Source organism: Equus caballus, chromosome 18 (genome assembly GCF_041296265.1).
Source record: "Equus caballus isolate H_3958 breed thoroughbred chromosome 18, TB-T2T, whole genome shotgun sequence".
NCBI classification, from domain to species: domain Eukaryota; kingdom Metazoa; phylum Chordata; class Mammalia; order Perissodactyla; family Equidae; genus Equus; species Equus caballus.
The window spans coordinates 4,741,220-4,885,398 of record NC_091701.1 but is presented as its reverse complement, the minus strand read 5'-3'; the positions used below and the strand labels follow the sequence as shown (position 1 = coordinate 4,885,398).

The window sequence follows — 144,179 nt, the reverse complement described above, 5'->3', positions numbered from 1 at the left end:
GGAACCACTTCAGTTTCACTCCACCCAAATCGCTAGGGAGACTGGAACAGCTGAGATGTCTGCACACAGCTAGGAACAAAGAAGAAAGGCAAAGGCTACCAATACCAGCCATGCAGCAGGAGCAACCATGGTTGCCAGTGGCCTGCTCTGCAGAGGACTCCAACAGCGTTGCCACTGAGGACCTCAACAGCCCAAGAGGCGATGGTGCAGAACCTCCACAGCTCTCAAAACTGAGGACCCCAGCAGACTGCTCAACAGAGGATCTCAACAGCATTTGCTGCTGAGGAAACCAACAGCCAGCATAGCTGTGGATCACATGCAGGTTTTTGCATTCACAGACTCCAGCAGCCCAAGTCTCCCTCACTTACCAGAACCACCCCAGCAACCAATGATATGGACACCCTGAACCCCAGGATTCAGTGCAGCCACTGCACCCACTGCCACCCCAGGCCCCCACAACTGCACAAGCACACACAGCTGGCCACCACAACCATGCACACACACATGACTATCCCCTGCAGCCGCAGGTTTGCACAACAACAGCTCTAAACAAAAAATCAACTAGGAAACACTGAAGCTAACTTTAGACCAAATGGACCAAACAGACGTATAGAGAACATTCCATCCAACAGTAGTAGAATACACATTCTCAAGTGCACCCAGAACATTCTCCAGCCTTCCTCCTGTTATTGATTTCTAGTTTCATGCCATTGTGGTCAGAAAAGATATCGCATATGATCTCAATCATCCTAAATTTGTTTATACTTGTTTTTTGGCCTAAAATATGATCGATGAAGCTAAGAATTGGTTTTTTGAAGGGAAAGATAAAGTTAACAAACCTTTAGCTAGACAAAGAAAAAAAGAGAAGACAAATAAAATCAGAAAAGAAAGAGGAGACGTTACAATTGATATCACAGAAGTACCAAGGATCATAGGAGAATATTATGAAAAATTACATGCCAACAAATTGGATAACTTAGAAGAAATGGATAAAATTGAAGAAACATACAACCTTCCAAGACTGAATCATGAAAAACTAGAAATTTTGAATAGACCAATATGAGTTAGGAGATTGAATCAGTAATCAAAAACTCCTCAGTACAGAAAAGTCTAGACCAGATTGTTTCATTGGTAAGTTCTATCAAACATTTAAAGAATTAACACCAATCTTTCTGAAATTCTCCCAAAAAATTGAAGAGGAGGGAAGACTTCCAAACATTTTATGAGGCCAGCTCTACCCTGATACCAAAATCAGACAAGAATATTAAAAGGACAGAAAACTACAGACCAATATCCCTGATGAACATAGATGTAAAAATACTCAATAAAATACTAGCAAAGCAAATTTAACAGCACATTGAAAGGGTTACAGCCTATGATCATGTGTGGTTTATCCCTGGGATGTAAGGATGTTTCAACATATGCAAATCAATAAATATGATATATCACGTTAACAAAATGAAGGATAAAAATCATATGATCCTCTCAATAGATGCAGAAAAAGCACTTGACAAAATTTAGCATCCTTTCATTATATAATAAATAAAATAAAAGCCATACATGGCAAGCCTACAACTACATACTCAATAGTAAAAACCGGAAAGTTTTCCTGGAAGATCAGGAATAAGACAAGAGTGCCCACTCTCACCTCTTTTATTCAACCAGAGGAATTAAGCAAGAAAAATAAAATAAAAATGCATCCAAATTGGAAGGCAAGAAGTAAAATTGTCTCTGCTTGCAGATGACACGGTATTAGAGATAGAAAATCGTAAAGACCACCAAAAAACTATGAAAACTAATAAATGAATTCAGTAAAGTTGCCGGATACCAAATTAATATGCAATTGTATTTCTAAACACTAACAATGAACTATCCAAAAAAGACATTAAGAAAACAGTGCTGTTTACAAATAGCACCAAAAGGAATAAAATACTTAGGAATAAAGTTAACCAAGGCAGTGGAAAATCTGTACACTGAAAACTATAAAATACGGATGAAAGAAATCCAAGAAGACACAATAAATAAAACATATCTTATTTTGTGGATTGGAAGAATTAGTATTGTTAAAATGTCCATTCTACCCAAAGTGATATACAGATTCAATGAAATTCCCATCAAGATTCCAAAGGGAGTTTTCACAGAAGTAGACAAAACAGTCCTAAAATTTGTGTGGAACCACAAAACACCCTGAATGGCTAGAGCAATCCTGACAAAGAAGAAGAAAGCTAGAGGCATCACACTATCTGACTTCAAACTATAACTATATTACAAAGCGATAGTAATCAAAACAGTATGGTACTGGCATAAAAACACACACATAGATCAATGGACCAGAATAAAGAGCCCAGAAATAAACCCGTGCATATATGGTCAACTAATTTTGAATAAGGTGCTAAGAATATACGACAAGGAAAGGATAGTCTCTTCAATAAATCATGTTGGGTAAACTGAATATCCACATGCAAAATAATGAAACTGGACCCCTATCTTACACCATACATAAAAATCAACAGAAAAAGGATTCGCGACTTCAGTGTAAGACCTGAAGCCATAAAACTTCTAGAAGAAAACATTGGACAAAAGCTGCTTGACATTAGTCTGGGCAATCATTTTTACATTTTCTGGATATGACACCAAAAGCAGGCAACTAAAGCAAAAATAAATACGTAGGATTACATTAAAGTAAGAAGTTTCTGCACAGCAAAGGAAACCATCAATAAAATCAAAAGGCAACCTATGGAAAGGGAGAAAATATTTGCAAACCATGTCTCATAAGGGGTTAATATCCAAAATATATAAGTAACTCATACAACTCAATAGCAAAAATAAATAAATAAATAACTCGATTAAAATATGGGCAAAAGATCTAGAGAGATGTTTATCCAAGACGTATGAATGGCCAAAAGGTACTTGAAAAGATGCTCAGCATCACTAATTATCTGGGAAACGCAAATCAAACTCACAATAAGATATAATCTTTTATCTGTTAGATGGCTACTACCAAAAAGTCAAAAGATAAGTGTTTTTGAGGAGGTGAAGAAAGGAGAACCCTTGTGTACTGTTGGTAGAAATGTAAGTTGATAGTGTTGTATGGCAGTTCCTCAAAAACATAGAAGTAGAACTATCGTATGATACAGCAATCCCACTTCTGGGTATCTAGCCAAAGGAAATAAAATCATGTCTCAAAGAGTTGTCTGTACTCCCGTGTTCTTTGCAGCATTATTCACAGCAGCCAAGATATAGACACAACCAACCTAAGTGTCTTTCAACAAATGAATGAATAAAGAAAATGTGACATATATAAATGTATATATGTGTGTGATGGAAGATTATCCAGCCTTAAAAACGAAAGAAACCCTGTCATTTGTGACAACATGGACGAACCTGGAGGACCTCACAGTAAGTGAAACAAGCCAGGCACAGAAAGACAAATATCGTGTGATCTACTTACACGTGGAATCTAAAAAATAAAATTTTTTTAAAAGTCAAACTTACAGTAACAGAGAGTAGAATAGTGGCTCCCAGAAGCTGGGTATTGAGAGAAAAGGAGAGATATTGATCACAGGATACAAAGTCCAGCTATAAGATGAATGGATTCCGGTGACCTAATGCACAGCACGCCGGCTATAGTTCACAGTAACGTACACGCGAATCTGCCGAGAGGAGCTCTCAGGGGTTCTCACCACACGCACAACTCTGTGACATGATGGGCGCGCTCAGCAGTTTGATTGTGGCAATCATTTTACAATGTATACGTGTATCAAAACATCACTGTACACATTAAATATATCCAGTTTTTGTTTGTCAAAATAAATATTGAAAAAAGGACAAAAATCAATCGAATAGAAAATAGACTGATAGAAAACCAATGTAACTTTCAAAAGTCAATGTAACTTTTAAAAATAATCGCTCAAACTGATAAAACCCTCAAAAGAATTATCCATAAAGAAATAAGAGAAAAAGTACAAATTATAAATTTTGAGAATGAAAGAGGGAATATCACACATATCCCAAATACTTTAAAAACATAATTAAGGAATATTATGGTTAACTCTATTTCAATAAATTTGACATTTTTTGAAAAACACAACTTGCCTGACAAAAGCAGAAATGATATATTTAAATAGATATATTTATTGACATATATAACCTATATTCATGCACATAGACATATGTAGACAGATATGACATATTTATATACAGACATATAACATTTATTAAAATATAAATAGACATATATATTAATAAATTAAATTCATAATCAAAATGTCCAGGCCCAGATTATTTCTTTGGTGATCGAACATTTAAGGAAGAAAGAATAGATATTTTGCACAGACACTTTCAGAAAGCAAAGGAGGAACGAGCGCTTCCCAGATCTCTGAGGGCAGCAGAAACCCGCGGCACCTGACACAGGTTACACCACCAGCAGCAGGGATAAAAAATGATGACCAATGACCTTCACATAGGTGAGTACAAAAATCTTTAATAAAGTACTAGCAAACAAAATCCAACAATACATAAGAAGGATACTGCAATATGATTAATTTAGGGTTATTCTAGAAGGGAAGGTTGATTTAACATTCTAAAATTAATCAATGCTTTTCCTTACATTAACAGAATAAACAAAAATACATAATTATTTTAATAAATGGAAAAAATTATTTGATAAAATTCAACAGTTTTTCATGATAAAATCTATCAGCAAAGTAAAAATGGAAGGGAACTTTCTTAATCTGATAAAGGACATCGATGCAAAACCTACAGCTAACATTACACTTGATGGTAAAACACCAAATAATGCCCCTAGACATTCAGGAACAAGGATATCTGTTCTCATCCCTTCTATTCAACATTGTACTGGGGGTCCTACCTAGTGCAATACGACAAAATAAATAAATAAGGGCATTCTTAGTAAAAAGAAGTGAAACTTTCCTTATTAACAGACAAGATGGTTATGTTTATAAAAGCCCAAAGAATAAACAAAATCTGAGAATTCAAGTAAGTCAAGTAAGTCAATTTACAAAGTCACAGGATAAAGGATCAATATAAAAACCTAAATAGTATTTCTACCTACTAGCAGCAAACGATATGTGTTGGCTTTGTAATATGTCAAATTAGCTAAGCTGATTAGAGTGACCATAAAATAATTTTATATGATATTTTGAAGATGGAATGAAAGAGTATTACTTTTCACCCGGAAGGATAACGTCAGGCAGGGGCTGTTACAGCTCACACACATTGCTGCTTACCTACTGGCCTACCTCCTTGGAGGGAGCAGCAGGTAGACCTACAGCTCTTGCCCAATATCTTCATTAAGCTTCTACAAATCCTGGGCCGATTGGATGAGCAATTGCATGATGAAGGACATCAGTTTATCCTGCAAGCCACTTGCATCGTAAAGATTGGAGGGTGTCCTGGTTTGCTTGGGATCCGATAAGAGAATACCAAAGACTGGTGATTTACCTAACAGAAATTTGTTTTTCACACTTCCAGAGGCCAGAAAGCCCAGGATTTGGGTGCCAGCACGGTCTGTTCTTGAGGAGAAGCTCTCTTCCTGGTTTGCCGGTGGACACCTTCTCATTGCATCCTCATGCGGCAGAAAGAGAGATCTCTCTGTCTTCCGCTTTTTATAAGGCCACTATCCTGTCAGATTAGGAGACCACATTTATGACCTCATTATCCTTAATTATCCTGAAAAGCGCTATCTACAATTATAGTCACATTGAAGGTTCAGGTTTCAACTTAGGCATTTTGAGGAGACACAATTCAGTCCATAGCAGACGTGGTGAGACACAGATGGTTCCATTTTGTTATTACAGGTTCGGGCTTGTCCTCAGTCTCTCCAACTCCGTGCGCGTCTTCCTTTCTCAATCACCAGCCCCGTGTACCCAATGCCCTGCACCAGAAACAGGTAACAGCTCTACAGACGGCTTAACGACTTCCTGTGCCTGCAGAAGCGCCAAGAACTGTAATTAACCCCTCATTCCGCATCACTTTCTATATGGTGACTGCTCCTCTGACTGAATCCCAGCTGTTACAAACTGTTACGTGACGAAAAGTGAAATTTTAATATATACCATTTATACTTGCATCAAAAACACAAGATATTTAGGAATAAATTTAGTAAAAGAAGTACAAGAGATCTCCCCTGCAAAACACACAATGTTGATAAGGGATATTAAAGAAGACCTAAATAAATGGAGAGGTGTGACATGGCCATGGATTAGAAGATTGAAATGTCAATTCCCCACAAATTGATATAGATTTTATGTAATCCCAATTGAAATCCATATAGGCTATTCCATAGAAATTGAAAAGCTGACTCCAAAATCTATAAGGAAAGCTAAAAGGCCTATAAAAGACAAAAGAGTCTTGAAAAAAATGACAAAGTGGGAGAACATACACTACTTGCATTCAAGACTTCCTTTAAAGATGTAATAATATGACAGTGTGGTATTGATACAAGGGTAGCCAATATCATCAATGGAATAGAAGAGAGTACGGGAATAAAACCGCACCTATGATTAATCAATTTCCAACAAAGGTTTCAAGATACTAGAACAACTTTATATAAAGAAAATTAATCTTGACCCCTATCTCATGCTATACACAAAAATTTATTCAAGAAGGATCATAGACCTGAATGCAAATGTTAAAAGTCTGGGGGGCCTGGCCCCGTGGCCGAGTGGTTAAGTTCACATGCTCTGCTTCAGAGGCCCAGGGTTTCACTGGTTTGGATCCTAGGTGCAGACATGGCACTGCTCATCAGGCCATGCTGAGGTGGCGTCCCACATGGCAGAGCCAGAAAGACCTACAACTAGAATATACAACTATGTACTGGGGGGTTTGGGGAGAGGAAGAAGAGAAAGAAGGAAAAAAAAAAAAAAGATTAGCAACAGATGTTAACTCAGGTGCCAATCTTTAAAAAAAAACGAAATAGTCTGAAGCTTCTGGAAAACATATATAGGAGAACATCTAATGACCTTGGAGTAAACAAGGAATTTTTAGAGAGGACACAAAAACAAAAGTCATAAAAGAAAAAATTCAGATATATTCAACTTCGTCAAAGCCAAAAATTCTATTATGCAAATGACATAATAAATAAAATGAAAAGGCAAGTCACAAATTGGGAGAAAGTATAAGTAAAACACATAATTGACAACAGCCTTGTATGTAGAATATGTAAAGACTCTTAACACTCAATAACAGAAAGAGAAACAGCCCTATAAAAACAAGCAAAAGATTGAACAGATGCTTAAGAAAATAAGACATCTCAATATCCAATAAGCACATATCATTAGTCATCAAGGAAATGCAAATTAAAAGCACAAGGAGACACCAAGAAAAATAGCAAAAATTAAAGGTTGGCAACACTAAATTCTTATCAATACTTTCAGAAGCTTCAGACTTTTAACAAGATTATTGTAAACATTAAAAGAGAGTGACTTTGTACAGAGCTCCGGGCAGTGACAAGCAATCAGTAAGTGCCCAAGAAATGCATAAGCGCTTCCTCCTGCCATTCCTTCCTGGAGCGGCTGAGAGCTTCTCCGGCCAACCTGTCACCCCAGGAGGGGGAGGGGCTGGTGAGCTCCCGTTCTATATGAGAGCACAGAGTCCAAGAAGAGCATGACATTAGAAACTGAAAACAAACAAACTGGAGATGTATTAGCTTCCCAAGTCCTCTCAGCCTCTGGAGGAAGAAATCTCCCTTTGGGGTTCATCTCTCATTCCACAAAATAATAAACCAATAACATGGAGATGGACACCTCACTTCCTTCCCTTCTCTGAGACTGTCACTAAGTCAGAGCGTGGTTATTGCAAACAGCTTAGCACAAACTCCTTAACGTGCACACCCGCAGCTAAAGACACTGGTTCCTTGTGAACGGTGTCCCATGAGCGTGCAGTAGCCCAGTCCTGAGACTTTTTCAGCTCCCGAACAACACATTCATAAATCAGAAGAGTCTCCAGATAAAAAAGGCCAAGGACAGTGATTAGTTCTCTGTTAATATAATTCACTTTCAGTCATGCTTTTCACTCTCCCTCTCGCCTCTCCTCCAAGGACCATGCTCTGAAAGTTAAACAACCATTTTCAATGTTTGCCCACATAACTTGAAGAAAACTGCACCTGGAAAACGAGAGGAAAGGGCAATTTTTTAATAGTTGAGGGCAGTTCTCCCACATTAAAACAAAATTGACTCGATCATGCTTCATCACAAGCAAGCTAGTGTGTCTAACAGTTTTTCAACCCTGATTTTGGTCTGCAGTTCCCATGGGAGGCAGGGTGGGGAAGGGGACAGAGGAAGAGTTTGGGGTCAGAGAGGTCCCATCTAGACGTGCTGGGCATGCAAAGTCCCGCCAGTTCTCAGACCCCTTGTCTGTCCAATGGATAACAGAAGCAGCCACCCCCAGGGTGGTGGGACAGATTAAATGGAACAGGTGGTGCTCAGGGAACGTGTGCTCCCTTTCTCTCCTCTGCTTTAGAAACACCTTCTTCTCGCAGACGGTGATCCGGTCTGTCATTCCCGTTGGGATTAAGGGAAGCCTCTCTGTGAATGTTTAACTTCAAAATAATCTTACACAAAGTTTGCAAAGTGGAGGAAAAACTTTACCTGAAACCCAGTTTCCTAAAATGAGTCCCATAGCTAGCCTTGTGATATCTTCCGGAGACAAGCAATTGTGTGCTGTTTTACCTTTCAGGAAACCATCCACACAACAGTTCCCAGAATCCCCCTACCTGGGACTCCCCCTCCAAATGTGGACCATCCTTTCCTCTAATTAGCTGCCCAAGAAGAGCAGGGGTGTGAGGTAGAGGGAGGTGTGGGGGTGGAGGGCTGGGCCCCACGCAGGCCCCCAGCCTGAGCCCCGGGAGGTGAGCACTCACTGCTCATGGCCACTGGGAGGTGCAGGTCCCTACAAGGACAATTTCATCCCGTCCAGTGGGGAATGGGCACTTGTGTTCACCAGCCACTAGTCCTGTCTTGTCTTCAAGGACAGACACTGCTCTCACATGGGTCTGACAGGCCTCGCCTGAGGGACGGACTCAACCCTTTTTGTCCCACTGTTTCTAGTTCCTCATCTTCTCATTCAGGAGGAGCCAACGCAAAGCAGTGCGTGTGAACAATTACGCAGATTATTTCTGGAACCGTATTTAAGACATCCTCTTTAGACCGAGTACTTTTTGGTGCGTTCAATGAGCAAGAATAGTCTGCACTTGGGTAAGGAGACATTCTCTCCCCCTTTTCTTGAAGCACTTGGCTCTCTGTATGTCTTTCATCTTCACACTTTATATAGAGATGTGCAAATAAGAAATATTTTGCAATTCCAAATTTATTATAAGAACAAGAGCACGGAAATGCCTGGAAACTAACACGTGCTCAATAATAAGGACGGGGGAGACTGGAGGAACACCTGCCCCGGTCAAGGGGGTGCTGCTCCACCGGCCCGGCACTGCCACAAACTGCACGCCTGGGTCCAACGACTCACGAGAAGACAGCATCTGGATTTTTAATGTGAAAGCTGCTGATTATTAAATGGACAAGTAATCAAACATTTTAAGCAGTCTGTGGTCCAAAACTTGCAGGACGCCTGCGAGGTCTGTTTGACTCCTGGGCCACTGGAGCGTGCTGGCAGCTCTGGTCCATCCTTCGTGCGGCTTTCCCACTCCAGAACTCCTTCCGGCAGCCTGCAAGACAGACCCAGGACTCTTCAGCCTGGACATCAGCTGTACCCACGAGCCCACTCTGGACTTACATCCAGGCTTATGTTCATCAGCAACTACATTCAGCATCTGCTGCTGAACAAACCGCTACCAGGGCCAGGCTGTCCCATGAATTTTCTCTCCTAATGCCTTCCATATTGTCTTTGCCCGAACAAGGAATATTCTCTCTCTTCTTGACATTCTGCCTCTAGAGATACTTCTCATGCTCCAAGCTCATTTCCTCCAGTTTAGTCTCTAAAGGATCCTCCTGTCTCTCCTCCAAGCCCTCATAGTGCTCACATTCACTGTGCAGACCTCGGAAACTAATTTCAACGTGTCTCATGCTGTTCGTCAACTGCTTCAGGTGTGTTTCCTATTGCTTATCAGCTAGACTGCACACTCGCTGAGGTCCAGTATCAGATGCACTCAGCGGGATTTCTATAGCGTCTTGCACATAGTAAGTGCTCAACTAAGACCTACTTGTAGACTTGCATTTCAGGCACTGTGACAGAGTAGAAGCACTGACCACCCCTCCAAATGGAGAGGGAAAAAGCCAGTAAAATGCTGGACAAGATATCGAATGTTCATTTTTTAATATGTTCGCGATCTGACACAGAAGTAAGAATACTTCAAATGCAAAACGCCAAATAAAATGTGGCACCTAGAGAGTTAAGTCAAACACAGAAGCATCTTTTCTCCTTGAGGACACTGAGCATCCATTTGTGACACTGCAGGTCTCAGGGATACGAGGCAAAGCCAGGGGCTGGCAGGGTGAGAAGGTGGACTCCACAGAGCAGGACCCTGCAGCGCTCCAGCTGCAGTGCAGGGTGAACAAGAGGAAGGTGGACAAACACATGGGCGAGGAGAACAGCTTAGTGGTTTCCAGAGGGCAAGGGGGATGGGGCATGGGTATAAAGGGTAAAGGGGCACATATGTAAGGTGACTGGCAAATAATAATTACACCGGAAATTTCACAATGTTTTAAATTATTATGACCTCAATAAAATAATTTTTTAAAGAAAGAGTAGACAAGAAATAAACGTACATTCCACACTTACTCCCACTTACACACACCCACACCCACTGGGGGAGAACAATGGAAGACACCTGACGTGAATCGTGACCCTGAGGGAAGGGAAAAAACCTAGGCAGGGAATTGGTAAGAAAATCCTGTCCTCACTCAAGCCGCAGCATGAGGCCACATTCCTGGGAGGTCTGGAAAAACCCAAGCTGAAAGCTCAATTTAAAATATCAGTCTCAGATAACCAGAGGAAGCAAATATTCAACACAGGTTCCACGGAATCTCCACAGATGAACTTCCGAAGATTCTGATTTCACAGTGAAAAATCAAAAAACTACACAAGGAAAACAGGCATCCTGAGTGAGAATTAGCAGTAACAACAGGAGGCAATACATTCACACCACCTCCATATTCAGAATTACCAGCCAGAATATAAAATATGTATATTTAATGGGTTTAAAGAAAAAACAGGGTATTGATAGGATGAACAAATAATGAGAGGCTACTAAAACGTACAAACCATTTGAAAAGAAAGTGCCAAAAAAAGTATAACAATTTTTATAAAAAGCCCAATGGATGATTTTAACAGAAAATTTTTTAAAGCTGAAGAGATATTTGATAAAACAAAAGCTAAATCCAGAGATATTTTCTATTACGAAGTGTAGAATCTATTGATCTAAACAAATAAATCAGCCAACTATTTTATCAGCAAAATGCGCTTGTTCAGTAATAGCAGAGGAATTACAATTTGAGACAAGCAATTTATAGCAAAAGCCATAGGCAAGTCCAACAAACAAAGGGGAGGAACATTGTAGAGAAAAAGGAAGAAGTTGGTAGGGGTTGTTTTGAATGAACATCCTTTGGTGGAAGTGAGAGCTCAGAAGGTGATGATTTCTCATAGGCTGAGTTGCTGGGCAAAAAGAAAATCTTCCTTCCTCCTAATGGGTAGTAATTAATAATTCTTCCTATTTGGGATCTGAACCTGACATGAGTAGTAGTGTGTGAGGGCTCCCTCTTCTGACCTCCTGATCTCATTTTCAATGGGATTTCCTTTATTATGTTGCACAAATCACAAGTCAGGAAATAACAAAGGAGGGTTAGGAAGACATGGAGGAAAGAACAAAGTCTAATATTTGTCTAATTGGAGGCCCAGAAAGAGTGAAGTGAGAGATAATATTTGAAGAAATAATGAATGAAAAACTAGGGAACTGATAAAAGACATTACTACTTATAAAAGCAAGTGAATCTCAAGCAGGATAAAAACAAAATAAAATCCACACTTAGAAACATCAATGTGAAAATGAACAATACTGAAGGGAAAAAGACTGAAAAATCTTCAGAGAGAAAAGACAGATAATCAATAAAGGAAGGACAAATAGCAAACGGAAGTCAGAAGACAGTGGAATAATATCTTGAATGTGCTCAGAGAAAATAACTGTTTTCCCAGCGAAAATATTTTTCTGAAAGGAGATGAAATAAAAAAAGAGGAAAGAAAAAAGAAAAACATACTGACTAACAAAAAGTGAACACTGTACCCAAAAGAGTTTCACTTAATGATGTTGTAAAGGCAAGATCATTATCCTGTAGGCAAATTGAAAGCAGTCAGATGGAGGGTCCGAGATGTAAGAATAAATCACAAGAAAGAAAATGGTAAATATGAAAGTAAATCCATTCAAATATTGACTATATAAGACAATAATAATATTGTTCACAAAGACTTGGGGAGGAAACAAAATAGATCTAAAACACCTACCCACAATACATATCAGAAGGAAGGAGTGAGATTACAGTTATTTATTAAGCAATTCTTGTATTGTTCAGGAGAAAGATAAAGATAGTAAGCATCTTAAATTTTCTAAGGTAACCATTAACAGAACAAAAACTAGAATTAATCAGTTACAAAATAGGAGAGAGGAAAGGTGCAATGAGAAAATATGTGCGATCAAAAAGAAGAGGAAATAGGAGAGAAGGATAGAAAATGTACAATACACAAAAAACACAAATATACAAAAAGAAGATAGAAAGAAATGTAATTATAATAATAATTAGAATAAATGTAAAAGAACTAAATTTAAGAATTCAAAGACAAAAATTGTCAGACTAGACAAATAAACAAAAGCTAACCTTACACTATTTGGAAGAAACATTTCTAAGTCATAAGTATCAGAAACAGTAATAGAATAAGAATGTAGAAAATTGTACCCAGCAAGTCCTAATCGAAACAAATATGTAGCTATGTTAATAATGGATAAAACAGACTTCAAGGCTTAAAGCATTAACAGAGAATCACTATTAAACAACTGAAGGTTTAATTCTCGAGGAAGATACAATAATTGTAGTTGTATGCACACAACAACATAGCCTAAAACACAGTAAGCAGAAATTGAAAGGACTAGAAGGAAAAAATCACCATCATGATCATCATCAACAACAGCATAGTGGGAGATTTTAACACAATTTTCACAGTACGTGGTAGGTATATCAGGAAAAATGGTCAATATTCATATACAAAATTTGAGCAATGCAACTTGCAAACTTAAACACATATAGCTAGCACATTAACCCAACCAGTAAAGAATACACATCTTTATTAGGCACATATGTAACATTTGATAAAAACTGATCAACAAGGCCAAAATTTAAACATCAAAATTAATGCAATTAGTTAGATCTCAGTAACAAAAAGATAAATTTAAAAATTCTTGATATTCTTAGAAATTAGAATTTCCCATATATTCTTTTTTTATTTTGTGAGGAAGATTGGCCCTGAGATAACATCTGCTGCCAATCTTCTTCTATTTTATACGTGGGACACTGCCACAGCATGGCTTGATGAGCAGTGTGTAAGTCCATGCCAGGGATCCAAACCCACGAACCCCAGGCTTCGAAAGCAGAGTGCACGAACTTAACCACTACACCACTGGCTGGCCCCTCTGATATATTCTTATAGTCCTATAAATTCGAAATCAATAACAAAAAGATAAGAATTACTATTAAAATATAGTTTAAATGATTTATGGATCAAATAAGTCATAACTATGCTAAAAATACTTAGAGTTGAGCACTAATGAAACTGTAGCTTAACAAATTGCAGAATTGAGCTAACGCAGTAGAGAGAAATGTGTAACCTAATAATTTATGTTACAAAGCTAAACAGATAGTGTTTAATGAACAAAGAATCCAATTTGAGAGGTCACAACATAAATGGAAGGAAGGAAATAGAGAGCAGAGAGTAATCCAATAAAAACTGACAAATCCTTTGTAAGACTAATGGAAGAAAATAATCAGTATTAGGAATAATAAATGTATATAACTGCAGATGCTGCATAAAGTAAAAACATTTAATGAATAACTTTATACCAATAAATTTGAAAATTTATATCAAATGGACAAATTGCTTAAAACAAGCAATCAACACTAGAAAAAAATAGAAAATGTAAAGAATCCTATAAATATTCAATAAATTAAATCAGAAGTTAGAAATCTTTCTACAGAGAAAATATAATTCTCAGATGGTTTTCCTTATGAGTTCTAGCTGTCAAGGGACAAATAAGTCTAATCTTAAACAAATATTACAGCAGATAAAATAGTGGAAATGCTCTACAACTCATTTCATGAGAAAACAAATGTATAGGCCCATCCCACTCACGAACTTAAATCCAAAAAATTCACATAAATCTTAGCAAACCTAATCCAAAATGTATGGGAAAGATAATACGCCATGTCAAGAGGGATAATTTAATATTAGACGTCAGTTTATATAAGTCCTATATTAACAGTTTAAAAGAGAACAAAGAATTTTTGTTTGATGAAAAGAGAATTCCATTCATATTTTAAAAATTAATTCTTAGTAAACTAAAAGTAGAGACAAATTTTCTTAAACTTGTAAAATGTATCTACAAATACCTTAAAGCAAACATCATACTAAGTAGAAAAATGTTGACAGCATTTCCTTTCTGAACAGGAAGAGGAAGGGTGCCTGTTATCACCCTTTCTAGTCAACATTTACAATGATTTACTATGCAATAAGACAAGATAAGAAATAAGAAGTATAACAACAAGAAAGGAAGGGAGGAAGGATGGGAGGGAAGGATGGAAGGAAGGAGAGGAGGAAGGAAAAAACGGAGGGAGGAAGGGAGGAAACTCATATAGATAAAGTGATTACTAAAGTATACAGATAAATTATTGGAATTAAAAAATATATTTAGCAAAGTATTTGATTTAAAAATCATTTATATACAACAGCAGCAAACATTTTAAAGCTATGATTGAACAAAGATACTATTTAAGTACTTTGAAATTATAAAGTATCTAGGAATAAATTAGCAGCATAAGATAAACTTTTTTAAAGAAAATTATAAAACTATGCTAAAAGATATAAAGGAAGATCCCAATAAATGAAGGAATATATCCTTTTCACGGATCAGGGACTAAACGGCTTAGAGATGTCACTTATTTCCAAAATCATATACATTTCAGTGCAAATCCAACCCGAATCCTCAAAGCTATTTTGCGGCACTTGACAAGCAGTTTCTAAAATGCAAATGGAAGATCTAAGGAGCAAGATTTTCAAAGACCCCCCTGAAGAAGACACCGGGTAGGGAGTCCTACGTCACCTGACTTAGTGAAAAACCATAGTCACTAAGAAAGTGTGCACCAGTGCAGGGATGTGCTAGTCGACCGACTGAGAGGAAAAGAGTCCACACACACAGCTTTGCATATGAGAAGCATGAGGGGTAACAAAGGGAAAGCAGGAGCTGTTCAGTAATCCATCCTGAGACGACCAGTTATCCACCTGAGGAGGAAAAACAGAAAGAAACCGGAGTGTTACCTCACACCATACATGCAAAGTTCCAGATGCTTTAAAGATTTAAATATGTAACATAAAATATAGACATTTTAGAATACCATATGGAAAAAGATCTTTATGACTGCATGATAGGAATGGATTTCTTGAGATCCAAAAAAGGCAAATCATTAAAAAAATTAATGTAAGTATATTCAAACTAAGAACATCTCTTTGTCATAAGAAACCATTGTAAAAATGAGCATATGCCACAAATTGGGGAAACATATTTGCAACATGCATAACTGACAAAGAATGAGAATACAAAATACTCAAAGAACTACTGTAAGCCGGTTTCGTAATCAGTTTTCCGAAAGATTATGCAAAAGAGAAACGCACAAAAGACTTGAAGGAATGTGCCACGAAGAAATGCCAACGGCTAATCAAAATATGAAAGATGTTCAACTCATTGTTAACCAGGAAAATTCAAATTAAAACCAAAATTAGATGCCATTTTCCACCCATCAGATTGGCAGAATTTTTGAAGTCTGACAAAATCAAGTTTTGGCAAGAATGTTGAGAAAACCCCGTCTATTGCTGTGAGTGACAACCTGGCATTAGCTGGTAAAAATGAGGTTGTGTGTCCCCAAGGCACAGGCATTCCTTTGCTAGGGCTGCATGGAGACACTTGCACACTGTGCTCCAGGGAATATCTGCAAAATGTTCATAGCAGCACATGCTATAATAGCAAAGCCTCAGAACAAGCCAAACACGCAAAGACAGGGAGGGGAATGCACACTGACTGGGACGTGGGACCATGCAATACTGAACAGCGTGAAAATAAATGAACCGCAGCCGGGAGCATATGGTGACTCATCCTCAGGAGAGGATGCTGAGCAGCATAAAGCAAGTTGCAGAGGAGTACATATGGTACGATTCAGTTTAAACAAAGTTTACAATTTGCAACCGAAGCACTGTACTCTTTTTGGGGCTGCAAGGCAGAGCTGTGCTGGCCCGGTGCTGCCCTACATCAGCAGGTGAGCCTGCCAGTGTACAGCACGTATCGTCTGAAGCTTATATACTGACCCTGTTCTAGATGCAGCCATAGTCATTAAAACTAGGAAGAAACACAAGAAAACGATAAACGCAGATTCAGCATAGCGGTTACCTCTGGGGAAGGGAAGAAAATGGGATTCAGGAGAGGTACCCCTGGGCTTCAAAGATCGTGGTAATGTTCTGTTTCTGAAACTGTGGGGGGATATTGGCGTTTATTGCATTAATACTTTATACTTCTCATACATATTTCATAAATATTATTTTGTATCTAACATTTAATAAAAGAAAAAGAACCCGCTTGTCTAGGTGTGGCCTTACTTGTAGCCCACGATGTTACCCTTCCAGTCCTACCGTGTTTTCTGCAGGATCTCTGCCGACGTCTCATTCCATCACAAACGAACCCTTAACGTCCACAGGTCATGGAAACAGATGGACCAGGAGAGAAGCCATGTGGCACGGACAGTGAAACAAACACAAACTGACCTTGGCCTAATCCCCGTTGGATAATTTAATACCTGTGTGACGTTGGGAAACTTACTTAACCTCTCTGACTCTCGCTCCTCGTCTTTAAAATGGACATAGCAATGTATAATCTGCAATGTTGTGGGGAGCTGAACTCTACGGACAGAGGAAGTGTAAACTAGACACAGCATTTTTGGTGGACAACTTGTCGAAACTATTAAAATTTTAAAGGTTCCTGTCATTTAACCAGCAATTCAATTACTTTGACTCTATTCCAGGAAAATGCTCTCCGAACTTTACATAGATTTATAGGCAAGCTAGTTCCTTGCAGCATCGTTTTGGATGAAAAAAAAAAAATGAGAAACAACCATCAATATGAGATTGTTAAATAAATTACAGTACATCAATACTTGGAAATGCGTTACCTAGTCATTAAAATGAATAAGGTGAAGAATGTATTGACGTAGGAAAATCCCTGATACGCGGCTAAGTGAGAAACGTCCTTGGTGGAGCGTGAACCCAGAAACGTTCAAAGACGCCCTGTTTTCCCAGCTGGCAGGAGGCAGAACCCAGACGGCCGCCGGCGCAACCTCATCCTCAGATAAGAATGAGTCCCGCCCCAGCGCACAGCCGTCCTTAAGAAACCTGCTGACCGCTCATTTTCTTTCTCTCTCTCCTGAAAGGTTTTTTTTAAGTTATTCATAGTGACAACGCAGCCATGAGCACCTGAAATCTGAAAAAGCCTCCTGTAGAAGACCAACCTGTGAGACCGGGCACCCGCCGCCTGGGCCTTGAGGACACACAGCTGCTGCATGCGGGACATACGGTCTATCCTCGTTCACACGGTCCCTGCCTGTCGGCGGTACTATTTTTTGCCTGAAAAACTGGGTCGGAATGTCACCCAAAGGCATGTGCAAGGTGCTCAAATGAATGTTTTAGTAATTCTCCAGTTATTTCAGTGCTGCTGGGCCTGAAGTGTGATCACAGGAGGGAGCGTAGAGGTTCCACTGACCCCGTGCCACTTTCTGTCACAGCTCCTATCACACTTGTCTGTCCCGTTCTCGACACCATAAAACCCCGGAAGGCATCTTCAAGGAACGATGAGAGTCTGGAAAAAACGGACAGTCACTAACGGGGTTCCTGCACTCGGAAGAGAGCGGGTGAGGGTGAGGAATCGTCCCTCCCGGGCCCCGGAGGCAAAGGTGCCCTCGAAATCAGGAAGGTGATGAGGCTTTTATGTTTGGGCTTGTAGTTTTCTTCTTGTTTCTTGCAGTGGAATGGCCTACCCATTCTCAGCACAGCTGCAATGTTACCTGGACATTCCCTGTCACTCACAAATAGCTTCCACTACATAGCCCAGCAAAGCCTGGGGCGTTGGCTTGTGTTTGCACCCTCCTGGACAGCAGGAGCTGGCGGGAAGGAGCTGGAGTCCACACATGCTCCGGGCTGTCCACACATCTACGAACACAGGCGTCAATGTGGGCAGAGCTGTTCAGAGCCATCGTGAAATAAAGCTCATGTGCAGCATTTTCTGTAAATTCCAGCGAGGTTAAGAGTTCGCCGAATTGCAGACTCCCCTTATATCCCCAAAGCCAGAAAGCCCGATGGGGATTAACTGCACCTGGCCCCACAAGCAGGATGTCACCGCATCAGAAGACAGAAGCTGCTCTTCCACCTCCGCTGTGCTGAGCACCCACAGTGACAGTGACATCCTACAGGGCAGCTGCAGGCCATGCTCTTCCCATTAGTCCAGGACAGTAAGAACGGCACCAGACTTGCTCTTTCTTGCAAGAAAAATAGAAGCATTGCTTCAGCAACGCAGTCAGGAAACACAGAATTGGTGCACAATAACTAACAGAATGCCTGCTGCCGTTAACTGGTCACCCTTGCTGCAGAGCTGTATGGAATAGCACACGAAACGCGGAGCTGCTTTATGCCAAGGACTATTCTAGGGACTGCACACAGTTTAAATTCCTAATGACCCTTCAAAGTAAGCATGGTCATCTCCATGTCACCTATGATGAGACCGAAGCTCTAACTCCTGTTCCACCTGATTGATGCACAGTCAATCGGTCCATCAATCCATCTGGGACACTGATGAAAACCTAAACATGTGCTCCTCAAGGCCCGGGCAGGTACACCAAGGAGAGAAGCCACACTTCAAGGCAATGAGCCGTCCATGTCACCCCAGGCTAGAACCCTCTCCTGGTCGGGCAGCACCTCTTCCAGGAAGCCTTCCTTCATTGCCACAGATGACCACTCTTGTGAGCATTTCTGCTTCCTGGTTCTAGGCACATTTTTGTCTTTGAACATGGCTTCTGTTTGAGAGATAATTTGCTTACTTGCCTGTTTCCCCAAGAGACTGAACTCACTGAGAGCAGGCACTGTGACATATGCTTCCTGTGTTCTCCTAAGATCCAGCAAAAAGCTGGTGCCAGAAGACAAAGCACGTGGTGGCGTGGGACTTGGATCGTGCGAGCGGGTTTCCGGTCTGGCTCAGGCTGGGAGTTCCTCGCAGAGGGAGGGGATGGGACCCAGTGAGATGGTTAAACCCTCCTCTTGGAGCCCCGGTCTCTCTCGGTCTCACTCCTGTCACCTAGCCTTGTTTGTTTTTAAATGCTAATTCACAGTGGTGTGTGGATACAATTTTTTTTTTTATTAAAAAGTGTTCCAAAATGACAGCAAAAGTGGCACTACACTATGAGCCGAGGGGTCTGAGGGTGAGTTTTGGCTCTGTCACTCACACATTCTGTGGCAGCAAGGAGGCCCCGACACCTCCTGGGACCTCAGCTGCCGCTTCCGTGAGTGAGGGGTGCACCAGCTGAACCCGAGAGCCTTCTGATGTTCCCTATTCTGTTAACCTGAAGAACAGTGTGGACAGGCTGTGGGCCATCCCAAAGCCGGTGAAGGACGGTGTTTAAGCCTGGACAGCAGGGGACAGGAGCTTTGGAATAACGGCTTTGCAGACAGGTATTGGGGCATCATAAACCTCCCTTCCATTCTCCAAGCTATAATTCCACCTCATTGTCACTAACACCCTCGTTTCCACAGTAATTTCATTTAATTTTATGGCCTGGCTCCTCCAGCCTTCCCGGTCAGATAAGCAGGTTTGACAGCTCTGAGGACAAGGCCGGGCAATGATTTGCAAGGTTGGGAGCAGCGTATAAAGCAGCCCGATCAACAGCGTGGGTTGGGGAGGGAATCGATTTACTTCTGGAGACGAGTCCTTCCGAGCAAGACGACCAGGCGCTGTGGTGGGGGCCGTGGGGTGGGGGCCAGCGGCGTGCTCCTGCGGACAGGCATATGGGCAGCTCACAGGTCATCACAGGGCACAGAGAAGGACAGGCGGGATCTGGAAGGGACCACGGACCACTTCCTCCCTGGGAGGGCCTCGTGATGGGCAAGCCCGAGAGCAGGAAGGGGTGGGGCCGTGAGATGAGCGTGACATTACTGCCAAGCGTGGAAAGCGGCAGGCACCCCTGGGCCCCACTCCCTCAGGCAACTGACGTAACTTCCTGAGCCTTAGCTTCCCAGGCCAGAGGGAGGGCAGGGACCATCAGCAGGGTCCTTGTGTAATATTCATGTAGCAGGTCGCTGGTGTGCAGTGAATGTGAGCTTGCATACTCTTGTCCAGCCAGACCTACAGCCCCAGAATCTCAGGCCCAGATTCTAGCAGCTTGATCAGCTGAGGTGTCCCTCGTTGTGAGCATTGACCCCTGTCCCATGTGTCCAGCTTGTCCAAGTTTCCTGCGGGCAAACGTTGAGTACGTCTTATTTTGCCTCATGTCTCCAGGATAAAGCGAATCCCTGAGCAGCCAGGCCTCAGGCCACCTGGAGTCACAGGACACCTGCCTCCATGCAGGCCTGGAGTGGGAAGGAGGACCTGAATGGGAAAGGCCCTTCTCTTTTATCTTCCCCTAAATAACCCAGCCCCACTGAGGCTCTGACATGGTCAAGGACTGACCTGTCGGCACGCTTCCTGAAAGGGGGCTAGCAAGAGGGTCAAGGTGGAACCCACAGACGGCTAGCTCCGACTGGCCGGGGGATGGCAACGCAAACGTAGCCAGAGGAAAGAGGATCCTCGCACTGGAGCAGAGCCCAGGCCAGCGACCAGGGGGCCTGCTGCCTGCGGTGTGGTCAGAGGCCCGTGGCTCCCTACAGGCCCTACACTCCACCCGGGAACGGTGCTGGGGGTCCAGCGAACAGTAACGGAGCCCCTGCCTACAGGTAGGTTGTAGGCACATTGCACTTATTAACTCATTTCGTCCTCTCGGCAGCTGCACAGCAAGTGCTCTCAGGGAACCCATGTTACAGACGAAGACGCCAGCCACAGAGAAGGTGAGAAACGTGCTGGCTGCACAGCCAATAAACAGAGAGAAGGGATGTGATCTCAGAGCCTGTCCACTGTGGCACTACTGACACTGGGCCGGACCATCCTTTGCCCTGGGGCTTTCCTATGTGTTATAGGACGTTTAGCAGCATGCCCAGCCTTTACCTATGGGATGCCAGCAGCACCCCTCTCCCAGCTATGATAACCAAAAATGTCTCCAGACATTGTCACATGGCCGTTGGGGGGCAGGATCACCCCCACTGGAGAACCAGGGTCCTAGAAAGAAGCGGAGACAGACAAGACTGCAGATGATTTCAATGTCCAGTTTATCACCTACTCAGATGGAACCAGTGAGGTGGAGCCATGAGCACTGGCCTGAGGATGAGGAGGAGTCAGCTGGGGTCAGGGGGCGGCAGGAGGTATCCCAGACAGAGGGCAAAGGACACGAGTGGGAGCTGGCAGCTTAGCGGAACCAACCGTCTGGGAGCTTTTCATAGGTACAGTTGTCTGGAGTGCCCTGTCCGCATGCCCACTGTCAGAAGCCCCAAGGCAGGGACCTGTACTCTGCTTAACAGGCCCTGGGGAATGTGTGTGCAGCCAGCCATGCCTGAGCTTTGGGCATCACAGGAATTTGGCATGGCTGATGCTGAAAGTGTGAGCAGAGGCCTTGGGGAACCTCCAAGTGGACTCACAGACTCAGGAGGCAGAGGCACTGGGGGTGTGGGCGTGACTGTGTCCCACTTCTGTTACCCTCAGGGAACAGGCTGCTCCTGCCGTGAAATCTAATATAACCAGACTTCCTCACTTAACCAGACAGGCTTATCGCAGCCTTTGCATCCCAGAGGGAAAAAAGCATAGATTTTGGAGTCAAACAGAAGTAAGTTTGAATCCACTATCTGTAGTTTATCACCATTGGCCTTTTTGAGACTCAGTTCTCTTATCTGTAATATTAGTACAAGAATATCTACTTCCTAGGCATGTTACGGCTGGAATTGCATATTTGAAGCCTGATGATGTAGTTGTCATCAAAAGTGTCTGCTGGCTGAATCCAGCACCAAGTATGTGTTCAATACACCACCCTCCCAAGCTAATGATGCTTCCCAGATTCACATGGAGCTAGAAGGAGCCCTCATCAGTCTCTGGGGCAGTTTATTATTATCATTATTATTATTATTATTATTACTACATGACAGATGCCCACACTAGAGCCAGGCCCCTACTGCATGGAGCTCTTCCTCCCACATGGCTTCTAGTTTTAACATCATCACTGTGATTTCTACCCCTGCCTGGGTGGCAGGTAGTGGATGAGCCCTGACCATACCTCTGCTCAGATGGCCAGAGCCAGAGGCACCCCCTGGCCCTGAATTCATTCTCCAGGCAGGCTGGCCTGGCTTTTCCAAGCCCTGGGAGCCTCCCTCTGAACCACGGTAGCTCTGGCCACACGCCATTCATTTCCCAGGCGCCTTCCACTCCGTCCCTCCTGAGCGTGGGTGTTTCCTGCACCACCACTATTCAAAGCCACGACCAGTGCCTGCGCGTAGACATTTATCTTTCACTTTCCCTGCTTGATGGGGGTTGCATTTTAATCGGGAGCTCTGAAATTCTTCTGCACTGGGCTCTTTTTTCCACACCCAGCAATCAGTGACTCCATATGGGCTCAATTTTCTCTGCAATATATCCCAAATCTGCTGGTTGCACCCCAAACCGACGTTCTAAACATACATTTTCTTGTGGGCTACAAAAAAAATTCTACACCTTCCCCCACAAACAAAATGACAGCTATCAAGCATAATACATGTTATTTTTTAGCTGATGCAATTTGGGAATGAGTCCACTGAAAATGTGAAGGGGAATGGAGTGTTTGAGGCAGCTTTGAAAATTATGCCATCAGGTTTGCTTTCCAATTTAAACCCATCTGGGTGACTAAGACGCAGACCTGATCCATCATTTGTTCCAAATCCAGCAAATCTCTCCTCCTACAGACATAAGCACAGAGGGTCTCCTCAAAATGAAGGAGGGACGGTAGATGGAAGCAGTCCCGGGGTGAAGGGTGTGGGGTTGGGGAGAGGTAACAACACTGACACGGTTGAACGTTGACTGCACCAGGCGCTTCGTGAAGGCTCTGAACACGTAAGTTAACGTTCACTACAGTGCTTCTCAGCTGGGGCGATTTTACGTCCCAGGGACATTTGACAAGGACCAGAGACATTGTTGGTGGTCACAGTTTTAGGAGGGAAGGTGCTACTGGCATCTAATGGGTAGAGACCAGGGATGCTGCTAAACATTCTACACTGGATGTGTAGTACGGGGCAGCCCCCCTCCCACAACAAAGAGTTATCCAGTCCAAAATGTCAACACTGTCAAGATTGAGAAAACCCGGCTGATGAAGTATCCTCATTGTCCAGATGGGGAAACCGAGGCTCACAGAGACTAAATCCCTCCCCAGACATCGGTAAGTGAAGGAAGCAGCTTTCAACTTGAGGTCGATCTGACCTCGCAGCTCCATAGCCAACTTTATGAGGTCGCTGTTTTAGCCACGGGGAATTCTCTGCATCCAACATAAAGATGTTTGCATGGCCTGTTCTTAGCACTTTCTCACGCTGTGAAATTAACCACACACCTTAAGGAAAACACAAATGAACCAATACACACATACACATGCAGTATTTAAAGTTCAGAAGTGCTGATTGCACAGCTCTGTTACCAAATTGCCAAGTGGCATTAGTCAAATCACTTAACTTCTCTAAACCTTATTTTTCTCATTTAAAGAAAATGAATCACACTGAGGTTATAATTACTGAGAATTACCTAATATTGCCATGCTTTTCTGCAATTCCTCCAGTGAATTAATCAATGTGAAGAGTTGCTAGTCCAATCTAAATTTTGATTTGCACATTAGGAGGAAGCCATGCCTTGACCCAAAGGAATGAAAGGTAAATGGTGGCATTTCAGGAAACACAGCAAAATGGCAAAAGAGAGATCATCTCAGGACTAATACCTTGGTCAGTAGCCAAGCTCTCTGCTGCCTTGAGAGATCTCTGCACCTGCTCCTGGGAAAACAATGTCACATAGCATCTAGCTCTGTGGATTCTCCTTCTTCCAATACGGAGACCACTGATACAAGGCAAAGAGTTTGGGCTAGCTTAAATAGGCAATAGAAGCCTCGAGGTCTTGTGAGTGGTGGACTGACATCATCACTTATCTTAGAGTGAAACTCGTTAGAACCTATTTGATATAAATCACATAAGCCCTCTTCTGCCTGTGGTGTAAAATTCAGAAGAATTGGGGGAGGCCATAAGCAGATAGACTTTGGCTACCTAAAGGGCCAACTTTATTTTCAGAATTTTGTAAGGAAGAAGTTGGCTGTTTTAGTCATTAGTAAGTGTCCCATCACTGGAGAGTTTCAAACAGAAATTCGATGGGTTCTTGGCTCTTGTCTAGGAGAATCTGCTCTCCCTTCTTGTATACTGATTGAGTTGTAGCTGGGCATATGGCCATCTAGCAAGGGACCACTTTTCCCAGGCCTCCTTACAGCTGGGTGTGGGCATATGATTAAGGGTTCACCAATACAAAGTGGATGTTTGCCATTTCGTTGCAAGCACCCTCCCCTGCACTGATTCCCCTTCTTGTGAGCAGGAACCTGGAGGCACCTGAGACAGATTGCCATGAGGATGAGAATGGTGGAATAAAGGGGGGAAATCCATTTGACTGTTTCAATAGATGAAAGAAAAGAATTGATCAAACTCTCTTCCATTGCTGAGAAAACTCAAAAAAACTATGAATAGAAAAGAACTTCTGAACCTAATTAAAGCCCTCTAAAAACCCACAGCTAATATCTTACTCATTAGTGAAAGACTCAAGGCTTTCTGTCTAACATCAGGAACAAAGCAAAGATGTTAGTCCTCATCACATCATTTAACATTTCACTGGAGATCCTAGCCAGTGCACTAAGGCAATAAAAAGAAATAAAAGTCACATAATTAGAAAGGAAAAAGTAAAACTGTCCTTATTCACAGACAAAGTGGTCATTTATGTAGAAATCCCTAATGATATCACAAAATAAAAACCATAGTGAATTCACATACCTAATAAATGAATTTGGCAAGGCTGTGGGATAAAAGGCCATACACAAAAATAATTTGATGTTCTAAAATTAACAGTAAAAAATTAGAAATGTTTAAAGTAATACTGGCAGAGAGTTTTCCAAAATTAATGACAGATCCAGGAAGCTCAGAGAACACCAAGCAGAATGGATTCCAAAAACAAGCAAACAAAAAAAACCATACCTAGGCCATCATATTACAATTGCAGCAAACCAAGACAAAGAGAAAATCTTGAAAGAAGCCAGAGGTGGGACAGGTGGGGGCAAACACATTACGTTTACAGAACCAAGAATAAGAATTACATCAGACTTCTTTTCAGAAACCATACAAGCAAGAAGAGAATGAAGCGAAATATTTAAAGTATTGGAGGAAAAGACTTACCAGCCTGGAATTCTGAATCCACTGAAACTATCCCTCAGAAGTGAAGAAGAAATAAACATTCCCTCAAAAAAACAAAAACTGAGAAGATATGTCGCTGGTAGTCCTGCCTTGCAAGAAATGTTAAAAGAAGTTCTTCAGAGAGAAGGAAAATGAAATAGGTCAGAAATGTGGATCTATATATAGAGAAAAGAATGTTAGAAAAGGAATAAAAGAGGTTAGATAAAAATAAAATCTTTCTTTTCTTATTCTTAATTGATCTAATAGATAACTGTTTGTTAAAAATAATATATTGGGCGATTACAGCTTATGGATAAGTGAAATGAATAACAGCTCTGTTATAAGGGAAGAGAGGGAGAAATTGAGAATATTCTGTTACGTGGTTCCTGTACTACCAATGAAGCTAATAATGTTATTTAAAGGTAGCCTTAGATTACTAGTAAATCTAACTACAAACCTTAGGGAAATGACTAAAAAATTTTTAAGTATAATTGCTATACCAAGAAAAGAAAGAAATGGAATAATATAAAATGCTCAATTAAAACCAGGCAGGTGAAAAAATAGTGGAAGACAAAAAAGGAAACAAAAAACAAGGGCAAGAAATGGAAAACAGTTACAAACATGGTAGATATTAATCCAACAATATCAATAAATATGAATGGCATAAATACACAAATTAAAAGACATACTTCTAGAGAGAACTTTTTCAAACTCAACTATATGTTGTCTACAAAAACCACATTTTTAATATAAAGACATAGATAGATTAAAAGTGAAGGGATGGAGACTGATATACAAATCTTACACTAATCAAAAGAATACTAGAGTAGTTATATTAATGTCAGACAAAGCAGCCTTTATCTCAGATAAAGAGAAGCATCAGATAATGATAAAAAGGTTAATTTACCAGAATACATAGCAGTCACTAACAGGTATACACCTGACAACAGAGAATCAAAATATAAGAGGCAAAAACTGATAGAACTGTAAAGAGAAAAAGAAAAATCCAATATTATAGTTAAAGACCTCAACATCCCTCCATCATTAATTGAAAGATCCAGCAGGCAGAAAATTAGTAAGAACTCAGTCAACTGAACAACACCATCCATCTACTGAATCTAATCGACATTTATGCAAGAGTTTATCCAATAACAGCAGGATATACATTCTTCTAAAGCTCAAATAAAACATTCACCAAGACAGATCACATTTGTGGGTATAAAATACATCTTAAATTTAAAAAAACAGAAATTGTGCAGTGTCTGCTCTCATACCATAATGGAATCCAAATAGAAATAAATAACAGAATAGGTAGCTTGAAAATCTCAAAATGCTTACAGATTAAACACACCTCTAAATAACACATGCCTTAAATAAGTCTCAAAAGAAATAAAAATACATTTTGAACTAAATGAAAAGAGAGCTTATCAAAATTTATGGAAAGCAGTGCTTAGATGGAAGTTTATACCATTTAATTCATATATTAGAAAAGAAGAAATACTTAAAATCAATAATCTAATCTTCCACATTAGGAAACTAGAGGAAAAATAACAATATAAACCTAAAGGAAGCAGAAGAAAATAAATAATAAAATTAGAGTAGAAATCAATGAAATTGAAAACAAGAAATAATAGACAATAACAAAGATATAAAAAATCTGATTTTTCAATAAAATTGATAAACCCCTAACCAGGCTAAAAAAAGGAGAGAAAACAGACAAATTACTAATATGAAAAAGGGTCTATCACTACTCATCCCATGGACATTAAAGAGTAATAAAGGAATATTATGAACAACTCTATGCCCACAAATTTGATAACTTGAATGAAATTCTTCAAAAGATGCAACCTACCCCTACTCAATTAAGAAAAAATATATAATCTAAATAAACCTATGTCTATTAAAGAAATTGAATCAATGATTAATAAACTTCCAAAAAAGAAAGTAGTAGACTCAGATGGCTTCACTGGTGAATTCTATCAAACATTTAAGAAAGAAGTGATACAAATTCTCTACAATATCTTCCAGAAAATAGAACTATGAGGCCATCTTACCCTAATGCTGAAACCAGATAGCGACTTTATAAGAAAGGAAAACTACAGGCTATATCTCTCATGAACATAGCTGCAAAAAAAATCCTCAACAAAATATTAGTAAATCAAATTTAACAATGTATAAACAAAATTATACACCACAACCAAGCGGGATTTCTTCTATGTATGGAAGGATGGCTTAACATTCAAAAAAATCAATTAGTGTAATCTATCATATCAATAGGTTAAAGAAAAATAATATGATCCTATCCAAAGGGACAGAGAAATCATTTTTGAAAACCCAACACCCTTTCAGGATTAAAAAAAACCTCAGCATACTAAGAATAGAGGGAACTTCTCCAACCTGATAAGGAAATCTACAAATAACCCACTCATACCATCATACTTCATGTAGAAAAACTAGATGCTTTCCTCCTAAGACTGGGAACAAGACAAGGATATCCCTTATCACCACTCCTATTAAATATTGTACTGGAAGCTAATGCAATAAGACCAGAAAACAAAATAAAAGGTATACAGATTGAGAAGGAAGAAATAAAACTGTTTTCATTTTCAGGTGGCATGATCATCTATGTAGAAATCAACCCTAAATTGTTGAAACTAATAAATAAGTATAGCAAGTTTGCAGGATCCATGGTTAATATACAAAACTCAATTGCTTTCCAATATATAAGCATTGAACAACCAGAATTTGAAATTAAAAACACAATACAACTTATAGTAGCCCATAAAAATGAAATATTTAGGTATAAACATTTTAAAAATTACATAGTCTATGTGAGGAAACCTATGAAACTTTGATGAAAGAAATCAAAGAAAATCTACATAAATGGAGAGATAGTCCACATTCATGGATAAGAAGACTTAGTACTGTTAGGATGCTAATTATTCCCAACCTAATCTATAAATTCAATGCATACTCAATAAAAATCCAGCCCGACAAGTGATTCTAAAGTTTACATGGAGAGACAAAAGATCCAAAATAGCAAACAAAATACTGAAAGAGAAGAACAAAGTTGGAGATATGACACCACCCAACTTCAAGACTTACTATAAAACTACGGTAAGCAAGACAGTGTGGAATGGTAAAAAATTTACAAAAAGATCAACAACAGAACGAGGAGCCCAGTAATAGAGGCACACAAATATAGTCAACTGATTTTGGACAAAGGAACAAAGACAATTCAATAGAGAAAGGATAGTCCATTCAATAAATGGTGCTGGAAAAATCATACATCCATTTGCAAAAAAAAATAAATCTAGATTCAGACTTTATACCTTTCACAAAAATTAATTCAAAATGGGTCATATGCTTAATTTAAAATGAAAAACCAGAAAACTTGTAGAATTTAATGTAGGAGAAATTCAAAGTGCCCTTGGTTGGGTGATGAGTTTTTAGACACAGCACCAAAGTCATGACTCATGAAAGAAAACATTGATCAGTTGGAGTCTATTAAAATTAAAAACTTCTGTTCTGTGAAAGACACTGTTAAAAGAACGAAAAGATAACCCAGAGACTGGGAGAAAATCTTTGCAAAACGTGTCTGACAAAGGACTTCTATGCAAAATACAAAGAACTCTTAAAACTCAAAAATAATAAACAAACAACCCAGTTAAAACTGGGCAATCTGGACAGACATCTCACCAAAGAAGATATACTGATAGTAAATATGAACATGAAAAGATGCCCAACATCATATATCATTAGTGAATTGTAAGTTAAAACAACAGAGAAATACCGCTATATACCTATTAGGATTGTTAAAGTCCAAAAAACTGACAGTACCAACTACTGGCAAAAATATGGAGCATAGGAGCTCTCATTCATTGCTGTTGGGAATGCAAAATTGTACAGCCAGTTTGGGAGACAGTTTGACAGTTTCTTATGAAACTAAACCTAGTCTTACCATATAATCCAGCTCTCCTAGGTATTTACCATTTGAGTTGAATAACTCATATCCACACAAAACATGTCCACAAGTGTTTATAGCAGCTTTATTCATAATTGCCAAAAACTAGAAGTAACTAAGATATTCTTCAGTAGGTGAATGGATAAACAAATTCTGGTACATCCATACAATGGAATATTATTCAGAAATAAGAAGGAATGAGCTATCAAGCCACAAAAAGGCATTGGAAGCTTAAATGCACATTGTTAAGTGAAAGAAGTCCACCTGAAAAGGCTACATGTATGATTCCAACTACATGATGTTCTGGAAAAGGCAAAACCACAGAGACAAAAAAGATCAGTGGTTGTTACACGTTCAGGGATGATGAATAGGTGGACCACAGGGGGATTTTCAGGGCAGTGGAACTATTCTGTATGATAATCAGTGGTGGATACATCACTATTCATTTGTCAAAACCAGTGGAACTGTACAACACAAAGAGTGAACGTTTATGTAAACTCTGCACTTTGGTTAGTAATAATGTATCAATATCAGTTCATTGCTTGTGACAAATGTACCACGCTAACCCAAGACGTTAATATTAGGGGAAACTGTGTGTAGGGGAAAGTGTATTTAGAACTCTGCACTATCAGCTCAATTTTTCTGTAAATCTATAACTGCTCAAAAAAATAAAGTTTATTAGTTTTTTAAAAATCGCTTTTCTCATCTCGCATCTTATAATATATATGTCCAAGTAAGTCTTTTGTTTTTCCTTCAAAATAGTTGCCTTTGAAGCTTGACACTTCCCATTTTATTTATGCTCACACAACCAGTCATGTGAGCTCACGTTCTAGCTCGGCTCACAGGAGCCGCTGTGGGACCCACAGGGCGTCCTTTTGCGCCTCCCGGCACTGGCACATCTCCTGGGAGGCGCTGACTTTAGAGAAGAGCTGCCAGTTTTTCTGAACCAAAGCGGACAAACTGCATGGCTGATGAGGTAGATTTGGTTTTTTAAAAAGAGAAAGAGGCGTGCGATGCTTAAGCAGCGTACAAACTAAACCTACAGACAATTTGCAACGTTGAGACGAGATGGAAAATCATTTCAAAGAAGGGCCACCTCACTGGAATGTGCGTGTAGCCTCTACATCTGGATCTTTCCCTAAATGGAAATAGCTTTATATCATTTCCCTGCTTATTGTTTAAAACGTATACAGATAAAAAGAAAATCAAGTTTATTCTCACTGTGAAAAGAAAGTCAAATTTGAGTCTAATCGTTGCTTCTTTCTCTAGCCGCCTTTAGGATCCTCTCTGTCTTTTGTTCTTACCAGTTTTCCTGTGATGTGTTTAGATGTAGGTTTATTTCTAGCATTTACTTTGCTTAAGGTTTACAGCACTTCTTGAAACTGGGACTTGAGATCTTTTGTCATTTGGGGAAAATTATCAGCCTTGATTTTTTCAAATATATCTTCAACCTCATTTAATTCTCTTCTTCTTCTGGAACTCCAATTATAACTCACATATTTTCACTGTGCTTCATATGTCTCACACTCTTTTTCTGTATTTTGCATCGTTTGTCTTTCATGCTTCAGTCTATTCATTTTATTTCTTCTCTCTCTTTTTTTAAATAATCTTTTGGGATTAGCTTTTTTCACTCCACACGATTCTCTGGAGATTCATCCAGGCTGTTCTGTGTATCAATAGGTCTTTCCTTGTTACTGCTGAGAGGATTCCAGGGTACGGATGTACCATAGATTGTTTAACCATTCACCCACTGAAGGACATCTGGGTTTCGTTTTGTTTTGTTTTCAATTTTTGGCTCTAATGAATAAGGCTATATCATGGATAGGTTTCTGTGTGAAAATAAATGTTCATTTCTCTGGAATAAAAGCCCCAAGAGTACAATTTTCTGGGTCATATAGTAGCATTTTTTTTAAGAAGATGCCAAACTGTTTTCCAGAGTGGCTGTGCCATTTTGCATTCCCATCAGCAGTATATTGAGTGATTGAGTTTCTCCAAATTCTCAGCAGTGTTGGATGTTGTCATGATTTTTTATTTTAGCCATTCTGATAGGTGTGTAATAAAATCTCCTGTTGAGTTTAATTTGCATTTCCCTTATGACTAATGATGTTGAGCGTTTTTTTGACAATGCTTCCCATGAAATTCATCACTCAATCCATAATCAAATAATCTAATCAAATAAACCTAATTATTTTGAGCACCTTTATACAAGATGAAAGAACAAATCCTTTGTGATTTTCTAGGAGCCCATAGGAAGATAATGGTGTGTGTAAAAGACATCAATTAAGATTCATTTTGGGGAATCAAAAGTTGTCGGGAGATTTGAACACTTGATTAAGGTAGGATTGTGGGTTACTCAGAAAAAATACTTGAGTATCTATTTAAACCAAAGTGACAATAAAATATTTTTTAAAGTAAATATAGGAAGTAAAAAACCTTAGCTGTTTCTTAAGTGAGAAATCTTTGTTTTGTTAAATAATCAAGGATTTAATAAAGCACAGACCATAAAAGGTTATTCTGCATTCCCCATTACTTTTTCTTAATTCATTTTTTTTAATTTTTACCTTTTGACCTCCTTCACTAATTTCTCCCAGCCCTAAACCCCCTGCCTCTGGCAACCACCAAGCTGTTCTCTGTATCCATGGGCTTGTTTTTTGTTTGTTTGTTTTCAGATTCCACATATAAGTGAGATCATATGGTATTTGTCTTTCTCTGTCTGACTTATTTCACCTAGCATAATGCACACAAGGTCCATCCCTGTTGTCGCAAATGGCAAGATTTCATTCTTTTTACGGTTGAATAGTACTCCATTGTACATCTATATGCTGTATCTTCTTTATCCATTCACCCACCAGTGAACACTCAGGTTGCTTCCACATCTTGGCTATTGTAAATAATGCTGCAATGAATATAGGGTGCATATATCTTTTCTAGTTAGTGTTTTGTTTTCTCAGATAAATACCCAGAAGTGGAATTGCTGGGTCATGTGGTAGTTCTATTTTTGATTTTTTGAGGAGCCTCCACACTGTTTTCTGTAGTGGCTGCACCAACTTACATTCCCACCAATAGCACACAAAGGTTCCCATTCTTCCACAGCCTCACTAACACTTGTTATTTCTTGTCTTTTTGAGGACATTCATTCTAACAGGTGTGAGGTGATAGCTCATTGCGGATTGGATTTGTGTTTCCCTGATGATAATGATGTTGAGCATCTTTTCAAGTACCTGTTGGCCATCTGTACGTCTTTAGAAGAAGGCCTATTCAGATCTTCTGCCCACTTTTTAATCAGATTTTTTTTTGCTATTGAGTTGTACAAGTTCTTTATATATTTTGGATATTAGCCCCTTATCAGACATATGATTTGCAAATATTTTCTCCCATTCAGTAGGTTCCCTTTTCATTTTGTCAATGGTTCCCTTTGCCATGCAGAGCCTTTTTAGTTTAACGTAGTCACTTATTTATTTTTGCTTTTGTTGCTTTTGCTTTTGGAGTCAGATTCAAAAAGTCACCGCCAAGACCTCTGTCAAGGAGTTTACCACCTGTTTTCTTCTAGGAGTTTTGTGGTTTCAGGTCTTCCATACAAGTTTTTAATCCATTTGAAGTTAATTTTTGTGTATGGTGTAAGATAGTGGTCCAGTTTCATTCTTTTGCATGTGGCTGTCCAGTTTTCCCAACACCATTTATTGAAGAGACTGTCGTTTCCCCAGTGTATTTTCTTGGCTTCTTTGTTGTAAATTGATTGACTGTATATCTGTGGGTTTATTTCTGGGCTGTGCATTCTGTTTCATTGATCTATATGTCTGGTCCTTGCCAATACCATACTGTTTTAATTACTATAGCTTTGTAATATAATTTGAAATCAGGGAGCATCATGTGTGGATTTTTTTCTGTTGACCCAATTTCCAGCTTGCTAATTCTGCTGTAAGTTTGTCCAATCTACTGTGAAACTCAGCTATTCAGTTCTCAATATAGGTTATTATATTATTGTTTCTAGAATTTTCATATAATCTTTTTTATAGTTTCCTGATAAAACTCTCCATTTTGTTAGCTAATTCCACAGATAAATTATTATAGAGTACACATATAATAAATCCAACACCTGGATTTTCTCTAGGTCTGTTTCTATTGTCTGTTTTTCTATTTAAAAAATGTTTAACCGGATTATAACTTTCAGTAAAGTGCACAAATCTTAATTGTACAACTGTATGTGTGTTTACATATGTATACATTCATATAACTCCCATCAGATCAAGATATAATAGTTATTAACAATACATAAAGTTCTAAAACATCAATAAGAATTGAGGGAATCAATACAAAGGAAAAATGGAGAAAGAATCTAAACAGGCAATTCACAAAGAGAACATCTGATAGATGTTTAGGCTCACTCTTCATAAAGAAAATGAAAATTAAAATAGCAAAATAAGATGCTATTTTTCATACACTGCATTAAAAGTTACAAATGTATACAATGCATCATTGATGTACGGTGGTGAAAGTGGGACTTTCATGTACTATGGACGTGGAATGGAAACCATTACTTGACGGGTATGTCTCCTGTTTCAAATTTACCTACATTTGATTCAGGGACCCATTGTTAAGACTCTGTCATTCAGAAATTTTCATAAAAGCACACAAAGATATATTAGCTGTTAATAATATCAACATTTGCTTAGAGCTCACTATTTGCCAGATAGTGTTCTTAGTTCTTTATGTGTATTAACTCATATAATTCCCAAAATGACACAGAAGCAATAGATATATCTCAGTCTGAATGATAGGTGAAGTAGGAAACTAAAGCGAAAATAGTATCTGCCTTTGCCTCAAACACTAGGTAGACAAGGCAAAAATCTTTTGTTAAATGGCTGAATGGAGAAGACCAGGCATAGATCAGAAAGTGTTGCCCAGGTGTGTCAAGGGGCTGTGACATGGAACCAAATGGATAAAGTCACAGGGCTGGGCTAGGCAGGTCCCCAAAATCTGATAACCATGGGAGAAGATTTCGCTACCCCAACACCAAGTATTTTCCATTACCTGCTATCCGTGCCTGCTCCACTGTGCCAACCACTATGGGCTTAGGGGAGAACTACAAGACAGTCTCTGTCTCTGAGGGTCTAGACATCACCGTGGGGACACTGTGTGCTCTGCTCCAGCCTCCCAGAGAAGGAGCCCTGCCCAGACATCTAGGCAGCATCTACAGCACTATGCAGGGATTTTCTCTCAAGCGTTTATCTCCACTGCCTGTCTCTGTTCTTTTTGATGGCAATTCTATGTCTGATTAATCTCTGTATCTTCCATACCTAGTCCAGTGTCTAACACACAATGGACAATTAGTGAATAGCTGTTGAATAAATGAACAGTTAGATCCATGGATGGATAGATGAACAGACAAGTAGGTGGGTGGATGGGAGGGCAAATGAATACCTCACATCTAGTATTAATGCTCTCCTTATTATATGTGGATGAGAGGGTTGCACTAGATGTTGTCTAGGGTTTACCGTTCTGCAAACATTCCTATATTCTGATCTAGCTTATGCCTAACCTTCAAGATTCCAGTTTTGTGGAGTTATTTCCACCCTTGAAGCTTCACCAGTAGAGAGAAAACTATAATTAAAATGGTACTGTGTCCTTTAGCTGCTTTTTCTCTTTCAAAGCAGACAGATCTTTTGTAGTTATTGTTTCATGCTTCTGAGAAAACAGATATTAACAGCTTCAGGGATGAATATCAGAGCATCTGTCCACTATCATATTAACTCTTATCTGCAAAGGAAATCTATTTCATGTTTATTATCTTTTATTGTTGCCACACACAATGAAATGCTGATATGTTTCAGACTGTCATCACTGCTAGTGATTCTTAACGGTCATACACAGCTGAATCAAGTCATCGTGGTGGAATAATAAGAGCCAGAGGCTTCCAGAAGCATGCTCCGGCTGAAGAAGCAGCGGCTACCCGGGGCAGGCTCTTCCCATGGTGGAGGGCTGGAGGACACGAGGCCAAGCGGCCAAGACAAACCATGCAAGCACATTCCAAGCCTCTGCTGGGATGTGGCTTAGGTCATGTCCATGAACATTCCATGGCCTGTTCCAATACCACGGAGCAGAGCAGTACACTGGGCTCATGCTGGGGAAGGGAAGAGTAAATATTTGTTGGATAATAATACAAGCTAGCACAAGGGTCACTCAAAAGCAAACTCCCAAGACTCCTGCTGCTTCCTTGCGGTCCCCGGGAGCTCTGCCTGCTTCTTATGCTTTGGTGGCTTCTACCACCCAAGGAGTAAAGATATAAGGAAAAGAGTGACCGTTTACTGAGTTTACCTACCTTGCCCCAGCCACTTTATATATATTATTTTTAACTCTCACCACGAATCTATAAAGTAAGAGTTGTCATGCCCACATTACATATGAGAAAGCTACAGATCAAAGAGAAAGTATGTAGTCCAGGGTCACTAAGTCCATGCCCACTAAGTCCATGCCACAGACACTTGCCAAGCCCAATTCTGGCAGCCACCTAATTCCCATGACCTCCCTCCGGTTTCTTGGGTGCTCCGCCTCACTGGTCATCTTATCTGATTGATTGATTGATGCAAATTAAGACACAATGACACACTCCTACACGCCAAACAGAATAACTAAATTTAAAAGACTCAGAAATACCAAGTGTTTGGAAGATGTAGAATATTTCTATATCCTGCTGGTGGCAGTGGAAATTGGCGCTTTGGAAAACAATTTGACATTATCTAACAGAGTCAAATGCATACTCTAATATAACCCAGCAAGTTCACTCCTCCTCAGTATATAGATATGGATGCTGATGTCAATGTCGACGTAGATTATAGATATAGACATAGACACAGATATATAAAACAAACAATTTAAAAAAAGAAACAATCTCCGCTTGAGAGGACAAAAGAGGAAGAAATGTCTTTAGGGAAAACCAGGCTCCCGAAAGAGTGAAAACATGAAGGTAACATTTAACAAAAAGTTACAGAACACAGAGAAATTCACTTGTCGGACTGTGAGTTTCACAGCCCCAGTGGGAAGGGTTTGGAGAACACGAGGGAACCAGAGATAGACACCCATTAAGGATTTAAGAGCTGAGTGGGATGAAGAGACTGCAAAGCTTGAACTTTGGGTGGTGACTCAAGTAATCAGGAATGCACAACGGTATTAATCTGGACGGGAAATTGGGAGAAGGCGGGTTATCATTTCCACTTAAGGCCTCAGCTGGGATTGGTTGGGGGTGGGGAGCTCAGGGCCAGTCGTTCAGGGAGATCACAGAGACTGAGATGCCTCCCTCGGCCACACCTTAAGTCACGCTGCGGGCAGAGTTGAGGCTGGGAAACTGAGCCAAGTTATGTCTCCTTGGTACTGTCCATGTACATTCTTTTGAAACAAGGTCAGAGACTTTAATTAATTGCTGCTGAGTTTCATCTTGCTAAGTCAAGCCCATTTTCTCAGCCAACTGAGGTTTTTTTTCGTTAGTTTAGGTTTTCCCTGTGGTTTACAAGTGTTTTTCAAAAATTAAAAAAAAAAATTCACATGGTACAGAGGGCTTTTGTTTTAAGAGCAGCTCTCTCCCACCACATACTCCCCCACCCACAGGCCCGCGCTCCCAAGGCTCTTTTCACCATCTCCAATAGCAGGTCTCCAGGTGGTTGCTTCATTTTTCTACCTAATATGTTCATTATCCTCGTTTTTGACTCGCGAACTTCAGACAATGTGTATTGAGTTCTTGTGCCGGTTGCTCTTCCTTATCCCATCCCAGATCCGTTCTCCCCCTACTGGCGCCCAGGGGACAGAGACTGATGTAAGGGCTGCTTCAGCAGAGCATCCAATTAGGTCAGGCCAAAGAAGGCCCAGCCTGAGGCAGGTGGAGAGAGAAGCGGGCCATCATCAATCCACCGCCCACCACCCGCCCTGCGGCCTCCCTGTCTCCGTGGCTCTGCAGGGCTCTGGTCCTCTGAAGCAACAGCTGCGGGGAGCCCCCCACACAAGGCCTCTGCCCCGCCCAGCTCTCATGACACTGTTCCTCCCCTGCCCTTTGAGACCTGGGTCTGGTGCTCATCCTCAGATGTGAGGCCTTTAACCGGGCCCACTCCTCAAAACCCTGTGCCTCATCCCCCTTGAGTGTGTCCTCATTGTCACTCCTGGATGCTGACTGATCCACCCTGTGTGAGAATGATGGTCTGATGGTCGTCACCACTCTGGCACACTCCCTTCTTCCTTTCCTCTCTCTCCAAATGTCAAGTAGTTGTCTTACTAGATTTGGTGCTTCTCTGGGCTGACTGTCTTTGGAGCTTGAACAAGATGCTGAGGGCACACAAGCTGGTTGCCATCCACATCTCCACGCCCTCTGTGTGAAATGGGAACATCAGCCTTCTCCCCCTTCCCACCACATTTCAGCTCTTTCCCTTCCACCTCTGTCACCAAAGTTACCTGGAATTACAAATGTCAGTGTCATCAAAAACTGCATGTTCTGGTTCTTGTATATGACTTGGTTGTCATATATAGTTGTTTCTCACGTTTAAAAACGAAAGACCAGACTGATTATTCTAAAAGCTGTGAAGGGCTTCCTCTTCCATTGTCCGAATCCATCCGTTTCCTGCCCAGCCCTTCTTCTGGGGGAAAAAGTCTGGCTGGGAGATCTGTTTCCGGATTATATGGTCTGTGCTTTAGGGTGTGTGAAAGAGGAGCTTCCGGACAGGCTGCCGGCCCCCAGGTTCCAGAAAGGGGAGGTATGCTGAAAGAGGCTCCTTCCCACGCTAGCAGCCTTGGTTCACTTATAGTTTCTTGATTTCTCAGAGACATATCCGTACATTTTCTCCATAAGGGCAAACTTCTGCAGCCAGCCTGACATTTTGTAGGCAAAGGTGAGGAAGTGAGGAGGAGTTGCCTCACCCCAGGTTGATCTTCAGCCAATCCTCTTGCCTTCGTCCCCACTTCCAACCTCACCCTCCAACCTGCCATCTCTGAGCCCAGACCCCTGTGGCTCTGACCGGCTCAGTCCCCCCCACCCCCACCCCCATCACAGCCACCCTGCAGCCCCTCCGTGGTCTTCTCTGGACGGAAACCTCCATCTCTCCATTTCCTCCCCTCAACATGCTCTACATCCCACCCATCTTCCCGGAATTCTTGAAATCGCACACATGCTGAAGGATCCCCACAGAGCCTCTTCACTTTGTGAGCTTATTTCTTTTATTTTTCTTTTAATATAATTGTAATGGGCTGTCGAAAGGCAGAAAGTACAAAGTATCCTAAGTCTGTTGTCTCGAGCCATACACTTGAAGGAGTATATAAATGAGAGAAATAGATAAATAGTCAGCATGTCCCTGTGGCCTTGGCAAGATCGCTCCCATCTGTAGGTGGACACAGTTATATCCAGCTGTGGTCATGACACACTTATGTCTGTGTGTGTGCGTATTTCACATGATATTTTCAATTTTTTCCACATGTCTTTATCATTTGATGAACGTGCAAGCCCCCAGGGGTCCCTGCACCGACCCCTTCAGAGCACCTCGGATGGAGGCAGCAGTAACCCCATGCTGCACAGGAGAAAATTTGGAGGCAAAGTCACTTAGCACAGTGGCGAGTGGTGAACTAGGAATGAGAAGCCACGTCTGCCACGTTCCAAATGCCATTCTTTCCTTGCTCATGAGATTGTTCTGAGGATTAAACGAGACAAAATATGGAAAACACATAGGAAAAGTTTGACAAATGTAAGTACCATTCCTGCTCCTCCTTCTCAGTCATGGGGCCACATACCCCGAATTCCTCCCTCCTCTTGCCCAAGAGAATAAAAGCCACAACAAAGGTCTAAGGGCTCAGCTGGGGCAGCTGGAGATGCAAGTTTTCAGTTCAGTTTCACACCAACAACTTACGCCCAAAGGAAAGGGCTATGACCCAAACAAGGCTCCCTGAAAGTTAATAATTTTCTCTGTAATTGCTAGGTTTCCATTTCCAAATGTTCTGATAGGAACCCATGGGAAACTCCTTCAGCAGCTCCCTGCTTGCTGTCCTTGTGTCTCAGGGCCTCCAGCATGAAAAGCCCCATCAAGCTGAGCAGTAATACCAGGGGGTCCCCCAGGGACACCGGGTGGGCAGGAGGGGTGCCAAGGAGAGTGAGCTGGGAGCACTTCCTCCACAGCAGAGCGTCAGGGTTGGACAGACCTGGTTCAGATTCCAGCTGTCACTGAGGAGCTGTGTGAGCACGAGCAGTTACTTCACCTCTCTGGTCCTCAGTTTCCTTTTCTGTAAAATGAGGAAGAGGGAAAAAGAAAAACAAATAACCACAAGGCACCTCCTCTGTAAAGACGCTGTGATGTGAGCAATAACCGCATGAAGGAGAGCCTGGCATAGCCCCAGGTCCGGCATTCTGGTGCTCAAGACATGGCCACCATCTGTTGAATCCTTTGCCTGCTGAGATGTTTCATGGAAAATCACACACCTGCTGACGTGTGGGACCAACCCAGGCTGACCTGTGCGCTGTGTCCTTTTCACTGACTCCTCTTCTCTGCCCGAGATGCAAGCCAACCCACCCCTGATGTTTCTCTGTGCTCTTTTTTTCCCCATTCTGAAGTCTCCTCGTCCCTTTTCTCAACCCCAGTCCACTACAAGTTGGCTTCAGAGCTGTCACCAGTGCATGAGATTTTGCCTATGGTCACTTCAAACCATCCTGGACCACCTGGTGCTCCTGCTGGGTTTCTATGCTGTTCCTCATCTCTTAGAGATATGGTTTGGAAGCTTCCAGAAGCAGGCTGTTCTGGAGGCTTGAAGATCTACCCTCGATGAGGCGCCACTGTCAGCTAGGGGCGCAGGCTGGAGCTCTGGGCGCCTCCTCTCTGCCTGGCCTGCCCAGAGCCGGCCTTAGCAAAGTCTAGACCAAGAGGGCCTTGCAACACAGTCAACATGAGGCCTCCTCCCTCTCGGCAGCAAACCTCCTCACCTGGGGACTCTCCTCACACAAAGTCCCGTGTGCTGCCTGGAAGGGGAGAGGCTCCTGGCCTGGGCTGCAGAGCCGCCACCACTGATCTCTCTGTGCTCTGGGTTCACCCTCCCCACTCCCCACTCCCCCCTCATGCTTCTCATTACTCGCAGCTTGTGACAGCGTTAACGAACCAAACCCCTGTTTCTTCTCTCCACTCCTCTTAACATATGCATAGCCACAGTCTGGTTTTCTTAAAAGCTGCCAAGTTGCCAATCAAGTAAGTCAAATTATCTTTCCGTGCTAATGGGAAAGAACCAGAAAAAGCCCCAAGGAGAAAATATTTTCAATACACACAAAAAGGTGTGATTGTCTTTTCTGTATAAAGAGTTCAAATAAAACAATAAGAAAAGCATTAACCACTTTTCTGAATGAGGAAACAGCATGAACAAAATATTCACGTAAAAGAACATGCAATTTGTAAATGAGCATATAACAATATATTCAACCTCATTAGTAATCAAGAAAATGCAAACTCAGATAACTACGTATGTTTCTCACCTACAGAATTATCAATGATTTAAAATCTAACCCTTAAGTCTGACAGGGGGCTCTGAGACGAGAGCTGGTCATCTTGATTTGGGAGAATACAAATTGTTACAGCCACAACTCAGGAATGTATGAAAACTTTAAGCACATTCCTAACCTTCGATCCAGTAGTTCCATTTGTTAGAATACAAACTAAACAAAAAAACGTGAACTGCATGTATTTATGTTCATATGGTTTATCAGAGCACTACTTAACTGCAAGGAAATCAAACAACCTAGTAATTAAAAGGAATTAAAGAGCTTTTATACTTTTATATGGGAAAGTGGCTGTGACATAATGTTTGCTGGTGAAAACTCAGCACTCAAGATCACATATTCAGTAGTATCTCAGTAGTATAAAGCAAATGTCCACAAATGCATAAAAACAACTAGAAATAAATAGATTTTAATGTGCTAGAGATGATGAGCAGTAGTTAGGGTTTCGGGGTTTTTTTCTCTTCATTTAATTTTTTTACACAAAAAGCATCTATTACTTTGATGAAGGGCAAAACTCTTAATTAGAAATTTTAAAGGACGCATGGAGAATCTGCCCATCTCCGCCTGTAAGAACCCACCCCCAGAGGACAGCGACTGCAGCAGGGTCTCCCAGCCCCTTCTGGAAGGGGCCAGCACTGAGTGTGTGTTACTTTGGGGTGGGCATAAGGCGAGCAGAGGTTCCCCTCCCATGGGCAGCTCCTGTCCTGTACAGTGCAAGGACGGAAGAGAAAATTCCCCTCTGGGACACCATCCACCCCCACACCCTTCAGAGGGCTCTGCGGGTTATACTAGCCAAGTCGGACACTCATCACAGAGCTGCGAAGGTCAAGTCCCCTCCTGCCCACTGCCCTGGACAAGCTCTTGTCACTGCTGCCAACCTCGGCTCTCTCACCTTTGAGACGGGCCATGGGCAATCCTGTCTTTGAGAGCATTTATGGGAATTAAATGAAATAAGAACTGCTTTATTGTTACACGACATAACTGAGTTCTTTCTACTCCATTAACAAAGATCCAACACATGAAGACACATTAGTAATGCATTTCTGTGACTTAGCGGCAGACTCTGACCATGCACTCTAATTTTTCGTATAATTATTTACCTTCCTAAAATAGCACTCATTTCTTTAAAATTAGACACGTCCATGGTTAAATTTTCAAAAATATACCCAATGTTTCCCTGCTAGCCAAACTACTACTCAGTATTAAATTCTCTCTACCTTCTTTTCAGAATGCTCCGGGGTCCTTATTATAAAGCAGGAGTGCCCGTGAGGGGGAGAGGGACCGTTATGTTTAACTCCTCTGTGCTAAGTAAGACATTGCAATTATGCCATTAATTCTCTAATGTAGTGCTCACAGCAGCCTAACTTTGCAGTTTGCTCCAATTTCACAGACAAAAATTTCAGGCTCCGAGAAGCTAAATAAAATGCTGAAGCTTACCCAGCTAGAAGGCAGTAAGGACTCAAACCCAGATGGAGTCCCAAACCGTCGGCTCCTGATAGCCCACGGCGGGCCCCCTGCTGCTGACGGCTGGAGCCCAGATGCTCTAGGTGTGTGACGAGTGCTACCTTGTTCTCGTTTCTGACCTCTGCAGTGTGTTGGGCTTTCCACCTTCGTCGTTTAGTTGTTCAGTTAGCTGGTTTTTTGGCTTTCTTTCTGTAAGGAGTTCTTGTCACGTTTTGAAGCTCTTATTCTGTCCTACCCTGAGAAACTAAATAAGCAAGGCTCTTATGATGATGTCTAAGGCCAGTCAGCTGGAAGTGAGCCTCCAGGCAGCCTCCCTGAAGTGAGGCACAGTGACCTGGGGACCCGTTCTTGGTTACCTGGCAGGTCCCTCGGCTTCCTTCCAGCTCTCCAGCTGCATTTCACATCACGGAAGTTGTTTTATTCACGAACTCTGAACACAGGGGCTATTACCTGCCTATGGTATTGCAACACCAAATGTTACGGTATCATTGCCAGCTTCTAGTAAGGCCTTTTCGGTCCCACTGTTATTTTACAGACATTGCCTCAGTGGAACTCGGGAATGTAAGCATTCTTGTCTCCATTTTCTAGCTGAGGAAACTGAGACTCGAAAGTCTCCACACCTGGCCAAAGGCCTTCTGTGAACAGTTCACTTCAAGGCAACACGTGCATGTTGGGCACGGAGGTTTGACTAAGGATCTACAGGCAATGTGGACTTCTTCGTTACCTAACTAAAGAGAATTATGAACAGCGTCCCACTGTGTCAAACAGGCAGCCCTAACCATCACTCCTGAAGTGGGTCCCTCCCACGGAGAACTGAGCAGGCGCCTGCACCGCACACCTCCAGGGGGCAGCCTCAAGTCTGTTCAGCGCGGGTGGTACTCCTAAGGGCTCACATGTGCAGACAGCTGGAAAATGGTGTCCGGGACTGCAGCAGAGTGACCGGAGCAGGAGCAGGTGGGGAGGGGGCCGCAGCAGGCACCGAGGGCTGTCAAGTAAACAACAACGCAGAGCCCCCACAGGAGGAGCAGACATCAGACATGAGAATAACAGCGTGACTCCTGGGGCCGGGATTTCAAATAAGGGTGACATGGTCTCAAGCTCTCTGCCTTTCTTGGGGGGAGGGGGCCACATCTATAACAACATTCTTTGTGGGTGGTGGGGGTAGGCTCTATTTAACTAACCAGAGTGTCTAAGTCCCTGTCAGTTTTTAATTGTCTAAGTAAAGCGAAGTCGCCACAAACTCCACCATGTCTGGAATCCTCAGACAAAGGGGATCCAAATAAATCACACGTCCAGCAATCCTTTTTTCTGAGAATCTTTCCCAAACTTAGCCCATGGGTTGGGACAGCACCCCTGAAGGGCCATCAAGGCGGGAGCTCTTCCCAGGCCACAAATGCCTCGCGGCTCTGAGAGGCACACAGCTCTGAGCCGCAGAGCCGATCTGCCAGCCAAGATTCAAAGGCAGGTCTGTCCCTATTTGGTCACCGTCTCCGACAGTGCTGGGGCAGGCCACTGTGTCACATCTGGGAGTTTTCAGTCCACAGAGGAGGGGTTTCTCAACCACAACCTCTGTGTCTGGTAGTTGCAGACAGAAACAGAAACAGAGTTAGAAAAATGTGATTCTTGCGCAGGAAAGTTGGAACAGACGAGTTCACAAGTGGGCGGGTGTGTGCTTAAAAAAAAAAAAAAAGAGAAACAGAAAGGGTGGAAACCCCACCAGCCAAGTCTGCAGAAAAAAATACACGCAGCCTGCCTATCTGGGGCCGGGGCCCCTCCCCTCGGGCCGCGCGGGAGCAGTGTGACACAGGTGCCGCTTCCTCCCGCCGCCCAGGCTCGGAGCGGCCCAGCGCGACCCTCGCCACCCTCCGCGCGCCCCTCGGCCGCCCGGGCCGCGCCCAGCACCCCCGGCGATGAACAGCCTCAACGACACGTCGCCGCCCGGCCGCGGTGAGTACCCGCGTGGGGGGTCGGCCGGCGCTGGCCCCGGGGCGCAGGGCCTGGCGGCGACCAGCCGGCCTCGGGTGGCCCCTGGCGCGCGGGCTCTGCGCCCCGGCCGCCCCTGCGCGTCTCTTTGTGTGCTGGTCGGGACGCGTCGGTGGCTAAAACTTTTCCCCCCCGAAGAGAGTAAGAAAAGGACCTGCTGGGAGGGAGAGGCCGAGCTGGAAGCAGGCTGGCGAGCACATCGCCACCAGTTGTTTCCCGGCTGGCCGGCAGGCAGGGAACTTGGAGGCGACGCTGAGCAAACTCGGGGACTCTCCCGGCCCCGCTGGCTGGCCTCGTCCCGGCCGGCCGAGAGACACACAGACGTTGGAGGCATCTGCTCTCCTGACCTTTTGGGGTTTGTAGCTGCTCACGGCCCGTTTTTTTTCTTTTTACAACAGCACGTTTTCTTGCTGACAGGAAATCGTATACCCTGAGATTCTTTGTGAGATTTTCGGAAACATTGCTGGGCCTCCCCCGACTTCCTCTGCCATTGGGCTTTTGCAATGAAAAACTAAAATTTTCTTTTAACAGAAAGGAATGTTTATCCTTCTTAGCCGCACTCTGGCTAGGTCTGATCATTAGAAACTGTCAGAGAGGAGACATTCTGAGCCTATCATGTAATCCTGTTAAGTAATTAATATGATAATGATCTGGGTATCGGAGACACCCAGTGGTTTATACGTCTTTAAAATCCAGGTGGCTGTGGGGCTTTACTCAGTGAACTTGAGCAGGAATAAGTGTGGCGAGGGCTGTATTTGTGCACGATGTGCCTCTGTGTGTACACAGCCACATGTGTGCACGTGAGGGTGCTCACCTCCGTCTGGGTGTGCACAGCCTGGAGTCCTGGGAGTGAGGGACTCGCTGCCTGCATTGGGATCAAGTGTGCCAGTTATTAGCCAAGGACCTGAGGTGAGCCAGCTCCTTTTAGCTCCGGTTTCATCATCCACAAAACGGGAATGATAAGATATTGCTCTTTGGGTTGTGAAATCAAGTGCGTATAAACGGCTCAGCACAGAAACTGACTCATACTAAGCGCTCGATAAATGTCAGGCGTCTTTATTTTCATTTCACGTGAGACTGTGGATCCTTGGGCTTGTGGGCATCAGTGTTTATATGTGTGTGTCTGTAAGTGAGCGTGTGTGAATCAGACACTAGTGAGCTCCTGCGTGTGTGTGTGTGTATCGTGCCAGAGTCGAGGGGCCGAAGCTGCTGTAATCCTTCCACTTCAGGCACTGAGGAAGTGCAGGCCTGCAACCATTCCCCTGTTTGGAGAGGACGGGCTTGCTGGCCCCCAGCCTTGTCCCTGCCTCCCAACACCCAGTGGTTCTCTAGGATTCAAGTTTCAAACCTTGACCAATGACTATGGGCACTTCCCCTCCGGAACTGATGGGACGCAGCCCGAACGCGCATACCATTCCACATTCCCCCTAGGACTTGATTTATGGCAGGATCTCTGCTGTGGGAGAACCGTGGGGCCCTATTCCTTGCTGCTAACTCAGGCAGGATGTGTCTATATCCTGTCTCAGTTTACATCACTGCTCCTCTGAGCCAGAGGTTAGAATGGAGAGGACTCGCTGCTCCCGCCCGCCCTGCCAGGCCTGCCCTACCCAGCTGGGCTCAGCCAAGTCCCGTAGCCCGAATGCCACAGTTATTGCGAATGAGTCATCTGCAGACATCCATTGCCTTGCCCTTGGATGGAAGGGGTCAACGCTCAGTGAGCTGGCCAGGTCTGGCAGCTTTCTATAGAATTCGCCACCTCTAGCAGAAACAGAAGGGATTGCATTAAATGCCAATGAAATTTTATCTCAGCCATTGCTCAACCCCTCCAGATATCAGTGGTGTCAGGAGTCACGCGGCATTGGCACAGTCAGCGGCTGGACCTTTCCAAGGGTGCCCATGGGTGGGCACTTATTTCTGGGGACTTGCAGTGTGCCTTGGGAAACAGAGGAGTGTGGGGCGGGGGGATTCTGCATCTGCAGTGGGAGCACATGAGCCCACTACAGTGAGCAGGAAGAGGACCCTCAGCAGCGGCGGGAGTTGGCAAGTCAAGTCAGTGTGCCTCTTTGGGTGGCAGATAGATATACCAAAGCCCTTCTGAGGCCCCAGCCAAACACCCTCCAGAGATTGAGCCAGCACAACAGGCCCAACATGCCAAGAACCAAGCAAAGGAATCTGAACAATGAACGAAGAGTTAATAATAGTTAATTATACCTTAACACCATGTATAGACTGACTCATGCTTCTTGGGACTGCATAGCATGAACTGTGTTAATATATGAATGAATTGGTTATTTTATTTAATCAATTCCTCCACAAATGGACATTTAGGTTGTGTAGTCTTTATTTGATTTTTTTTTTAACCAGATACAGTGCCACCATGACAACCTTTGTAAGTAGGGTTTTACATGTGTATATTTGCATACCTTTAGGATAAATTGCCCCCTAGAATTTAATTTCTGGGGGCAGAGAGTGAGTACACTTAAAATGTTAGTAGATACTGAAAATTGTCCTCCAAAAAGTCACATGAATTTCTAACTTCACCAGTAGCCAATGAAAGTGGCTGTTTCCCCACATCCTCTCTCACACGGTGTAGTTCTTATCTTGGCCAATCTGATGAGTGAAACACATTGTCACTTTTGGCTGTGAGGCTGCACAGGGTTTCCTACCTCCGTACGACATTGTATTTCTTTTCCTGGGAACCACCTGTTTTGCCCTTTGCCCGTTTCCTGTCAGGTTCCCCGGCCCCCATGAGGACCCCTGCCCCAGGAGTTCCTGACGGGTCCTCCCTCCCCAGCGGCTGGAGGCAGAGCAGGGACCGCAGAGCCACTGCTGTGCAGTCAGAGCCGAGTTTGATCTCGTCTCCAACACTTATTGGCTACGAGGAGGTACAAAATACCTCAGAGCCTCGGTTTTCTCGCCTGTAAGTGGGAGTAATAACAGCTACTTCACAGGAATCGTTCGATAAAGGAGAGAAGAAGGGCTTGGCCCGTGCCCAGCGATGATAGCGGTATCTGTGCTGTTGTTAACAGAAGTTATCAAAGTAAACCTGGCCTGCGGCAGCTGGTAATCTCCTGAGTCTCCTGGCAGACAGCTGCTGTTTTTGCTTTTGATAACGTAACAACAACGATGACGTCAGTACCTATGTGCCGAGCCGTGTCCCGCCCTGCTTGGGTCACCTCTCTGCAGCTTGCTCTCAGAGGCACTTTCTTACCTGTTTCCAAATGAAACACTGGAGGCTCCTGGGGACATTGTCTGAGGACACACTGACTGAGGACACAGCCAGGCTGTGGGCACAGGCTGTCCAACCCCAGAGCCAGCAGAGGCCAACCGAGGGGGCCGTTAGGGTGCATGTGGTCTGCTGCCTGGGGCCAGGCGGGGAGTTCCGCCGCCCACCCACCTTGGGAGCTGGGCCTGGGACATCACCGCTCTAACTTTGCACACGGCAGCACTGCGTGCGGCGGACGCTCAGAACCTGCCCACCATCCCACAGCTCTTCAGCCGGCCTGTGGGCCAACCTCAGCGCACCGACGCACATCGTCTCTCCCTTTTCTGTGGTCATGCCTGACCCACGCTGGGCCTGCTGCTGACCTCTGCCCTGCCTTCCCCACCAGCTCAGGCCGTTCCCTGGAGCCCTCTCTCAGGGCCATCCTGCTGCCCGGGCCGCCCTGATTCTGCAGCTTCACTCTCACAAGTGCCCGCTTCAGGCCCCTGGGCTCTCTGGGTGCCCTCCCCCCACCACACACACGCACACGCGCACACACATGCACACACACTGTCGGCCTGGCAGCCACCTGCTTGACAGTTAAGGCCGGGTTGATGCACTCCCGCCTCCCTGGGCCCTCCCTGAACACTAGAAAACCACCTGCCGTGGCCCTGGGGACATTTTGAAACCCTGACAGATTCCTGAGTCCATCCCTTTCCAGGAGTTCAGACCTCCCAAGGGACTCCACGACCCCAACTGCCCCCACTGGGGGTCTGGCGCAGAGAGGTGCTCAGCAAGTGACTGGGACATGAATCCATGACTGCACAGATGACCCAAACGTCTGCGCTCCCAGGCCTGTGTCCACTCCGAACGCCCTTTACAAATTATGCGCTCAGTAGCTCCAAGATAAGAACTTGGTGTATGCATGGAGGCAGCAAATAATAACTGAAATGGACAGAAGGTCCAAACAGAACAAATTCTAAGAACACCACTGACGGGCCCCAGCAATCACCACCTAGCTCTCCTTCCACGTCCAGCGCTGATTCGAGTTTCCTCCCTCTGCCCTCCTCTCTCCCACCCCCTCCCCCCATCTTTGCCGAGAGTTTTCTTAAGATCATTATGCAATCTGAACTTCTGAGGGAATGCTGGCTCCTGCCCTTAGTTGTTATAAATTTTAATTTTTGTACATTCTTCCATAACGAATGTGAGTGTGCAAAATCTTAGCCAGTGGCACATGTTGGTGAGCGCTGGTCTCCTCTCATGCCAGCCAGAGCCCCAGCCCGAGACCCTGGATTCCATCCTAGGCAGGCGGAGCTCAGCAGCAGCCTTGCACGACTCCCCCTCGCCCGCCCTCGCAGCCACTGGAGAGCCTGTGTGGTTATCACCATGGCGCAGACGAGCCGCTGGGCTGCGTAGACGGCCTGCCTTGCCCGTGGACAGCAGCAGAGCACGACTTGCTGCCCACCCACCTGGCTCCCAGGCCCTGCCCTTCCTCCTGGCCCGATGACTTCACCTCCTCTTATTAATGACTCTTTACAGTTGACTAATTACTGGAGGCTCAGTGTGGACAACTCTGAAAGTTGAAAACTCCAGGGGGACCCAGCCATGGAGGGGTCACAATATTGTGCGATTTACCTCCCGGAGCTTCCAGCAGGGGGAGAGGAAAAGGAAGCATTTTGAAATACACCACAGCACCTGTCCTTACCAGATCTGTCCTCAGGGGAAACTAGTTAACCAGAGCCCGACCTGCTGGCATACTATCAGAGTCTGAGTGACTGGGAGCCAGCCTTGGTGGCCTAGTGGTTAAGGTTCAGCACTCTCGCCAGAGCCCAGGTTCCTTTCCCGGTCAGGGAATGACACCACCTGTCTGTTGGTTGTCAGACTGTGGTGTCTGCCTGTTGCTGTGATGCTGAAAGCTGTGCTACCTGTATTTCTAATACCAGCAGGGTCAGCCATGGTGAACAGGTTTCAGCAGAACTGACAGACTAGGACAGACTAGGAAGAAGGACCTGGCCACTCACTTCTGAAAAAAAATTGGCCACACAAACCCTGTGAACAGCAGCGGAGCCTTGTCTGATAGAGCACCGGAAGGTGAGAGCATGGCGCAGACGACCAGTCAGGGATCTGCTCTGCTGTCCACAGGGCCACTAGGAGTCGGGATCCACTCAGCATCACCACCACCACCAACTGAGCTGACCTGGGGCAAGGGGAACCACTTCAGCCCCCTCTAGCCATCCTGTCCCACTTACTTAGGGAGAGGACAAAAGCTGAGAAACACTGTGAAGTTCCCGCCCAGAAGCGCAGGCTCGCTGAAAGGTAGAGACCTAACCCGGAGACTGTAGGGTGACTCCCCTCCCCCACCCCCTCATCACAGTTGTTCCCTCTACCCAGGACGTCAGTCCATCATGTCTGGCATGATGTGCAAGGCCTACTAAAAGGCAAAAGAGAAGACCCAGAACAAGCATTGGAACCAGTCACGGCAGGGATGTTGGAATTATCAGACTGGGAATTTGAAACAACGATGACTGATAACTCTGGCGACACTTTATTGTACTCACTCTGTCTCTGCTTCTCTAGCAAACTCCTTCTATAGGTTAAAGGCACCCCTCCCTTCTCTTGTGGCCTAAACTTTGCGGCCGGCATACTATGGGGGCTCTGTGGACGCGCCCAGGCCCTGTCAGGGTCCCTGAGGGCAGGAGGCTTTCATTTGGGCAGTTGTGAGGCAAGACCCGGGGGAGCTGCCCGGTCATCTCCTGGCTCCCGTTACACCCTGACGGAGGCGTTTTATCTCCATTCAGATGTGATGCTGCCAGCTGGCACATCACACGCAGAGGGCACAGCCAGAAGCCCTTGCTCCCACTTCTCCTGCACACAGTGCACGTTTTTGTGAGGGGTTCGGGTAGGTGGCTGCCAGCTGACCCCGGGCCTCAGCACTACCATTTTCCCCTTGGACCCTGGAAGGGAGAATCCTCACATTTTATCAGTAGCTATGGGCACGTGTATTCTCAGCAGAGTCTTAAAGTGAGGGAAATTATGGTTTTCCAGACCAAAACCAGACAAAGCAATCATGCCTGCCCGCCTCTTGTGTGGGGCCTCCGTCTGTGACGCCCGTATTCCCCGGCAGCAAAGTTCCCTGGCTGTGAAATGCCACTTTCTCTTGAGATGCTCACCAAACACCCTTGCTGGAACTTTGCACACAGCCTTGAGCAAGCAGAGCCTTCAAGTTCAGGTTCCCCTTCTGTACTTTTTCAAAACTATTTAGCCCGCACTCACTTTGCACCAATTTGCTAGTGACAAAGTTAGAACACCAGCTTTAGAGTTCAAGGATTTGGGTGTGAATGTGCCCCCCTCTGACCTGGCTTTGGCCTTGAACACATTGAGGGCCTCTTGGCAGCTCAGTCCATCATCCAGGGCAGGGCTGGCCCCCTGGGCCTGCACCCTGTGTGGTCAGGCAGGGCCCCGCCCTCAGACGGCCCCACACACATGTGGTTTAATATTCTGCTATTGCCGTCTTCAAAGTCTTAATTTTTGAACAATGGTCCCCACATTTTCATTTTGCACAGGGCTCCCCCACAAATTCTACAGGTAGTCGTGATTGGGTAGATGGGGATAATAATCTTTTCTGCCTTAGGGGTTTGTCTGAGGATTGGCTGTATTACCACAGATAGTATTCCTAGTATCTTGCCTGGTACCTGGTGATCACTGGCACTTGCCAAGTGTTTGAGTGTGTCCTCAGTGCATGCCGGCTCGCTCCTCACTGCCCAGCTCCCTCCTCATTCCAGTCTTGTCTCTGTCTGCCCACTTGCCATTGAAAATAGTACCCCAGGACGAGATGGCACAGCTGCCCAGAGCCAGGGCGAGGCCCTCAGACCCGACAGGGAGCCGCCCCTGCAAGAGCTCTGGGAAGCTGCTCCCTGCTGACCTGGGAGGGCTGCCTCCAACACGGGGGAGGTACAGTGGACAGCAGCCCGGAGCACAGGTGCGGGCCTGGCCCGTGGCCTCACACACTAGCTGTGTGACTAGCCATGTGACCTTGAGCAAACCGTTCACCCTCTGCAGCTCAGTTTCCTTACGTGGCACCCTAAGAGGACCAACCTTGCTCCCCCGACCTCCCCTAAACACCAGCCTCTTAATAATGGGGGTCTCAGCTGTCTTGTTCTCCATAGGGAACAGTAGGCTCTTGACAAACACTCATGAATGAGGGAATGGGTGAATGGATGGATGGATGGATGGATGTGTAGGTCCAACCAGTGCACACAAAGCCTGATCTGCACAGAGGGTGCTGAGTGTCCTGATAGTCACTCGCATGCTCTGCCAGTCCTGTGTGAGGCCGCATGCCTCGGTGGCCCGAAGTGGCCTCTGAGCTCCTCTTGGCTCAGCCCCCGACCTCTTGGCCTCTGGCGTTCCTGTGCACTCTAACCCGTGGCTGTGTGGAGCCCCTCCCTCTCCCCTGGCCCTCCTGCTCTCCACTATCCCTGTCTTCTCTCACCAGCCATTTCTCTCTTTGCGTTGGTGCTGCCCTGGCCCAGGGTCACAGCTGGGACTCTCCAGTGCTCTCAAGCTTGGGCTCCCTCTCTCCCGGGATGACTGCCTCCCCCTGCTAGCTGCACCCCAGGCCTGAGCCCCCGCAGGGAAGCTGGGCCTTCCTTGCTCCCTCTGGTCATGCTCTAGAGGGGCTGCCTTTGGGTCACCCTCCTTCAGCTTCTGCCAAAGTTCTCCTTTTAGTGAAATTAATTTCAGCTATGGCTGGAAATCCTGAGTCGTCCCTTTTTTTTTTAAATTTCACATCTCGTTTTTTTTCCCTTTTCCACAAATTCCTTAAATTATCTTGACTCACTCTTCTCTTGGTGACTTCCTTCCTGACTCAGAGCATAGAAACTGCACACAAGTTATCTCATCGCGGCCAGAGCAGCCCCAGGGGGGGTATTTTTATCTCCTTTTTGCATGTGACGATACTGAAACTTGCAGGCGTGTGACTTACTGGGAGCCACAGCCACCGACCCTCAGGCTCGCCCTCAAGCTCATCCTCACGCTCACCCTCACACTCCTATGGCAGGCTTTTCTAGGAGGGCTCGTGTTAGGCACAGAGCTTAGGGCCCACAGTGCTCTTAGAGATCCACAAAAATGTTTATTTTAAAATCAGAAGGGAAAAATGAACTTTTAAGACTAAACATCACGTTTGTCTTTATAACGATGTCACTATGTAAAACAACTTTTAATATTTTGGAGAAGAAGGGACCCATGGAGGCCCACGGATGTCCCACTGCGGCCCTGGCTCAGCCCATCCGAGGCCGAGGGGCTGGGTGACCACTCGTCCCCGCATTGCCGTTCTCCCTGCCCACCTCTGCCCTGCTCCCAGCGCTCTGACCCTCCTCTGTGTGGCTGTCCACTTCAAATCCTCACACTGCCCCTGGCCACCCTGCCCAACACTGCAGCAACCCGGGGCTGGGCAGCTGCAGTGGCTGTGCCCGTGCCTGCCCTGTACCCGCCTCGGGAGGTTCATAGTGCCGAAAGGAAACGCGTGAGGATGCACAGCACTCACTCTGTGTCTAGCTCTGTCTTTATCTCTGTCTCTGTCTCTGTCTCATTTCTCTTACTCTCTTGGCTTTTTAAACTGTGAAATTAGGCTGCTCTTCACTTAAAAGTTTAAAAATGTTTCCTTTCCCATGTTTTATTATTATGGAAGCAATTCACATTTGTTGTTGAAGTACGTATACAAGACCAAGAGGAAGGATGTCAGGAGATTCTAGAGCAGAGGTAACTCTCAGACCCGCACAGGACAGCCAGATGACAGCTGGAAGGCAGTTCAGAGGAAGATCTGGGCAGAGATAAAGAAGGGACCTCAGAGTAAAGAGGCCACCAGGGAAGGGCCCCGAGGGGAGCCTTGAAGAGCCTGCTGGGGTTGCCTTGATGGCTCTAAATCAGATCAGGGCCAGAGGGCACACAGTGGATCCCAGCAGAACAGCAGAGGGCGGGGCAGGGAAGAGTGCTTGTCGCGTTCCCACTTGGCGCACCCGCTCTGTTCTCCTCCACCCCTGGCCAGGTTTACGTGGTACCTCGTTTTATCCTGAAGACATTACGTGGGTGTAGATGTTACTAATTCCAGTTTAGAAATATGGAGACTGAGGTTCAAAGAGGTAATTTCCCCCGAGCCTCACTGTGCTCACTGACGCTCTCCAGCCTTGAGCCACATGAGTCCCTCCGCCTCTGGGACGTGGCAGCCGCCATGCTGGGGGGCCGGGTTGCCCATGACCCCTCGCCCTTCCGCTCAGCTCCGTGCAGCCCTGAGGTCACTCTCCCGCCTCAGAAGAAAAGGCCATTCTTTATCCTCCCCACCCCGGGCCACTTGTGCTGGCTCTGCCCTCCTCCACCACCCCCACCTGGCCACCTAGCAGCTGCTAATGAAATGCTCATAGTGGTGCACAAGGGCCGGGTTGTGACCATGTGAGCTCTGCCAGCTGAGGCCAGCCCACACGCAGGTCCCACTTCCCCCGGGGAAGAGTGGGCAGCTGTCTCAGGGTCACTGCAAGGGCACCCAGAGAGAATAATGCCCCCACCAATTCCCGGCCAATTCCTGGAAGGCCGCCCCCGCAGAAGCACCGCTGGGCCAGCAGCTTTGTCTTTGGTTGAAATATCACAAGCCCTGGGGCCGTCGCCGTGTTGCGTGTCATACTTTGCTGGGTGCTGTCAGATCTGTTTCCTTTCTTCATTCAAGAGAGACGTTGTCTCTCTTTGACAGGACCCTGCAGTCCCAGCAGCAGCCCCTTGACGTCACTCCATCCTGTCCCTGACTTAGGAACCCGACAAATGGGTTTCTGGGGCACAAACAGGGCACTCGCAAAGGCACCAGACACCTGCAGCCCAGACTTGCCCCATCTACTACATCCGGCTGTGTGGAATCTTACAAGTTACTTAACTTCTCTGGGCTTCACTTTATTTACCTGTCAAAGCAGGCAAGCTGGCCTTAAATTATCCTGTATCTTTTGCCCTTTCCTCCATGCCCTACACACGCACACACACACACACACACACACACGTACACTCCTTACCACTTCCTCGCATCCCTCAGTGACAGGTATCACTCCCAGGCTCGAGGCAGAGGGGAGCTCTCTTGGGGATCTCTTTGGCCTGGGTTGGCCTGGGGCAGGGCAGACAGGCATTGAGTCCATGGGTCGTACTCCCTCCCAGAGAGAACTGGAAACAAATGTGAGAACTGCTGCCCACAGCATCTTTGGCCTTGGACGTGCTTTTGAAACTGTTTTCTGTACCACCATTTTTCAAACATGGTTCCCACCTCTTTGCCTCAGTCTAGCATGTCTGCAGTATACTCAACTATGGCCAGTGTATCCCGCTTCTCAAAACCTTTTCTGTCTGATCTCACCACGGTCAGCATGATGTTCAGTCCAGATCCCTTTAACCCCACGTGGCAGACAGGGACCCTCAGGTTTGGAGAATTCAGCAGGGTTGTTTGGGTTATTTGGGTTTGGGTTCAGCACTGCCTCTCCCGTGCCATCCCTCATTGAATCCACCCCAAGTCTATTAACAAAGACAACAATCTATTACTAGTCTATTAATAAAGGCAGCCTTCCCGCTGGCAGGTTACCTGTGCAGCACAACCATGTGCCTGTAGGTAAAGTGGGGGCCAGTTTCCAGATTTGATCCTTATACACACCCCTCTTCATTCCCAGCCTATTACATGACCTGGGGTCCTTTTGAAAGTCCCATGTTTTCAGGGACCACTTGGGTAGCATGTGACGCAAGCCATGAGCCTTCAGCTTTCTGTCCACTTCTAGTGAATTCAGTCCAGAGCTCCACCTTTGGTTCGTCACAATTGAATCGGGTGCACTTTGCTTTTAATCCAGTGAGCACATCCTGTGTGCAAAGTTCTGCACAGGAGACACAGGGGACACAGACTCTGTGACCCAAGAAGAGCATGAGAGGGCAAAGCTAGTCAAAACACCGTCCAGTGCCAACTGGCCCACCAGGCTGCCAGCCACTCCTGGCCCGGGTGCAGCTCATGTTGCTGGTCCCCTCCAGAAGGAAGGCCATGTATCCACGAACCTCCAAAAGAAGTGGCTTCCCACTGGGGTCCCCAGTCTGGAAAGCATACACGAAAAACGATGTCCCAGCTACAAATCTCCATTGCAATTATTTTCAGCAGAAATAACATTTCTACAAAATAAATTCTTAGATGAAATCTGGAAATATAAAAGAGATAAAAACCCACCTGAGGCAGCCGAGCTGGGGTGAGAGGCCTGGTGACCACACCCCAGGGCCCTTGTGGTGGTTCACTCAAGTGATCGCCGGACACAGGCTTCGCGTAGTGCGTTTGCAGACTCCTGCCCAGTACCTCCTGGAACGGTTGGCTATGCACAGTCACTGTTTGTTGTCAGTGATGATACTTCGGGGCTTGGATCTCAGAGGATCCTTCCATATTAGATGTTTCTGTCACATGAAGCCATAAAATACTCTCACTGTGGGTATACGTTAGCCTCTGGCCAGACTGCTTTGTACGCTCACCTGCCGATCACTTTACCAAGCAATTCCATGAGACAAGTTCTTATCAAGCTTTGTGACCACTCAGAGTCCATGAAGAAAATCTGGAAAGTTGGAAAGGAAATTGAACGGGAAATTCTATTATGAAAGCAATTTATCCGCAAATGATCACTAACCACCATCTACATTCCTGGTTCATCAATAGAAAAACATAGGGTTGTGGTGTGTCCATCATGTCATCTGTCCTGGGCTTAAGGAGGAGATGAAGAAGTATAAGACAAGATCTGTGCCCTCAAATCGTTCTTGGATTTCTTGGGGCAGCAAGATATACATCACGACAATATCCAGTCCTCCTAGTGAGAAATTCTTATCACACGAATTCAGGTTTCAGATCGAATTGCCTATGTGTTGTTGTGATTATTCACTGAAATACCTAAATAGATATCCAGATATTTAAAGAATAACTTCAAGTAGTATAAGCCCCCCAAATGTAAATTGATACGGAATATTAGCTGATATGGATAGGTAATATTAAATTATGGTGAATTTCTGCTTAACCAGATTTAGTTCTATTTTGTTGAACTCAGATTTTTGCTTGAAGGAAGTAGCAATGATCAATGTTGATTGTTGAGAATGTTCTAACTCTGAGGAATGACTTAAGTACAGACAAGTTGTAAGGATGTGAAAAAGAGGAAAAATGGTGCAAATGTGCGTGGTACCTGCTCTCTGCAGGGATGTCTGGCGTGTCACACGTGCTCAGCTCATGTTAACCTGTAGTCTTTGTCCATCGTTAGTCACCGTCCCTCACTGTGAGGTGGGTCTGTGGGTGCCACCCCACCTTCAGGACACAGGACAGGACAGTGAGAGGCAGGGCAGTGATTTGAACCCGGGTGCCATCTTTTAGTCCCTGCAAGCCGCCGCCATTCGTGTGTAGGACGTGGGGAGTTTCAAAGGAGAACCAGATTTTCTTGCGCAGGAGGAGTGAGAGAAAGTTGGTTGAAATGGGCTTATGAACTACATTTATTTATATCGTCAGGCTTTGGTAATTGCCCTTAGGTCGTTTTCTATTTAAGAATCATGGAGCTTCTGAAAAGTCTTTCTGGAACATGCTATTTTAAACGACTCATTTGAGTGAAATGGTCTTTGTCACTCCCTGAGAGCTAACAATGCTAGAGAAAGTCAAAATCGTCTCTGAGGACCCTGCAGTAGAGGCCGATGAAATCCCTGGCCTTCCCTCCCAGTGAGCCGCCTGTGCGGCCGTGTCTCCCACCCGTGGGCGCTGCTGGGCCGTCTGCTTCCTGGGGCTTTGGTCTCTGCCTGACTCTCCTCACTGTCCTTTTCTCCCTGTTTCCAGGGTGGTGCTTTTGGGACAAGCCGGCTCAGAGGTTGCACCGCCCTGGAGGCACAATTATCTGAGTTCCTGGCCATATCTTGCCCCCTTGTCCCTGAGCTGTGAGAACAGAAGTGTGACTGTCTGGGCAGATAAAAGGCTGACCTCTCACTGCCCTGCCTGCTGCCTGCAAGGTCACGATGGTTCTCCTCTGAGCTCCCCTGAGGGGGCCGTCCCCAAAGAGAGAGGAGCAGAGGGCAGCCGTTCTCCTCTGCTTCAGTTCATGAGTTCTCCTTCTGAGCCAACAGCTTCCTGTCGGGGACCCTTGTACTGCAGCAGAACACTGCCCAGACTCCTCCAGCCTCCCTGGACCAAGCCCCAGCCGTGGCCCCTTGGATAGGCCATTTGTCCTGTTCTGGGCTCGGGATTCCCTGGAGAGTTCCCCTGTGACAGGGCCTTGCCAATCAGGGCAATCGGCCAGAGAAGGTCCCCAGAGCCGAGTCAGAGAGGCCCAGGCCGCAGCCCCCGCCTGGAGGGATGGCCTCCACCCCACACGAGGTTTAAATCAAAGACCCTACCCCGCCCTTGCGACTGACAGCTACGGTCCATCAGTGAGGATGACCTTGGGAGACAGAGTCTCTCCATGCGACCTCCCTACCGCCTGAGTCCTCACAGCCTGGTGGACATTCAGGACGCCGTGTGCCCCAGCTGCGACCAGACTCTGTAGTCTGTGGAAGGTGGCCACGGCCATGGACGGTGTGCCTGCCTTTAAGAGCTGGGCATCACGTGGGCTGAAGTACGGGCTTCAGGTGTGACAGACCTGGGCTCAACGTGCAGCTCGGCCTCTCTGTGGCTCCATCCCATGGTCTCCACCTGGGGTGAGAGGACAGGTGAAGGCCCAGGCCTAGCAAGGGCACCCACCGGGTAACCATCAGCCTGAGAGGAAGAGAGAGACCGTGTGACACAGACTCAAACAGGGGTCCACACACTAGGGCTCTCGGCCAAATCCAGCTTGGCCGGCCGCCTGTGTAGATAAGGTTTTATTGGAAGGCAGTTGCGCCCATTCATTTACGAGCATCCATGGCTGCTTTCGTGCGACAATGGCAGAGTTATAACAGAGACCATATGGCCCACAAAGCCTAAACTATTTACTGTGTGACCCTTTATCGAGAAAGTTTGCCCACTCCTGACTTAAACCCACAGGAGCATCTCTAATGGCACAACTTCTAGGCCTAGAGCCAACCTGGCCCCCATTGTACCTCTCTCTGGGGACACCACAGCCTCATGGAAGGACAAGAAGCCAGAGAAGAGAGGCCTACAGCTGAGGTCAGGGACCAGGCAGCAGCCAGGGAGGCCCGCTCAGGCCAGGCCCAGCTGACCTGGGCACGCACAAAGCCCTCAGTTCCCTTTACCTGGTCTGCCCAGGCTGCCATGGGGAGGGTCCCTCTTGTAGTCCTCAGTCTCTCTTGCCGTCTTGTCACCCCCTCTGTAACTACAGGCACTTGGGGCTCTGCCGCCACCCTGCAGAATATCCTGACCTCAAGCAGGCAGGTGCAGGAGAAAGGGCAACACATCCCGCAGGCCCTCCCTGGCACCCACAGCTGGAGGGCCAGCCAGCTCACCCCCCTTCAGAAAACAGTGCTTCTCAGCCAGGGCCCAGGCGAGGGGAGAGACCCTCCAGGGGCCAGCGTCAGGCCAAGTGCCTTGCACCTGACCTTACTGAGACCTCTCCCCATCTCGGGGGCGATTAGCCCTCTTTGCAGAGTTGGAGGTGGAGACGTGGGGGAGGAAGTGTGTCCACACATGGCCAGTTATAAAGTGGTGGCACCCGAGTTCAGCTGCCGTCTCCCTGAGTCTATGGCCTGTTCTTTGCCTCTGCCACCTGCCCCAGGAAGCTCGTGGCCCAGGAGTCACATTTCATGAACGTGTATTGAGCACCGACTATGTGTCAGGCCAGGGGGATGTGACAGTGAACAAACCAGCAGTAATTCCAAAAGGGAGCTTGCATTCTAGTGGGGATAGACGATGGACACAAGACACAGGGGCAGAATGCTCAGTGTGTCGATGGTAGTAAGCGCTAGGAAGGACAGTCAAGCCAGGAAGGGAGATGGGGAAGGCCGAGGGGTGAGTAGGGGTGCCATTTTAAAGAGCGTGGCCAAAAGATCTTCACTGGGGGAGGTAATGTTTAAGAAAGAACTAAGGAAGCCAGGGAGCCAAACAGGAATATCTAAGAAGACATAACAGCAGAGAGCATGGCAAGTGCAAAGGCCCTGAGGTAGCAGCAGGCCTGGCCTGACCAAGGAACAGCCAGGAGGCCAGTGTGGCTGGGGATGAGCTAACACTCTAGCAAGGGACTGAGAGCGGGGCGCTGGGTTAGCCATGACATGTGGTGGGAGCCAGGAGGGAGGGAAGAGGATAGCAGAGAATGCCTAAGGAGTGCCTGAAATGCAGGGAGGCAGGGCGACAGGAGAGACTTCTCCAAGGGCCCAGTTTGTTCCCCGCTGTCCTGAGAGATGCCTTAGCTGCGTGCGCACACTCACACACATAGACACAGAGGCCAGTTTTCAGAAGCCTCTCTGAAATTGCTAGGTGCATCTTCCAGGTGAAGCTTTTCTGCAGGGCGGTGCCAGGCTCTGCAGGGACGAGTGCGAATGCGGTCCCCCGGCCCCACACCTGCAGTCCACAGGGCACACAGGACCCTCAGGGAGCAGCCAGGAGCATGACTGAACACACACGAGAGAGCCCCACACAGGGCCAGAGGCTGTGCCTCGGCCCCTCGGCGGCAGCTCCGGTTGGTGTAAGCCCTGGGGCACCAGCCCAGCAAAGAGCACAGGGCAGCGACCCTCTCCCTGGGGTGGAGGGTCTGGCCCAGGAGGGGCTGGTGAACTGTGAACGGTGTGGACAAGGGTGGTCTCGGGCCCACTGCTCTTGGGGCCCAAGCTGCCAGCTGCCTGGGGAAGGAAGTCGCCCACTTGCTCAGCCTCACCCAGTCTTCCCTGGCAGAATGAAAGCACAGCCCAGAAACATCGGCTCCTCCTTCTCCCCAAAATCAGAGAGGTGAAGAGACCAGCTCAGGCTCCCACAGCGCAGGTCGGAACCCAGGATTCCACCCCCTCAGTCTTGCCCCGACCCACCCCTGTCAGAGCTGCAAATTAGACACCTCGCCCCTGGAGGCAGGTCCCATCAGTGTTGGGTTCATGAGTCCCGGAATGATGTGGAGAAGGTGTTCCGTCTGCTTTCTACTGTCGTACATTCTGTTTAGTCTGCCGAGCAGCCAGGGAGCAGGCTGGTCAAGGACCAAAGCTGCTGGGACTCGGGCACAGGAGCTGCTCCGTGGCCTCCTGCCCTCAGGTGACAGGATCCCAGCGCGAGCATCCAGCTGCTTTTTAAGGGACTGACTTCACGTCTCTGCCTAAGAGCCCTGCGGAAAGTCCAGTCCCCAGGGCGTGTTTGCACCTGGAGTCCTCGTGCACACCAAGCATGTCCACCCCTCTGGTCTCGCTGTCCCACGCAGCCCGCACAGTGGCGGGGAGGGGGAGCGAGGTCAGCGTTTCCTGAGCTCTTCCTATGCAGTGTGCTAGTGTGGCTGTCCCTCTGCCACTGGGGAGGAGAAGAGGGCCCGGGGTCCTCCACATCTCGGCATCCTGAGTGTCCTGGAAAATGTATGAAGTAACTGTCCCCAGGCCGCCCCAGGAGCAAATGGCGGAGCCAGCCCTGGAATTAGGGTGTTACTCAATTCCACAGGCTCACTGCAGGCAGACAGCATCCTCCTCTCCATGACGCCATGTGTGCCCTGTGCTACGGTGTTAATAGACAACTGGCTTCATGCTCCAGCCCTGGCTGCCACCCCAACACACACGCACACACACACACGCACACACACACACACACACACGGAGGAGACCCAAACAGCAGCACTCTCAAAGAACCAGCCTCTGGTTTCAGCCCAGGTCTCTGCGAGCTGCAGACCCCATGTGTGAGGGTCCCCACTGGCTCCTGACCGGGGACACGTGGCGCTTCCATCCGCACCAGCTGCGCAGATCCTGGCCTCCCAGGCGGCGGGCGGGGCGGAGTCTGAGCGCAGGAGCATTTGGCGTCTTCTGGGGGCCTTTTTCCCTCCCGTCATTGACTCCAGTAGAGATGGCTCCCTGGGCCGCTGCCTCTGATAAGGCTGCAGCAGGAGAGACGGCAGGGCTGAGCCTCTTATCAGGCAGCCGCAGGGGCGCTGGTGCCCGCTGGGCGGGCCTGGTGCTGATAAAGCGGCCTGGGCCCAGCCGCTCACCGACTGCTCTCTCAGACCCGCCGCTTAGACGTGGGGCAGTGTGACCGGGAAGCTTCTTTACTTTCCTAGATGCCAGCTCAGGCTTCTAGTGGCCACAGACAGCAGGGCCTGACAGGGATCTTTGGGGACAAAGGCTTGGCAAGGAGGAGTGGTGGAGAAGAGGACTCCAGGAGGCCCTCGGGCTCGGAGCATGGCAGTGGGAGCACATGAGAGTACATGTGTGTGGTTTGAGTCCGCTCAGAATTCCCTGTGAGGCCAGCGCTGTCATTCCCGTTTTATGGATGGGACCCCGAGACTAGGAAAGGGAAGCTGTCAAGGTGTTTCGTCTGACGTGGTTTGAACAGGTTTGAAGCCAGGTTTGCTCCCTCCTGGGAGAGCTGATCTGAGGGCCATCAGAGCTCACCACGCCCCACATACACACGCCCCCTGTTTGAAGACAGAAACTCTGCCTTCAGAAGTTCACTCCTTTTCCTTTAAGCTTGGGCCGCTGTTACCCTTTCTGTCTTTAGGGTAGGACAGGCTAGGGTAGTAGGCTGTGTCTTTGAGCAGGTGACTTGGCCTCTCTGACCTTAGTTGCTCCGTCTGTAAAATGGGCTGGCCGTCGCTGCCTTACAGAGCTGCTGTGTCCAGTGCCCTGCCAGGAGCACACAGGACTCCACAGATGGAGGGCAGATCACGGCCATCAGCCGCCAGCCAGGGTCCCGTCACTACCCTGGGAGGCAGGGCCAGGGGCCGGTGGAGGGCGGGACCAGCCGTAGGCCCTAGGGCTCAGGTCTGGGTTTGAATCCTCCTCTGTCCTTGGCACCTGATGAACTCCCTCTGAGCCTCCGTCTTTTCGCGAGAAGGCGCAGATGGAAATGCCTCTGACAGGGCTTTTTGGGGGATTTCAGCTAACAGCCTGTGATTTGTGGCTGTCCCATGAGAGCGGGTTTTGAATGGGAAGCATCACAAGCTGAGTTGAAGCAAGTGAAGCCCCAGCACAGAGCAGACGCAGCCACAGAGCCGCGGGGTCTGCCACCTCTGCCCCAGCCTCTTGTGCACATGGATGCAGGTGGAGGCCGGAGAGCCCTCCACGACAGCCAGAGACAGCAGCCGTCCGTGCAGGCAGGGCAGGCAGGGCCGCCTGGACCCTGGCCCAGGACTGGAGCCTTCCCTGGAAGGTGCTGCTACTCAGAGCAGCCCCTCAGGATAGACACCGAGGAGTGAGGCCTGCCTCCAGATGACCCGGGGAGCACCAAGGCGGCCCCCCGTATCCCTTCCCTGGATACAGTCAAAGTTCACTGGTAATCGTTAGAGCCCAGGGACTGGTGTCTGTACAAGTTCCTGTAGTGTGGGGAGGTAAATGCAGAGACGGTTTGTACCACCAGGCTCCTTGTAGGCGCTCAGTTGGGTCGGTTTAGCGATCACTGCAAACTCGTGCTTTCCTAATTACTCGTCCGGGTCGTTTTCACGCTGCATTTCACCGGACTGCTGAGAGGAGCTGCTCAGTAAGCTTTTGATGATCACCTACTAAGTGCCGACCACTTTGCAAAATGCCGAGACACCAAGAGGAAGATGCCACAGCCTTCCCGGCCCCCACCCCCTCGGAGTCGTTTTGACACGTCTGATGAGTCTGTCCACAGTAACAGGAGGTCACTTGCTCCTGGGTGGTCAGAACAGACGTCCCCCGTGGGTGGAGTTGGACCAGTGTTTACTGATGTGTGGACGTCCACTAGGGGTAGGCCAGATGGAGTAGACGTTTCAGGCAGAGGGAACAGCACGAGCCAGAACCCGAGGGTGTGAAATAGAATTGGAGTCCATGTGGGCTACAGGGGGCCACATGGAACAGGCAGGATGTGAAGGCGTGAGCTGAGAAAATGGGAATTCAGGCTGGGTGTGCTTATGGTTCTGGCTCAGGCAGGGAGATCCCACTGCTTTCCCCTGCGTGTGTCCCCACTAGGAAACTCCCAGTGTATCTGGTGATTTGACAAAGAACTGAACAGTCTGTGCAGCTGGCATACAAGATTTGGGACATACTTATACTAAGAAATGTGTTGTTGTTTATCTAAAATTCCAATTTAACTGGCATCCTGCGTTGTATCTGGCAACCGTAGGAGGATGGGAGCTGAGCATGGGTGTTTTTAAAGGGTCCTCTGTGATTCTGGTGGACAGCTAGAGTTGAGAGCCATGAGCAACAGGCTCCTGCTGCTGCGAGCAAGCCCGCCCGCCCGCATCCTGGGCCAGGTCCCCAGTGGCAACACTTCTGAGTAGATGGAACATTACTGCTCTTAAAAAGCATCCTCAGGGAAGCTTTTGAGATTCCCTTCTTACTCATCCTTTCCATCCATCTCATGCGTGCCTCCCACAAAGGTTAAAAACTTATTTTTCATGTAAATTTGAAAATCGGAAACATCTTAATTTTTAATATCTTAAATAATCTAACTTTGGAAGTGGTTCAATAAATGGATACATTTAAGTACAAAATAATAAATCTTTATTCCTAACCCTCCTACCACTCCCATCTCACTGGTGTCTCCCTCATTAACTTCTCATCACACTCCTGCCAGAACCTCAAACTCTCTAACGCTCGAGACCCCCAGCCTTGTCAGGTGTGCCTTCCTGGAGCCCCCCCCTCACCCCTTGGCTGTCCCTGCAGGTCTGCTGCTCTCAGCCCTGTTGGTCTCTCATTGCATCATGCAGATCCTTGTTTGGTAGCTGCCGAGGGATCTCAGGGGTAAAGTTGGAAGAGTTTTCCCTTCCCTGTACTACTTCAGGGTGACTAGAGCATCCTCTTTCTGTAAAGTCTCACCTGCTCGTTGCCTATAAGAGAAGACCCAGCTTCCCTAACCTGATCTTTAAGACTCTTCATTGCCCATCACTCACCAAGCAGATGAATGATAAAGTTTATTAACGATGTTGAATGTGGTAGTGATGGTGGAAGAAGGAATAAGACAAGGAGAGGGAAGAGAGGAAAATCAACTCAACATACGTACTGGATTTAGTCATTCATGTTTTTTCCTTCCTTCTCCTAAAACCATAGCTTTTATATTTTCCGAAACAAAATTCAAAATAGTTTCTTGAAAGGTGTAAAGTAAAAAAAAATTGCGTGTTTCAATATAAAATCATCCATACTAAAAATGATAAAATTATTTGAAATCTGTCTTGTCTTGGACCACCTGGCTTGTCTGGGAGTGCCTAATCCTGATGGCACAGACAGCTCCCACTCTACAGCTGGCTAGTGTCTTTTCTGGTAACTGGTTTCACTCTATTACTTGGTTTACTTAAGAAATTAGTAGACCAGTCTGACAGAATAGTAAATTGTGTTTGCACTTACCTTTCTCCCCTAAGATTGTGTGTTAGATTTCAAACCCACTTTGAAGTGCTGAGATCCCTGACAAGGACAGGTGGACAAAGCATCCTGCTGACGCTGGCTGCACTGAGGAGTGGCCAGCTCACCATTGCTGTTGTCACTGGTCACTAACCAGCTGTTGGATTTAACCACACCACCTACAAAATTCCGAAGGGAGACAAAGTCTAAGTGTGTTGGCTTTCTTTGATTAGTCTCCAGGGCGTTCATCACTTTCTATGAAAGAAACATTTAATTTAGATGACAGTTGATTTGCGTCATGGGATTTCAACTGACAAGAGGCAGAGTTATGGATGTGTTTATGACTTCTTTGCTTTTAAAAGATTAATGGTGAGGAAACATAAATCACAAGACCTGACGGGGGTGCTAGGAGGACAGAGCAGGAGGGTTCCAGGGTGATGGATTGAGGCATTTTATAGAGTATCTTCATCAGCCCGGAAAGCAGTGGGAGGATGGGGCGCAGGGGCGGCGGGGCACGAGCGGTGAGGAGAAATGGCTTTTCCTCCCCACGCACAAAGGCAGCACTGGGGCTGGAACCAGGGGCACCAACTTCCTGGCTCTGTGGCCCAATGCAAAATTAGGAGGTGAATTAGTGACTTCCTGAAGCCCCTTTCCTGCTCTGATACCCAGAGGACAAAGGAGGGCCACCAGCACACAGGGAAGTGCTCAGGAAGCCCAACCATTCCCAAGGATAAGCACTCACTGCCCCCCAAGTCACAGGAACTCACCCTGGCACCTCCCCCCAGGGACCCTGCATCCAGAGCCGTGTGTGTGTGTGTGTGTGTGTGTGTGTGTGTGTGCACTATTCTCAAATAAACGAGGATAAGAAGAGCTTTCATGTGCTGGACATCAGCCCCCTGGGAGCCATGCAGGTGCATCCTTCTTTACAGCTGCAGGTTAGAGAGGGCCTCAGGCACGCGGGATGCGGGGAAGCCAGCACTCATGCTGTCTCTTTCTGGGGCATCACAACCCACGCTCCCTATGCCCCTATGCCGTGCGCCAGGATGCCCCCTTGAAGCATGTAAGACGATTTTAGTAAAGAGCAGTTTGTTGATGCACATGTGCCCTTCTCTCCAGCACTGCCCCAGGCAATGCACTCCAAGTACTTAGATCAAAATGCACCCTCTCTTTCCAGCACCTCAAACACTACTCCCGCAGAAGAAACAAGTCACAGTGGCGTCACTCCCAGTATCAGCTGACATGCATCGCTTATGAACTCATACAGCACCGTCCACATGCACCCTCTCACGTCATCCTCACAGCCGCCGGTGCGGGGGGGGCGGGGGGCTGTCTCGTGGCCCCAGTGCATGCGTGAGCACAGCGAGGCTCAGCACCCCTCCGCCCAGAGCAGGGAGAAGGCCACCCCATTGGTGCAGGCCCCTCACCGGCTTGGGAGCAGGGGTAGCGTTTCCAGGGGACGGAGGGGGACGAGCATGCTTCCTGCTCCTGGGGCTCTCCTTCCTTAGAGACTCCTTCACCGCGTCTTCATCCTTTTGGTCCCTAAACTGGCGGTCTGCCCTTAGCTCCTCCTGTGGGAAGGGCTACCGTCTGTCTTTAGAAGGCAGCATGCAGCGCCCTCCGTGGACAGGCTCTCCCTGAGGCCTTGACCCGCTCTCCTGAGGCTGCACCAGCCCCTGCCTCCCGGGCCCTCCCGTCTGCCTGCCTTCCCACGACCGCAGATGGCCACTGCGGGGCTCTGCCCAGCCCGGGGGTCCACCCGCCGAGGGAGGGAGGAAACATTTTCCGCCTCTTGTTCGCCAACTGATGAGCCTTCTGGAAACCCAGTAACAAAGCATAGCTAACTAAATCATCATTATTTACACATGCAGCCTGATTGAGGACATTTAGTCATGTAATTAGGTACCTAATTATGCTGAAAATGCAATTATATGATTTTTTAAGTGAATTAAGTCCTGCAGAGAAGTGGTAGGATTAGTGCACGTGACATAGCTGGTGAGTTGGGACCACAGAGGGCACAGTGTGACCCTGGGCTGCACAGAGGCTGAGTGGGCTGTAGTTGAACCACACGCGTGAGCACATAAGTGCGTGTGTCATTCAGGCATGCATGCACGCACACACATATGCACACACATGCGCGCACACACAGGATGTCAGCTTCACGTCTGGACCCCAGGACTCGACAATGGCCTGCAGCATACGAGGAACTTAGTAAATGACAGCCACTAATGCCCCTGGAAGCTTAGTGTCCCTCTGCAGAGTGACTGTTTAATGGCTGGGGACTCGGGGAGGTCATTCGCTTAACATCTGAGAGACAGGTGTGCAGAAAAATAAGGATGGAAGAGCCACTAGGGATGTGTCAGACAATATTCCACGCAACATCACTCGCGTGTTCGCCCAGCATTGTGTCCGACGTTGAGATAGAATTTACAGTCCTTGCCCTCTAGTAGCTCAAAAATTAGTGCAGAGACAGACAACCGAAAAGCTTTTTAATGGTGATTTGAATAAATTGTTCAGCAAACTACAGTCTGTGGCTAAGTCCAGCCTGTGGCCTGTTTCGGTACAGTCAACCAGCTAAGAACGATTTTACATCTTACATTTTTAATGGATTGTAGAAAACAAACACACAAACCAATAAAATAAACAGAGAAGAATATGCGACAGAGACCACATGTGGCCTGCAAAGCCTCAAACATGTGCGAGAAAGATTGCTGCCCCTGCAGGAATAGAGGAAAGAGCACACGAGCCCTGTGCAGAAGTGAAGGAAGCCTTCTCAGAGGAGGGGACATGACCTGAACTCGATGACCGAGTGGGAGTTTGCAAAGGCCCAGAGTCTCTGTCGCGTAGCGCAGCACATCCGCCTCTCAGGAGCTCCCTTCCAGCCAGCCACCCACACACAAAAAACAACAATAGAAGACAAATTTAGAACATTTGTACCTGAAATAAGGGCTGTGAATGTCCAGAGAGCCTGAAATGTCAGGCAGTGGAACTTGGACTAGATCTTAGGCAGAAGGACCAACAGCTATGGGGCCAGACGTGGGTGCCCCCAACCCTGAGGCAGTGGGCAGGGCAGATAACTCAGCTTCTCAGGACCTCTTTGGCCTGGACGCCAGTGACTCCAGCCGTGAGGACACTGCTGACGTCTCGGGTGGTGGCCGTTTCTCTCCGGACGCAGAGGGAGACAGCGGCCTCTTCCAAGACACTGTGCCTCCTGCCTCCCTAAATGTCCCTCCTTCCAAAAAGCGCTCATGGCGCTCTCCTCCCCGAGGTGGCCGTCCGTGCCGTCTCTCTCAGCGTCATCACCTCTGTCATCGCTGTCTGTGCCATCAGCACACAAAGGTGACTTATCTCAACTCCGTTCTTTGGATCAGTCCCTGGCTCCTGCAGTTGTCCACTAGCGTGTCTAGCTCACACCCTGTTGATTCCCCTCCACCCTGGCAACTCCTCAGCCCATGGGCACCTCCCATCCAGTGACCTGACCACTGCCACCGTCCACCACCTTCGCTTCCTCACCTCTGCACTGCGCACCTTAGATTCCACCGTCCACCACTGTAGTCCCTCGTATGTCCTCAACTCCTGTCAGCAATCCCTTGAAAATACATTCCAAATCCACCACTTCTCGCCACTTTCACTGAAGTCCAAGCTGCCGTCATTTCCCTGGACTTTACCATGGCCGGCCAGCTGGTCGCCTTCCTCTGCACAGCAGCCAGAGCCATGCTGTCAACATGTCAGTCAGTTCATGGCACTCCTCTGCTCAGAATCCCCCCATGGCTCCCTTCTACCTCACAGGGAGAGCTGAGGCTCGTACAGCGCTCTCCAGGCCCCCCAGGGTCTAGCCTCTTAATTCTCAGACTGTGTCTTCTACATCTTCCCCCATGCTCTTCACTCTGGCCACACTGGCCTTCTGGGTGTTCCTTAACTACTCTGGGGCTGCCCGTACCTCAGGGCATTTGAACTTGCTGCTCCTTCTGTCTGGAACGCTCCTTCCCAGATAGCCACATCACCCCCCATCTTCTGCAGGTCTTAGTCGAATGGTACCTCCTTCCAGACTCCTTCCCTGGCCGCGCTATTTAGCTCAGCACCTCACGTTCACAGTCCCCGCCCTCCTTTCCGCTCTGCTTTTGTCTGGGCACTCTCTGGCCTACTGCACAGCGTCTTCATTTCTCCTTTTCCCTGTCTGCACCCTTCCCTAGCGTGTGCACTCCAGGGCACAGGAGCCTTCAGCCAGCTCCTTTCCTGCTGTGTCCCAGGTGCTTTCTGTTGAATGAATAAATGAGCTCTCTTAACCTTTCCACCTGCTCCCCACAGGCCAGGCTTGGCTGAATCCAGCTCTTCCCCGCCTGCCTGCCTGCCTGAACCGAGACAGCCCACCGCGGCCAGAAACACACCCACTCACACACTCACCCTCACACTCGCACACTCACTCACACACATGAACACCCTCACACACACTTGCATACACTCGCAGACACACACTAACACCCTCACACTCACGTGCACTCACACACCACCTCACACTCGCACACACTCACACTTGCACACACACTAACACCCTCAAGCTCACACTCACATGCACTCACACTCTCGCACATGCAACACACTCGCACACACAGACACACAGTCACGCACACTCAGACACACACACTAACACCCTCACACTCGCACACACTCACACCCTCGCACATTCACACACACTCGCCCTGACAGGACCCCCAATGCACTGTCTGGCGAACCACCGCCTTTCTCTGGTCCATTCCTTCTCTCCGAGCACCAACATTCTGAGGAAGGCTTCATTCCAGCCTAGCTCAATGAAAAAGAAGCATTTGCAACGTCAGAAGCAGATGTGGAAGGCCCGTGGAGGAGCTTTGCTGTGAGGTGGAGCAGAGAAAGGAGCCAGGGGTTGGAGGGAGACAGGGTGGCAGGGAGGCGGTTTTGTAGGTTTGGAGAACAGTGTGTGGCAGCGGTGGTCTGCTGGAGGGACCATCTGACGATGCAGGGGAGAGCTCAGCGTGCAGGGTCTGAGTGTGTGAGAAGAGACGGGGTCTAGTCCACACGCAGAGGTGCAGGGAGCACAGGGTGGCTGTGGATGGCAGCAGAGGGACGCTGTGACAGGCGCCGTCCACTGCGGGGGTGCAGGGCACGCTTCCCAGACACGGTTTCTCTGGTCTCCTCCTCGCTCACCACCTGCCTTTTCCCGGTCTCCCCTGGGCCCTGCTCTCCCAGGCCTCACGTGTGGAAGGCCCAGAGCTCTTGCTCCTCCTCTCCATTCACACCCTCTGGGGTCTTGTCCCTGCCCATGGCCCTGAGGGCCATTGAGATGCTGGAGTCCCACCAGCTAGGTCTCCAGCCCTCACCTCTCCTCTGAGCTCTGGACCCCTGTGTCCGATGACCTCACTGCACCTGTCCCTCACATCTCACAGGCTCCAAGCATCACATGTCCTGCACCCAGCACTGACCCGCACCCCCAGACCTCCTCCGCAGGCGCCCCTCTTAGCATACAGCAACCCCGTCCTTCTTGCTCCAGCCAAAACCTTGCCTTGTCTCTCTCTCTTTTTTTCTTCTCTGCACACTCCACATCTAACCCATCAGCAAACCCTGTTGGCTCCACATTCCAGATAGATCCAAAATCTTACCGTTCCTCATCACCTGTCCCACCACGGTCCTAGTCCAAGCACCTGCCTGGCCCACAGCCGTGGACTCTCCCATGCTGACCCCGAGTCTGTTCTCAGCCTGGCAGCCAGAATGATGCTGCTCAGATGGACACATGTGCGTACTCCCGGCCTCCTTCCCACCCAGAGTGACAGCCTACTCCTTCCTCCGGCCCGAGGCCGCCCCGTCCAGCCTCTGTGCTCTCACTGCACCTGCCAGCACTTTGCCCCTCACTCACTCTGCTCCAGCTGCACGGTCTCCTGGCTCACGCTGGAGCACGCCTGTGCTGCCCTGTCCTGGGCCTTCACCAGGACTGCCTGGACCACCCCACTTTCAGATGTCCGCGGGCTCATGATCTCCCTCATTTCAACCAGTGGTAGTCCGTTTGGGCTGCTCTAACAGAATACTGCAGACGAGAGGCTTAAACAACAAACATTTCTTCCTCAAAGTTCTAGAACCTGAGAAGTCCGTGATCAAGGCCCCAGCAGGCGTGGTGTCTGGTGGGGCCCCACTTCCTGGTTCACAGATGGCTGTCTCCCTGTCGTTTCCTCACGTGACGGAAAGGGTTAGGGATCTCTCTGGGGTCTCTCTTATGAGGGCACTGCCCTCAGGACCTAATCCCCTCCCCGGGGCCCCCTCTCCCTTTACCATCACTGTGGGGATTAGGCTTCAACATGTCAGTTTTGGGGAGACACAAAATATCCAGTTGGTAGCACAGCCCAAAAGGTACCTCCTCTGCGAGGTCTCCTGGATGGCCCTCTCTCAGAAAGCACACCCTCGCTCCCCATCTCCTTTCTTTATGCTTCATGGCATTTGTCACCCCCTGGCCTTATGTTGTGATCCACGTCTTAAACTAGCTGTTGCTTGCTCCCTCTAGAATGGAAGCCCCCTCCCACAGAGGGCAGGGCTGTGCGCTGCTCACTGCTAGACCCTCAGGCTCTGGAACAGGGAACACAATAGGCCCTCCATGAGCACTTGTTGAATAGATGATTCTAGAATGAGCTTTGGAAACAGACAGACCCAGTTCTAATCCCACTGGCAACTGTTGCGTGACCTCGGGCAATACCCAACCTCTCTGGGCCTGTTTCCTCCACCGTAAAGTAAGAGGCATTGTAACATCCACCTCAGTGATTCTTGTGAGAAGCCGGAACAATACATGCATTTATAAAACGAGCCCCCATTTTATAAATTATATATGTAGGCATCTTATATAGGCATTTCAATGAAAGACTCAAAGCAGAGGAAAATGAGCAATAAGTACCCTCACATTCAAGACAGACACTAGACACTGCCTAAGTACACTCCACACTGGTCCGAGCGTGGTTGCCACAAGACATCGTCCCAGAGGAGGCAGGACAGCTGCCAAGCGCTTCCCTGGGGGCAGCTGTGGGAGAAGATAGCTCCACCTGGTTCCCGCCTCGCCATGCTGCTTGGGCCTCTCTCCACCTCAAGCCAAGTGAGAAAGGCCCCAGGGAGTCCCCAAAGCAAGCAGGGCTGGGACTAGAGGGGAGCCCGGCTCCCGCTGGTGCGTGCGTGCTTGTCCATGCATGCTGCCACCAGGGAGAGCCACGTGGGAACTCTTGGGAGGAGGTGTGGTGTCTCCCCAGGCACATCAAGATGCGGCAGCTCACCCAAAACAGTCCCGGCTCTGCAGGGCTGGGCCCAGAGGGGCTGGCCGTGAACCATCTTCAGAGCATCCCCCAGCCCCTCCAGGCAGCCCCGTCCAGGCTGGGCAGGGGGCCAGGCAGGGTCAGTCAGCTCCAGAACCACCTGGGTCAAGGAGCAGGCAGGGCGGGCCTCCCTGCCCCTGTTCTTCACAGAGCCCATCGCTCTGCCCTTGGAAAGAGCCCGCACAGACGAGGTCGTCCCCGCCCAGACAAAACAACATGTCACCAGTTAGGCAGAAGGCGTGTCTCCCTCACCTCGCACCCCCTTCCCACAGCAGCTCTGGAGAGCGCCGAGCTCAGGGCCGGAGGAGGGGAGGAAGGGGAGAAAGCAGGTGGGCCCCCTTTTCCCTGCTGAGCGGGCCGAGCACTTGGGAGGAGTTGCTTTTTGTTCTTTGGGTTTCGGTTTTTGTTTTTTTATTGTGGCAAGAACACTAAACATGAGCTCTACCCTCTTGACAAATGTCTGAGTGATCCGTTATTGTTGACGGTAGGTGCACTGGGCTACAGCAGCTCTCCAGAGCCTGCTCCCCGGGCTTCACGGGAACTCCATGCCCCTCGCCAGCAACGCCCCTGCTCGCCGTCCTCCGGCCCCTGGTGCCCACTGTTCCTCCCTGGGAATCTATGAATTCCACTATTTCAGATTCCCCACGTCAGTGGAACCCCGCAGCGTTTGTCTTTCTATCACTAGCTTATTTCACTTAGGAGCTTTACAATGGATGTGAGCCCACAGCTTGTGTTTTGACTGGACTTTTCCTGGAAGGGACCGGAAAGTTATAGAGGCTGCCCACAATGCAGTCCCCGCCAAGGGCAGCACACAGAGCGTGTTCTGTCAGCACAGAGGGGAGGGGAAAGGCTGCCCCCAGTGTAAGGCCCTGCCTCTTCTTCACCTGCCGCCCGCCTCAGTGCCTCCCTGCTCAGGTATACCAGTGGGAGCCCAGAGTGAGAATTAAATTGTGAATGAGTAGCTGCTTTGAATATCCATGTGCTCAACTGGGTGAGAGAATGTGTAACATAAACTTGCTGACAAAGCCTTGCTATAGTCCATTTGGGTCTCATTTTCCCCCAAACAATGTGAAAAGTAATGGTGGCAGCCCGAGGCCAGCTCCTGGAACTCTCTAGACAGATAAAGTAACTAAGGTAAGGGCCAGATGGAGGGCTGGGTCCCAGGGGCATGGAGCCACCTCGCGCAGGTGGAAAGAGGAGGAATCATCAGGGGCTGGGCTGCTGAGTCCAGGGCAGCTGTGGACACAGTGTAGGGGTGCCGTCAGGAGGTGGTGAAACAACGGAAGAAGCAGGCAAGGGGTGCTGGGATGAGCGTCCCAGGCCGTTTCCAACCCAAAGCTGCTATGATCCCAGCAACTGATAAACACATGCTCACTACAGTGTCTGCAACAGATGATCTTAACTCCTCCATCCCTCTCCCCCGCACATTTTGAAAGAGGTGACATTCTGTGACCTTGGGGTGCAACTATCCGGAGGCTACGAGAATCGGCTTTCAGGGAGTAGAAGATTTTCCCAGACTGAGCTCTCTGACACCCACACGGCTTAGTGCACCTTCTGCAGGCAAACCCAGAGATCCTTGGTTTGAGAGGTCAAATCCCACAACTTCTGTAGGAATATGGAAATAGACACAGACTCCAAAAGTATGGGGACAAAATCGTTGATGGACGATCACTGTTCCTTGAAAAGAGAAGCAAGACGTATGGATAAGGATGAAGAGGTTGAAGCTGGCCACAGGGATAAAGAAAAAAGAAGATGACGGCAGAGATGGAGAAACAGGAGGCTGAGAGGAGAAACTGAGTCTGTGCTCTAAGGGTCCTTCCTCTGAGACCAAAATCAGAGGGACAACCAAGGCCTCCCCTCAGAGACTCCTGGCCAGAGGATGCTTAAGTAGCCCAGGAAGTAAGAGGGACCTTTCCAGTGTCTGTAGGAAGATACTCCATCTGGGGGCCCTGGAGAAGCCAGCCAAGCAGGACACCCATGATGACCTTGGGGAGCTCAAAGAAGCAAAACCTGTCACCTAGCAGCCCTGTGACTTCTGCTATCCAGCCTCGGACCGCTATCCAGCCTCGGACCCATTCCCTGAGGGGCTGGAGTTTCCCTTTGTTTCCACCTGCAGAAAACAGGGTCGAGGTGAAGACTTCTGGAGGCAAGCCACAGCTCAAATTCCTCAGTGCACAAGGGCAGCCCGGGGAAAGCGGGCGAGGAGCTGTGGTCACTGAACAACCGGCTCTTTGTCCGGTCGTGCGTTTCTTTATTGGAAGTGAATATGTCTGCCCGAATCCTCTCCTTACCTGGTCAGGCAAAGGGTGTGTGACCACAAGACAGACCATTCAGAGTGCAGCATGGCCCCCCTGCCCAGTGACGGCCCAAGGTGGCTTGTGGGAGCCACTGCGGAGGGGGTGCAGACACCCCATGGGGCATGGGGCAGGGCAGCCAGGGGGAGCGACCTTCATGGACCGTCTAATCTGAGGTCAGTTCCGATAGCCAGTTCTGAAGATCCACACCCATTCCTTGTCCTTAAAAGTAGCATGTTTATCGTAGAGGGTTTGGAAAGTACATAAAACTGTATATTAGAAGAAAACAATGCCACCCATAACCCCTATCCACCACCCAAAAGCCACTGCCTCAACATTTCAAGGGGATTTCCTTTCATTCTTTTCTCTAAGACATTTTTTAATACCTAACGTAATTTATATTTACAGGATCCTGTTCCTTTCCTTACTTCACACCATAAGCATTTCTTCCTGTCACTAAGAATTCCCAGGCGTCACTTCTGCGACTGTGTGCTATTCTGTCATATGAGGTATCATAATCTACACACCCAGCTCTCTAATGGAAACATTTACATTGTTCTCTCTCTTTTATTTTCCATTTGAAACCAAGTTGCAATACACTTTCCTGAGCATTAATTTTTGTTTCCATTTCAGATTATTTCTCTAGGATAAATTACTAGAAATGGAGTTTTTGATTCTCAAGTTATACATTTGCTGAACGGTACCGGAGAGCATCCAAGCTGCTCCTTTCTGAGAATCCCACTCTGACCGAGGCCATGTCAACGTTGTTGACGATGACAATAAGTAATATTCAGATAGCCGCTGTGCGCTGGCCACTGTACTGCCTCTCAACACACACTAGCACACGGGAGCCGACACGACACGCCGTCACATTTGACAGCTGAGGAAGCGGCAGCTGGAGAGGCCTCGGCACTCTCCAGGATGGTCCGGGTGGTGTGGGAGCTCTGCCGCCCTGATCGGCCCTCACCTGGCCACTCTGTGCCTGGCCTGCACAGCCAGCGTGCTCCCTCACAGGTGTCACAGGTGTGCAGGCGGGGCCTCCTGTGCACCCTCACTCTCCCCCATGTCTGGATGGAGTCGGGGCTGTAAACAGGCGTAGCCAGGGCCTCTGTGTGCCAGCCAGTTCTGGTGGAGCTTGGAGCTGGGAAACCAAGCAAAGGCTGGTTGGGGTACACAGCTCCCCCTCACTCGGTTCCTCAAAATACCCCGAGCATCCACTTCCTCCGCCATTTTGGTGCTGCAGTTGCCTTCCCCAGGAGACGCATTTCCTGCGGCCTCCCTAGAGCCCGGCGTACTTCCACAAAGCGCAGTGGGCGCTCTTCCTTCCACGGCCTCGCTGCCGGCACTCAGCACACAAAGGACATCCGGGACAGCCGAGAACCCTTTCAGAATTCGCAGAGAACAGGCTGGGGAGCCGGCAGCCCAGTGATCAGTCACGGTCAGAGGACGTGTGCACCTCAGGCCCTGGCCCAGGGCCCGGACCCTCGCCCAGCTCCAGTCCTGGGGCCAGGAAGGGGAGCCGCAAGAGGTGACAGATTTTTGGTTTACCACTGTGCCAGGTCTCCAACTGTGTCAGCTGGCTCCTAAAAGAAGGACCCTAAGCTCGGGGCTGTGGCCGGGGCAGCTGTGACCGTGACTTCTGATCTGCGTTGCTGAGAGGGTCCCAGCCCCCGGTTCTGTTGACTGACACCTAGTATCACCCCTTGAAAGGGTTGGTGTGTAACAGCATTCGAACTGAGCACATGGTCCACACACTCACAGTGCGAGCTCAGTGGTTCTCAAACGGACCCTCCCAGACCAGCAGCACCTGGAACCCGTCAGAAATGCACATTCCTAGGCCCCTCCCGGACCGGCTGACTCTGGATCTCGGGGGTGGGGACACAGCGATCTGAAGTGTAAAATCTGCCGGCTGTTCTGAGGCTCACTCAAACTTGAGAGCCAGCGCCTTGGCTGTCAGCCCCACAGTAACCCCATCAGGCTGTCACCCTGTTACGGGTGAGGAAAGGGGCCCCGAGAAGTGAGGTGACTTGCCTGAGAATGTTGCCCTACACCACAGGTGCAGCCGCTCCTCGTACCTGGAAATGGGAAGGTGGGAGAAGGGCCATTCGAGGGGACTGATGACACCCCTAAGGGTGGTTCACGCCTTCCGTCCTGAGGGCCTTGCTTTGTGCTTAGGGGATGGTGAGCCCGTTAACCCATTCCCTCTTTACCCATAATGCAGCAAATTCCCAGCAGTGCTGCCGTGCCCCCAGTCTCCCCTTGGCCCCAAAGAGAAACAGAGGCACGTGGGGTATGCTCTTTCCCTGGAGGACGCCATGCACTGACACTGCTTCTGTGTCCTGTGGCCATGTGTCCACCTCGGAGGTGGGCATCTCTTTACTCTGGGGATCAGGGGTCGGGGTCAGAGGTCAGAGAGTGGTCCCTGTGGTGAGCTGTGAGAGGAGAGTTCCAGGGGGAGGCAGAGGAGTGAGTGTCTGAGCACAGAGTCTGAGGAGTGAGGGCAGAGCTCTGCAGGGAGGCCCAAGACAGGGGGCCTCAGGGGTGGATCATGTCCAGGGACTTCTGAGCTCCGCAGAGCCCGGAGACTGTGGGGCCTAGAAATGGGCTGGATCCTGGTAGGGGTCTGGGATGGAGCTGCAGAACTGGCAATGCGGACGAACCCACATCCAAGTTGCTGCTTGTCCCAGCTGGATAAAGGAAGGACAAGGAGAGAGACATCAGCTCGGACACTGGGCCTCAGCAGGAAGGGCCTTGCAGCCAGCACCATCCACAGATCCGGGCATCACACAGGCCACAGACGTGCGCACGTGGATAGAAGGGGTCCAGTCTGTCCCTCCCCCGGGGTGGGGCGTGAGGGTCTCCTGAGCCTGGATCCTGGCGTGGTCAAAGCAGGGACGCTGCCTCACTGTCAGGCCGTGTCTGCTGCCTCTCCTCCTCACCTTCACTTCCCTCTGAACTTTGTCTCCGCTCAAGGTGCAGATCAGTGGCTTGACAAAGAGACAGGTGCAAATTAGAAGTCAAAGAGCTGGGTCTCCTCTCGCGGTGTGCTAAAGCCACACCAACTGTTTCAAGTGTAGACTTGCCTTCTGGGAAGAACAAATTTACTAAGCTCCCTTTTGGTCATCTCAGCATTGTCTTAAGCTGGAGCTTCTTCGGTTGATGCTGATACTGGACACCCCCTCCTGCCCCCTGCCCCCTGCCCCAGCCCAGCAGCCAGACCTCATCAAGCCCCAGGCAGCTTCCCAATCAGCCGCGCTCCTCCCGGGAGCCAGACACAGCAGCCTGATGGAATCGTCTCTCCCCCTTCCCGTCTCTTTTAAATTTAATTTCTGAGAAATCCTCAGCAGGTGTGTCTGCTGGTGGTTGGGGGAGGGAGCAGTGGTTCACCCTCCCCCACTCTACACCTGAATAAAGGGAGCAGACAGCTGCCTCCTTCAGAAGCCCCAAACCACACACCCAAAGTCGACAAGGTCCCTGTCTGACAGGAGAATCCCCCTGTGGACAGGGGACTCCCTCTTGCTCAGCTGACCCTCGTCTCCCGGGACTCATCTTCCCCTGAGGGCTTCTTGCTGACTCCCACTGCTGTCGCCCTCCTGGGCTGAGGAGACGGCGGCTCCGTTGTTTTAAACTCCGGCCCAGGAATGGAGACAAGGATTCTTTCCTTTTACTTAGACCATGGAGCTCAACTGAGGCAGATGGGTCATGGTGTTCAAAGAAGCTCTGTGAAAAAATAAGAATAAAACAAGCTCAGGGACATGCAGGTGGAGAAAACCCGGGGAGCAGACAGTCTGCGGTGAGAGTTAGGGCACCCTCCCCTGTCTTTCCTGTTACCCTCCCCTGAGCACATCCCCACACAAAGGCCGAGACGTGAGGAATCCCTGAGCGAGGCTCCAGGTGTCCCCCTGGAAGAGGGTCCCCTTCCTGCCTCTGCCCGCGGTCCACCTCTGATTGCTGAGGTCCTGCGGCTTCCCCAGTTCGCTGACGCCAGGCATGGCTGTCTTCTCCAGAGCAGAGAGGCCTCGGCCCCTGGCCGCCCAGCCCCGCAGGCCTCCACGCTCTGCCGCCACGCAGTGTGTTGACGTGGTGGGTGTGCTGCAGCCTGCAAGGCTCCCATACCCGCCCGACAGCCGGCCCCAATTTTACAGAGTGCGACAGGTGCAGGGGCAACAGGGGAGACCAGATCGTGGCGACTAGGAGGAGAGCGTGAGCCGATCATTTTATAGGGTGTCAGAGCAGTGTAATTACATCACACAGCCTTTTGGCAGCCCTTGGATTGAGGAGATTGTTGATAAGGTGACACATACGGACCATGACGGCAACAATTTTGACCTTGAGACTGGGAGGCGCGTTCTGGCCAACATGGTCACATTCACCTCAGCCTCGCCTTGCCCTGGGAATGCCGTCCACCAGCTGAGGTCAGTGGATGTGTGCTTTCCGCGCCGCCAGGAAGGGGGCTGTACTGGAGGTACAGGCAGGGTGAGCCCCCAGCATAGAGCCATCAGCTCACCGGAGCCGCACCCCTGACACACGAGGACCAGGCACCACAGCATCTGGGCCCTCACTGAGGCCCTCTGGCCCCGCCAGGAGCCCTGCTGACCCTGCCCCTGAGATCTTTCCCCCACCCTTCTGCCCAGTCTCCCTGCTGGCACTGCCCACCTCGCCATCTCAGCAGGCCAGCCTTGGGGACCTCCTCCTCCAGGAAGCCTTTCCTGAGAACGTCAGAGAACTACCCTTTCCTAACTTAGCCTCAGATACATTTGTCTGTCTGCTACACAGCAAGCTCCTGGAAGGCAGGGACCTTGCCTTGACTAGGGAGCACGTTGCTAGAACGTAGAAGATGCTAGAAGATGTTTGCTGAAGGACAGGATAAACAAACAAAAGATGCTAGAAAAAGTTTGCTGAAGGACAGGATAAACAAACAAAACCCTGAGCTTCCTGACTGTCGTGGAATCCTGGAGACCTGGGCCTGAGTCCAATGGTTGAGTCCCCTCTCCAGCACCCCTGGGCACAGCATTGTGTGTTCATGGTGACACTTTATCACACAGAGTGTTGGCAGTCTAATTTTCACATAAATAGGTTGCATCTCCCTAACCAAGTCACAAGCTTCCTGGGGACAGACCCCATCCTCTCCACATCACTCTACACCTGGGGCTGGGTAAATGCTAACTGCCTAGTCAACACTGGCTGGCTTGCAAGAGAGATGGACAAGTGGATAATAAGCTATTCGATTATTTCTTTGGGGCACTTATCTTCTGAAACCAGTGCTTGAATGCTTCATCCTTTCAGGGAGCAATAACAACAAACCATCAAAGAAAGTTCTTTCTTTGTATATGACCATTTTCCTACCAAAAAGAAGACGGTTAATAATTGTCAACTGATTTCTACTTCACTTGCGCAAGCACTTTGAGGCCAGAATCTAGAGCAGGAAGGAGACGCAGTGCGAGCCAAGGAGAACTTTCTGTGACCACAAATGTTCCTGTCCCTCCCTTGTTAGCTGTCCTGCTCCTGAACCCGTCAGACTCACGCAAAGCCATCGCTGCCTGAGCGCACGTGGTAGAGTGACTTTTCTAACTAGATCTGTAGGGTCCTTGAAATAGAACACTCCCAATAAGGAGCCCAGAGCTTGGCAACTCATCAGACAATCGATGTGGCCGCCCCCCCCATTGCGGTCATGAGCTCGGGTGTCATGGTGGGACCTCCAAGGAATCCATGACAAACCTGCGTTTCCCTTCGTGATTTCAAGGCTAAAAGCATCTTCCTCTTCGTAGAACACCTAGGCCTCCTAGTCTGAAGCATCGTCACTCTCAACTCGAAGGAACTAACTCTCTCTGTGCCTGAATTCTCCCCTTTTGCTGGACCAGGTGGATCATGGGAAACAGGAAGTGAGGCGCTTCCCCTGCGGTCCCTGAGGCAGAAGGAGAAACCATTAGAGATGGACCAGGGGATGTGAAGACAAAGCTTGCAGGAGAGAAGAGAACTTCCTAGCACAGCTTCATCTGAAAACACAGAGACGGGGGTTCTTGGTGGCGACAGAGGAAGGTCAGCTTGCATCTGAAGGGCCCCCGCCTGACCACTGCTCTCCATCAACATCTGAGAAACACCGCCAGCGCCTCCCCTCCCCCAAGGATCCAGCTGCCGCTAAAGTCCTGTCTTGTTAGCTGTGCCCAAGCTGCCAGCTGGAGCCGAGAATGTCACCCACATGGAGAAGGGCAGCACCGGTGTGCCCTGCGGCCTCCCAGGGACTGCCGCCTTTGACCGCAGAACAGGCAGCTGGCCACTCTGCGGACCTGGAGACTCAGCAGAGATTTGGCGGCAGCCAAATTGCAGATTGCGCAGGAGAAAAGCTGTTCCCAGGCGCGGCTGTGGGAACGCACACAGGTTGGGGCCGGGGCGTCCCAGGTCAGAGCACAGGCTGTGCCCTTTTGTGGCCGTGAGATTCAGACAAGTTAGTTACTTGTGCTCTTTGGGCAAGCATTTCATTATCAGTAACTTAAAGAAAGGAAACCCTTCCCTCTGGCAGGCTGCTGTAGGATTAAACGAGGGAGCCCTGCAGCAGCTTCAGCCAGTGCCCATGCCTGGTAACTGCACAGGGGCAGCCCCCACCTCCTCTGCCTCATAAGGACAAGTGAACCCCCAGGACACATGGCATCACTTCCATCGCTGGGGAGCATTCTTCCACACCTGAAATTTCCAGAGGTCTCTGTGAGCGGTTGGCCTGCCTCCTGCACCCCCCTGCCCCCGGCCACCCCAGGAGGCGTCACTTCCCTGAACATGAGTTTGGGAGCAGGACCACCCTTCCCTTTCCTCTCCCTCTCCAGATCCATAAGGTCACAGGAAGCATCTGTTGTCCCCACACTTGGCCACATAGCCCCGGCCTTGGCCTTGAGGTGAGACCTGCAGCTGGATGGCCACATGTAGGGGGAAGGGCTTCAGAAGCCCAGAGCTGTCCACAACTTTACCGCCATCACCCACATCAGCTTTCCTGGGCACAAAGCTGTGTTTTTCTCTCTTTCTGCCTGACTCTTTCTTTCTTTTTTTTTTTTTACAACTGTTGCCAATCTTTTTTTTTTTTTTCTGCTTTATCTCCCCAAACCCCCCTGTACACAGTTTTGTATAACTTAGTTACAGGTCCTTCTAGTTGTGAGATGTGGGACGCCGCCTCAACGTGGTCTGACGAGCAGTGCCATGTCCACGCCCAGGATCCAAACCCTGTGGCGCTGCAGTGGAGCTCGTGAACTTAACCACTCGGCCACAGAGCTGGCCCCTGCCTGACCCTTTCTTGATGTCGTAGTTGGATGCCCCTTGAACCTGACACTATGGGACTAAGGATTTGGTTTATCCCCTCTTGTAGTGTTGTTGTCTAAATCATGGTTTCCAAAGATCGTGGTGAGTGAGCCTTGCTAAGAACCGCCCCTTACGTTGTGACTCAGATGCGTGTGCTTGTGGTGTGTGCGCAGATGGAATCAGAGCTCCACAACCCGGACTACAGGCAACGCCGGATGCTTCCGGAGCTCTCGGCTCTGTCTCCTCTCTCTCTCTTTGTCTCTCTCTCTTTCTTTCTTCTCTCTCTCCCCATCTCTCTCTCCTTCCTCCCACCCTCCTCCCCTCTCCCTCTCTCCCTCCATCTGTCTCCCTCTCTCTGTTTGGACCCACTAGTGGGCAGGGACTTGCTGTTTGACAAACACTGCCCTAAATCAGTCTTCAGTCACAGTCATGCCTCCCAGGGAAACCGTAAGCCCCCTGAAGTCAGAGAGTCACTCTTCATTTCTGGGAAGCTCCCCGGGTCCCTGCAGTAATGCTGGGAACACACAGACTCAGCACAAGGGCTTGTGTCAGTGTCCGCCAGGATAACACCAGGCCAGGATAACTCCACGGCCAGCGTCCATCCTCTGCATGGACTCCTCACACCTGTCAGCTTGTCACTTAGGGGGCTGGCGTTGAATTATGTGCGAATGAGAGTGTTAATAAGAATCAGAATCAAAATAGTGGCTCCAACTGAGTAAATACCTATTCTGAGCCACGTACCATGGAGTTGTTGTCTACGTAATATATATATAATATTTATCTCGTGTGCATATCATTTCTAATCCCGTCCACAGCTGGGTATGGTTCTCTTTGTTTTACATATGCAGAAACTAAAGCCAATCAAAGTTAACATTTTGCTGAATACACTTCTGTTAAATTGGTCAAGCCAGGATTTAAACCAAAAGCTGTCACCACAATGGTGTGGACAGTGCAGGGTGCAGTTGGAGTCTCGGTTCCCCAGAAGGGACGAGCCTTTCAAACGTCCAGCAGCTGTGCCAGGTGCCAGGCCCACAGGCTGGCCAGTGTGGAGCCGTGAGCTGGCGAACACAGTGCTGGGATTGCAGAGCCTCCTCTCGGGCGGGGGCTGCAACCTTAAGGAGAGCTGGGAGGGAAAGATGGGGGGCGCTCTGGGTCTCCACAGAAGGGCTGGGGCCTCTCACACCCATCCCGTCTCGGGGCCGGACACTTTGTTTCTGATCTCTGACCCACGCCTTGCTCTGCCATAAACGCATCCCTAAGGCTGCCCATAGGCCCTCTCCGCCAGTTCCTGAGCTCAGAATGATCCTAATCCCAGCCACATGCCTACCCTTCAACCCCAGCAACGGGTGGACCTCCATTCCAGGTTCCTAATCCAGTCGCAGCTAAACCATCAACAGCCCAGGCAGGATCTGAGCTCACTCCAGCCAGCCTTTCCCGAATATCCCGTATCATTGCTGCTGGCTGAATGGACACAGCACAAGGTCATGCGGCCGATGAGGGCTCTCACCCCACCACCTCTAGAGGCAAGAGATCAAAATCCAGGCTTCAGGCGCCTCGGTGCCCTGGGTGGCAAGCAGACATTCAGGGAGAAAGCCGAGAACCAGGGAGAGTGGGCACTGGTGGGGTGCCGAGCTCTCTGCCATCTGTGCAGCGAACTCCATTCATTCTTCGAGGGCCAATCCTGAAACAGCGCCCTCTGGGAGGCCATCTCTTCCACCAGCAGTTCTCAACCCCACCCATACATCAGAGCCACCCAGAGGCCCGCCACCACAGGAGGCTGGCCCCCGGCTCAGTGTTTCCCATACAGCAGGTCTGAGGGGGGTCCCGAGAATCTGCATTTCTAACAGCCGCCAGGAAATGCTGCTCGTCCAGGGAGCGCCCTTTGAGAGCCACCACCTTACACCATCCCCACCTTCCCAGAGGGTCCGAGCCCCCTCCTCTGGGCCAGCTCTGACCTGTGTGGCGGTTATGGCCACGCTGAAGCTGCACTACTCTGCAGTCAGTCACGTTGTGCACCCTGAGCAAATTCAGCCCCTCACACCAGGAGGGGCGTTGGGGGAGAGCAGGCGTTCCTGTCCCCACCCCCACCCCACCCCGGCGGGGCGGCGTGTGCGCAAAGAGCACGGGGCCTGGGAGCCTCCACAGTGCTTCCTCCAAGGTCCGGGGCCCACCTGCCCCAGCCCACCTGGCCTGTGCGCATGCTTCTCGCACTCTAATGGACAGATTTGGGTACAGGGTCTCTAAACACAACCCAAGAAATTCACCCCAAGCGATTCAAGCCAAATACCTCATCCGGTGCTCACCCAGCCTTGCAGGGCCAAGAGCGCTGACTCCACGCTGCGGTCAGCTCACGCCTGCCTCTGGTGTTAGCCGTGTGACCCGGGGGAAACAGGAAATCTTTTCTGGGACTCGGCTTCCAGATCTGTCAAAGGGGAGTAATACTGACTGCTGCCCAATGGGACTGTCAGGGGGACTAAATGAGTTAAAGCCTGCCAGATGCAGAGAGCAATGCCTGTGCCTGGCCAGCAATCGCTAACGGTTTTTAAAGGAAGAGGAAGTCGCAGTCCCTTCTAACCCTGGCTGCGCTGGACAAACTGGCATAAGAAATGCTGTCGCCACCTGGCACATTCCTCAGGGCAGTTCTGGGTATTGAACTTCTGTGACCATCCTCACCGACGAAGTCAGGCGCTCCTGGTCCTTACTGAATGTGACGTGCTCACTGACTGAGGCAGCTCTGGAACGCCTGCCAGGGTCTGAATCCATCCATCTGTGCATGCACGCATTTATTCCTGCACTCATGCATTCAGAAATATTTAATGAGGACCTACTGTGTGCTAGAAACACAGGCTGCACTTGTGCCCCCGGGTCTCAGGGTCGGCCATCCACTTGAACCCCCCCGCCCCCCTCCTGAGGTCTCGGTGCTGTGAAGCCATTTGAAGGCTGAGCTGTCCTGCCTGTCCCCCCGTCGCCCACCCCAACTCCTCCTGTGTGCCTGCTCTGTTTCTGTGCCAACTCGAGGCCTTGTGTCATGGTCTCCCCCACCTCCGGGCTCAGTGCTGGCCCCGGAGCCCTGGCCTCCCTGCTCCTCCAGGCCTCCAGCCTGGAGCCTCTGCTTCGCTCCCACCTCTGTCCCACCAGCAGCCGATTTCCTATCAGAAAGTTGCATCTGGCAGCTGCACTGGGGAGAATGACCTCATCGCGCTATAATTAAAGTGGTTATCTGAGCGGAAATGACTATTATGAAGCAGCCTCTCTGTTCTAATATGCATCGCCGTTGTAATGGGAACATGGGATTTCCATGTTAACACCGATACTTCCGTGGTCTAATGAGTCCTTCCTCTCACTCCTCTCCCGAAGGAGACAGAGACCTTCTGTGTAGCAGCTCGAGGCCATGTGCAGGTTCCTGCTCTGCCTGAGGTCCTGGCGCTCCAGCCAGACCACTGAGCTTCGGAAAAGCACTCAGTGACCCAGATAGCACCACGGGCAGGGTCTTCACATAGGAGAGTCCACGCAGAAGCCTGGAGAGGGATCTCAGGCAGGAACCTCCTGACAGGAGCCCTGCTGGGAGGGGCTTCTTCCAGAGAGAAAAGAGGCCATGCAGGCCTGGGGCGAGAGCGCAGGCTGAGTCCCGGCCACCAGCGGACGAGCTGCTGACCGCGGACACATCGCTCTGAGCCTCAGTGTCCTCCCTGTGAAATGGGCTGATAATATCCTGCACCTCATGGGATTACTGTGACGACCACGTGGCACGACAGATGGAAGGCAACTTAACCAACACCCGGCATGTGCAGACACTGCACTAATGGTCTGTTTTAACCATTATCATGAGAAAAGCTGATGCCTGGGAGGCAGGTGATGCTGGCCCTAAACACAGGGAAAGTGCCTCCCATCCTGCCCAGCACTGGGCTCTCCTGGGCATCTGCAGGTGCAGGCACAGCTCTCAGCCGGGGATACCGTGGGGAGCCCAGCCCTCATGCCGCCTGCACGCTCCCAGAGATGCCCGAATGGGGTCTGACACCCTTGGTGGTTCATGCGGGGCTCTCCTGGGCCCAGCTCTGCGCACCCTCAGCCAGAGGCCCGTTGCTGCCCTGCGCTGCTTCCTGTCCACCGTGGGCCGGTTCACAGAGCCGCTCCCATGGGGCAGAGGCTGCGGCTCCGCTGAGAGGCACCCAGGTGTGGGGAGCCTTCCTGTCTCACCTCGAGCTCTTCTATTCTGTCCACAGAGCCCAACTCCCCCTGGATTTCCTTGACACAGAGCCAGACAGACATCGCCATCATTTCAGGTGAGCTGTTCTGGGGCCTGTCAAGCGGCCAGGAGGGTCAGAGAAGACGTCCAGGGAGAACCCACCCGAGGACGGGGGCAGGGGTGGTTGTGGCCAGTGCTTTCCCTCCTTGAAGGTGGTTCCAAGTGTAGATTGGATAGTCTGACCCTGTAAGAAAATGTCCAACGTGGTGTCCCAGGGGGCGAGGGTGACACAAGAGAGGTCCCCGTGTCAGGGCCCCCTTGGGTCCCAAGGTCCACAGGGATTGGGGGCTGGAGAGAGAGCAGCTCTGGCAAGGGAGGTGTGGGTGGCTGGTGGGAGGACAGCCAGGGCTCCCTGGACTTCTCCTCTGTCTCACTCGTCCCGCACTATTCCCTGCCCTGGGTCTCACACCCGTCCCTCCACCCTGAAGGGAGTCTGACCCTGCCCTGGCCTTGCTTCAGACCTGTACCGAACCCTGCTGGACACAGCTGTGACCCCAAACTGTGTTTCAGGATCCACCACGTTTAGGAGGGGTAGCTTGCTGTCTCCTTCTGGGGCTCACACTTCTCACTAACTCACTCAGAGCCCCAGGAACGGCTGCACTCAGACGTCAATCAATAAAAGCAGGCGATCCCAGACTCCCGTTCCAGGCCACCAAACCCGCGCTCTGCGCCTCGCTGGACCACTGACCCTTCTTTTTCTCAGACAATAGTGTTAACATCGTGCAGACACAAGGGCCCCTGAAGGCAGTAGGAAGTTTAGGACATTGTTCCTCAAAGGTGGGACTCGGGAACAGTTTTAGCCTCCCCATGTTCTCCAACAGCCACTCCCCAAGGCCCCCAAATAAAATAAACCCTCCCAAGTCAAGACAGAGGGCTTGTTCTGTGGCTTCAAAGCAAAGACCTGAACTCAAAACCCCTACGAGGCTGCCACGCTCAAACCCCTTCGAAAACTCACCAGTCTTCCCCCCCAGCCCACCAGCACACAGCACTGCGCCACCCGGCCCTGCTGCCCTGCCCGGCCCTCAAGCCTCACCCCCTGACCCTCCTGAGTCCAAACAGAAAGGAAGGCCTGGCCGCTCCCCACACCCTGCCTCTGCACGGCGGCCTCCAGGATCCCCTCCCTCTTCAGTCCTTTGCTGGGTCAAGCCCTGTTCCCCTGCCAGGCTCATCACAGATCCCCGCACCCAGGAGCTCAGCGGAGCAGGGGAGGGGTGAGCAGTGAAACCACACTGCAGCCAATCCATCCCCAGGCCCGCTGGTGGCCCCTGTCGTTTCCCGCTCTGTGGCCCGCTTAGGGCAGCCAGCTGGGCCAGTTTGAGTCCCCTGCCCCAGGAAACTCCTCAGTTGAGATTGTCCTGGTTTTAAAACTGGAAGTTCTGAGTCCTGTGAAACCCTCAGTTTTAGGCAAATCCACATAGTTGCATTACGCAAATTATGCACGTAGTTCTGTTCTCCCCAGACTGTGAGTGCCTCTGAGCAAGGACGGTTCTGGGATGCTGTTCCAGCCTCAGTCTGCAGGGTGCTGAGTGAAGGGCAGGAGGGAGAGAGGACAGGAGGGAGGGGCAAGGTTAGATGGGCACAGATGAAAGCGCACACCAGCAGGGGAAGAGGGGCCAGAACGGGCAGCCTGTCTGAGGTTGACATTGGGTGTAGTGGCCTGTGTGCACACTACACACAGCACAACCCCTGTGGGTCGGGACGCCCTGCCCCAGGTCCCAGATGCCTGCCCCAGACAGAGCCATGTGCTTCTTCCCTCCTGCAGGTGTGATCACCACTGTGGCGGTCGTCCTCATCTGCCTCCTTGTCATCATGCTACGCTACGTGTACCGGCAAAGGGGCACGTACCACACCAACGAGGCCAAGGGCACAGAGTTTGCTGAGAGCGCAGACATGGCCCTGCAGGACGACCCGTCCCTCCAGGATGCCGGTGACAGCAGCAGAAAGGAGTACTTTATCTGAGGGGCACCAGACCTCACCTCCCCCAGTGCCTCCTCCACCTCCACGGGAGAAAATGCACCCCGCCACCCCACCCCGCCACCTGCACCCCCAGGCAGGCCGCGACAGCACCCACCTCCTCCCGAGATTTGCGCCTGGCCTGGGAACACAATGTGCCGACCCAGGAAGGAGGGACAAAAGGAGGAGGAGGAATTGAGCCAGGAGAGGCCTCTCCCAGGGACCCAGGGATGCAGCGGCCACCCAGGAGGCTGGCATTTGCCTTGCCAGAGAAAGTCTGGGTCCTCCTGGGCAGCATAGTTTGCCATCTGAGTGGTATGAAAGTCCTCGCTGGGTGTGAGCCAGGTGGGTGGGCCTGGGACTGGGAAGCGAGGCCGTGAGTCATCAGGACGCTCACGGGGGAAATGGCGTCAAATGTCAGGGCTTGACATTTGGGGGAGCAGCAGGTGCTGGAGCTCAAAGGCACCTCTGCCTCCCATCGATCCAGCTCTAAACGATTGGAAATAAATTGGAGACGTATGTGGGCATTCAGAGTGAAGCAGCATTACTGTAATGTCTGGGGAAAGGTGAACCACCCGGGCGTGCCCTCTGCCTAGGCGTGTCTGCGTGCGCCTGTGTGCATGGGGCTGCACGCCCCACTTCTGGCTCCACTAGCTAGTTCTCAGGGAGCACGGTACAGAGTGCTCCTGGGCACACTGAGGGAGGGAGGGAGGGACCAGTGACCAGCATTCCTCTTCCTCACACAGGCACCAGCTTCTGGAAACAAATGTAAGGATGGAACATTCCTCTAGAAATAGGTTGCCCCAGCCGCCAGGGCACTGGCCGAAGCATTGATTCTCTAATGCACGGTATTAGGAAAAATGGACCTGTTAGAAAAATACGCGTGAACCATCCTTCCTGGAATAACAGTAGCTGGAGCGCAGGCTGCAGAGCCCACTCCCTAGGTTTGGGCCCTGGCTCCTCCGTTCCTGGACCTGGGACCTTGGGCAACTTGCATGACCTCTCTGGCCACTGTGTTCCTCATCCCTCAAGTGGACAGGACACTATGGTCTGACTCTCAGGGTTGATGGCAGGAACAAATATGTCCAGTAACTGGTGCTGGATACATAGGATGTATGTACTGGTTACTGACATTACCTCACCACACCACTTCCAAATGCTTCCCGAGAAATCACCGTAATGTAAAATGAACGTCCTAACCTTCACCTTTCAGGATTCTTTCTGAGACTCTCAGCAGTTCAGCAATCAGTCAGAGATCAGCAGCCCAGAGATTAAAGACTGCAGCCCAGCTGCCGGGAGCTCCCTAGGGCTCCGGTTTCTTGAGGCTGCACCATCTACACCTGGGCATCAGCGAAGAAGTCCCGCATCGCTCTCCCTAGGGAGATAACGGAATCTGAGTCAGTCCGGAATGGCCACCAACCACAGGAGCTGCAAGTTATAGGGCTGTCATGGGAGAGAGAAGCAGAGAGAACAAAAGAAGGTGGTGACGGTAGAAACTTGGTCCAAAGGCGAGACCTCTCCCTGGGTGACCAAGCTCACTGGCCCTGCACTTCCTCATTTCTCGAATAAAGGGTCTGGCCCCATCCACATGTTCCAAACTCTGATCCATGGAGCACCAGCTTGGCAAAATGTCGGTAAACAGCCCAAACAAAAGAAGTGCTCCATGTACAGATAAATTGGAAAGTTATATACTAAGCAAAGTTAAACCAGTGCAAGGCTTCCCAGCATCTTTATGTTCCAGCGTGTGCTGACTCCTGGGCGTGGGGGGTGGGGAAAGTAATGCAGCATTTCCCAAATGGATTTAGCCAGAGATCCCATTTCTTCCTAGAATACCTGTTACAAACTTGTGGGCCAAGGGTTTCTGGGCACACTTTTGGGAAACACTAAACTAAACGACTTCTAAAATCCCTTCCTGTTGTGATATCACTTCAGGTTTTTGAGACTGTGCGGGCATATGGCCTTGTCGGCAAAGATTGTCAGCACAGATCATGGCCCAGTGGGCACAGAGAAGGCACCCAGAACTCACAGCAGACATGCCTTGCTTACCAAAGACTCCAGGGAGAGGCTGAGCCAGAGCCCCCGAGCCTCCCTGAGGGCTGGAGCCTGTGTGGGGAAGAGGAATGCTGGTCACTCCTGCCTCCCTCCCTCTGCTGGCCCAGGGGAGCCATCTGCCCTGACTGTGCTCTCTGAGACTGGCCCCTGGAGCTGGACTCCCTGGCCCCTCCCCGTCCCTCCCTCACCCTCCCCTTGTCCTCACCCTCCTTGCCTACCCAGTGTCCTGGAAAACTGTATGGAAGCACAGCCCGCTCCCCAGCACACTGGGTCCCCAGCCCAGCCAGAACCAGATGCAGTGGTGACATGGAAGCTGCGGAGCTGGGTCATCCACGGTGGCCCAGTCCAGATGCCACTCAGGAGGGAGCTGTCACAGGCTAACTGCAGAGGCAAGAGCACCACACCAAGTAGAGCAACTCAGTGAGATGATGTGCATGTGTGTGCGCACACATGCATCCAGTACACACTGGCGTGCAAATAAACGCTGTTCCCTCAGGCCAGGGAGCCACTTTGGTCCCTCCGCACCAATGTAGAAAGGCATTATGCAGCATACCTGCAACAAATGCTGATGGGCAAACACGCACACACCAAGTCTTGGGAGGTGGAGAGGAGAGGAAGAGAGTGGAAGGTGGAGGAAGGGGGGCTGGAAGAGGAGGGAGAAGAGCACTCTGGGAAATCCCAGCTTCTCTGCACGCGGTTCTGCCTTCCAGCCTCTCAATAACCCTGGCAGGTGGATGGCCTCATTCTCCCTTTAGACCCGTAGAAACTGAGACTCAGGAAGATCGAAGGGCTTGCTGGAGGCCACACAGCTCCTAACGGCCAGGGGGGCATTTGAACGCAAGTGTGTCTGACCATCAGGCTGGAGTGAGGTGAATCAGCAGGAGCTCCTTGTGGGAGCTGAGCAGGCCCACCAGGACTCAGGGATGCTGGAATGCTCCCAGGGCTGGCTCAGTGCTGGGATCTCCGCCATCTCGTGGCCCTGGCCAGCGGTGACCTAGCGTCCTGGGCCAACAACCCCATTCCTGGTGTGGGCTGGCCTGGTCAGCTCTGGGTGGTGAGAGTTGGTGACAAGGTGGAGTCCTGGGCTCTGGGCCCTTGGCGGAATGATTAGCAAGATGAAGATGGTTTTCAGGGTAACCACACCTCATCCACACCTTAAGCCCCAAGAATCTCTCCACCCGGGTCACTCTCATCAGAGAGGAAATGGTCAGCTAGATTACAGCACAGCAAAACATCCAGACTAATCCTTCTTGAATGATTCGTGCTTTTAAAAAGTTTTCAACCCCAAAATAAGAGTATTTAATAATGAAATTTCAGACTCAGAGACAAATCGATCAATGCACATTGTGTTTGTGTGTCTGAGTCCACAGCTGCAATCCACGAACATGCATTAGGTGCCTCTGTAAGTGTGGGGATGACGCCTGAATATAACAGGCCCCGCTTCAAGGGGTTCATGGCTCGGTGGAGAAGACAAACATGCAAATGTAGGCAGCCCTAAGGTGTTCCGGATGCCGTGAGGGAAGTGATCCAGATAAATGTGAACACCAAGGAGAACTGGAGGGGCAGGTTCCACCTGGGGAACAAGCGGAGTTGGAAAAGACTGCAGAGGAGAGGGCGGTTTGGGTTGGGGCACCGTAAACTGAGGCTGGACCACGGAGGGCCTTGGGCCCAGGCTAAGAAATAGGACTTCGCCCCATGGGCAATAGGGAACCGCTGAAGGAACAGGTCGGTCTTTGTCATAAGGACATGGGAATGATCAAATTCAACAGGACACAAGATCAAATGCACTGTGGAAATGTACAAGGGGGCTTCTAAAGGCTGATCCAGGTTTGGACCCTGCCCAAGGGCTGGAGACACGCCTCATGCACGCCCACTGCTCCAGCGGCCCAGTTGTCGAGTCTGGATGTCCCCTGACCCGACCCCTCCTGCCTGGTGGAAGACACCTTCCCTCTGTCCACCAGGAGAAAGGGCAGTAGGTCAGGGCTCCGAGCGAACCGCTCTGTAAATATGAGAGAGAACGGCCTTCCATGGGAGGGACTCCCAGTGGTTTTGTCCTGTGTGTGTCCTTGGGGAGAGACGTTGCTCAATCGTTTTCCGTTCTCTGCCTGAGCACTTTTATCATCACAGCAATGCAATGATTTAGGGCCCACAGGATTTGAACGGGCCCAGCCCATGAACAGAACTACAGGCACTGCGGTGTTTGCACTTTAACACGTCAACATATCATGGAAAGAGTGTGGTTCTGGAGTGAGACGGGTGGGGGGCGGAACAAAAATCTCCCCTCTGGCACTAACGAGCTCTGTGACGTGGGAAGAGTTACTTAACTTCTCTGCTTCAGTTCTAATCAACAAAATGAAGATAAAAATATTTGCATTTTAGGGTGTTTTGAATATAAAATTCAGTAAGGATATAAGCGTGTGAGGAACTGTGAAGGCTGCGCAACGTGACCTGCTTGCCTGTAACACTTCGTGGCTGCTGACAGAAGCCGCGAGGCTCCTGGGTCCAAGACGGAGAACTTTGTTACCCTCAGCACAACAAGGGCATGAGCATTAGCACGTTGCATCAGTTCTCCTCGTCCCCCAGTCCCACGTGGCAGTGTGGACAGTCCCAGACGGATGCTTGCCCACATGGCAGGTTGAGTTCCAGAAGAGGAGCCCTGAGCTAGCGAAGCAGAGACTCTCAATGGGGAGCGAGCAGGCCTGCCCTCTGCTCCGGGGGAGGCCCTTCCTCCATCTTCCAAGGCTGCTTGCTACACAAACATCCCTGAAAAGGTAGTCCAGAGCAAAGGGCAGGTCGTGCCTCACTCGCAAGATATGAGAAGTGTGAGAAGCCCATGGAGAGCAGAGCGTCTGGCCCGCGAGCGCTCAGGAGACACTTGTTGAATAAACGTGCACATGCGTGTACCCCTGGCAACACGCGAAGTAACTGGGCTCAGAGCCCTTTAAAGCACCCTGCCTTCTCACCAGCAAGCCGGAAAGCATCTTCCACTTCTTGAGACCTATGAGGGAGTTTCAAGCAGAAAGCTTTTCTCCATCCCTTTGCGTGAGAGAGAGGGCTGCAGGCTTGGGTGTTTTTATTGGTTTGCTATCACATAACAAATCAGGGCACACACTGCGGGAATGTCGCAGTCTGTGGATGAATTCAGACCCCCGGAGCCCTGGCACTGAGGCTGCACAGAATTCGCCAGCCTCTATTTCTAAGGTCCTCCTGTGATCCAAAAATCTCTTCTGGCCAACATTAAAGATCTTTAAAGATGCTTAAGATAAGCAGTCCTCCTGGTCTTTAACTTCAAACCAAACACTCTGGCCACCTCTTAGTTTTCAGATAGCTAAAATTATTATTCTTTTTCTCTCCAAGTCAAAAAGTACTTAGCAAGCAGTTCTATATTCAGCGCTCTCAACATGAGCACTCTGTGGACCTCGGAGATACCCCAGGGGCAGGCCGTGCCTTCCTCCAGCGAAGGAGCATTGAATTCACAGCTGTTGTCCATTAGACATTGTCCTCTATGGGTGACAAGTGGAGACGTCAGGACAGGATGATGGTGAGCATCCGGACCTCAGCATCCGGGCAGTGATGCACCTTCGTGCATTCCATCATTCTTTCCACACATGTTCTCTGGGTTTACGCTACACTGCAGGCACAGTGCCAGAGATTTAGAGGCGAGCCAGGCCCAGCCACTGCCCTGGAGGACACTCACCACAATAGAAAACGTGTTCAATCTGCTCAGGCTGTGAAAGTCCACAGTGGAAGGAGATCTTAAGGCCTGAGTGAGGTCAGGGAAGGATCCTTGGAGGAGGAATTCTGAGCCTGGTTCTGAAGGAGTGAGCCGGATGAAGGGGTGAGAAATGCAGAGAAACAGAGGTGCGTGTAGAAACTTCCGGTGTGCTGTTATACCTGGAACGTGAGTCCTGTGCAGAAGTGAACAGGATGAGGCTGGATCCAGAGACTACAAAGAACCAGGTAATGGGGGGTCTGGCTGCCATTCTTTAGGGCCTGGATGTTGCCTTGTGAGTGGGAGAGAGACCTTGGAAGGACTTACAGGAGTGAACAGGGCGCAGATATGGTCAGGTTTGCAAAACATGTTAGCAGTTAACATTGAAGATGAGTGAGAGGTGTACTCTGGAAGAAAGATGGTCTAGAAATTGCTGAGGCCTGAATAGAAAAAAGCACCCTATAACAGATCCCTTAGGACAGAAGCAAAGCCCACTTTTGACACAACTGTGAATCCACCTGACTCTGCCTTGGTTACGGGAGGCCGTGTGTGCAGAAGACCATAGCCGCTGCAACAGAAGTGCAGAATAGATCTGTTGGGTTCATGGATGAAGACTGCCCATCCGCCTTTGTCACTGAACTCTGCACAAGGTCTTCTGACCTCTGAAGCAAGGTCTTCAGCATCCTGTGGACACATTTTCTGCTCCTCTGGGACAAAAGATACCTGGCTAGAATCCAAGAGGGGAAACACAAACGGGTTGAGAAGGGTTGCCTCTTACAGCCTGCCGACAGGGCATTTGAGACGCCCAGGGAAGGCATTCCACCTAAATTTTCAACCTCAAGTAAACCAGAAATTCCACAATTCAAGTTTTATTCTTTAGGATGAAGTATTGCAAAGCCCTCGGCCACACACATCCTTCCAGGCACGGGGGAAGCAGAGGGAAGAGCGAGGCTCTGCACAACCCTCTTCTCTGTGCAGAGGACTCAGGGCACCGGAGTCTTGGGGTGGGACAGCTGGGCATGTTTGCGGAGGGCAGGATGGAGGCAGGAGGCCGGAAAAGGTAGATGTTTCTTAATTCATTGATTTACAAAGGCTCAGCTCTGACACCCCTCTCAGGTCGGAACTCCACCCTGGCCCACATAGGACTATGATACAGAAAGGAGGCAAAACAACCAACTCCACACAAGGCCACAGAAACCAATATGGGTGCTGATGTCCAACCTTCTAATTTCCCTAGGAGAAGACATGGGGTCTTGGAGACTCCGGAGGGGGCAGGCTCACATTTGTTGTAGATACCTGCACCCGGGCAATGCTGGCACCTGCTCACCACTGGGCGCCTGTGGACGCCCTCCCACCGCCTGTGTGCCTGGCAGGCATCGCCAGTCGATTATAACGCTCTCCCACTCTGCCAGGCTGAGCGCCACCATCCTCCCCACACCCCACTCCAGGCGGCCTCTGCCAGACCCAGCTGCGGCCTGACCTTTGAAGTGAACCTGTTGCTGGCTTCTTGCAGTTGCTGTCGCTAGCTGAAGGAGACAGTTGCTTCCTGGGAGAGGACGTGGGGCAAGGGCAGGAGGCTGTCCTCTTTGAGCCTGGACTTCCTCATCAATAAAAAGGGAGGAAAAGCCCGCCATCCCTTCCTTATGAAACTGCAGAACGGGCCAAGGCCATGAGACATGGAGCTGCCCAGGAGGGACAAGGAGCCTTCTGCCACAGGTCTTCTTCCACTCCTTTCAATGCCCTCTTGAAATGTACCGCCAGAAAGATATTATTTTTCCTTGTTTATATGAAGGGTTTTCTCACCCACTCACAGATATTTTTGAGTTTCAAAAAGAAAACAAGGCTGGAGTGTTTGAACAGCCGAGCTGAGCTGGAATTCTTGGCACCCACCAGCAGCTGCCCCCCAGGGAGGTGGAAGAAGTTCTCTGACTCGCTCATTCCACCCACTATTAATCACCTGCCATTGAAAGGTGACTCCAAGAGGAAAAAATGTGCCCTGGCATTACTACTCAAAGAAACACAAAAATAAAATGCATGCGTACCTCACGCTTGAGCCTGCTAATGACTGCAGAGCCCGTCTAACAGAGTCTTACTGAGGCCACCAGGGGCCCCGGGGCACCCACCGGGGAGGGCGGGCATGAGCGTACCTTCGAGGGCAGTGCACTTGGCAGTGTGCTGAGAATCTTGTAAATGTCCACTTTCTTTGATCCAGAAATTCCACCTCTGGAAGTCTATACTGAGAAAATATCCTGAAATACACACCAAGACTTGAGTTTAAGAAAAGGTCCATAATAGCTCTATTTACAGCAAGGAGAACGTGGAACTGTTTAAGTGTTTATCATTAAGTGAATGTTAAGAGAATTAGGATGCAGACTCGCAATTAGATATTCTGCAGCAATCAAATGATGTTATGGGGAATTTTTAACAGGTTAGGGAAATGCTTGAGGTATAATGTTAAGTGAAAAACATTAAAATACACAATATACCAGTTCCAAACTCAGGCAAGCTAAAAAGGCTCAGAAAAGCTCGGGAAGCCCACCCCCGTACTAATGTAACTACTCAGGCTGCTAAGACCATCGAGAGGCGTTTCCACCGGAATCGAGGAAGCTTTTCTGAGACTCCGGCCCTTTGGAGCTTCAGTGCAGCCTCCGCCCTCCTTGCCCTCAGGATGAGGTGCCTTCATGGGCTCCCTCACCCTGCCCTCCACCTCCTGTCAAAGTGTCCATAGGTGGCACTGCAAGGCCCCCAAGTCCCCTGAGAGTCTGCAGACCAGGCCTCTCCCTCTCTGCATAATCCTTAATCCAGAGGGCCTCAGCTCCTAAGCAGAGGTTCTTCAGTGACAGTAATAGCCACGGGTCATTGTTTTCTGATATTTTCCTCCTATCAAGTACTTTTCCAAATATTCTGCCAAAAATATACAATCAGAGAAAAAGCAGTATAAATTAAATGCACCTCACCCAAGAATTGGCATTGTTGTAAATGCAGAGTATTCTATAGCCCATCCTCCCCGCTGAGCCCTGGGGCTGTGAACCCCTCTGCAAATTCCCCTCGTGAGGGCTGTCTACCCAGGAGGGGTGGTCTCTGGAACCAAACAGAGAAACAGTACAGGAGTGTTGCCCAAACTACAAAGGCACACGGAAAGTGCTCGAGACCCAGGCCCGGCCACACTGCTCGGTAGACATGTCATCCATATTGGGAAACTGACTGGGTGTGGGGCTGGTGAGATGGGAGACGACCAGGAGGCTCAGCTGCTGGAAGGCACAGTGGGGGTTCTACAGGCCAGCTCTCTACTGAACAGACGGGAGACTGAAGGGAGACGGAGTGAGGGCTTGTCTGATGCAACACCACGCAGTGGAGGTGAGCCATGACTAACATTTCTAAGTTTACTGAGCACCTATCATGTACTCAGTACGCTCTATTAACCCGTTTAATCCTCACAACAATCCTTTGAGGTGGGTGTTGTTCTTTTCTCTCCATTTCACAGATGAGGAAATTGAGACACAAAGACATTAGGAAGCTCATCCAGATTGTGTAGCACGACGTGGCTGAGGCAGGATTTGAATGTAGGTTTCATCCTGTGCACTTAATCATTACACGATTTTTTGGAAACTGCTGATTCAGAAGGGCTACGCTGCATTTCTAGAAGCCTGCAGTTGGTGGGCCTGCAGAACTGCTCTAAGGGTGCCCAGATGGCCATCCCGTCCAGCATGAGGTGAGGGTGTGCATCTGCAGCCCTGACCAGCCAAGCCAGCATCCCTGTCTGCTGAGAGCTGGTATTTATTCCAACTGATATAATGCTTTCCCAAGCAAACTCCCAGAGGCCAGGCAAACACATTCTCAGAGATACCCAGCAAGTTATCCGTTCTTTAGGATTTCCCCGCTTCATCAGGGATGTCTGCATGGGATGGAGTAATGGAAGAGGGAAGAGACTGCCTTCCAGAAAGATCCTACCTGGATGCAGACACTCAATTCTCAGGATAACAGGAAACCCGAGGGATGGTGTTGTCCAGGAGCCGAGTCAGGGAGCTTTTTCATGGCCATGGTAGAGCAGAACTTTGTGGGGCCCTGAGGGGGCAGAACACCACCTTACACCAGGGCAGGAGAATGCGCCCTCACTCCAAGCCCCAGAGCACGTGGAGAGAACGTCCCGTTGCCTGCTCCTGTGTGCACACTGGGTCTGCAGGCATGAAGGTCAGCTCTCAAGGAGGCCACAGAGACGGAGACACTGATAGAGAGGAACCCCGAAATGCAACACAGCTTGCTAAGTAAAGGGACAGAGGGGATGACAGGATGTTTCCACACATGACCCAGAAGAGAATGGGATGGGGAAGAGAAACAAAGGAAAAGGGAAAGGATGGAAGGGAAGAGAAGGGTTGGCCGAGCAAAGCTTCTTAGAGGAAGAACTCTGCTTGTCAGTCTGGAAAGATAAGTAGAAATTACTGAGTTATCAATTATTTGCATTAACAAAGGGGAATTTCAGACAGAGGTGGGTGACGGGCAGAGGTGGATGTGGCATACCCAGGGTCCTAGGAGAATGCTCACGAGCAGCCTTGAGAGTCAAGCGAGGAAGTGTGCATTTGGTCTGTAATCAATGGGCCCCTGTGGAAGACTCTGAGCAGGGGGTGGCCCAATCAGATTTATGACTTACAAACATTACTTTTAGTGTCATGAGAGATGGACTAGACGGAATCTTCCCCCTCCACAGGCCAAAGTGATGGAAAGTCTCACCACTTTTTAAATCTCTAACTGGGAAAAATACATTCTCTCTAGAAAAGAAGTTAACAGCATGCGAACACCTTCCCTGGGTGTCTCTCCTTGTCTCCCTGGGTAACTCCTTAACCCTCACCTACTATACGTTAGCACCCACCAACACAAAAATGCCCACAGCACGTGAGCCTCAGTCCCCTTCTCAGATTAGGTGACAAAGAAAATCTAGGCCCCAAGATCATGCAGCACAGAAAGGTCATTTAATTTATTATTAACATCATTTTTATATGCTTTTAGAAGTAATGGCTCCAGTCAAGACGGAACGAGTAAATGCCCTCCTTAGATGCATCACCTCTATTCTAAACATCTGGTAATAAGAGATAAAGCAGAAAACAGAGAAGGCAGCCTCAAAAGCGAGAAAGACATTTCTGTGGAGTCAGAAAAGGAATAGAGATGCAGAGAGGCTCTGGCTTGCTGGCTCAGAAACAGCTCTGGCTGGGGACCAGGAAGTAAAGGCCTGAGAAGGGAGACCCAGAGTTCAGAGATCAGGAATTTTAGAGAAAACTCACCTCCTGAGCACGAAGACGGATGAGCAAAATTAAGTTCACACCTTGACACACCCTATTGAAACCACAGAAGAGTGGGGAAAAGAGACATTGTCTCCAAAGGAATAACCGCCAGGCTAACAGTTGACTTCTCAACAGCAGCAAAGGAAGTCAGCGGGCAATGGATTATCTGAATGTGTGAGTGAAAATCACCCGGGAAGTGACAGATGGAAAAAAAAGAAGTCAGGTGCTGAAAGGTATACAGAGGATTGAGTAAGGAAATCTAACATACATCTAGTCAGATTTCTAGAAGAAGAGAGAAATGGAAAGAGGCAACAGCTAGCTGGGAATTTCCCAGAATTAACAGAAGACACCAATCTTCAGAATACAGAAATCTCATAGATTCCCAAGATGAAAGCAAAGAGCTCACACTAGGCCCATTGTAGTAAAATTGCGAAACAGTGAACACAATGAGTATATATTAGAGGTAATGAGAGAGAAAATATAGATTGAATTTAAAAATATCAACAATTATTTTGACAGATAACTTCTCAAAACTAAAAAGGAAACCATAAAAAATGAAATAATACTTGCAAAGAGAAAGTAGAGAAAACTTCAACCTGGAATTGTATACTTATCAAAACTATCTTTTAAGAACAAGAAAAAAGAAAGACATTTTCAGACAAATAAACTCTCACCAAAGGAAATTCTAAAATAATTCAAAAAGAGGAAAGAATCTCAGATGGAAAGTATAAGATGCAAGATAAAATAATAAACAAAAATGTGGTAAATATATAAGGAAATCTAAACAAAAGCTAACTTTATAAAACAATAATAATAATGTCTCATGAGCTTAGAAAAGTGAAACAACTAAAATATTGGATGTCCACACCATATTTAGAAAGGGTAGTTAAAATTAAAATATTCTTGGGTCTTGTTTGGGAAAATGACAACAATATTAATTAAATTTTGGCTTTGATAAGTTAAATATACATATTAAATAAAATAACAGAAAAAAGTATAAATTCTAAACTAGAGGCAAAAATGGAGTGAGAAAAAATATTCAATCAATTCAAAATAAACCAAGAAAAATAAACATAGAAAAGGTCAGACAGACAAAAAGTATAAAGTAGGTTATTGGAAATCAATCCAATTACATCAGAAATATAATAAATGTAAATTTATTACACTCCATTTAAAATAAGAGATTGTCAAAATAGAAAAGTAAAACAGAGGCTATTTATAAGAAACAAAACTAAAACATATTGACACAGAAAGAATAAAACTAAAACAGTAAAAAAAAAAAGAAATCCTGCAAATATTGATTCCCCCAAAAGCTGGGATAACACCTATAAACTTAGATGCATCTAAAAATATGGTCTCGAAATACATAAAGCAAAAACTGACAGAGCTGCAAGGAGAAATAAACCAATCCAGAATTATTTTAGGAGTTATTGACACAACTGTTTGGGGAAAAGCTAAATTAAATAAGCAAAAAAAAAAAATACCCAAAAAACCAGAGACATGAAAGATTTGAAAAATAAATCAATCTTGATATGACAGAGATTAGATGGATAGATAGATAGATAGGTAGATAGATAGATAACCAGTTAATATTCATGGCATTCAACGTTGAAAAATGCACATTCTGTTCAAGTGCACATGGAATAGTCACTAAAAAAAGTACACGTGGGATATTTACAAAAATATTTACTTTTAAAGGATTGGTATCCAGGTATCTTACAAAGTACATTCTCTGACCACAATGTAATTAAGTTAGAAATCAATAACAAAGATAATTACTATACGTATGTAAATTCAACAACATACTTCTGAATAACACCCGAGTCAAAAAAGAAATCATAATGGATATTAGAAAACACTCAAAACTGGAAGATAGTAAAAGATTGCATATCAAAATGTAATCGGATGCTAATTTTATATGTAGATGCAATTTTATAGCCTTAAATATTAATATTAGGAACAAGAGAGACTGTACGTAATGACCTAAGCATCTGACTTGCGAAGAACAGAACACACCTAAAGAAAATGGGAAGAAGAGTGTACTAAAGACGAAGGCAAACATGAGTGAAAAATAAGCTCATACAATCGAGAGAAAAATAACACCAAAGACTGGTTATTTGAAAAGACCAATTTTAAAACCTGAGGCGGAAGTAATCAAGAAAGACATGAGAGAAGCCATAAATAAATAGGAGTAAAACAGAAAACATAACTTTCTTGCAGATATTAAAAAAGCAATACAAGGATATTATGAGGAACATTATAACAATAAAGTTGAAAACTTAGATGAAATGTACAAATTCATAAAAAATATAACTTACCAATATACTGAGGAAAAGTGAAAAACAGAAATTCTGAGTGGTCCTATAATCATTAAAGAAAGCTCACCAAGTGTTAAGACTGTCCCACAGAGAGACCACGAGGTCCACGGGATTCCTCAGAGAGCTATACCAAACATCCACGAGATACACGATTCTGTTTCACTCAGACTCTTTCAGAGAAAAGGCACTAGCTCACTTATGAGGTGGGCATAAACGATACCAGAACCCAACCACAACAGTGTAAGGAAATAAAATTACAGACACTCTGTGTTTCATGAATATAGATGTAAGAAATCCTTAAAAATATACTAGCAAACTGAATCCAGCAATAGATATGAAAGCTTAGATATCATGACCACACTGAGTTTATTCTAGTAACGCGCAGTTGATTTAACACTTAAAAAAATCAATAAATGAAAGTCATGATTAACAAAGGAAAAATGTCATAGGCTTATTTATCAGATTCAGAAAAAGCATTTGATAAAATGTAGCATATATTCATTATAAAAATCCTTAGCAAGCTAGAAATAGAAGGAAATTTGCTCAACCTTATAACGAAAACATCTTATATAAGAGTGACAAGTGGAAAATGTTTCCTTAAGACTAGGAATAGGTAAAGGACCCACTCTCATCACTTACCTTGAACATCACACGGGAGGTCCCAGCTGGCCTAGTAAGGCAAGGAAAAAAAATGTCATTGGTCAAGAAGAACCCAAACAGTCATTATTTGCAAATAATATAACTGTCCTTATAGAAAACCCAGAGAATTTACAGATGAATTATTGTATTAATAAGAGAGTTTATAAGATTACTGGATACAAGATTAGTTTTTTTAAACTGAATTTCTATATACTAACAATAAATGTTTAAAAAAAATGTTGCTTTTATAAGTATCATTTAAGATTGTCTCGAATATGAAGTCCACAAAAAAAATCTAACAGAAGACATAGATGACCTCTATGGACAAAATTAGAAATTCAATTAAAAGACATCCAAGACTCTCAGTTATTTCCGTCTTCACTGCATTCCAATCAAAACACAGTAGTGGTTGAGACTCCCGTTGGTTTTGCTGTGTTGTATCTATGGTTGTGCAACCGGATGTTTCTAATATTTGCTTGGAAGAGCAAAGAGTAGGAATGGCCAAGATAGACCTGAAGAAGAAAACCAGGCGAGGAGACTTGCCCCGTCCCATCCTAAGGGTTCGTACAGATCTCAGGTAAGTAGGGAATGAGACAGTGGGGCAGGAGGGGAGAAAAGGGCAAATGGAGATGAACAGAGAATCAAGAAACAGACCCGTACAGGAAACCTAGTTTACGACAGAGCTAGCATTGCACTTGCATGAGAAAAATTGGACCTTTGAGGAAATAAAGAATACACAGATTCCATCTATCTTTCCCTTTATTTGGACTTGTTACTCGCCGTCATTGGTGTGGTGTCTCTGAGACCACAGGAGAGGCATGGCTCTGGGGTGCTGGTGAGTCTGAGCGGATGACAAGGATGGTTCTGCAACCAGTGGAAAACCACAAACAGGATGTGGCTGCTGCCACGGGAGGGGACTGTCATTGCTGTGGCAAAGAGGCATTGTTGGGGGACGCTCCCAGGGACAGGGAGGCCACAGGAAACAAGGAGCGAGCCTCTTCTGTCCCCTGCAGCCCTGCAGTCGCCCCACAGCGCCCCTGATTGGTGGATCCTAACAAGGAGCAGCTGGCAACGCAGACGGTTTGCAGAGTCCTGACCTCAGCATCACAAGCTGAAGTATAGACAGGATGGTTTGGGGCTGAGAAACAAGCGCTTGATATTAAACTGGCACGATCACAAGATTAAGAGTCCCAGAGACATGGGGCCTTGGTTTCCTCTGGTTTATTCCCTGTTTGTCTGTGCCTCTGTCCACATTTTGCTCCAAGTTGTTCTTCATGTCAGGCCTTTCCTCAGACTCCCCACCACGACCCTGCTTATTCTTCAAGGCACAAGCCAAATGGTCACCCCATCCAGAGTGCTTCCCCGGACACCGTGGGAGCTCGGCTCCAGGCACTCACCCTCTCCTTCAGCCTGCGCCTTCTCAAGGCAGGTGGAGGGCCCTGGGACATCAGCAGGCTGGGGGCACGTCACCAGGACTCAGGCTCGGGTCAGGGGCTGCAGTCCTGACGTGTGTTGGGGAAACACGGTCTCTTCCCGCCTGATGTTAATATAGGCCCGAGCCCAGCGGGGCTGAATGGAAAGAAGCCTGTGCTTTGCTCTAGCAGTGCGTGGGCAAGACTCCTCCTGAGACGGGTCAACCAAAGCACCCATCACTGTCAAATATGGCTCCACCACGTCCTGCCTACCTGGAAGCCCCCGCTGTCCATCTTCCCAAAACACCGGGGGACCATTAGCATGAGGACCAATACCACGTTTGCTGCAAGGCCGCACTGAGTCAGCGAATGAAGCAAAGCAAGCGAAAGCAGTGCGTTACAGCAGTCGGTGCTGCCGGTTACGGAACCCAACCCCAGCTCTCCCCGCCACTCCCAGGGCAGGAGGAGCGCAGAGGACACATCAACAAAAGCCATGGCAGCAGTGACAATGACAGGAACAAGAGCAAGCTATTATTTAATGTGCTGAGGACTACACTTGATAAGCATTATTTCATTTCATTCTCACAACAGCATCAGGAGATAAACATAATCAGCCTCACCGGAGAAATTAAAGCTCTGAGACTCAGGGAGTAAATCATAAAACAAACAAAAACGCCTGCCCAGGGTGACAGAGCTGGTAAGTGGCACTGGGGGAGACTGTCCTCAGCAATCAGTTCAAGCTCAAGGCAACGACGGGACTGGTTCTCCTAACAAATCCGCTGACCCGCGGCGCTGTGTGAGGCAGCCTGGGCCGCTGGAACACAATATCGTAGACTGGGGGCTTAAACAGCGTTTATTCCTCACAGCTCTGGAGTGGGGCCTTCCGAGACCAGGGAGCCGGCACGGTCAGGTTCTGCGGAGCGCCCGCTGCCTGGCCTGCATCTTCACACAGTGGAGGGACAAAGGGCCAGTGAGAGCCAAGCTCTCTGGTCTCTTAGAAGGGCTCTCATCCCATCAAGCGGGCCTCACTCTCCTGACCTCGACAGCGTGTTCAGGGTTTGTCACCCTCACACATGCCACTTTGGTGTATCGATTAAAATAATCAAGCCAAAGGCACTTGAAAAACAGCAAATGCAGGGAGAGGCTTTCTCTGAATTCCTTTGTCTATCTAAAGCCAGACCCTCCTCCAAAAGGAACTCGGTGGCCTCAGATGCCCTCCCTGGGAGTTTCATCAACCTCGTCACAGGAGAGGGCACTAGAGGTCACCACCACACCAGACCAACTTTGTCACAAACTAAGACACTTCCCGTCTGTCCTTTTCAGGGCCCAGTCACCTTTCCTGAAAATCCGCCACCCTCCTCTCAGTGGCGTCCGTCCCCCGCCCCTTCCCACGGAGATGGCACACGAGCTCTCGAATCGCACTGCTGCTTTTGAGCATTCACTTGTTTTCCTGAGATGCTCCTGTGCACATAATATTAAAAATTAATACATTTGTATACCTTTCTCTTATTAATTTGCCTGCTGTAAGATGATTTTATAGACCCAGCTACTGAACCAAGGAGGAAAGAGGGAAAATCCTTCTTCCCCTGCAACCTCATCTAGCCCTGCTTACCTCCCAAAGGCACCATCACACTGGGAGTTACGGCTTCAACACGCGAATTTGGGGTGAACGCAAACATTTAGATCACACAGGTGAGTTCCTCCGTCTCTCCCTATCAGAAATGTCCCAGAGCCTGCCCCACACCCAGCCCTTCTTCAGAAACATGCCCTCTCCCACCCTTCTCTGAGATTTACCGAGGAGCCATCGTGTTCACGGAGACTCACTCTGTGGCTACAGTTGATTGGTCCAGGGGACCCAAATCAAGTCAATCAAGGAACACACAGAATTTAGAGGTAGGAAACCTACTTTCCGGAGAGTGAGGTGCGGGCAAATCAGCAGCATTACAGACGCAGGTGCCAACGCCTGGGTTCCCTCAACCCCACCTCCCCTCCAGCTCCCTTCTGCCACGCAGAGTCTAGAGAAGTCAGCCAAGGGGATTAAACTGCTTACTGTGCATTGTTCCAAGGCAACTCACCAACAAAATATAAATAGCTCAGCTAACACTGGCAACAGCCGGCCGGAAAGGCAGGCAGAGGCCATTGATAAGCTGGCTGCAGAATCTCAGGCCTGAGAATGTCACCCCAAGTACCCTAAGAGCAGAAAATGCCCAGATATATAATGGGGCCGCCTGCTGAGCAACAGGTGGGGGTGAACGTGGTGAAGCAGGGGCTGCAAGAGGCTATCTGAGCTGGCTAGATTCAGTCAGTAAGTATTGAGCAGGTCAAATCAAATCAAATCAAATGAAGTCACCCCCAATCTCAACCTCTTTATGAAGAGAGAAGAGGCTTGGGAAGGGAGACAAGAGTGAGTGACCACGTTTCAGCTGTTCTCAGGGGGAGCAGGAGAGTCTGCAATCATTTATTCAAAAATAAAATAAATAAATAAGCACTGCCCTCAAGGAACAGAGAAAACCTAAAAAGGAAACACACAGGTGGAGAATGTCCCAGGGACTGTCCTGGTGGTCATCGCCCTTGACTCTCAGACCCATAACAGACTGTGCAGCACCAGCCCCTCGAGGCCTGCCCGCCGCGCTGCCCCCACCCCAGCTGAGCCCGCTTTCCTACAGAGCCGCAGCCTCTCCCCGGGAGCTGCCAGGGCAAGAAGCCTCATAAGTGCCCAGTCATGGTTATGCTTTGGGGACACAAAGGAGGGCCCTTGCTCCATGCTCAGGGAGGAGAAGGAGGGGAGGGTCAGGGCAGTGGCCAAGGCAGGCAGAGGACAACAAACGTGACCAGCAGACAAGGCCACGGCTCCAGAGATTGGACAGGAGGCAACCAGGGCGGATCTGCAGGACGCTGGTGGTCTCTGGGGTTCTCAGCAGCACCAGGCAGCACTGGGCAGAGTGACCATGGAGACCCTGGGGTGCTCCACAGTCTTGCCTTCCATCCTTCCTCACAGTGACCCCATAAGGAGCAATTTTCCACGAGAGCTGGGCCATCTGCTGAAGACCACCCAAAAGCTCGCAGGGCGTACCAACGACGTGAGATCACAAACATGAGAAGACCACAAACGACACTCCTCGTGTGGCCCAGGCTGAGCTGCCAGACCAGGGAGAGCCTGGACTACGCACCTCCCTCCTGAGAACTCAGGCCCTTGTGCCAATTCAGAGTCACACAAGGAGACTGAGCGTGGGGGCTAGAGAGAGAAACGGGAGAAGCTGTTGGCCAGCACGGGATGGATCGAAACCTCTGGCCCTTCTCAGCAAATCAGGTGTAAAACCCACATGGCAAGTCGGGATGAGGGGCAATGTGTGCAAAGAACCCCCACACGGCCTGGCACATAGTGGCTCTCACAATTGGGTGGCTATTAGTTCTTCCTGTGGCTCAGCACTGCCGCTCGGAACGTCACCTGGGGACTAATCAAGCCCCTGATTGCCCCAGGGTCCCAGGAGAGCACCCCCAGATGCCTGTCTTCCTCCCACGGGATCAGCCTGCCTTTGCCTCAGTGGACTCAGTGGCCCAGTGCTCCTTGGGACTCCCAAGCCTGGCCATGAAGCAGGATGCCGACCCCCCAGCATCCCCATTTCTATAAAAACATGTTCTCCAGTTGTTGTAAGAATTCCATTGTGAACCCCAACAGGGAGATGACAGAAATGAACCCTGAGGGGGTTGCATGGTGTGTGGGCCTGTCCAGCTGCCCCTCACCCTGGTCTTGGCAGGCAAAGCCCACTTTGCTCCAGAGGCAGAAAATGGCACAGAGTCCTGGGCGTGGGAGCCAGTCTTGGCCACCGACACGTGAAGGGACTTCTGCAGGAGACTCCAGGGGAAGGAGGGTTCCCTACTCCTAAGGAGTGGCTGAGAAGGAGTGCTCTTTCCTGTGGCCCGGAGCAGTGGTGGGCTCCCCTCATCCACCTGTGGGACATCACGGCCGGGAGGCGGTGGCTGAGGGCAAGGGTGGGAAGCACCTGGGTCCCCGAGGACCTCTGGAGCCAGTGGACTCTGGGATCAGCTCACTGTGCTTCTGCCGTGGCACATGGTGCATGCATGTCCTTCTTCTTAGCGCCACTTTTAGGCGGGGCTTCTTTGCTTTCAGCCCAAAGCAGCCTGAATGATGTTCGTTTGATGCTTGTCTTCAGATCCATCCTCCTGGCCCTTGTTCCCTGATCCCTGCTCAAGGGAACCAGTAGAATGGCCTTCTCCTCTGCTTCTCCCTCCCTGAGGGTGAGGCCAGGCCCCCACTTGTCCCCCTCTTGCCTGTCACAATGGCTTGGGACCCAGAAGAGTTAGATCAGGCAGGAGGTAAGAACCGGATCCGGGCCCCAAGCTGCAGGTGGTAATGTGCCCCTCAAGAAAGAGAACACTGTGAAATAAAATCCGACCCACCCCTTTCCCACTCAACTTCCTTCGACAGCCCACTATTTCCAAAAGGAAAAGCCCAAACTCGAGCTCCTTAATCAAGCCCCTCATGATCTGGCCCCACAAAGCACCCCACAACGTGTTGAAATGCGTCCTGGGCAGACTGGGAACTCAGACGCCAACAGAACATGGTCAAGGCTCTGGGGAGCTGCAGCTTTGCTCCACCAGGGCCTCCCGTGGGCACAGCACCCCAGGGCCTCCCCAGGGCCTCCAGGGAAAGCACCAGAACCTCAGGACAAGGCAGCCTTGAGAGGAGCAGTGAAGGATCAGTGGTTTTCCAGGTCAACCATAAAACGCCTGACACCACAGACAGGAGCCCCGGGGCCGCACTCCATCAGTCTGCCTTCACGTGGCTGTGTCTCCTGCCAGGAATCACCCTTCTCCAGGCCCGTGCACCCAATGCCTGCTCATCCTCCGACACCCACACCCACTCCTGCCCTCCCAAGCTTTACCCCCTCACTCCCTCCTGTGTGCCACGGAAGACTGAGGGTCGGCTCTTGCTATGGGCTTTCTGTGATGTCGTTCAGAGGCTTTATTCAGATGGCTGTCTGTCTCCCACACCTGAAGGACAGGGACGTATTTTTTATTCAGTTTTAAATCCCCAGAGAGCAACACAGGGGCTGCTGTAGACTTGGCATGTTATATGGGTTTGAGAAGAAAACTAGGAAGGCAGAGAGGAAGGGATGGAGGGAAGGAGAGAGGAAGGAGGAAAGAAGGAAGAAGGAAGGAAGGCAAGCCAGCCCACACTGCGGCTCCAATAGACTGGTCTCCTAACCCTTCCAGAAATTTGAGACATTTCCAACCAGGCATTAACACGTCAAGACCTTCACACCTTAGTGAAAATGAGTGTTGCATTTTCTCTTCTTTGAGGTCAAGGGGCAGTCAATCGCCTGGTTGCTCAGAGGAAGCCTGGTGAGGAAGCAAAGGCAGCTCCCGTGGGCTCTGAGGGTCAGGAAGGACTCCGCCCCCAGCTCAGGGCTGGGGCAGCGCCTGCCCCGCCACTGAACGTGAGGAGCCACAGCTCCTCGGAGCTCCGGTAGGGAAAGAGCAGCCAAGGCAGTGAAAGTCCTGACCGAAGAGCCAGCAGCAAGCTCCCGCAACTCCATCCTCACCCACGAGTCTTCGACAGGCGCCTCTAGGTGTCACCATGTCCCGGAAAGGGCAACCCAGGCTGAAGACTGGACACAAGGGAGAGGCGTGATCAGGGCAGGGGCGCAGGGTCCCTTGTCAGCGCTGATCACCAGCTTTCACTCTGGTTTTCCAGTTACCTGTTCAGAGAAACAGGGGGGCACCTCCAGGCAGGGTAATAACAATGTTGACAGTGAGGGCTCGTCGTGGGCCAGCCCTGGGCTACACGCTCTGATGTGTTAATTACAATAATCCTGGGGCCACACCTGACTCTGAGCTCCACCATAGCTCAGCCTGAGCAGACCCAGCCTGGAGCAGACTCTGGTCCCCACCAGGACCTGAAATCCCAAAGAGAAGGGCAGAAAGACTGCCACCTCCCACTGGAGGAGCGTGGATGCTCTCTGTCCTCATTCACTTGCTAGGCCCCACTGTGGTTCAGACCTCTCATCCATCAGCTGGAGTTCACTGATGTAAGTACTGATGTAAGTACTCCCCAAGTACTTGTGTCAAGGATGCACTGGGGAGAAACCAATGCAGACCTGGATGTGGAGGTGCATTGGGAGGCCTAGGCTGTTCAAGCTCTTTTCAGGCTGGGACATTTCTTAGACCTTTACCTCCTAAGTCTCTTTCCCCCTGGACCACTTGCCTCCTGGACTCCACAGAATAAGAGTGCCAGACCTAGCAAATAAAAATATATGATGCTCAATTAAATTTGAATTTCAGACAAACAGCAAAAATTTTCATATAAGTATGTCCTGTGTAATATTTCGAACATATTTTAAAATGAAAACTTATTTGTGTGCATCTGAAATCCTAATGTCACTGAGGGTCCTGTGTTGTGTCTGATAACCCCACTCCCGGCCACTCTCCTCCTGGATATGACTGTCTAGGCGCAGCAGCCAGGAAATCTGCCACTGTACAATCCCCTGCAAGGCTTCCAAAGAGTGGAGGCTCACCCTGTGAATGGAAGGCCTGTCCTATATAAAACAGAGATGCACCTTGTCATGCAAGTGTTTGCCGCTGACCTCAGGGGACACCATCCACACCAGGCCTCTGAGTGTGGAATGCCTGCTGCCCATCTCCCTCCAGGGCCCTGACTGGTGAGCAGAGCCGTGCCCATAGCTGGCCTCCCCAGAGTTCAGGCTCCACTCCTGGACTGACTGACCGGGCAAGAGCAAAGCAACTCCCTGGGCACAGCCCTGGGATGGGTCTGTTTACGTTTACAACTTCTCCTGGCTCTGAAGACCAAGGTTCTGTGGATGCAGTAGCCTCAGTGATCAGAGCCAGAGCAAAGAGGGAACAAAAACCATGTCACCCAGGGAGGAAAAAAGGGCTCCCTGCAGCAGGACCCGCCGGCCTGGACAGGAGCAGGGGAGGGGCAGGGCTGCAGTAAGTGGAGGAGGGGCTGGGCTGCAGTGAGAGAGGGGCGGGGCTGCAGTGAAGGAGGGGCGGGGCTGCAGTGAAGGAGGGGCGGGGCTGCAGTGAAGGAGGGGCGGGGCTGCAGTGCGGGGGCGCGGCCTCTCGCTGTTCTCAGTCGGCTCCTCCCTGCCGGCCCTCCCTTCCTCCTCTCCCACCTCTTGTTTGTCTCTCTTTTCTCACTTCCTGTGCAGCACTGTTAGCCTCTCACTTCCTCCTTGGTTTCCTCTCTTCCCACTTTGCTCTCTCCCTTTGGATGGCTCTGTCTTCTCACCGCATGGCTGAGAAGTCCTGAGACTCCTGTCCCCAGTGTGCCCTTAGGCTGCCGCAGCCCGTCCAGCTGGAGACGGTGGGGTATCATCCTCTCATGGAGCCCCAATGCAGTGTGCAGCCATGCGCGCGTGCTCAGAAACAGTGTGCGCGCGCAGGAGGTTATCTGGCCAGTTTGTCTGAGCTGCCAAGACATAGAAAACAGCATCCAAGCGATGGTGAGACGGATGCCACTCGGCAGCTTGTCAGAGGAGATCTCTGAGAACCATGACTGGGTGGTGGAGCCCCTCACCCACTTGTTGGGAACAGTTGGAAGGAAAGGGGGATATGAGGAAACTCTTTAAAGAGAGCACGGGGAGCGCCCGCCGGGAGTCAGAGGAGGGCTTAGCTCTCATTGTGAAGCCTCGTGTCCTGTGTTGGACTAGACGCTTTTTAATTACAGGTTAGAGACTTTGTGACTGGAGTGACCATAGGATTTTCTATTGCCTATAAGTGACCAGAAGGGGAATGAGCTCGGCAGGGAAGGCCGATCTTGTCTGCGCAGGAATAAAGGGCAACGGGAGACACAACTAGAGGGGCTTTCTATCGCCCCCCGCCCCCCACCCCAGGTCTGCGCCTTTGGTGTAAACACCACGTGGAGACTGCCTTGTGCTCAGAAAACTGCCCCTAGCTCCAGCTCCGGCTGGCAGGGAGTGGGGAGTGGGGACTACCCCCGCTCCTGACTGGGGCCCACTCAGTGTACACTCCCCCCTCCCCCCTCCGGCCCCTTCTCCTCCCTCCATCCCTCCTTCCAAGGAGGGGTTCCTGCGGTGCGGGGCTGGGCGACGTCCACCACACAGCCCCTCCAGGCTTAGCGGCTGTGATGAGGGCCTCTGGGATGGGGGAGGAAGCCACTGCTGAGCAGCCTGATCGGGGGAAAGGTCAGTTTATGAAAGTAGTCGGGGAACAGAGAGAGCCTTTCAATAAAAGAAATGCACCAATAAAAAGCTAGAGGAGGAGATGAAGATAAGTTTTGTTTTAATTTCAAAAGGCATAAAGTACAGGATGTGCAAGCCTCATCTTAGCTGGTGCATTGGGCTCTTGGCCGCAGCCCCGGAATTTCACAGCTGGAAAGGTCACTCTCTGGGTAGGAACCACCGTACGTACGTTCTCATCTCATCTTCATCGCCGCCCAGGACTCAAGGCGTGTCACCGCAGCCTTGGAGATGAGCAACTGCCCCCAAAGGTTAAGTGATCTGCCCAAGGTCCCTGGTGGGTGAGGCCATGAGGACCCTGTACCCACTCTGCAACCCGCCATGTCAGGCCTCCTGGGGGCTCTGGGAGGCACATCCACACTGTCTGCCCTGCCTGGCTGAAGAGCTCCCTACACACCCCTCACTCCCCACCGCTTGGAGTCCATCCTTTACTGAGAAATGAGCTGCTGTGAACGAATGCATCCAGGGGCTGGGGCCACGTGCCTGAATGGTGGACCTTCAGGCAAAATGACCATTTGCTCTGCAGTCTGAGCTTGGCTCTACTGAGTGGATCTGCTGCTAAATATTTGGCTGGTGTCATTTGTGTGGCTCCATTCAGCTGAGAGCCCAGATGGGCTGGAACATTCTGGAAGACTTCATTCACAAGCCTGGTGCTTCTGCGGGGGTGGCTGAGGCCCCTGGACTGTCTGGGGCTCTCTTTCCCTGGGGTCTCAGCATTCATGCTCTAGCCCAAGGTTCCCCACATGGCAGCCGGGTCCCAGGAAAGAAAAAGCAGGAGCTACAAGGCCTGTTAAAGCCTGGGTTTGGAAGTTGTGTGGTGTCGCTTCCACCTCATTCTACACCGCAAGTCGCGAGGCCAGTGGAGATTCAAGGGATGGGAAACAGACTCCGGGCTCCTGAGGAGGCGGCTCCTACGTGTGGAGAGGGGGGAACCGGCAGGGGCTGCTTCGGAGTCCAGCTTCCCCGGGCACATGGAGGCGAGGGTACAGTCGTTATGTTTAAAAAGAAAATGTCCTCACTAGTGAGAGGTGCATAGTCACATGTTGACAAATGAAGTGATGTAATGCCCCAGTCTGCCTGACGACGACCCAGGAAAAAAGCGAAAGGAGGTAGATGAAACAAGCTCGGCAAGTTCCAGAATCATGAAAAGATCGTCGATGGGCTTGTGGGGAATCATCGCACTTTCTCTACTTTTGCAAGTGTTTAAAAGTTTGCATACTATAACGTGAAAACAACCCAGTAAATAAGTAAAGCTGAGGAATTTGGGAGGGCATGGGGGCGGGTGTCTCTAAAATGGAGCTGGACTGGAGACGCTGAACTGGCTGACCTCTGAGGCTTCCCTGCCTCTAATGGGGGGATCTTGTTCCACCATAAATCCAAGAGCTCAGGAGAAAGAGGAGGGGGTTCCAAGCATTGGGTACATTCGGCCAGGGTGGGGACAGGAGGGAGCCGGGGGAGGCAGCAGGAGGGCCCTGCCTCACACCGGGCTCCATTCCGTCTGTCCTCCCCAGCACCAACCTGCCCAGCCTGATGCCCGCCATTCTGTCCTGTCTGTCCCTGCGCTTCGGGGCTCCAGGCAGCCTCTCTGACTGCAGCTCAGCCCTCTGCCAGCCCTTCTCAGGAGAGCCCTGTGGCCAGGCCACCTGGTCCCCAGACCTGACTCTCCCACATAGTGCCTGCAGGAAGCCCTGGTCATTTGAAAAACATTTGTTTTTTAAAAAAAAATGCCAGGTGGCTGCAACAGTGAACGGCAGTCTCTTCTTTCCCGGAGCCCACGTTCTAGGGACCCGGGAGGAGAGCTGTGGGAGCAGCGGAGTCTGGTGTGATCCAGCGTCCGGGCTTCTCTCCACCGAGCTTTCCCACTCCCCCAGTACCTCCTCTTCTGTTGCTGAAACACCAGATCCTCCACGTCCAGCCAGGAGCATGCTGTGTGTCTGGTGGTGTTGCTTCTTTCCTCAGCAGCTCCCAAAGCAGTCGTGAGGCTGAGGAGCAGGAAGAAGTGGCAGAAATGGAGATGGTAGTTCATTCATTCCTTCATCCTTTTTTCACCGAAAGTCGCCGAGCATCTCCTAGGTCCTGGGACCATGGAGGGGAAATCTTGGCCAGTGTCCCATCAGAACTCACAGCTCTTGGCAGCTGACTCCGAGCGGGGTTTTCTGCCTTTTCCAAAGGAAACACCCTCTGTCTTCGCCCCTCTCTTCATTCTTTGAATTCACATCCGGCCGAGGCGTTTGGGTCTGCAATCCTAGTGGGATGAAAAGGGAGACTGTCCAGGGAGAGAAACTAGACCGCCCACCTGGAGACAGCCTGTGTGTGAGGCCTGGGCACCTGCCCTGGGGTCAGAAAGACTCTGCCCCTCCCTGGCTGGGCCACCTGAGAAAAGCTGCCAGACCTCTCTGAGGCGCATTGCCCTCACTTCCAGAATGGGGAGCTGTCAGGACTCAGTGAGCCCAGTGCTGAGCAGCCCTGGCTCTCCTCAGCTCCTCCAGCCTGGCCTGCCCCTTCCCACCTGCTCTGCGCACCTGACCTTCTCTTCTCCGAAAGAGCAGAGGTTTCCACTCCAGGATCAGCCTGGGGGAGCACCCGGCTTGGGTTGGGTCAGACCACACCTGCGGGGCCCTCAGTGAATGCGGTGCAGACGGGTTCCAGAAGCCCAGAGTGCACTGCCTTTTGGAGGGGGTCCTTCTCTGGAAAATGCAGTGTGTTATTGAAAACCAGTGCGTTATTCTAAACAGGCCCCACTGAGCTGATGGCTGAGAAGAACCATTTGCCCCAGCTGCTGGCGCTCCTTCCCTGTTTCATTAGGGCGGAGGGTCTTTTCTCTGCAAAGAGTCCAAAGGGAATTTCTCCAGTAAAGGGTTTCCTTCCGTGAGAGCCACAGGAGTCGACAGGAAGCCAGGGGAGGGGCGGCAGCTGACATGGGATTCGAGGGCTCCTGAAGAAGTAAGGAGACTGTTGCTCAGGTGCCCCTGGGACTGTGGCAGTGTCTTCACAATCAGGCCTGCGTCCTCACCCTCCACCCTCAGCCAGCCAGGGAGGCAGACGCACACACAAACCGAGCATGGAGCAGAGAGCAGAGGGCAGAGGGGCTGGGGAGGAGGCTGGGGCCAGAGCAGAGGAGGACAAGCCTTCTCACAGGAAAAAGGGGAGACTTACGGGCAGGTCAGCAGGAATGAGCACGCACGAGGTAGACAGATGCTGGTTAAGACTCTGCTCTTCCAAGCCAGATTCTTAGCGCTGCCTCTGACTAGCTGTGTGACCTTGTGCAAGTTCTTCAGCATCTCTGTGCCTGGGTTTCTTTAATTGTAAAATAACAGATTTAGCTGTAGGAAGACAAGCACAGCGTCTCGTTAGCTGTTGTCCCTGTTTCAGACTCAGTGAGGAGGAGAAGTTATAATCTAGGAGTTCCTGTGAACTGCCTCATGCTGTGCCTATGGGCCCTCCATTAAGGGTTCCAGAAAAGGCTGGGTCCTGAAGAAGGCCAGGCTGACCTCTCCTGGGAGGCGTTTGTAGAAGAAAAGTGAAAGGAGTCTGGAGATGCCACCAAGTGAGGATCCCAGGGAACTCTGGTTGAATGGAATTTAAAACTGAGCTCCCTGGGGGGAAGCGTCAGTTCAGAGGCACTGGGACAAGCAGGATGTCTGAGGTCACAGGAAAGGGGTGAGCAGGGGCAGAGGAGAGGGCCATGTCCTCCGGGAGGACCAGCTGGGGAGGAGGGTGAGGGGACGGCGCCATGAGCACAGCCAGGGGCCCCAGATGGAGGCAATACAGGGCATGTGCCCCCTGCCCCCCCAACAAGCCCCGAACAAGGCTGTCTGCCCGCCTGTCCTGGCTCCACGTGAACTGTCATGAGCCCTTGGCTTCCACGCTGCACCCAGGCAACTGGGGAGACAAGTATACAGCCGTCCCAGGGTGTGAGGGTCAGTGGGTGAACATAACAGAAAGCGCCGCCCCATCGGGTGGGGTGGCTCCTTAGCCACCGTTGACGTGCTTGGCCCGGTTTAGGTTTGGTGACCAACTTTATCACAAGGAAAGTCAGGCTGTGGGTAGAAGGGCTCCCTTATCCTCAGTTCTCCTTTCTTCGCCCTTTTCCTGGAGAGGGCATGGCTGTGTGAGGAGGGCTGAGACATCCACGCCTGCCCTGGGGATGGGGTGCCTTGGGGACCTGAGGACCTGGACACAGAGGGCACACCTGCCTGGGACCAAAGAGGAGTCCCCGTCACCACTGCATTCTCTGTCCCTCTAGAAACGATGACGTGAGACAGGTGTGGACATCCCCACATTAGAAAGGAGGAGAGTGAGCCCAGAGAGCTTCTGGCTCCCAAGGTCACATAGCTAGAGAGCAGCAGGGCCAAAACCCACCCAGCGAGGTCCTGCTTCTCCCCACCCTGATAATTCTCCCACTGCCCCCTCCACCACTCTCCCCGCCGCCAGCAGCAGCACCTGAGAACTTGCTAGAAAGACACAGCATAGTGACCCTCCCCAGAGCTTCTGAATCAGAACCACTGGGTAACTGAGGCAGCTCCATCTGGAGAACCACTGCCTGTAGCCCGCTAGCACCATAAAGATGGGCTCACGGCGAGAGCAGGAAAACCAGCGAGGCTTGGCAGCCGCCCTGGGGGTGCCCAGGAGCCCAACGTGCAGGCTCAGGCCTGGGCGGGTGGGAAGAGATGGCAGGACTGAGCCATGCCAGGGCAGGTGGCACACCCACTCCAGCTCAGCACCCCTTCCCGGTGGCTGGACTAGAGAAGAAAGGCTGAGCAAGGTGTATCCGGCTGAACCCAGAGCAGGCTTGAGGGGTGGTTTCTGGGGTCCAGCCCTGACAATCCCTCTTGCCTTTGGGCAGATCACTTCTCTGCAAGAGGGAGGGCAGCAGAGGGTTACTGGAGATAATGTCATAAAACACATAAAGCACAGACATCATCAGCCGCCGGATTTGGAAGAAGGCATGACTGAGTTCTCAAATGAGCCTCACACTGGCAGTGGCATGCTGGGGTCCAGGGCTTAAACCATGAGCACTCCATCCCAGCCTAGCAGGTGTCAGGGGGCTGCAAGCCACCCCCAGAGGCAGCCACAGGAACTGCCACGTGGAATGACAGGCAAACCATCAGCAAATGCTTGGCCAGAAAAGCTGCAGCTCAGTCTGCTCCTTAATCCGGGGGAACTGCGGCTGCTCCAGCCTCCCCAAGCACAGCTCCCACCTGCCGGTTGACTGCCCCATGGCTCACGGGGTTCAATCTTTCTTTCCCCAGAAGAGCTGTGGGGACGTAATAGGAGCAGTTGATTGGGTGCCAGGCCTGTGCCATGGGGTGAGTATGACTCAGTCCTTGCCTCAAAGAGCTGCCAGCCTCGAAATGGAGATGCACAAGTGAATCAGCCATCTCAGTATGGTCTTGTCAACCTAAAGACAGCTATAAGCATGTGGCAGGCCCAGTACTGGGGGCCCAGGACACAAGGTCATCCTGCCATGGGCTTGCAGACACATCACGGCAGGTGTATGTGACATGCTCTGCACTTCTTCTGCACGAGCTACAGAGATGGGGCGGGGTTCCCCAACGGCAGAGACATGGGGCCTGGGCGCCCCTCTCTGCCCACTTCTGGGCCCCATTTTCCCATCTGTGGAAATGGGGTAGACTCGGGTTGTTGGCTCTGAAGGCCTGGTGGCCGTTGTCCCCCATTGTCCCGGCTCCCCTCCCCTCTGTGTCCTAGGCCCTCCCAGCAGGTGCCGTTCACGTACCCAAAGCCTGCAGCTATCTCTCCACTTGGAGCAGAAGCTCGAATGATGAGCCACTGAGGTCCAGTGAATGCTTAATTACACGCTCTTCCCACCACTGAATAAATAACCAAAATCAGGTGGTCGCTACATTGCAGGCTAGTCTCTTTTTTGCCCCCTGTTCAAGGCTTTCTCTCTGCCAGTTGTCATTTCATAATGTGGTCTTCATAGTTCAATAAAAGCACATGGCAGGGGCGGTCAGGGCAGGTGGGAGCACGGTGGTCCTCTGTGCAGTCCCAGGCCCAGCGGTGGCCAGCTGCTGCTGCCCAGTGGGGTCTGAGTGGGGTGGCCGCCAGGGGAGCCATCACTGTGCATCTCAGCAGTTGGGTGGAGCCTGGCGTGGAGGGGGCCGTTTTGGGAGGGAGGAGTCACAGAGCTGGTTTGGGAGGAACAGGATGGGAAGGTCACAGGGTGACATCGGGCCAGCGCAGTGAAGGGTTGTGTGAGGGTGGGAACCTGGGAGGCTTCTGCAGGTGTGTGGGAGGAGCGGCCTCTGCCCAGGGCGAGGAGCAAAGGGCACTCTCACCCTGAGGGGCAGCATGCCAGCGGGCCAGAGAAGAGCCAGAAGGGGGGGCGGTGGCAGTAGTGGGCAGAAGGGGTGTTGGTGGGGGAGCCAGGCCAGCTTCAGGCAGGCCCTGTCTAGAATCCTGGGCCCCACAGCCAACCCCAGGCTGCTCTCAGGCCACGGAAACCCTGGTCCCCACCCCTCACCCCTGCCCTGAGGCCTCTGCCTTCCCCCAACCCCACCACCCAGAGAAAGACAAGTCACCTGCTCTCCGCACGGCCGCCCTCCCACCCCAGCCCTGCACTGCTTGCAGGAGGAGGAAGGGTGGCTGGTCCCACGCTGTGTGTGTGTGTGTCTGTGTGTGTGTGTGTGTGTGTGTTTGGGCAGATGCCCTTGGACCAGGCACCAAGGTCCATTTTCACACGGGTGGAGGCAGGATGGGGTGCTGAGCACTGGGGAGGCATGGCTAGTGCTGGGAACCACCTTCCTTGTGCGTCTTCTCTGAGCCAAGCCCTGTGCCAGGCACTTCCATGTCCCGTAGCTCATGTATTCCCAGCAGTGGCTTCACTGAGTGACAGGAGTTGAAGACGAGGACTCAGGGGTTCAAAGAGGTGAAGCCATTCGCCCAAAGTTCCGAGAACTCGCTCTGTCCAACTCCACAGACATTCTCTTTTTCATCATTTCGTGCTCAGCCAGACTGCAAGGGCTCAGGTGGGATGGGGGGGTGGGAATTGCCTTGAACAAGAGGCTGCTTCTTCTGAGAAAGAGGGACGAGGAGAGGACAGGGAGCACTCACCGACATTCAGGGTTCCGAGAGAGAGATGGAGGGGAGGGATGGCATCTGCTTTCTGGCTTCCCCGTGAGGAGGTGTGGGGCAGGGGCAGCGGGTGTGGACAGTTGCTGAGGATGTCAGAAGGTCTACATGCCAGTGAGAGAAGCCAGTTGGAAAAAGGTGTCCTGGTAAAGCAGGAAACCAATTATTGGCCACCACACGGCAGTTGTCTGGGATCATGGTGAGGTGCCTGGAGGTTCTGGGAGCAGGGGGAGGATCCCCCAAGATGACTCAGCCGCTGGGGCCTCCATAAGGCCCCAAGGAGGTGGGAGCACGCAGTGTGGACAGACAGCCTTGAGCAGCTGTGTGGGCCTGCATGGGACTCCTGAGGCTGAGGTGGCTGCACAGGTCAGCAGCGACAAACACCTGGTGTCTTAAGTGACAGAGGCTGCCCTGGGGCCCAGGAGAGGGGCCTGGGGGAGGTGGGTGCGATTGCTCAGCACACAGAGCCGAGGCCTGCCTGTCAGCTGGGAGGGCAGGAGGAGGGGAGAGGCCGCGTAAGGGGAGAGTCGGGCTGCTGGGAAGCAGTGGATGGAGTCCTCAGCTTCCCCCTGCAAGCCCCTCTTTCACCGGTTCTTCAGGCACTTCGCACTCACTGCGTGCCGGGCTCTGTGCTGGGCACTGGCTGCAGAGAGGAGCAGGGCGTCAGGAGGGGAAGACAGGCTGATCGTGCAGCCCAAGACATGCACGGTAAGGTCATGGCACAGACCTGGCTGAGGCCCTGGGCCAGGCTGCTGGGATGGCTCACCAGGAAGACCACACAGCCCCACCCTCAGGGGCCTAGAGTCCATCACCGTCTACAGGGGTTCAGGGAGTCTGGAGGAGGGAGAGTACGTGCAGCCGGGTCTCCGAGGCCAGGCAGCCTTTATGTGCTATGTTATGAAGTCCTTTTAACCAATCTATGTGGAAAGGATTATTATTTTCATTTTTTGTCAATAAAACTGAGCTTAGTATAATGGTTAATGCCATGTGTCAGCTTGGCTGGGCCATGTTGCCTGATATTTGGTCAAACATCATTATAGGTGTTTCCATGAAGGTGTTTTTGGTCGTGATTAGCATTTAAACTGGTGGACTTTGAGTAGAGCAGATTGCCCTTCATATGGTGGGCGAGCCTCATCTAATCGGTTAAAGCCTTAACAGAGCCAAGACTGAGGTCCTCTGAGCGAGAAAGAATTCTGCAGCAGCTGCCTTTGGAATACATGTACACACACACGCACATGCGCGCGCACACACACACACACGCACACGCGCACGCGCACACACACGCACACGCGCGCGCACACACGCACACACGCACACGTGCGCACGCACACACGCACACGCGCGCACGCACGCACACGCACACACGCACATGCGCACGCACACGCACACGCGCACGCACACACACACATGCACACGCGCGCACACACACACACACGCACGCGCGCGCACACACACGCACACGCGCACGCGCACACACACACGCACCCCGTTAGTTGTGTTTCTCTGGAGGATCCTGACTAGTACATTCCCTGGCGTTAAGCACTGTGCCCAAGGACAGGTAACTTCTCTGAGGCCGGGAGGTCTGAGTCCCGGGATAGCCTGAAATCCTCTTAGCTGTCCCAGACCATGTGAGCTTTCCTCTAGTCCTTAGAGAAATGAGAAAACAGAAAGGAAATATCAGAAACTTGGTCTATTTAAGCAGCATAAAAGATTGTCCTTTATTCTAAGATATTGTCTTCTTTGTCTCAGTGTCCAAACGCCCTTTCTTGGGAAAAATGATTAGCTGTAGTTAGTAATAGTCGATTATTTTAAATGTCCTTACTTGGCAAAATTAAGAGTTGGAAATCCTTTCAATCTATCCATTTTTCACTGGCCTCTCAAAAATCACAAAGTCTGGGAGCCCACCTGCCACCCGAGCACCCCCTCATGTGTGTGTGCCAGCTCCAGGTGTGGGTGTCTCAGCCGTGGAGATGGGCTGGCGCAGGTACACGTGCAAACAGCAGTCACAGCGGTGGAGCAACACGACTGTGCCCGGGAGGCTGCAGGCAGCAAGGGCCCGGGGCTTCCTAAGAGTGGGAGCTGGGCCGCCTGGGAGGCTCACCCACGTTCCTGGCTCTCCCCTCTCCCCCAGGACCCCCGGTCATCAGCTATCTCACACACGCGGGTGCGCACACACACACTCAGAGTCTGATCCGGGTTACCTTCTGGGAGGTCAAGTACGGCTGGGTAGAAGCCAAATGATACAAAATTATTTCTTTATGATTCAAAACTTCTTTTCTCTTTTCCTTTTATCAGTGGAAGTATTTCCACACTGCCTGCCTTCTAGCCTCCTGGACACACTGCGTGCCTCGCTATGACTGAGGGTGTCTTTCTGGGTTGCACCGTGTGCTGTGCTGCTCCTGTGTTTCTGCGGTAGAGGGCACCCTCCCTCCCCTGAAGGGACTTAGACTGACCAGTTCCTTTGCCGGCAGTCTGTCTGCTGACCTGGCCCTGCCTGGGGACCCGGGGAAGCCTGGACGGGGATGCGCCAGGAGGGTCTTCCTTGTGGAGAGTGGGCTTCAAGTGTTGAGCGGAAGGAATGTGAGCACAGAGCTCGGTACAGACACAGGATATTCAGGGCGATGCAGGTGGGGCATGCCATGGAGTCCGACAGGCAAAAACACAGGAGAGCCACCAAGATGGGCACTGGGCAGCCTGGGGACGTGCTGAGGCCAAGGGCTGCAGCAGCTTCCTCACATGCCGGCTCCAGCGTGTTCACGGGAGCAGAGGCATAGATGCGGCTGCTCTCTTTTCTTTTCTTTTCTTTTTGCCCTTTTCCTTTTTGCCCACTATCATCTGAATGTCAGTGGGTGGCAAACCACAATGATCACCGCCATCATCACCATGCCTTCTACGAATCTGCCGTGAACTGGGGAGAAAAGAAATAGAAGCTCCTCAGGACTCGGTGTAAAATAGGAAGGACTGGGCGTTAAAGGAGAACTTCGGGCCTTTGCAAACTCAATGCCGTGGTTTGGCACATGGCCTTTTGGCAGCAGCTGTGATGGCTGCAAGTCTGTGATTGTAACCTGAAGCCCCCCTCACCTCCTCTGTTGCTACCTGCAAAAAGCATTACAACACGATTAACAGAGGCCATTTACTGCACACTCGCCCTGTGCCAGGCACCCTGCGGGACCTTTGTTTACCTAACTTCATTTAGCTCCCCCAACAGCATGATAAGGTCGGGCAACATTTACCCCAACCTCATCACCAGGATGCAGCCTCGGGGCAGTTATGTGACTTGTTCAGGGCCCCATGGCCAGGCGGTGACAGAGGCAGGATTCAATTCCGGGCTTTTCTGCCTCCAAAGCCCTTTCACGTCCCTTCCCATACATCATGTGGCCTGCGCCGCCTGCAGGGCTGATTTTGGAGCTGGTAAAAAGCTTCACCAAGACCAGTGGAGGATCGAGGCCCTGGCCACAATTCCAGTTAAGGTATGGTTCACCTGAGGAAATTGGATTGATTCACCATAGGAAAAATAAATACATGAAACCTTGTTTGGGAAGACTGTTCGGCAGTATCTACTAAAGCCGAACATACATAGTCCACTCCCAGGTGTATTCCCAGCAGAAATGTGTATATACATGCACCGTAGTGTAGTCAAACGTGTTCATCCCAGCACTATTTGTAGAATATCCAAGTTGGAACAGCCGAATGTTCGTCCGCGGGAGCATGGATGCATACCCAGATGTGCTGTGCATGGTCCCACAGTGGGACAGTGCCGGCAGTGAGTCGACAGACCAGTCCTCTGCAGGAGCGTGGGCAGAGTCTGCTGCAGAGGACCTGGGCCACGGGCTGCAATCAGGACCCCAGTCTCCCCCTGTTGTCCCCTGTTTGCACTCTATGTCTTCCCCCACCAGCCCGGGACCTCCCTGTGGATGGGGAGCTGCCCCTCTTTTTCCCTTTTCTTTCTGGACTCGCCAGGTGCCATCGCCTTTAGGAATGTTTCCTGACTACCTGCTCCCTGGCTTCGTTAGCTACTCCTTTTCAATGTCTCCAATATACTCCCCTCATCTTCCTACTCTGCTTATTAGACAACATTAATGTCACCTTACTCCTTGTCTGCTCCTTGGGGCTGAAGTTAAGTCTTTTATCTCTGTAATGCTTGGCCCACAGGGACTGACTCTCGAGAGGAATTCAATAGCTGTTTGATGAATGAATAAAAGATGAGTAGAGGAATCATTCCAACACCTAGAAGGGGAATATGGGAGCTACGAAGGAATCTAGGAAGGAAGAGGACATCATCATTGGAAAAGGTCTTAGGACATTAATGGGTTGACTCTCTGAGGAAAGAAGCTGAATGAATGGCCTCCAGACAGTCTCACCTGTGCTGGATTCTCTCCCTCTGGTCCCAGTGACCCTCCCACACTGACCCCAGGGGACTCTCTTTGACACACTGGCCCCAGAAATTTCACAAGCTGGTATTTAGGAAGTTGGACCCAGTTGGTATAGGCAGGAACTCTGTAGACTTGACTAAATCAGAAGGGAAAACAACAAGATAATGAAATGAATTTTCCTTTGAGCAAAAATACAGCTCAGCTCACATAGCAGGCCAAGGGGGCATATCCGAGGGAACCCATCCTCCAAGGTTCCCAAAACCTATCCTGTGCCCTGTGGGATGCGAAGGATAAGGAGCTTTTCTCCGATTCCCCATATTTCATTTATCTTTTGCTGCATAACAAAACACCCCAAGACTTAGTGCCTTATACAAAAGCTATTTTATTTGCTCACAATTCTATAGGTCGGCCATGTGGTCCTAGCTCAGCTGAGAAGTTCTTCTGTTTGTCTTGCCTGGAGTCACATATATGACTGCAGTTGTAAGTGACTCAGCTGGGGCTGGATGGTCAAAGATGCCTTGAATCGCATGTCCGGCAGGTGGTTGATTTAGGGGCTCTCACTGGGCAGGCTCATCTCTGCTCCATGTGTCATCCTCCATGAACCAGACCAGGCTTTGTCACATGGCGCTCCAAGGGAAATATTCCAAGAGAATGAGAACAGAAGATGTGAGGCCTCTTGAGGCTTACGCTCAGAAGTTATACAACATCACCTTTTCCACATTGTATTGGTCAAAGTAAGTCACACGTCTAAGACAGGAGTCGGTATAAGAGGAAATCCCTCCAGAGCATGTAGAAAGGAAAGGGAATAATGGCAGCCATATGGTTAATAATCGAAGCAACCACAGGAGGCATTTCTTCCTTCCCCTACATACCAGCCCCAAGACTGTTTCCATTAAATGGCTACCACCTTTAATTTCCACCACCCAGGAAATTGCTGACCCCTTGGCAATTGCCCATAACTGAAATGAGAAGACGCCAGGAGGTGCAGGCTTGGGGGTGGAAATGAAGAATTTGTATCAAGGTTCACTTAATTCCCAGCAATCACTGTGGAAATTTGACCATAAGTCTGTAATTAAGAGAAGAGGTCCTTGGGGCTGGCCCCGAGGCCGAGTGGTTAAGTTTGCGCGCTCCACTGCAGGCGGCCCAGTGTTTCGTCAGTTCGAATCCTGGGCGCGGACATGGCACTGCTCATCAAACCACGCTGAGGCAGCGTCCCGCATGCCACAACTGGAAGGACCCACAACGAAGAATATACAACTGTGTACCGGGGGGCTTTGGGGAGAAAAAGGAAAAAAATAAAAAAATCTTTAAAAAAAAAAAAAGAGAAGAGGTCCTAGAAGGATCTAATCGTTCATGAGTTAATATTACATCAGTGGTGTTTAAATACAGAGGACTGGATAGAGTCACCAGGAGTGGGACTGTATATAGAAAAGTGAAACGGTCATAGAACGGAGCCCTGGAGCACTGCTACACTATGTGATCAAAGAACTAAGGAGAAATCATTAAGGGAGACTGAGAGAGAGTGGTTAATGATGCAGGAGAAAAAAAAAGTGTGGTGTTCTGGAAATCAAGTATAGAAAATATATCCAGAAGAAGTAATCTACCTTGTCAAACACTGCTTGTAAATCAAATAAAATAAAGATCAAAAATTTAATTTTTCTTATGGCAAAACTCTGCCCTCAAATCTTGGTGACCTTGGGTTTGGTGAGGAGTTTTCAGATACACCACCAACAGCACGATACGTGAAACAAAAAAGTGACGATTTGAACTCTATCAAAATAAAAACCTTCCACTCAGTGAAAGACACTGTTAAGAGAATCAAAAGACGAGTCACAGTCTGGGAGAAAATACTTGCAGAACACGTAGTAGATAAAAGACTTGTATCCAAAATATACAAAGAATGCTTAAAACTCAACCCAATTGAAACAAAAAACCCAATCAAAAAATACACAAAATGTCTGAACAGACATTTCACCAAAGATACATGGATGGAAAATAAGCATATGATATCATTTTATCATTACAGAATTGTGAATTAAAACAACAATAAGATACCACTTCACACCTGTTAGAATGGCTAAAATCTAAAAAACTGACAATTCTCCTTCATTGCTGGCAGAAACCAGGAATAGTAGAGCCACTTTGGAAGACAGTATGGCAGTTTCTTGGAAAGATAAACATAGTCTTACCACACGATACAGAACTTGCACACCTAGGTATTTACCAATTGAACAGAAAACTTATTATGACATAAAAGCCTGCAGGTGAACATTTATAGCAGCTTTATTTATAATGACCAAAAACTGGAAGGAACCTGGACGATCGTTAATAGGTGAATGGATAAACGAACTGTGGCACATCTATACAATGGAATACTACTCAGTGATGAAAAGGAATGAGCTGTCAAGCCATGAAAGACACAGATGAATTTTAAATACTATTGATAAGTGAAAGAAGCCAGTCTGAAAAAGCTACACACTATATGATTTCAATTGTGTGACATTGCGAGAAAGGCAAAACTATAGTGATAGCAAAAAGATTAGTAGTTGCCGGGGTTTAGGGAGGAGACAGAGTGGACTAGTGAAGCACAAATGACTTTTCAGGGTGGTAAAATATTCTGTATGACACTGAAATGGTGGATACATAATATCACGCATTTGTCAAAACCCAAGCACAAAAAGCGAATCTTAACGTATGCAAATATTTGTAAATAATCATTTAAGGAGGTTGGGGGATCCCAGGATCTAATACAAACTGCAACAAAAGAACCTAACTATATTGCAAATGTAGAAAACAATCTCATTGAATGAGCAGGGGATAAAAGGTACTGATCTAAGTGACTTTGGAAATGAGTGGAGTCTGTAAGGCTAAAGGCAAAAGAAACTGTAGAGAAACTCTAGCTGATCGAGTTTGTTTTTTTACCACAGGGGTACTGGTTAACGATTCTGGCATTGCTATACACACACTGGAATCAAACAATTACGTAAAAGGACGAAAGATGGTGGGAGCAAGGTTTCTCCCTGTCGGGGTAGAAGGTAAAAGATGCAAGGAAAGGAGAATGGAATGATCCATATGGTAATGAATTAGAGCTGGAGAATCAGTGCAGGCTCACATTTAGCTTAGATAGACACAGACGGATTACACATAGAAATATGCCAGGTGTGCACATACATGAGTTAGTATACACACATGTATTCCTTGCTCTGTTAGCTGAGAAGGCCTAGAAGCAAGGATATCCGAGTAGCAATGATCACATCCAGTGCCCACATCATGGTGTCTAATACTATTCTCCAATAAGAGGAACCGAGTCTCCTTAGATAAATGGCTGATTCTAGGGTCAGAACAGGAACATTCTGTAGTGCCTAGAATGTCCTGTAGTGCCAGAAAGTGAGGATGTGCTTAAAAAACCCACAATAATGATGGTCGTCAAAAGGTCACGAGAGCCAACTGAAAGAGCTCCCAATAGACAAAGCTAAAACAGTTTAAACAACAAAATTAAGTCATATCAGATTATAACCCAAAGTATAAAGTAAACATCCATATTAACATAGATAAATGATTGAATATATTAATAAGTCAATGGTGGAGGAAAGAGATATCTCCCATGAAGATTTGCAGATCACTTAGGTGGATACTCAGCTCTCAAGGAGGTGGGGCATAATTCTCCAATCCTTTAGTGTAGGCTGTTCATAGGGACTTCTTTCCAAAAGGAACATAATATAAAGGAGGAGAGGGGCGGGGAAGAATAGTTTTTACAGTGGAAAAATGAGAAACACTACCTCAGATCCGATGCAGATGAATACTAACATCAACAGTGGTAAGCCACAGTGATAGTTATGCATCCTTGATACGTCGTGTGAACATTGCACTTTACCTCTATGCCTTTCCTCCAGGAAAACCACAACCTAAACTACTAGGTTAACCCATAGTCTAAACGTGAGAAAAACATCAGACAAATCCAAATTGAGAGACATTCCACAAAGTACATAAACAGTTTGCCTCAAAATTATCAAGAGACTCTAAAACGAGTGAAGGCAGAGAAACTGTAATAGACAAGAGGAGGCTAAAGAGGCAGATGTCTAGATGTAATGTGCAATCCTGGGTGTGATCCTGGAACACAAGAAGAATACTGGGTAAAAACTAAGGAAATCTGAATAGCCAAGCAAACACTGAATCAATAAAGAGGCAACTTAAAAATCATGGGAAGGGGCAAGCCTGGTGGTGCAGCATGTTCCTCTTGGGTGGCCCAGGGTTCGCCAATTCAGATCCCAGGTGTGGACCTATGCACCACTTGTCAAGCCATGCTGTGGCAGGCATCCCACATATAAAATAGAGGAAGATGGGCATGGATGTTAGCTCAGGGCCAGTCTTCCTCAGCAAAAAGAGGAGGATTCGCAGCAGATGTTAGCTCAGGACTAATCTTCCTCAAAAATAAAAAAGATAGGAAAACTTTGTGGCATTTTTACTTGCCCATGTCCCACTCCCTCCCCAACTTGGTGGTGGTCTTAAAGACAGCAACCCTCATTCCCAGTGTGGGACCCAGGTCCCTGGTTCAGAAAGAGCAGAGTAGACTTTATGTTGTGTTTGTTCTGGTGGGTCTGGAGGATACCTGAAGGACTAACAAAAGTCCAAGCAGGAAGTGAAGGCTCAGGGAGAGTAGTAAATAGCCTGGCTAAGTGATAAAGGAGTGCCACACCACAGAGCCAATCTGAAAAGATGGGAGAGGTAGTTCTTATTGTTGTTGTTAATATGGCTTTTTGTTTGTTTTGTTTTTGGTTTTCTTGGAGTGGGTTGTTTGCATTTTAAATTTTTTTAACTCCTGGCATCTGAGGAAACAGCTTTCAAAACCCTAGCTGAACATAAGCTAAAGGGACAGAGTCCTCAGTGACCACACTTAACAAGGAATATACTCTTTGCAAAAAAAAAAAAAAAGGAATTGATAAGGTCACTGAACAAATGGACAAATGGTCTTCAATTATCCAAAACAGCAAACCTTAGAGAAGGGGAGAATATGATTTTCAAAGTTACCAGAGTGTAATATTCAAATATTTAATTTTCAACAAAAAAAATCGTAAGAAATAGGATCATGTGGTTCATTCATGGAACTGAAATAAATTAATAGACACCATCCCTGAGAAAACCCTGATGTTGGGTTTACTACACAAATACTTTAAATCAAATGTCTTAAATATGCTCAAATAGCTAAAGGAAAAATGGACAAAGAACTAAAGGAAACCAGGATGTCACTGAAGATAGGAATTATAAGTAAGAACCATATGAAAGTTCTGGAGATGAAAAGTACACTAACTGAAATGAAAAATTCACTACAGGGGATAATAGCAGGTTTGATTATAGTAGATTAATAGCAGATTTGAGCAAGCAGAAGAAAAATCAGAAAACTTGAAGATACGACAATTCGTATTATCTAATTTGAGGAGCAGAGACAAAAAAGAGTAAAGAAAAGTTAACAAAGCCTGAGGGACCTGTGGGGCACAATCAAGCAGAACAACACGTGTTTATGGGAGACCTAGACAGGGAAGAGAGAGAAAAGAGCATAAAAAGTATTTGAAGAAATGATAGATGAAAACTTTTCAAATTTGATGAAAAACATGAATATACATATCCAAGAAGCTCAACAAATTCCAAGTCTGATAAACTCAGAGTTCCACAATGAAATGTATTCTACTCGAACTGTTGAAAGACATAGACAAAGGGAGAATCCAAGGACCAGCAAGAGAGCAGTGACTCAACACGTACAAGAGATCTTCAATACGATTTACAGCCAATTTCTCATCAGAAACCATGGAGGCCAGACACAGCTGGATGACAATTTAAAGTGCTGAAAGAGAATACAATCAACCAAGAATTCTATATCCAGCACAGCTATCCTTCAAAAGATGAAGGAGAAATTGAGACATTCCCAGATAAACAAAATCTGAGGAATTTAATTACCAGTAGACCTACCCTGCAAGAAATAATAAAAGGAGTTCTTCAGGTTGAATCAAAAGGGCACTAGACAGTAACTGAAAGCTGTACAAAGTAATAAAGATCTCCAATAAAGGTAACTATACAGATAAACACAAATGCCAATGTTACTGTATTTGGGGTTTTGTAAATCCACTTTTTATTTCCTACGTGATTTAAAAGACGTCTTAAAATTTTTTGTGTAAAATATAATTACAAATTCATTTTATGGATACACTATGTATAAAGATATGATTCACAACAACAACCACATAAAGGGAGGATGAAGCCGTATAGGAGCAAAATTCTTGTATGCTATTAAAGCCAAGTTGATATCAATTCAAGTTACATTGTCATAAATAAGAACAAAAAATTGTAGCAAATTGTTATAAGTTTATGTTGTTACCTGTAATTCCCCTAGTGACCACTAAGAAAATATCTAAAAAATTACACAAAAGGAAATGAGAAGGAAATCAAAAAGCACACTACAAAAAAAAAAATCAATTTAACACAAAAGAAGTCAGTAAGGGGGGAAATAAGGGACAAGAAATGTCTATAACCCACAGAAAACCAATAGCAAAAGGGCAGAAGTAAGTCCTTTCCTATCAGTAATTACCTAAAATATAAACAGATCAAACTCTTCAATAAAAAGGCAGGTATTGGCAGAATGGATTTTAAAAAACATGATCTAACTACATACTGTCTACAAGAGACACACTTTAGATCCAAAGACGAAATACATTACAAGTGAAAGAATAAAAAATCCATTCTGTGCAAATAGTAACCCAAAGAGAGCTGGGGTAGTTATATTAATAGAGTAATAGACTTTATGTCAAATACTGTTACAAGAGACAAAGCAGGTCATTATATACTGATAAAAGGGATACTTCATCAAGAAAATACAACAATTATAAACACATTCACACCAACAACAGAGCCCAAAAATACATGAAGTGAACATTAACAGAACTGAAGAGAGAAATAGACAGTTTTAGAATAATAGTTGAACACTTTGTACTCCACTTTTGACAATAGATATGGCATCTAGACAGAAGATCAATAAAGAAATAGCTACTGAACAGGACTATAAATGAACTAAACCTGACAGTCATACAGATAAAAAAGAGAGAAGACACAAATAGCTAAAATCAGAAATGAAAGCAGGGACATTATTTCCAACCTTTTGAAAATTAAAAGAATTATAAGAAAATACTACAAACAATTACACACCAAGTTAGATAACTTGAACGAAAATGGACAAATTCCTTGAAATACACAAATTACCAAAAGTTACTCAACAAGAAATAGAACATCTAAATAGATCTATGTTATGGACTGAATCATGTCCCCCCAAATTCATGTGTTGAAGCCCTAACCATCAACATTTCTAAATTTGGAGATGAGGCTTTAAAGAAGTAATTACGGTTAAATGAGCTTGTAAGGGTGGGGCCCTGATCCGACATGATTGGTGTTCTTGTAAGAAGAGGACACGTAGGGATGAGCACACACATAAAGGCCATGTGAGGATGTACCAAGAAGGCCACTGTCTGCTGGCCAAGGAGAGAGGCCTCAGGAGAAACCAAAACTGCTACCACTTTGATCATGGACTTTCAGCTTGCAGAACTGTTGGAAAAATTAGTTTCTGTTGATTAAGCTTCCCATTCTGTATTCTGTTATGGCGGCCCTGGTAGATTAATATGGATTCCAGTGCCAAGAGTGGGGTGCTGCAGTGACAAATACCTGAAAATATGGAAGCGACTTTGTAACTGGGTGATGGGTAGAATTTTGAGGTTCATGTTTAAAAAAAGTCTAGATTTCCTTGAAGAGACTCTTGGTAGGAATACAGACATTAAAGATGCTTCTGGAAAGATCTCAGATGGAAATGAGGGACATGTTTTTGTAAACTTGAGGAAAGGCAGTCCTTCTTATAAAGTGCTGAAAAACTTGGCTGAATTGTGTTCTAGTGTTATGAGGAAAGTAGAAGTTAAAAGTAACCAACTTGGATATTTGGCAAGGAGCTTTCTAAGCTAAGTGTGGAAGGTACACCCTGGTTTCTTCCTACTGTCTATAGTAAAATGCAAGAGGAGAGAGAGAAATTAAAGGAACCATTAAGCAAAAAGGAACCAGAATTCGAAGATTTGAAATACTCTCAGCCTATCCATATTGCAAAAAAGGAGAAAGCATATTCTGGGGAAAACACCAAGGATGTGGCTGGAAAATCACTCGATAAGGAGATCATGGGTGTGGTTCCTGGATTTAAGCAGTCACCTCAGCAGAAATCAGCAATGGAAATGGGATTACACCAGCAGAGACACTGCCAGTTTGTACTAAAGGGGACAGACGGGACAAAAGGAAGGAAAACTTTTGCACTTCTGGGATTCTGCAGGATGAGACAACAGGGCTATTTGGCTGAAAACATATGTTATCTTTCAAGTAAAGGGAACAGTGACCCCAAAGGTGATTCAGAGATTGGCATGGCTGCCACTGCCACCACAGGCCTGGGGGGCAAGTCTATCTCCTCCCATTTTCAGGAGGCCAGATCATAGCCACCCAGTGCCTCAGGGGAGGGGCTGCTGCCCAGATTTGCAGGGGCAGTGCCATCACCCAGAGTCGAGGGGTGGGGCCTCTACCCAGGACTGAGAGGGCAACACTGCCACCCCGGGGGGCCTGGAAGGCAGAGCATCAAATCCAAGAGGATTCTTCTTAAGTCTCACAATCTAATGGTATTTGCCTTGCCAGGTTTTGGACTTGTTTGGGATCCATCACCCCTTTCTTCCTTCCGATTCCTCTCTTTAGGAGTGAGAATAGCTATCCTGTGCCTAGCCTGCCTTTATATTTTGGAAGCACATGACTTACACGCTGTCACAGGTTCACAGCTGGAGAGGAACCTTGCCTCTTGATGAATCCTGCCTCCCGTCTCACTCAACCTGATTTAGATGAGATTTAGATGAGAGTATGGACTTAGAGTCCATGCTAGAATGGGTTATGGCTTTGGGGGCTGTTGGGCTGGCAGTGAACCTATTTTGCAAGTGAGAAGGACATGAGTTTTGGGGCTCTAGAGGGTGCAGTATTATGGACGGAATGGTACCCCCTCCAAAATTCGTATGTTGAAGCCCTAACCACCAATGCGACTGTATGTGGAGACAGGGCCTTTAAAGGGGTAATTAAGGTTAAATGAGCTCGTAATAGTGGGGCCTAAACCAGTTCAACTGGTGTCCTTACAAGAAGCAGAAGAGAAACCAGGAATCATACTCACAGAGAAAAAGCCGTGTGAGGACATAGTGAGGCGGCGTCTGCAGCTGATGAGAGAGGCCTCAGGAGGAGCCAACCCTGCCACCATCTTGATCTTAGACTTCCAGCCTCCAGAGCACTGAGAAAATAAATTTCTGTTGTTTTAGCCTCCCAATTTGTAGTATTTTGTTACAGCGCCCTAGCAGACTAATACAACCTGTCACAGGTAAGGAGATTGTCTCAGTAATGCAAACAGTCTCCCAAAATATTGCCAAGGATGGGGAAAAATCGGAACCCTCATACATTGCTGGCGGAAGATAAAATGGTTTAGCCATTGTTGCAAATGGGTTTTTCCTTTTCTGAAAAAGTTAAACATTAACTTACCATATGAGCCCACAATTCCATTCTTAAGCAAATACCTCAAAGAATTGAAAACAGATACTCAAAGCAGTGCATATATAAGCATGTTCATAGCAGTACTATTCACATGGCTGAAAGATGGATACAGCCCAAATGTCATCAACAGATGAATGGGTAAATAGTGGTCCACACATACTATGAAATACTATTCAATGATAAAAATGAATGGAGTATCTATACATGCTACGACGTTGACGAATGTTGAAAACATTACTGTAAGTGAAACAAGCCAGACACAAAAGGTCACATGTTGTGTGATTCCATTTATATAAAATAGACAGAGTAGATAAACCCGTAGAGAGAAAAGGCATATTGATACTTAGCAGATTCTAAGGAGGAGGCGTAATTTAGGAGAAACTGCTTAATGAGCAAACAATTTTACTTTGGAGGGGTGAAATTGTTTGGGGAGAATATAGAGATGGTAGTTTCACAACACCATGAATGTATTAAATGCCACTGAATTGTCCACTTAAAAATGGTTAATTTTATTTTATGTGAATTTCAGCTCAATAACAATTTTTTTAAAGGACAACGTGAGAGATTCTTGTGCTGATGGAACCTGGTTTACGTGGTGGTGGCCACATGAACCTACACATGAGATAACATTGTATAGAACTAAATGCTCGTGTACACACACTTACACTCATACATATACACACACATAGGTACAAGTAAAGTGGGGAAATCCAAATAAGCCCTGTGGAGTGTATCAATGTCAGTGTCCTGATTATCACACCGTACTATGGTTTTCCAAGATGGTACCTTGGAATAAACAGGGTAAAGGGCACATGGGGTCTCTCCGCATTATTTCTTAAGCTACATGTTGGTCTACAATTATCTTAAAATTAAAAGTTTCATTTGAAAAAATTCCCTCTTCCAAGCTTTCAGGACCCATGTCCTTGGCGGCAGGTGAGCAACTCAGAGAGATAGCCTGGCCACCGTCTCTCTCACCACAAAAGGCCAGATGGATCTCCTGCTGAGAGGGTCTCCAGGAACTTTAAAAGATCTGTGATTTACCACCCAGTTGGTGCCTGCTCATTTGATGCTGCCACAATTTTTCACAAATTGCCCGACCTTGCATTTTTGCGTATGGCCTTGGGATTTGCACAGCCTTAAGACACCATTTCCTCTTTCAAAATCAAGTATTTTAACACGGTTCCATACAACAGCTTAATGCTGCCAACTCAGCTTGAGTGACAACCCATCTAGCACAGTCACACTTTGAGTTTGGAGAGGGAAAAGAGGAATATCATTTTCTGATATTGTCTCAATTCCCCACCTACGGAAAAATAATGAGGGACATCTGTTTTGAGGAGTAAATCTTTTTTATACAAGACCAGCACCGGAAGGATGGTTATTCAGTGGCCAGGGCAGCCTGACCAGCTTCTGCTCTGATCTGGAAAGACCACTCATCTGGGGTCTGGAGGTCAGCAAATTAACTTGCAGCAAGCCCCTGGGAAGCTGCTTCCTCTCTCCTGACCTTGCTTTTCTCATTTCTACTCTGTGGAAGTTAAATTAGCTCCTTGAAAAGGTCCCTTCTGGTTCTCAAATTCCTTGACTCTGCTTGTCTGCTGTTATAAATCCTAGCTCTGTCACTCTCTACTTTAGTAATTTAACCCCCATGAGCCCCAGACAATAGTATGTTAATTTCTACAAAATAATACAAAACAAGTAAATGAAGAAATGGATGACTAAGCTGCTGGAATTTTGATAGAGATTTATTGAATCTATAGACCGGTTTGAAGAGAATCAACATAGTATTATTGTCTTCTAACCCATGCACAACATTTATCACTCCATTTATTTAGATTTTCTTTAATTTCCCTTAGCAATGTCTTCTAGTTTCAGGATACAGGTCTAGCAGGGTTTTTTGGTCAAATTTATGTCAGAGTATTTAGTTTTTTGTTATTCAAAGATATGTTTATTTCAACTTCTGATTGTTCATTGCCAGTATGTAAAAAGACAATTTTTGTATATTGAGCTTGTCTCCTGAAAACTTGCTAAACTCATTTATCATTATTCTAGTGTTCCCTCACAGTTTCTACAGGATTTTCTAAAGATGGATGATGTTATCTTCAAATAAAGTAGTTTTACTTCTTCCTTTCCAATCTAGATGCCATTTATTTCATTTTCTTGCCTTATTGCACTAGATCAAACTAACCAGATCCAACAAGCTTTCCCCTGTGGCCTCTGGCAGGAATTGTCTTCCTAAGAGGAGATTTTAGGATATCTCCCCTAAGAGGAGGAGTTAAAGAGGATCCTTCAAGTCAAGCAGATGCTCGTTAAGAGCTTCCTGCACGGGTGAAGTGGTGACTCGAGCAATTCCTTCTCTCTTGGACCGTCTTTCAGAGCACTGATGATAACAGAAAAGATAGCGTCTAAGGCACAGGCACCCAGACCAACTCTTGTCTTATGAAGTCTTATGAAGACAGTTACTGGGACTCTAGAGTTTAATTCAAGGAGCCAGGTAGGGTCCAAGCAACCCAGGTTATCAGTCTGTGACAATAAGCAAATGGATTCTTTAATTCAAAATTGTATTAAGATAACAATAAGAATTGACTGTGAATAATTAAGCCCACGCTTTAAAGGAAAACTATGTAGAATTTGCTCTGTGCAATTAGTTTATGCTGCTTTTCCCAGCTGAGGTTCAACTACTTGGCCTTCCGTAGAACCACTGCATGCCAAGATTAGGAGGCAGCCCAGACGTACAGGGCTGTCCCCTCCACTCCTGCCACCTCGAGATCCCCTCCTTTGACACCCAAAAGTACCAGGGCTGATCTGTCACATCCGAAAGTCAAAACTTGGCCATCCCAACCTGGCCTTGGAGCAGAACCCGGAAGTACATCCTGAGACTCTAGGATTCCCCTAAGGCTCCTTGAAGGCAGATGGACTCAGCCTGGGGTGCACACTCACTCGGATCCCAGAGGGGTTTCCTGGGGTGTGAGGGGATGTTCCATCATTCAGGACATCGCTCAGCCCCAGTGCTCCATGCCCAGTGGTCCTGGGATTCCAATGTGATGTTTTCGGGGCTCACCAATAGCCATTTTACAGGGCACAGCTGGGTCCTCCCCAACCCTTGTGCTGCGGCCCTGCTAACCAACCATGCACTGGGGAAAATGGGGGGCAGAAAACAGAGGAGGGGATGTCCAGCTAGTAATAAGAATGGTTGCTTTTCTATTTAGCCATGATTCTTCTGTGTCTAGCTCCCTTGGCTGGAACCAGAAGAAGAGTAAGCAGAGAGAAACAAAACCACACCTAGTCTCCCAACAAAGATTTTTCTCCCTTTCCAGCAAAGAAGACCCTCTGCTCTGATAAACAGTGGCCTGATTCAGCTAGAATATCTTATCTCACACACACACACATGCATACACACTGGACAAGGAGCTTCAAAGGGTCGGGATATCAGCCTTCAGTTCCCTTTCACCAAAGACCTGATGAGAAACCTTAGACAGAGGTGTCAAAGAGAGAGTGCTGGTTCATAGCAGAGTGTTTGGGCCCCAGTGTGCTCTGGGGAACGACGCCTGGAGCACCGATTTCTCAATGCCCCATCCTCACTCTCCACGAATCACAGAACTTCCTCAGCTTTTGCCTATGTCTTTGCCCAAAACACAGCCCTCTTAAGGGCTGATCCTTAATCAGTTGATGCCTCAAGGGTGTTCCCCTCCAGCAGGCTCTGTGCTGCACCCCCAGCTGCTCTGCTCGTTAGGAGGTTGGTTCCCTGAGACTCAGCTCCCTCTCCCTCTAAACCAAGGGTTCACTCTTTGACACCCGGTGGCACCATCCACTTTGTCCGCTCCGTGAGAACAGGAAGGACATTTTAAACCCCAAATGGTCACAAGAGTCACTTCTTGGTCATAATATGAAATTTAGACCTCTCTATGCTTCTTGTTGATCACCTTTGGTCATCTCCCGTGGCTACACACAACAGGGAATGACTCTGTAACTACTTCATGCTTAACACAGACTAATCTACACTAGATCCCCCATAGCCTATTGGGACGAAAACCTTACATCCACTGCCTTTGTTCCTCCTCTATTGAAAGTACATACACGTTATTTGCTTTTCATACATCAGAGAGGGGAGGAATTAAGAACTTCAGCAAGTTGCCTAACACCAGAGCCTCAGTGTGTCCGTCTTTAAAGTGGGAATAGCACCAACCTGAGGGGTCTGATGCGGGTTAACCTCGTAGGGGGAGTGCTGCCATGGTGGCCGGCAGGCTGTGAGAGCCCAGCATCCTGCTAGCGCTGCTACTGACTGACACGGTTCCCTCACACCCACGGGCAGAGACCTGGACTCGGCACTGTTTCCTAGGGGCCACACTGACATCCAGCTCTCTCCATCAGTGGTTCCACACACGTAGGGGCGACGGCCCCTAGGGATGTTCTGGAATTTTGTGGAGGTTCTTGGGGTTATCATATGATGAGTTGCCCTTTGGTGGCCGTGGAGGGGTCCCAACCCCACTTTTGAACGGGCTGCTGGACATGCGTAGAGCAATAGACCTGTTTGTTATTTGAACGTTCCATCATTTTGCACAGAAACACTAGGTGTATTTACCCAGTTTCATGCGCACTGAATTTTCAAATGCAACAATCATGTGAATCAAGGTAAGACTTGCTTCCTTTCTGAGAATTGCTCTTCTTTTGGGAAAATCCTGTCACGATGGCAAAATCCCTGAAGGTGTTCGAGTCTTCTCCAGCACAGAACACCTGGGCACATCTGCATCTGTGATCGCGTGAGCACAGTGATCCCAAGAGCAAGCACATCCTGCGGGCAAGCATCCCACTGTAGCCCTTCCTTCAAAATGCCTAACAAAGAACTATCTCGACAAAACCCCTGTCTTCTTGCTCTTCATCCACATTTACTCATCATAAGTCAGTACAAACATTTAAGACCTTCATCACGTTTCTCACGGAGTCAGGCTTGACCATTTACACATTAAAATACACAGCGTTTTGATATGACTGCTTCCCTTGTGTCTCCCCTTTTTACAGGGGTCAGGGCTTTATCGACATTTTAAAAATCGTGTGTCCAGGTAAGTCATTCCATCTTTGAATTTCATGTCAGTATTGTAAAGGGAGTGTTACGAAATGTTTTCTGCAAGGGGAGCCTGGGTCTGACAGCGTTGAGGAGCGCCGCTCCGTAGTTATCACTCAGTCCACCTGGGACCTGGCTCGGTGAGGTAGCCCCTTTAATAAAGGAAGGCTGGGATGAGAGTCATGGGAGAAACCAACTCGGGGCGGAGGAGATAAAGTGAACTAGACACACATGAAATATTTAGCTGGCTTGGAACATCCGAGTCAGCGCGAGCCTCAGCTTTAGCACAGGTAACGGATGAGCTCACATTTCCATCAGCCAGACGGCAGGTGTCAGCTCTCAAGCAGAAGGGAGGTGGTTTAGCAAGAATTTTGGTTTCTCATTGTGGCTGAATATCAAACCATGTTCAGAAAGGTTAAACTATCATTTTATTCTTACAGGGAAATAAGAATATTTACCCACATTAACATTATTTGTAAAGCAGTTGTCTCAATGAACACAATTCTTCCCTCTCGGCCGTGTAATTGATGCTCAGGAAGGGTTGAAATAATGATGGCCAAACAAATGAATGAATGCATGATCGCACAAATCCTGAAGGCTGCCAGGACAAGAGAAGCCACCGAAGGGTGGGTGAACTCCTCTCCCAGGTGGGAGCTGCAGCTTCTTGCCCAGGAGAGTCTGCAGGGCACCTGCCAGGTCCTGGGTCTGAGCACCGTGACCTGTACCTCCACCCCCACCAGGGCGCAGATGCCTGCACTGAAGAGACGGGAGAGGCAGTTCCAAGGGAGCAGGTGGCCTGGTGGAGGGCTCGCCCATGCCGGGGCCTCTCTGCCCTCCCCGGCTGCCAGAAGCTGACCCCGACTCACCCTGCCCAGCCTTCCTGTTAGCAGGCGCAGGCTAGCCCTTCATCTCTCAGATCCTCTGTCCTGGGTCCCATTGCCTCAAGGATTTGCAGTTAATTTATGAAATAGGTGTGCCCAGGAATCTGCTGTTTTGCCAAGTGCTGGAGCTACATGGTGAGCTGGCAGACTCGGTGCCTGCTCTCAGGGAACTCGCTCCCTGGCAGACAGCAGTCACCGGAGGGAGGAATAATCACATAAACAGTGTGCAATGACAGCAGAACATGAGCACTATTAAGGATGGAATTGTGGGGGCAGGGCAGGCAGGCATCCAAAAAGATTTCCACGGACCATGAAGCCTGAGCTAAGAGTTCAAGGTTGGGCAGGAGTTAACTGAGAGAAATGGAAGGCGAGCAGGTGGTGGAGAGTGATCAGGGCAAGGAGCAGCACGTGCAAAGGCCTGTATGGGACGACCCCAGAATCAACTGTCCCACAGCCCAACGTGGAGGAATGAGGAACATGGGAGGAGAGGCAGGTGAGGCTGGGCAGGGGTGACACCATATGGGCCTGTCGTCAGGGCAGGAGACTTTAAGAGTAACAAAAAGCCCTCCAAAGAGTCTGTACAGGGGCGGGCTGCGGGTGGGGGACATTGACTGCTTCACATTTTGAGTCAATCACAGCGGCAGTAGACCAGAAAAAGATGGATAAAGGGCCCAAAAGGACGGCAGATAATGAGGAAGCCACAGCCCGGGCGAGCCAGCACTCAGAGCACGTGATTTTGGAGACGAAAGGGACTGGATAGACTCAAGAGATGTTTAGCAGGGATAACCAGCAGGACGTCCAGTCGGCTAAGTGAATTCTCACTAGAATAGAGGACTGAGTGTCTAGCATGCCACCTCTCTGACCCACGGGCTCAAAGTCCAACCTGCAGTTAACGCCACTCCTTCTGCACCCCCCACACCTGACCAGCCGGCCTCCGGCCTGGGAATTCTGGTGGGGAGAGGGGCAGTCACTGCTCCTGGGAAGTTCTAAATGTAGGAAACATCTTCCTCACGGCCAGCCGAACTCTCCCGCCCATCTCTTGGGCCTCCCGCTGTCTTCAGATGTTGAGGATACCCGGTGTGCGCCCGTCTCCCCACCCACTCCCACCCCCAACCCCAGGAAGTCTGCTGCTGCGGAAAGAGCAAAGGCTCTGGAATCCCCTTACTGAAGCGGCCTTGGGCAGACCACTCACCGTGCCCGGGCCCCAGCTTCCTCGTGTCAACTGGAGGAGCAGCCAGCCCCCAGAAGGACGGAGGATGGAAGGCGGTGACATTAAGGAAAGGGCCTGCACGTAACAGGTCTCCAGGAGCGCAAACGTCCCCCGTTCCCCGGAACATTGTCACCTGGCTCCACCGCTGGACCCTGGGTGCAAATCACCCTCGTCCTCAAGGAACATCTTCCAAGTCCTCCAGGAAAGGGGCAAATGCCCCACAGGGTCAGGAATGCTCCTCGCCTGCCCTGCCCCAGCGCGAGCCGCTCTTGGGAACAGCCGCGTGGACATAGGCAGCCACCGCATCCCGGAGAGTAGGGCGCAGCGAGGAGGGGCAGCCCGGCAGAGGGACCGGCAAGGGGAGCAGGCCAGGGAGCTGAGACCCAGACCCAGCAGCCGGGCCCAGGAAGGGGTCAGCCAGGCGGCACCAGCGGCCCTGGTTGGCGGGTGGGCAGACTTTGGGACACTGCCCTACCCCCAACAGATGCTGGGAGAAAGACTGCCCCGCAGGGAATGCCTGGCCCTGCTCCAGGTTGGACAGGGAGGTGGCAGCTTGGCTGTGCGGCGAGTGTCTGCAGTGGGCACAGATCGTGTGTGCAGAAGTGGAAGGCCAAGCTGCCTGCGAGTGTGCGCTGTGGGCCGGGCTGGTCAAGTGCCCTGCACACCCGCGCTACCCGGCTCCCTGATCTCGGGGCTGCTCCCGGGGCGTGAGGGCGCCAGGGGCCGCTACACTGAGCCGCCGTCCTTCCCCGAGTCCCCCCCAGGCGGGGGCAGCTGTTCAGCTCTGCTTAGGCTGCTTGTCTGGATTTGGGCACCGAGAACCAGGCTCCGTACTACCCTCCAGAGGGTCAGCAGGGCCGGGGCTGCCCTCCCTGCAGCCGCCCACCCGGCACTTCAGAGGAAGCCACAGCTCGCTGCCGGACCTCTGCGGGCATGGGCCCCCCGGGCTGGGCCCAAAGCCTCCAGGCTGTCTGTCTCCAACCTGTCACCTACCAGGCAGAGTGAGGCCTCCTGAGATTGGCCACCAGGGAAACTGACTCAGCACACATGCTGGACCACCAGACAGATGTCCTGGCCAGGTCCGAAGACACCTTCCTGCCCACTGCAGTGTTCACCAACTGGCCAAAGTAGAGACACAGCTGCTGAGCAACTTACATGCTCTGTGACTTTAAAAGAGTAACTTAACCTCTCTGGGCACTTTTCCTCCTTTACAAAAGAAGAAAAGTAAAAGCTGGGATAAAAATATTCAGAACTGAGGAAAGGGTTATTAGAAAGTAATGAGAAAGTGGTGAGAGCCTAGTAGTCACCACCACAGGCCTGGGTTGAATCCATGTCACCATTTACTAGCTGTGTGACCTTGAGCAATTTAATTAACTTCTCTGGGCCTCAATGGCCTAAAATGGAGATAATGACAGTACCTACCTCAGACGTTTGTTTTGAGGATCAAATGATAATCCCCCCAAAATGCCCGGCACATTCCACATGCTCAGTAAATATTACTATTTATTGTTCGAGGCGGGTGTTTTAGTCCTTACCGTAGGTGGTGAGATGGAAGCCCGGAGGAGTCAGGTAACAGGCTGAGGGTCACCAGCCGGACGGTGGAAGACCCAGAGGCAGTCCGGGCAGCCGGTAGTGCCTCAGGGACCTCCCAGGACCAAGCACATGAGCAGCTTCTCAGGCCTGGCCCGGGGTCTGGCCAGGGGACACAGCACTCCACCAGCTGACTCGCTGCCTTCAGGGGCCTCCGAGAGACACAGGCTTGTCGAAAACAGGGAGTGGAACTGTGGGCCACCTCACCCCCGCACTGCCCCGAGAGTGGTGCCAGGGCCTGGGCTGAGGGCCGTGAGCCGCCCTCCAGAGCACAGCTCCCCTCCTCACACGCGTCCTCGCTCTGAGAGCGCCTGCCTGGTCCCATGAGGTCATCTCTGAGACACAAACAACGGCAGCCACCACCGTCCAGTGTGTGCCCCAGGCCACATACTCCTTTAAGCGCTTTACATTTATTAACTCTTTAATCTCCTTGAAGCCCTGAGAAGGGCACTGTCACTATGCTCACACTACAGAAGGAGAAGCTGAGACCCAGAGAGGTTAAGTAACTTGCCCACAAACACACAGCTAATACATGGAGGTGCTTGAATTCAGGGCCCTGTAATCTGAAGCCAAAGGCTGGGATTCCTATTTTAATTTCAAATTTACAGAAAAGTTGAAAGAATATTACAAAGAACCTCTATATACAAATTATTAACATTTTGTTCTATTTTTGCTTTATTCTTTATCTTTCTCTCCCTCAGTTATTCAAATATTTGAGAGTACATTGCTGACGTGTCCCTTGACCCCTAAATACTTCAGCAGGGAAATGGTAAGAATAATAAAATAAACTATGAGGCTCAGAATCAGGAAATTGCACACTGATACAGAGATGTCTCCTATTCTGCAGACCTTATTAAAATTTCTGCAATTTTCCCATAATATTCCTCTGGGCTGCAGCTTTCTTCAGGCGCAGAATTTTCCTGTCTCCTTAGTCTCCTTTAACACGACGGCTCCTTGGCCTCTTTGTCTTTTATTTATTTTTTTTATTTTTATTTTTATTTTTTTAGATTTGCACCTGCGCTAACATCTGTTGCCAATCTTTTTTTCTTTTTCCTTCTTCTCCCCAAAACCCCCCAGTACACAGTTGTATATTCTTGTTGTGAGTGCCTCTGGTTGTGTTACGTGGGACGCCGCCTCAGCATGGCCTGACGAGCGGTGCCATGTCCGCGCCCAGGATCCAAACAGGTGAAACCCTGGGCCGCCGAAGCAGAGCGCACGAACTTAACCACTCGGCCCAGGGCTAGCCCCTGTCTTTTATTATATTGACTTTTTCTAGCAGTGTAGAGCTTTTTTTTTTCCAGAATTTCCCTCATTTGGCTTTGTCCAATGTCTTTTCATAATTAAATTCAGGCTATGCGTTTTGGGCAGGACTGCCCGGAGGTGATGCTCAGTGCGTGATTTGCCCCATTTCTGATGATGCTAACTTGGATCGTTTGGTTAAGGTGATATCTGCCAGGTTTCTCCACTACGGAGTTACTATTTTTCCCTCTATAATTAGTAAGTAATTTGTGGGGAGATCTTTTGAAAGTATGGAAATGGAAAGTTGTCATCAAACTTTCCCGCATCACTTTGCATCCATTGATGCCTCTTACGAATGGAGTGGTGCTCCAATGTGGTGAGGGCCAGCTTGCCAACTCCATCACTCCTACATTTATGAGTTGATTTTCTACTGTATTGGTTTCCTCTTCTCCTCCATTTAATTAATCATTAATTATCAGCAGGGACTCACAGATTTTTATTTTTTTCATGTCCGATAATCCATTATTACCATCATTTTCTCTGATGCTCAAATTGTCCTAGATGTGACCAGTAAGCTCTCAAGCTGGCTCCTGATCCTCTGACGTGTCCCTATTGTTCTTTGCACACTCTCTGTAGCACAAGATGTTCCATGTTCATCTTGATTTTCTCTGTCCCAGCCCTTGCATCCCCATTTCTCCACGGAGCCCTGGCTCCTTTGGTGGAGGGTGGTACTTAGAAACCAAGGTCTGGGCACAGGTGTGCTCACTGATACTGGTGTGACATTGGTTTGATGTAGAAATCTCTCTGAAAATCAGTGTTTGTCCTAGAGGGACCTGTGTGTGTGTGTGTGTGTGTGTGTTTCAGTAGCTAGACACTTAGGAGAACATCTTACCTGGTGGGGAGCCCTCGACAGCACTGGGCCTTGGACCCTGGACCAGCACACCACATGGGGACCAGTCCCCATGACTCCAGGGGGATTCTCCAGACCTGCACTATCCAATGCAGGAGCCACTAAGCTCTTGTGGCAATTTA

The 144,179-nt window shown here is 48.7% G+C and overlaps 1 protein-coding gene and 2 long non-coding RNA genes across 4 annotated transcripts; 1 reads left to right on the top strand and 2 right to left on the bottom strand.

The window, feature by feature from the left end:
- Positions 1–38,969: 38,969 nt before the first annotated feature.
- LOC111768867 (uncharacterized) lies at positions 38,970–45,115 on the bottom strand. 2 transcript variants are annotated; one of them, XR_011428458.1, is made up of 4 exons: positions 44,905–45,115; positions 42,741–43,752; positions 39,965–40,045; positions 38,970–39,459 (listed from the first exon to the last, which is right to left on the bottom strand). It is a non-coding gene; the product is annotated as an uncharacterized lncRNA (long non-coding RNA). The 2 variants fall into 2 exon arrangements; XR_011428457.1 differs by lacking the exon at positions 42,741–43,752 and having other exon boundaries at positions 44,905–45,045.
- Positions 44,182–88,987, top strand: GYPC (glycophorin C (Gerbich blood group)). Its single transcript, XM_023622706.2, has 3 exons — positions 44,182–44,714; positions 86,485–86,544; positions 88,270–88,987. Exons 1-3 carry the CDS (start codon positions 44,678–44,680, stop codon positions 88,464–88,466), a joined length of 294 nt encoding a protein of 97 aa, XP_023478474.1. The 5' UTR covers positions 44,182–44,677; the 3' UTR covers positions 88,467–88,987.
- Positions 88,988–91,787: 2,800 nt separating this feature from the next.
- Positions 91,788–105,908, bottom strand: LOC102148826 (uncharacterized). The gene is made up of 5 exons (XR_011428456.1): positions 105,776–105,908; positions 102,458–102,488; positions 98,176–98,289; positions 96,372–96,473; positions 91,788–94,951 (listed from the first exon to the last, which is right to left on the bottom strand). It is a non-coding gene; the product is annotated as an uncharacterized lncRNA (long non-coding RNA).
- Positions 105,909–144,179: the final 38,271 nt, after the last annotated feature.

Bases quoted from the DNA above. Each gene is read 5' to 3' on its own strand.
- GYPC (XM_023622706.2), top strand. From the start codon at position 44,678: ATGAACAGCCTCAACGACACGTCGCCGCCCGGCCGCG. The intron at 44,715-86,484 runs GTGAGTACCCGC...TTCTGTCCACAG, and splicing joins CACGTCGCCGCCCGGCCGCG to AGCCCAACTCCCCCTGGATT. The intron at 86,545-88,269 runs GTGAGCTGTTCT...TCCCTCCTGCAG, and splicing joins AGACATCGCCATCATTTCAG to GTGTGATCACCACTGTGGCG.